Genomic DNA, 125,027 nt, shown 5'->3' with positions numbered 1-125,027 from the left:
ATTTTAGTTACTAGATAAAGATTGTCGCTGTCGTCGCTGTCCGGAACATCTTTTGGGCGAGGATAGGGGAGCTAAATGTCAAAGAAGGAAAATCCATACGATTTGACAGCTTGGTACCCAACAATGTTCCGGACAGCAGAACAAAGGGAACCGAAGCGACAATCTTTATCTAGTAACTAAAATATCTTTTCGTTTAAGTCATGTACCCAACAAAAGAAATTATGTCGATGTGCTGAAATGCTTTTGATGAAAATTTATAGTCCAAATTTTTGTAAATTATCTACACGGTTAGAAAAAAGTACCTAATATTAGGTACTTTTCACTCAAATCGGAAATTTAGAGTGGGAACCCAAAATTAAGCATTTTTTATTAAAATTAAGTAAAATTCACTTAAAATTTTAAAAAAAAATATTGAGCAAATTTTTAAATAGAAACTAACCAAATTTAGGCAAATTTCACTCAACTTTTGTAAACATGAGACTACTCAAAAGATGTTCCGGACAGCAACGACAGCGACAATCTTTATCTTTTTTTTGTTAAATATCTTGGCTGTGCATATGCACAGCATATGTTTCGAAATGGACAAATTGATATGAAATTTGCGAAAAAGAATCCACGTGTCTTGGAGGGACTCGAACCCTCAACCTCCTACTCTCTAGATAGGCGTGATAACCCCTACACAACAAGACCACTTAAAGGTCACGTTTGCGGAAAAGCCATCAGAATCCGAGTACCAACCTCCACCGCGGTTAGCTCTCTTTTGCAAATTGAATATCTTTCGGATGCTTGATTTGCCCAATCTCCACATTTGCTTTACTGTTGTATATCCACAGCCAAGCGAGTGCACATTGTTTATTAAACGAGAGGATCGCACTCCATGCCCCCAGCAACGGACTGGGCGGGACGGTATAGAATGCGAATTCAATCGCACTCTGCTGTGCCAAAGGCTTGCTTGGCTAAAGCATTTGATGAGTTTGATTGCCTTTACGTAAACGGTCGCGTGTACTCAGACGACTAATGACGGTGAAAGACCGACACTTGATTACAATTAATTGCATATTATTCGGCAACTCGGCCGTACGAAAACCATTTTTTGTTAAATATCTTGGCTGTGCATATGCACAGCATATGTTTCGAAATGGACAAATTGATATGAAATTTGCGAAAAAGAATCCACGTGTCTTGGAGGGACTCGAACCCTCAACCTCCTACTCTCTAGATAGGCGTGATAACCCCTACACAACAAGACCACTTAAAGGTCACGTTTGCGGAAAAGCCATCAGAATCCGAGTACCAACCTCCACCGCGGTTAGCTCTCTTTATGCATATGCATATGCACAGCCAAGATATTTAACAAAAAAATGGTTTTCGTACGGCCGAGTTGCCGAATAATATGCAATTAATTGTAATCAAGTGTCGGTCTTTCACCGTCATTAGTCGTCTGAGTACACGCGACCGTTTACGTAAAGGCAATCAAACTCATCAAATGCTTTAGCCAAGCAAGCCTTTGGCACAGCAGAGTGCGATTGAATTCGCATTCTATACCGTCCCGCCCAGTCCGTTGCTGGGGGCATGGAGTGCGATCCTCTCGTTTACTAATCAATGTGCACTCGCTTGGCTGTGGATATACAACAGTAAAGCACATGTGGAGATTGGGCAAATCAAGCATCCGAAAGATATTCAATTTGCAAAAATAGAGCTAACCGCGGTGGAGGTTGGTACTCGGATTCTGATGGCTTTTCCGCAAACGTGACCTTTAAGTGGTCTTGTTGTGTAGGGGTTATCACGCCTATCTAGAGAGTAGGAGGTTGAGGGTTCGAGTCCCTCCAAGACACGTGGATTCTTTTTCGCAAATTTCATATCAATTTGTCCATTTCGAAACATATGCTGTGCATATGCACAGCCAAGATATTTAACAAAAAAATGGTTTTCGTACGGCCGAGTTGCCGAATAATATGCAATTAATTGTAATCTTTATCTTGTAACTCAAATATCTTTTGTCGCCACTCCGTAGCCTCATGTCCATTCAAGATTCTATAGGTAATGTTTCAAAAACATTTCGTGAACTTACATTTCATGATGGGCTTATGTAGTCATTGATCGATCCTCGCGTCATTAAGTGGGCAAATTACTAGTAGAGAGAATGATAGTGGAAAAAAGTATCAAATGGTTTACCTCATGTACGTAGGTGGCGATGTTCCCAATTAAACGTTACTCGATACCGTGACCTGCCCTAATTCCGCGCATTGCCTAATACCGTGGATTTTTTCCAAATTGTAGTATATAGAGTGACTGACTGTCGTACACATCAAATTATTTGGTGAAATGCACAAATACATAGCAGGAAATTTTTGCAAATAATTATGGGTATTTGTGACGTATATTAAGGCGTTAACCCTCATGGTGTCTGTAGAGCACCATCAAATTTTGCACCTTCTAACCTTCATCGCATTGTTTCAACAACAAGAAGCAATATTTGGCACATCTTTATAGTTCCATTAGATTGCAAATATAATCAATTCTGAGAACAAATAGTTGAACTATTGAAAACAATCAATTAACTATTGATTTACAATCAAAAACTTTTTTTTTCGTTTTCCACTAATTTAAGCTATGCCAAATAACTTTTGTTCTAGCATTTTTCTCAAAGATGATTCCTTCCTATTGAAATCCTTGAAAAAAGTCGTGAGCGGGAAAGGGTTAAAAAAATAAATGTGATAATGTATGCCTCGACCAGTCAAAACTTTTCACCCGCTTAGCAAAAAGCTTAAAATAAGAGTTATATTTCCAAGTCTAGTAACTTAATTTTTCAATGTTATTTGCTTCTATTATTTCATTGAGCCCATTTTTACAGCAATGAAATATGAGTTGGTTATTGGAATGGCATTGAAAGTTGTTGTTTATGCACTTCTATTTATTAATACAGAATACTCAGAAAAATCGAACGTAGCTATCACATTGGATACATAAACCACTAAACAATATCCGTATAAGGTATTGAAACATCCATGTTAGAATCTGAGACATTTTATGCGTAGAATTTATCAAGGAAGGCATCATTGGGTCCCCGTAACGCTGGGTAGACACCTTTGCGTGGTGTGTTACGGTGTAAGATCTACCACGGTCACATTGTCAGCTACTGATAAATCCTGACCCAACGAATACCTTCCCCAATATCCAACTGAAGGTGAAACCTGGCCATGCCCATTTAGTAGTAATCCTCATGCTTTTGTAATTTTTATCCTAGATTGGAATCAAGTACCACACCCACCTCGATTTCTAATAGCAATCGGAATAAGGATTTCAAAAGAAAAACATGAGTATCACTAGTGTCCAATCTACGAAGTACACCCAATGAAAACAAATTTGTGTTGGTCTATTTTAGCTCATTAAAACTCATATTCGCCTATATGGGTCTCAGTATGATAGTTACTATCAACTGTATGTACAAAAAATAGTAAACCAATCGGTTTTCGGTATCTATGCTCATTGAAGTACACCGTAACTATGTTATGCTAGGATAACTAAGAAAGCATCATTCAGATGAATTACATATGTATTGCGATAAGTATTATTCCAGTACCAAAATAAACTTCTTGAAGAAGACTTGAAAATAATAAACATCTAATGAACACAAAAAACGTCTTCATTATGTCGTTCGACACATAAGAGTACGACATCATTTCTGCGATATTCACCACAGACTATTAAAATTCATGTACAGTTTCTTATATAGAAGTATAGTATTCTTCATCTGAATACAAACATACCATTGCCTTCAAATCATTGTAGACACTGGATATCACCTATCTAAAATCTAAATAAATGAGTAAATTCTTTGATGAATCTATAAACACTTTTAAACCGTCAATATTGAGAAGTTGAGCACTTCCCAAAGAAATGATTCTTTTTCAGTAGGTATCTTTGTAAAATATTAATTTTAACACATTCAAAGTTAATTGCCTATATACCGGGTAATAAGCCACCCGGTGTGGAAATTAATTACTATGTCTGAAACTTGATTATGCATATGTACAACATGTGATAGATTTAGTTCGGAAAAGGTATTGGAGGGTAACCGCCCCTTCGGTGGGGTTTGATCCCACGACCCCAGTTCGCATGACAGGTGCTTTCCCTACTAAGCTACGAAGGACCTCCGTCGTCCACCGCAGCTTAGCGGGTACTGATGAAACCAAATTCCCAGCACCAGGTACCAGGTATTAATTTTAAATTACGTTTCTCTTTAGTATGACCTAATAATTCAATTGAAATTTGTATATGATTCAATTATTTACATGTTTTATTGTAAATGTGCTCTTAATTTTATCATTTAAGCTTGTTTGATAGGGCACGGTATTAGGCGCAGTATTTCAGTATATCTTGCGCAATATTTGGAATCGTCTTCTGATTGTACACGGTATTAGGCATATTCACAAGCACAAGTTAAATGTCAAACACTATTTTCTTCATTTTTTATGAGTTGAAGTACAAAACATATGTTTCCCTTCAAATGTATTTTATATTGATTAAAGCGACATAGTTTTCAAGGGTGATTGTTGCAAAATAAATTCTATGTAGCGAATTTATTGTAGACACGTTTTTCCCCACGGTAAAAGGTCATGTCACGGTAGTTTGCTTCTATCGATAATAATGAATTTAAACCTCATCGATTTTTTAGTGTGGGTAGACTATTAGGCGGGTGTCCTACGAAAGGCTGAAACACATAAGGCTGAAGTCAAAAGGCTGAAAAGCTGAAATGTATCGAAAGGCTGAAATTGAGGGGATGGAATGAATCCCAATCATACGATATATTGTACAACTATGTGGAGTTGTTGGATAGTGAATAAAGAATAATGAATGATGAATAAACAAAAATGAATGAATGATGAATAAAGAATACAAAATAAGAAAAATAAAATAAAAATCAAGAATAAGGAATAAAGAATAAAGAATAAAAAATAAAGGATAAAGAATATAGAATAAAGAATAAAGAATAAAAAATAAAAATTGCTCAGAGAAGAAGGAAGAAGGAAAAAAGGAGGAAGACGGAAGAAGGGAGAAGGAAAAAAGATGAAAGATTGAAGAAAGAACATAGAAGAAGGAAGAAGGTAAAATTAAGATAAAGATGGAAGAAAGAATAATGATGAAGCAAGATTAAAATAGGAAGAAGACAGAAGAAGGAAGGATTAAAATGGAAGAATGAAAAAGGAAGAAAAAAGAAGGAATAAGAATGAAGTAAAAATAAAAGGAAGAAGAAGGGAAAAAAAGAAAATGAAGGAAGAAGAAAACAAAACGAAAGAATAAAGATGGAGAAACCAGGGACAAGGAAGAAGGAAAAAAAGAAAGAAGATGAAAGGACGAATCTAGGAACAGGAAAAAAAGGCGAAAGAAGAAAGAATAGAGAAAAAAGAATAAGGAAATAGGAAGAAGAAACTAGGACAAGGAAGAAGGTAGAAGAAAGAAGACAGAAAGGAAGAAAAAACAAGGAAATGAAAGAAGCAAGAAAAAAGAAAAAAACAAGGAAAAATAAGAAATGAGAAAGTAAAAGGAAAGAAGGAAGAAGAGCAACAAAGAAAAATGAAGGAAGAAGAAACCTGAAAAAAGAAGTTGAAACAAGGAACAAGGAAGGCAGAAGAAGGAAGAAGGGAATAGAAACAAGAAAGAAGGATTGGGGATGGAAGAACTATGGAGGAAGAGCAAAGAAGAAATAAGGTAGAACGAAGAATGAAGAAAGAAACAGGAAGAAGGAATTAGGAAGAGTTGAAGAAGAAAGGAGGAAAATGAAGAATAGAATAAAAAAGAGGAAAAAAGGGAGAAGGAAATAGGAAGAAAGAAGGAAGAATAAAAAAGGAAAAAGGAGAAGGAAGAAAAGAGAAGAATAAAAAATTCGAAGGTAATTTGAGCAAGAATCAAAAACCAAATACAAGAACCAAGAACAATAAAGTCTTGTTCCTTTCTATGTTTCAGCCTTTTCAGCCTTATGAGTTTTCAGCCTTATGTGATTCAGCCTTTCGTGGAAAACCCCTATTAGGCATATACATATGTATAAGCATTCGTGAATATCAAATATTAGATATTTTAGATTAAGTATAAAACCTTAAATTCTTTGAAATATAGGAAAATATAAGAAAAGTTGATTTTATTTAACGTAATGCGGGGAGCACGAACTATCATAAAATCATCATAATTTTTATCATTGATTGCTTTTTTTTCTACAACTGAACAAATATGACTTCGAAAATTTATCAATGGCGCGTGCTTACTCGCAATTTACATCCTGATACATTTACAGTTACATCAAACAACTGAAAACTGAAATTCGTCGTTCCAAAATTACGAAGCGATAAAGCTAGAAAGAGTAAAAAGATAGGGAAAATGATACGGTGTGTAGTGCCTCCCCAAGTCACCGTAATCCTACTTCTAACGAATATTTGAAGAGTTATTTAGGTTGGAAAAGGACGTTTTTCAGTTTGATTACTCTCTTACATTATAGTGCATCGTCCCTCGTATTAATAATGTGAATATGATGCTACAATCGTTATTGGCGTTCTTTCCCCACTTTCCCCTAATAAAAAAAATGATAGTAATAGTCAGTAATTGACAATCTTACAATTATTGTGAGTGAGATATGGACTTAATACATTGCTTTCAAACAAACTATTATTCATTTATAGTTAGGAGAAAACCAGGCGTACCATATCATAGGATTGGCGGCCCAAACAAATAAAAGTACAAAAAATGGACAAACCGGAGAAATATTTTCGAAAAATCATGGATCAACTACAGCACATGACCAATCGAGCTTTGGAAATGCGTGGTACGGATTTTACTATCTTTATTTTTTTCCAAAATATTTTCTTCATTATTATTATTTTTACGCAGTGGACGCTAATCGATTGACAACGAACATCATCCTGGCAAACAACATTGAATACGTTGAGGAGATCCATCGCTTTCGAGAAATAGATCGCTTCGCTGACAACAGCCCAAGTCCAGCTGAACAAGTAGATACGAAGGAACAATGAAACAATGAATAATTTCTATATCAAGTCAGTCAGGGAATAAAAGGAATAAAGAACGCAATCAACGTTATACTGAATCAGAAAATTTTAATTTTTTCCTCTCATCTTCTTCTTGTTTTCTGCATTTTTTCTTTTCATTACAAATTAATAAATATTATACAGACTGTCCGCTCATCGCAGCGTAAGCACTTGGATTTGGACATTTATCAAACTTCACTGTATCGACTTGAAATTCTTTTGGCACTCGTCGCCAATTTTGCGCATCGAAGTAGTAATACGTGCCACGTTCCGTTGTGCCATTTTTTTCGTACGGTGTCATGCCCGGCACACGAGTGATCCACACCTTCTCCTCCGTATGATATCGCCAATCTCTACTATGCCTGCAAGTAGAAAAATACAATGAGTTTCTGGATCCAAAGCTAAACAGTAAGGAGGGATGTTCTTACAGCTCCGCAGCGGCAGCAATCTGCATCAAATCACCAACATTCGTGTAGAATAAATAAAATAATAGATCATCCTTATATTTCTGCAACGTCACCTTCGACAGCTTTTCCCTTATTGCCACGTTGATCAAATACTCTGGTGGTACGTTGTAGTCGATATCTTGGGGCCTGAAAATATAGAACACACCATGAGCATAGTGTTGAATCTGGTGTCGTCATCTCGTATTCCGAAAATATGTCACAGACTTATTAATAGTTAGTAGAAACAACAAAAACGGTTGTTTTCGAAGCCCAGAATACCTCTCGGAGATCCTTCAACATACATATTATAGATCTATATAATTACTCGACACAACCGGTTGTTATTATAAAGGACTAGTCGACCCGGCAGACGTTGTCGTGCATAGTAGGCGAAAATGCGCGTTCTGAGCTGCCCATGCGAAATATCTTAATTTTAGTTTTTCATAATTTCTCCACCCTTACTCGTGATTTGCGCATAAGAAAATATCATATAAACCCGTCGGAAATGATAACGGGCATATTTGCTGAAGGAATGGAGAAAATCTATCCAGCCGTTTTCGAGTTATGCGGATACGAACACAGACCATTTCATTTTTATATATAAGAAGAAGAAGATTATCCTTAACAGGCAATAAATACACCAAAGACACTGGTAGACTACTCAGTTTTTTTTTTCAGATTTAAAAAAGGGCAGATTCACACGGTCACCTCACTGGCCGGTGTGCACTCATGTAATAGATTCGGACATTCGGTTTAGTTTAGATGATGTGTCAGGGTGTAGATCGATACTTGGGGTACAGTGAACACATCATCTTGTAAGGTCTTCTTATTGACCTTACATCCCCCACTGGGTCATTGACGCCTCGCAGCTTAGTGTTCTCTAAGCACTTCCACAGTTATTAACTTTGTTTACAAAATCACATAAGTCCTTTTGAATAGCAGAGATATGGGTAGTCAGTCAAAGCTAAGCTAAGCTGAGTTGTTTCGTTGAATATTAGAAGTCGATCTATTTAAATTGTATCTAATGCCTTTGTGAGCAGATCAGCTTGGTGTTTCGTTGTGTATATTGATACAATCTTGATGATTCCGACCAGTACTGCAATTTCTCATTTTCAATGAGAGATTTCACGCGATGTTTACATATTTGCCCCTTTCAATATCTCCAGAAACGCGAAGGATGAATGGCATGCTACAAAAATCTAAAAAAAATATGAAAGTGTGCAATATTTGCTTTATTTTTGTGTTTATTACCACTTTCAACTCGGTTAATTAAAGGAATATGATAAATTTTTCGACAGGGGGGTCCCAGGCGGCTACAACTCCGCTTTATAAGCGGATGGTCATGGGTGCGATTCCCAGCCCTCCCATCAACCTCTCTTCAATCGTCAGAAGTGCAGCAATAATACGGCGTAATGTGGGGAATGCGTCTGACCAACACAGCTACCTGACGGCGACTGACAAACTGACCCTCTTTTCGAAGGCATACCTCCAACGGACTCTCGATACATGGCATACGGAACAAAGCATCAACATAGAATCACGATTTGGACGAATTAACGGACGATGATATGGACAATAGGTAATCTAAAAATAGATCTGCGTGGATTTTAAGAGACGATAATACCACAGTAGATCTCGGCACTGTAGCGGTCGTCGAACAAAGAGTGGCTACTTAATAAAGGAATAAAAAAAATGATCGACTAAAGCTTGATCCACTTAGTATTTGGCCGCACTAAATTAGACATTTCTTTGCCAAAAATTTACATAAAAAGGTGCTTCAGGTTTTATTATACAGGGAATTTGGTATACTTTGAAGGAAAAATTTTTGAAAAATTATTCATTGGCTTTTCGAATGAATTCTCGGACTTTTCTCTCAATACCACTCGTTATTTTTTGCACAGTAGAACGGTCAACTTATGTCGTTTTCGGTTATTGCTGGGTCGAACCTAGTTCTGCCCCGGATCCGCTCTAACAGCTGTCAAAACGTTCGGTTATTCGTTCAGGTTGGATCGCGATCCGCACCAGATCCGACCCAAAACGAATGAGGTTCGCTCTGCCGATTTATCGAGATCGAATTTAGGTTCACCAATACATTCGAACACAAACTGTCAAACAGGTGTTTATGTTTACGCTAAAGGAAAATGAAAACATGAAAGACACAGAAGGGTGCGGATGGGTATTTGACTTTTAATCGTTTTTGTTTCATTTGTTGAATTTATCAATTTTGTTGCTGTCTTCCACGTAAAAATAGATTATTTTAATTGTGTGTTGTCTTCAAGTTTCTCTGATGGTGAAATGGATTCAGATACCGACATATTTTTTGCTGATTACTTCCGACGGTAGCTCCGTTATAAACAAAATGAGGGTTAAAAATTTAGTTGAAAATGTGATTGATAAATGCAGTGACGAGAAGGTAGCTGTAGCTGCTATTTATTCACTATTACGTTGTGTATTCGATGATATGCTTTAGGTATATTTGATCTCTCAATGGGAAAATAGGATATATCGGAGTATTATTTATACCAAAATGTTCATACCATTATTTTTTTCGTTATTGCAGTTCTGTGAATAATTTGTTTAAGGTTACGGATTTGAAGAATATAAACATAATGTATTAACCCTGATATTAACCCTTTATAAGGCAGTGATTACTATATTGCCATCAACAAATGATACGTTTTTCTGATTATTTACAATAGTTTTATAAATTATTCACCTTGCAGAGGGTATATTTACTACCTAGTAACACTCCAGATGATACTTGGCCAGAAAATAAATTCGAATGTAACTTTAGGAACAGTTTTATACAAATTGAGCATAATTTCAGAGTGGAAGAAGGATTTTTAGTTGTAATGCGTTAAAAAATCGACAAAGACATATTTTACCCCGTTGATATTTATTATGTTGAATCTCCTGTTATGTAGTGGAAAATTATGTAGAGAAAAATTATTGCCTTTCTTGTATATTTGGTTTTTGCAGTTTTGGCGAAATCGCGGTTTATCCCAAAGGGCCCCCTATTGGGAGGAAAATACAAAAATGCTAGTCAACTCTTGTGCGATTTGATTCTTTGTTTTAAAATAAAAGGCCCCAAATCTCAATAAATTTTCTATTGGATTTTTTACAAAGTGTTTCCATATTTTCTTGTTTTATTCCATTTGAATGGCATAATTGATCATTCAAATGTAACACAATCACTGTTACCCAGAACGCCACATAGAACCAGTATAACAGTTTATCGGGAAACACGAATTGGCATAATTACCGGAAATGTTCCAGAGCGCCAAAATTCCTTCACGGCAATCCACATTGCCATCGCCATTCATCACAAGCTTCTAATCACATAAATTTATTGATGGATTAATTGTCATTTTTAAAATAAACAATTAACAAAAGAAAAATCTGACTTCCCCGTTTAATTTATATAATAAGAAACAAAATAACACTTATAAAAAAATTAAAAAGATAAAATCTGCATAAAATCTAATAAAATATTTATATTTCTGCCAGCTGATAAAAGTGCGAAATGAAAACAAAACAGATGATAGGGCTTGAGTTCTCACTAACACAATCATACTGACTCGATCCCGATTCGTTTTTCGTTCGGTTATTCAGAGTCGAGGTCGGACCTGACCCAGGTTTAAAACCGAAAACGACATTAATCTGCCATTTTTTTACACCACTTCTCCACATAAGATGGTTTTCTGATTGTTTTGCACTATTTCTCAAGTTTCTCTATAATAATTGCCTAATATTTTTCGTTGGGACGAAAATTTGGGCATTTTGGTTGGTAGATAATTTTTTTAGTAACGTCATTATCATTCGGTTCATACCATTCCATTACATCCCGTCTGTAATGGCAGCTTGTTAAGTCAGGCCAAAGCAACACCGGACAGTCGTGTGATTGAATGAATGGCAAAAATCGCTTATGAAGACATTCCTCCTTGTATATTTAGCCATTTATGGTCGCACTAGTGTTGAAAATTTTAGTTTTCTGTCCACAACTGCAGATGCTTTAACATACCATCAATTTGTGAGCAATGAATCGCCTGCTTTGATCGTGCTTACAGCGGTACAGTAGGAGTTAACTTTCTGAAATCAGTATGGCGAAAGGCATCTAAGGTTCGATTTCTCAAAATTAAGCACCCTAATCGAAAACATATTTGGTAGGCGTAGTAGCGGACACCATCCTTCATAACCGGTACCAAATAGTTTTTCATGAAAAGTTCCTAATATTGAGAAAACGCGCGTTAGATGTCTTTCGCCATACAAATTTCTGGCGGTTAACTCATGCTGGTTATTTGCGCATATACGATAGCGCCTGTATGTGGAAGCGGCGGGTAGAAAATCAGCCACTGCCAATAATTCATTTTGCTTGCATAGACATATTTGAATTTTCCTGGAGCATTACCCTTCCATTTGGCAAGATAAAACTTGTATCCCAAAAATTGGAAGTCAATTTTAATATTAATTTCATCGCCTATCAAAATACATCAATTGTATTTCGTCAGAACTTGCTCGACCAGCATTCTTGCGCGATGTTTGGCAACCAGGATCTGTTTCAGGGTCCTGTTGGGACGCTTACTGACATCATACGACTTGAAACCTTCGCGCCGACAGATTATTTGAGCTGTGCTGTACGGTCAGTGAACCTTTTCGCTAAATCACGCAAGGAAATCCCAAAATGGTTCCGAACTGCTTTGCAGACTTTCACTTGTAGTTTCCGGTCGTATGTTCCACTTCTATGATTCTTTTGCTCTACGCGATCCAGCAATAGTGTTTCCCGATAACGTTTGACAGTTTTTACAGTCAATTTCGGTAATTTTAGATACTTTGAAATCCTTTCTCCTGACCATGTTGGATTTTCAACGTGAGTGTGCAAAATTTGTTTCCATATCTCGCGTTCCATTTTCGATAAATTTTGAACGTGAGCTTCAATACTGATGAAACTTTCACCATAAATTAAACAAATCTTCCAAAACGATGTGATGTTTTTTACTTCTCGGTACGACCACCAGAGGCGCCGCAGTAATTGGAAAGAAACGGCCAAATACTAAGTGGATCGAGCTTTAGTTACCATTCTTTGCATATGAACCGGTGCCAGCGAAAGTGGTACATGTTACATTGAGTAAATTCTACAGGAGACGATTTTTTCCAAAAACTTCGAAAATAAAATTCAAATTTGCAATCAACTGCATCAAATTTGCATCTCAACTGCATCAACGTGTTATGACTGATGTGCCTAAATGTAGTAATGAGAAATATGCGAAGTTTCTTGACAAATTTCAAGTTTGTTGGAACAAAATGCACATGTACCACTATTAATGGGAACAAAATGAATCATTTGTTTGAGAAATTGCATAAGTCCATTTTACACTATTTCGAGAAATCAACAAAAAACTCTTCGATACAGATCAATAGTTTTTGGCAAAACTCAACATCCTGGGGCACAAATGTAAGCAGTACTCCACAATTGCTCTTCAAAGTTCGTGGACATATGTAGTTTCTCAAACAAACGAATTTTTTTTTCATATATTCCTGAACAAAAAAAAAATCGTGTTTTTTGCCAGAATACGTATTTTTGAACGAAGATTCAGAATATATAAAAAATTCATTTTGGCCATAAATGTTACATATCAAACTCTATTTGGAATAAGGGCGAATGTCGCAAGAGTGGATTCTCTTCGTCGACTTCCCCTCTTTTAAATAAAAGTGACAAGCAGCTGATTTCTTTGTGGTTTATCACCTCCGAACGATAGAAAACAATGCGAACTTGCATTCTGAGGTGATAAACTGCAAAGAAATCCTCTGCTTATCACTTTTATTCAAATGAGAGGAAGTCGACGAAGAGAATTCTCTCTTGCGACATTCGCCCTTTTACCAGATAGAGCTTGATATGCAGTTTCTCAAACAAACGGTTCAAATGCAACAGAAACCGAAAACCGTTGTACATGTACATTTATAAAATAATTTGAAACGGCAGTAACCCGTCTTGAAATTCAAAAAAGTGTTAAAATCTGTTGCGGTAACATCCATGTTGTCAAATTTTCTTTTCAATATGTTGGTTTTAGTGGGTAGAACTGCACATGTACCACTTTTCCTGGAAATGAAATTGCCATTGTGATATATACCAGAAATTGAAAAGTGCATATCTCCAGATTTAGTTGTCAAAAATCACTTTTTCGCTATTCGCTTACTAGACCTGTGCTCACAGAAACAGTTTTTGTAAAAAACACAAAATCGACAAAAATGGTTAATGTACCACTTTCGCTGGCACCGGTTCATATCTTCTTCTTATTGGCATTACATCCCCACACTGGCACTGGGACAGAGCCGCATCGCAGCTTAGTGTTCATCAAGCACTTCCACAGTTATCAACTGCGAGGTTTCTAAGCCAGGTTACCATTTTTGCATATTAAGCACTTTCATCGAAAAAATATTTGGTATAAAATCAGCCACTACCAATAATTCATTTACAATCAAAAGTTTTTTTTTCATTTTCCGCTATGCCATATAACTTTTGTTCTAGCATTTTTCTCAAAGAAGATTGAACAAAGTCATGGGCGGGAAAGGGTTTATGTGCTCGAAATACTAATCCAAAGGGTTATATGTACCTAAATAAATATACAAATGAATACATACCTTGCCGGAGAGTCGGCAAAAGGGCCGCCGAAACTAGGATACAGGTTTTCGATCGAAGTCAGGTTCAGTCCGAGGGACGTCAGGTCCTGGCCCATCGCCAGCGTTACCAGGTTTGGATCGGATTCGGCGGCGCGGATGAACGTCAAAAGACCAACCATACCAAATTGGTTATTGACCATACTAGCAGGAATATTCGTTACCATTCCTAAAAATAGACCAAAATTGTATACTGTTAGTAGAGAATGATACAACAACAGGACTAAATCTAGCTCGCAAAATGGCAGATTACCATTGGGTGATGTTTGTACGCCTCGTTTCATAGCTCCCTTGTCCATGTTCACGGTGGAACTACTAGCATCATTCTGCAAGTCCATCCCCATACCGGCAGCACCACCGATCGGACCACCCGTCTTACTTAGACTATCGGCACCATGATGATCTGAATGATGATGATGATGGTGGACGCCTTGCAGACCTTGACTCGCTGCCAGCTGACCACTTTCCGCGTTCTGCGTGCCAGGCAGGGCCGGGAAGTCTTCGCTCGACATCGTGAACTCCGTCTGCTCTGACGTTGGCTGCTTTACCATACCAACTGTGTGGAAAGTTTGTCAAAAAGTTAAAGTGATTAAGACTAGGCATCTTCATTCAACAAAATGAAGTTGTTCTGTTCTTGTTTTTTCACATCCGTTACATGTTACGCTTGACTCATAAATTACAAGAATGTAGCTGAATAGGACAATACGCGTACATATCACGAAGAAGCAGAAGGACACAGAATTGACTATAATGGACAAAAGGAGCGTACTCTATAATGGGCAAGTAGAGTATCGGAAAAGAAAAAGACACCGTCGTCAACCAAAGGGTCGCACACATACTGAATACTTGGTACCTAGCATGACAGGCCAGGGCTTTCACAAAACACCCAGCGACCCACACTATATGACTCGCAAATACGCTTAGACGACCCAAGCAACCAAAAGTTAAGATTTTAATTAAAATTGTTCCTAACCGAACCAATTGGTTCACTCTTGGTTCACATTGAGTTCCAAGCCCCTTAACGGAACTTCAAAGTTCACTTCTGCGCTCCCACCATACAAAAAGTTACTTAAAATGCGAGCTGATTAAGCCAAAACATCCCATCTTATCCGTACTTTTGGTTGCTTGGGGCTGACGCCGCTAATCGCACAGCCAGAAAGCGCACATAATGTTGCATGTTTGTCAATAGTTGAAGCTTAGGATTCGATTGAATGGAGCTTACACGAAGATAAGAAATATTAGCCGATTATCTTCAAAATAATTGACGACATATTTATTATTAGGTATACTATCCAATACATACCAATAACGACATATGTATATAGGTAGCATTTATAACTTTCAAAATGAAAACAAAATGTAAATTTACGTTAAACAACGTTCGAACATAAAGAAAATCCAACTTCTCACATAAGATACTGCCGTATATGACCAATTCTTAGGCTGGCAGTTTTGATGTATTACTAACAGTCAACATTATAAATAGAATATATTTAAATTGTTACAGATAGATTGATACCGTAAGAAATTTGGCATTCTTATGATCTATTGATAACAAGAAGCAGTAAAATATATCAGGTCTGTTAGGCCGTTTTAATAAAAAAAAATGACATTGACATAGTCTTTTCTACTACAGTTTAATTGGGGATGCATGTGCCTACGCCCAAGTTACGGGCTATGAAAACCCACAGTCGTCTAATTTTCACGGTGTGAACGATCGATGGATGATTCTCCCATCAGCTGATGCAATTCTTGGTTTTCTTGTTGGGGCGATGAACCATTGCGTCCATTGAGCTAAAATGGTATGGTACGCGCAGACCTTTTCTTTCAAGATCAAATGTGCGTTGGTCCTCCACAAGTATTGTCTAGGTACCTTGTCCGTAGAGAACTATTGGTCTAATGACCGTTCTGTTGATAGTCAATTTGGTACAACGACTAACTCAATTCGAATTCGAATTGCGAAGTCAAAAATACGTACGATTTCCTGCTACGATGCATATCCGAACTTCTCTGCTGGTACCGTTTCTGGCGGTCACCAGTGAGCTCAAGTATTTATTGATTTAAAAGTAACTAACGATGCTGACAAAAAAATGAGCTGTGGCAGATGTCTAAACATGGTTTTTCGACGAAACTGATACGGCTTATAGCTCGCAATCAAGTTTCGGGATAACCTCGTGATAATGCGCAGTGATGCTTTTAGACATTGCTTTCGAGACTGCGATTAGTTGATCTGGCTTGCAAAAGCACGACACTATCCTTACACGGCCTCAAATGCCTCTGGACCTTATGGACAATATTTATAAAATCACTTCAATAAAGATTAAAAAAATATTTTTTTAACACCGTGTAAAAAGAGATGAACGTCAAAGTTTTTCACGATTTATTTTTATCGAAATGAAAACTATGACCGAACTTGTGAGCAGTGCTTGTCCCGGCATCCCCTGACTGAAGATGAAAAAAATAATTCCCGGTAGCGACGAAGCGGTTTTTATTGATGCTCTCCGATTGTTCACCACTTTTTTACGATCATTCGCTTTTTCGTGTGGTCGCTTCTCTCAGATGATCTGACCCACAACCCCACTGATTTGTTATCACATGTATTTTGGGTTGGTGATTGGGATACAAAAACTTTGCGAGTCATTTATCGAGGTGACCATTGACAAAAGTGTTCGACGATTTTCATCACGGCTGCGTGGGCAAGGTATTTTAATAAAATTGTCTATAACCCGAGCAGAGTCCGCTATAAAAATATTATCAGATTGATAACAAATTGAGTTTTTGATATCATAACTAAACATATTTTGATATAGAACTAATGAGTACTCTAGCAGATATCATATTTTGATATTATTTTGATAACTGAAAATAATAAATAGAGTCCGTATTCTATAAACCGCATGAAAAAATATTTGAGGCCGTACACTTATTACGTGACAGCTTAAAGAAGAAGGAGGAGTCTGTTATTTTTACGTTCCTATGAATGAAAAGTTATTTGCAAAAAAGTTATTAAATGAAATCTAACATTGGGAAAGGGCGGTTGAAAAATCCAGAAAATTGTTGATGTTATTATAAGAGTACGATCCCTATCTTCTATATGAATAGAAATTATTTTCCGTTCAACGGTATACCTATAAGGATTTTTCTTACGGATTGAAAAGATAAAATATAAAGTCAATGCATCAAGTCTTTTAATTTTTGTTGCTTAAAATTTATTTATATCAATCCATATGAGTGTTGAACTTACAAACTGATATAAAATTGCTCACTTTGTGTTCTAATTCCATAGTAATACTAACGCAATGTCGAATGTTATTATCAATCATTTTTAAACTTAACAAATGACCTAGTTTATACCTAAATAAACATATTTTCAAAAATTTGATTGATTTCCAATTCTCGTCCAACAAAGTAAACAGTTTTGTCCATGTCAGCTAATATTGTCTCTATTTGTAAAAAATGATCATCTATTCTGATGTATGCGTCGTCATACAGTAAGAGTTTACAAGATTCATTTGTTCGATATTGTACATGGTTAAATTGAAATCTGTCATGATAACTAAATTCTAATTTTGAAATATTCAGCTCACCTGCTTTTGTGGAGGTGGAAATAGTAAATTTTAATCGTTTATCGTATTTTAACTTTACTGCTTTTTTTAGGTACCAAATCCGCGAATGCCAATTTAGAACTATTGATAATTCTGGTATTATTGCCTAAAATGACAAAACTTTTTCGTTCATAATATATTTTTTGAATATTTGTAGAACTGGGTGATTGTTCCCCATTCTATATTTTAGGATCATACCATTTGCACTTTCATAAGGAAATAAAGAAGAATTCCAAAATGCTCCAAAGTTTCGTGCGCATGTCATTTTTTTTTATAATTTGCAGATCGACTACTTGAACAAAGGTATCTCCTGCACGACGATCATTCTGCAGCCATCAAAGTGGCTTCGAACTACAAGAAGCTTATTCATTACGTCATAAGCAACAAATCGAGATAAAATTATTTTCTATTATCAGTTATCGAATAAGACTGAATAATAATGAAATAAAATGATTCAACATCAAAACTAATTTTGTAATTTTTATTTTGATATCATCTCAAATAAATTTAAACAAAACAGGAACTGAATTAGATATTTTTCTGATATCAAGACTTATAGAAAATAACTAAATGATAACTAATCTAGTTTGTAAATCTTGATATCGCATAATATGTGTTCGATCAAACGAGTAACTAAATAAGATATCAGTATTTTGATATCACTATACGATCCATGAATCAAAATAATATCAAATTGAGATTTTTTTTTGTTTTTGCTCGATATAGTCATTATCATAATGAAAACTCATTATGTAAACCGTAGAAAATATGCCCAATATCAAAATAAGTTTTTATTTGTTTTCCGTGATTTCAAAAATTGTTATCATTTTGTTCATTTGGATACAACATTTAGTTTTCAACTTTTGATGTGATTACTATTAACTCGACCACAGGGTCACCAAAATTTGATATTGCAAATGAAAGTATCAAAATATCAAAATAAGTTTTCAGTTTGCTTTCACTCTCTGCTCGGGAAGCTGGCACGTCTACTCGTTCGTGACTAAACCTGAAAAGGATAGCCCCATCCCTGTGGTACTGATCCCCAAACAACAATATAGTTTAAGATAGTGAAAGATCGCTAGTATCACTTTATCAACTAAATGATAACTTAGTGACGCTAAAACCCACCCGTGTAAATAAAGAACTAGGTGTATAAAGGTAATTATTAAATAATTTAGGGGAAATGACGGCTTTGGCAGGTTTTGTTCTATTATTGGCAGGGGGGTTTTCTATAACCAATTATGCTCAAATTTGGCTTAAACATTCTTTGCATATCAAATAATATTGTGGTCAAATTTCATAAAATTTGGTCAACAAAAACCCCCTGACAATAATAGAACAAAACCTGCCAAAGCCGTCATTCCCCCTACATAATTATTAAAATTGCAATTGGAAACAGATAGGGGGATGGGACATTTAATGTATTTTACTTTCTTTTTCGTTTCAGAGAGCGAGTATGTAGAGTATGTTTCAGAGAGCGCTATCAGTATGTAATCTACAAAATACTACGCTACAACGCAACGCAAAGAGTCAAACTTATTGGAATTGAAATCATCAATGGTTTAAGATACCACCAAATAGAGTTTTAGGACAGTCGACAGCTTTTTTTGAAAATAACATTTTTACTTTTTTTAGACAAAATAGTGTCATTGGCGAGAGAGGTTTAACAAAACCACGAAAATGTATGTATGAAATAGTTGTTCCAGAAGTCTCGACGATATATGTATTAAAGAGATATACCACGTATTGTGCCACAATTTCAAACTAAAAGTTGAGTTTAATATGCAGCACTTTTTTAAGAACTAATATTAGATAGAAAAGTTAGGAGTGATAAAAAAATAGGTTTTCTGATACTACGGTGTGGCCATACAGCTACATATAACGCTGTATACACTATACCTTTAGAATAGAACCTGGAGATGCAAGCAACGACATTCTAACAATAAACAAGTCAAGCGTAAACAGGTGGTACAGTTGTACTCTTTTGTTCCAAAAGCATGCGAAATAATTGTATGGGACAAGAAAGTACAACATGCACTATTACGAGGCATCACCAATCGGTTGGTCTGTTTCACACCTGGTGGGAGTTGCATACTTACCATACGGTTTACTTCCGGGAGGCTGCAGTGCGTTCGACTGCGGTAACGATTGATCGTTCTGGCCACCCCGCGCGTTCGTGAGCGATGGAAACTCGGACAGGTCCAGCAGTGGGGGAGTTCCCGTATCCGCCGTACCGTTGTCGAACACGCTATGGAAATTGTTGATGCTATTCCCGCTCTGAGATCCATATCCTCGTGACTGAATGAACGAGACCATGTTAGACTGAAATGATACAGCAAACAGAGGAAAAGTTTTCTGTTAGAAACATCACTTTCAATTCGGCTACCATTTAAAAACAATACCAACACGTGTATGTTGCGTTATATAGATTAAATATAGAAGAAGAAGAATATATAAATTGCGCACTTAACCAAGCTCCGCTCTTTTTTGCGTAGCATATGCGGTGTGTTGCTTTTCGCGATAACTGAAGCAAGATATCTACGAATAATTCGCTTCCACACCGCTATTCCTACCTTCCCTCGTGATGCATTTTATTAAACGCGGAAAGGTTTATGAATGGATCTGAATAGTGTCATTCCTATTCCTAGTAGGAAGAAAGACGAGCACGTATTGAAGCGTACCATCGGCGATTTATTTGCGGCTAATGTTCGCATTCTGAGGCACTATACTATGTAAGTACTGCGTTTTCTTTCTGCACTATGGGATCTATCAAAAGAAGATGAGATAACACTTTGGTGTGTTTACACCCGTTTAGTTTTTTCTCCCTACGCCGCTTGTCGTAACACAACATCACGGTTCCTCGTCGTACGTGTTTCTGTTGATAGAATCCACCAATCTTTCGGTTCACCTCGCTTGCGGCTATCGCGCTACGGTAGGGGTAGTTCGATTTTATGAACAGTAATCATTATCTTATGAGTTCAAGGTAAAATGAAACATTTGGAGAATGATATTCATATCTGTAGAGTGTAGAACTGTTATGGAGACCAATACAATTCTAAATTAGTGAACGACTGTTTAGGACATTACCCCTTCGTAACACGTATGATTGATTTAAATCATTCGTATGAACCGTAAAGCTTGCACTGAGTCCCTCTTTTTCACAACGGCGCACAATGGTCGGATTCGTCAAATTTCACGACATAAATCGATAACTCGAAAACCATCAGTGCTAGAGTTTTGACGTCTTCAGAAGAAATGATCTGTAAGAAAAGATCTATTTTTGGTGTGAGTTGACATTAGGGTGGCCCTTTTGTGAAATATTTCTGTAGATGTATTTTTTTTATCTTCTGAGTTAGGAGATCATATTATTCTACAAAGTTGTAGAGAATTTAATTCTAAGCATTTTTGCCTAATAAACATTTATTTTATCTCATAAAGGTAATGTTTTATGACAAAATTACTTAATTAAGATAGGGTGGTCCCGAAAAAAATAGTTTTTAGCTTACACTTTCATCAATACAAAATACTTTCAAAAACTGTCTTAGCATCGCTTCACGATCTTTGGATAGCGCATCTTTTGGTTACATACGATGGTTGATAGCTTCATTTTCAAGCATATTATATGCATTTTTTTTATGTCATTTCCAGATATTTTTGAAAAGAGATTAAAGTTTTTCAACAGGAAGATGATAGAATCGTTTGAAGTTTGAAGAACATGACAAGAACAAGAACACTATAACATTGAAGTCGGTGTTTATGCGAGATTCGTTCCTCGTAAATTAAAACCGCGTTAATCCAAAACATTCCAAAAGTTGCGTAAAAAACGATTTCATCTAAAATCTTTTTTCTAATCCGCGTTTAAAATCGCAAAAATCCTGAAATTCGCGTAAATTTTAAAATACGCGTGAAATCCAAAATCAGCGTAAAAAAAAGTCGCGTAAAAAGCAACATGCATGAAACCTGCGTAAAAAGCGACCACCTATTCTTGAATTACATGTTCCAGCAGCTCAGAAATGTAGATCAATAACGGCACTATTCCATGCCAATTCCTTACAGTCAGTTTAGAAAGGATGGGAGTATATTTGTGTGTAGTTATTGTTGCTACTAGAGACCGAGAATACTTCGCAATCCCACAACATCACGGGAACGGAAGGCAGGTTTTTGTTAATTTGGTATGGTAGATGTAACAGAAACATAGACCAAGGATTCACCTAGAAGTTATACACTGCCTTGAATCGCATATCTGTCCTATCTCTTTTCTGTGTTTCCTATTCATATGGGACAAATATCCGATTCACGGCAGTAAAGTATATGCCACTTTTTTAATTGAGACTAGAGATTAAACTAACGACCTCCTGCTTAGAAGACAGAAGCGGTAGTCACTAGACTACCAAACTCTTCTCGCCAGAGCGCTATATAAACTGTATATTTTAAAAATGTGTGAGGAACAATCTGTTAAATTTTGTTAAAAAAACCTAGGGTCAAAATTTTGCCATCTCATTGTAGAAATCGATCAAATACTGTGTTATTTTCCGCACCAAACTGTCTTATCTTCCGGCCGATGACGCATACAAACGAAACGATCCCATTATGAGCCAACGAACACCTTCAACTTCTGGTCATCGCACATCGTGGGCATCTGCGCTAAGCAAACGAAGACTAGCGCGTAATAGCCTGGCCAAAACTGGTTTTAACTTCATTCTAGAGGAGCAACAACAAACAAAACTGAGGAATGGGATGATGTTACTACGATCTGCCGAATACCTTTCTCCTCAATGTTTGGACAGAGTGGAGTCACTCGATATTCTCGAATGGTGCGTTTAGGCATACGGAATCCCATTTGCGTTCGTAATGCGCCGACAGATGAGCATTTTGGTGAGCACAAAATTATGTGGCTGACTAATATTGTTTGTTTATTTTCAGTCATTGATACAAATACTCAACATTAATTGCACAATGAAGAGTATGCTTTAAATTCAAAACAGTCTGTGAACCAGCTTATAATACATGCACTATTATAATACATGATCAACCTATAAGTGGTTACACATAATTACACATTTTAGCAGATTTAATCTATCGCAAATTATATCGGATATCCCTCGAGCCCACAACTGAGAATGTCCTGTAATAAATTTTCGTTTAAATTGACATGAAATGATTTTCGCTTTTCTTGTATGAACGAAATACCGTGAGAAAAGGTCTCCTAATTACGTAACGCAAAAATTGGCCGACAAAACCCCATCCCCCCTCTCCACCCTATGTCGCACTTTTTGTATGAATCATTTAAAATTTTTGCGTTACGCGATTTATGGATGTTTCCCAAGTCAGTCAAAATGCCGCTTGGTGCGGTTTGGTAGAACCTCGACCAAGTGTCATGATGCTCTATTTGGATAACACTCATACTCCCGTCTCTAATAATTATTACTAGACGAATTCGACTGAATTACTTTGATTTTAAGTATGTATATGGTTTGTATCTATAGGTGAGTATATATAATCTATGTATACAAAATTGCGCCACTATTAATGGAAGTAGGGAAGAGGGGCCTACGCGAGTAGATCGCCTCTCTACATAATAACAAGATCAGTCTAATCTGTTTATTTTTACAGATTGTACATGACTGTTGAATTAAAGGCTCCTGCATTATTAAATTGTATTCAATGCAAAACGTATAGCTATGTTTTCACTTCATAAATATTATCAAAGACTAATCAGTGTGTGTATGTAAAAAGCTATTCATGCTTCAAAATGCATTTTTGATAAACAAACAAATCCCTTTCTTAATATTGATAATTATTTGCTTATCAACGTGGCACAAGAAAAAGTTTAGTTTTGATAGCTGAACGTTTAGTTTGGGTTTCTGCGAACGTCATTGGCAACATCTACTAACGTCTAGCTACAAACCGCCTCCACTAAGTTTCAGTGATCGAATTCTCAAGGCCTTTCTTCTTCAAGTTGGGGCGAAACGCATCACTCAGAAGCCTTGAATCTTTTTAAAGCACTTTTTTGCAACATACCACCACTGCCAAATATATGAACCACGAAATAGGTTCGTTTATGAAATGAGCTCCACTGTTGATCGTGATATGCAAAACAGTTGCTGCCATTGTGCGTCGTGCTCGACGGCCCGCGAACGGCTCTCTGCTGCTGCTCCGCCATATCCACTTGAACACACTAAATATGCACAAAATCGCTTGCTGCCTGGCTATGGGGCCACCGTCGTCCAAGCGCTCGATGACTGGCCGTGAATCCAACCGGCAACGTCAGTCGGCGTAGATATGCTGAGCAGAGGTGTACTACAATGCATTTCTTCTCCTCCGCGCTTCGATGGTTGTCATCCTCAACATTAGTGTGTTCGCTGTTACTTTTCAAGTACACATAAATAAACCATGCTATGAAAAAGTTTTGCTCTATCGGAGAAAAGGGCTAGTTCTATCGTAGATGGGATGAACAAAGACCACACTTGTTTGCATATCACAATTTCATTTATTATGAATATCATCGCCGAAGGTGTAACAACGCGATTCATTGTAAATGCAGTAGTTGGCTGCGTGATAAATGATACGGATGATACATTGTTGAATAATGTGATCGAAATGTAATGCTCAGGGTCTGTCTCATTTGGAGAATTAAACTGAAATTAAACTTAAAAGTGACATCTCAATAATTATCGAATGGGCCTTTTCACGAGACGTTTTAAAACAGCTGATTTTATCGTCAATTGACAGTTCTTCTATGAAAGTGACAGCTTCGGACTTGCAGGCCTGTTCAGCGGTTGTAAACAAGTGCAGTCTCGGCAGTGTCACATGAAAAGGCCTATAACCCTGCTCGCAGAGCAAGATTACTTTTGACAGATATCGGAACATTTTGCATCGATGTCTTATTGGAATTGCTGGGTAGCACTAGTCATTCTTATGACCGGGTTATTTTCTAATTTTCGAACTGTCAATTTTAAGTTTAATTCTCCAAATGAGACAGACCTTCAGCTCAAGTTTTGGTGTTAGGTGGGACGCTAAACAGACCTGACACGACGGCCCTGCGACGAGACAGGAGGTTTGCGCAGGCCCAATATGCCACCTTAAAAGCAAACATTACGTGTCGTTCGTATAAGTATAATACGAATCGATTCAATCAGCAAGGACCTAGGCAACGAATAAATGATCACGATTGGAAACCTGGAATATGAAACTGCAAGTCGCTAGGTTTCGCAGGTTGTGACATGATAATCTACGATGAATTACATCCCTACAACTACGACGTCGTGTCGTAGCGCTGCTGGAAATCTGCTGCACAGGACAGAAAGCGTTGAAAAGCTGGCATCGAGCGGCTACCTTCCATCAACGAGCTGGGAATTAGCTTCATAGTGCTGGACAAGATGCGCCAACGCGCGATTGAGTGGTTGGTAGCCTAACGCAAGGATGTGCACTAGAGTGGGGCGCAGTTGTATGGAAAAACTCAAACTTCGTCCGATCAAGTGAGATCAAGGTTTTCCTGAATCGTTTTGGGACCCCAATCAACTGTGCAAAATATGGGCTCGATTGGTTTCAACCTCGCATGCCGCATCGCGTTTTAAATTTACATGGAGATTAGTATAGGAAAACGCACTTTTTTACATTTTTGCTCTTAGCTACTTAAATTTATCATCAATCACGTGACTCAATACGTTAGCATATAGACTGGAAGATGCCGAAAGACTTTGTCGAAGAAGGTACGTATCTCGAAGGTCTACAAAAAATGTTATTACGTTTCGAAATTGATTGTTCAAACCATATGCAAGAAATCAACGTTTCTGCCAGCACACAACCTATGGTTATCGAAGAGCAAAACCCATCTTCCTTCTTGTCGGATTTTTTTCTTTGTAAAATAATTCCGGATAGCTCCCATTAGCTCTAAAGCCCTATAAGATTAATTATTTTGAAATAACACTTAGTTAAATTATTGGTCTACGTAGTACGGCAGTGCTGGCAGAATAAACGATTTTTTGCATATGGTTTGAACACTCAATGTTCGAAGCGTTATAACTTTTTTCGTGGACATTCCAGTAAGGTGCCTTCTTCAGCAAAGTTTTTCGGCATTCTTTGGGTTATACTTTAACAAAATGTGCCACTTGGTTTACGATGAACTGAAACCTCTAGTAGTAGAAATGCAAAAATATACGTTCTCCCATACTAATTTCCATACAAACTTTAAATGCGATGCGGAAAGCGAGGAAGCAACTAATCGGTCCCAAATTCTGCACAGTTGTTCAGGACCCAGAATGGCTTCGAAAAACTATTGATTTGAAAAAATGACCATGACGCCCCACTCTAATGTGCACGCTGATGATAAAAAGCCGATTCTGCAGCCGTAGCATCATCAACGTGCACTGCTCACACAAAGGGAAATCGTCATCGGGGACATGAACGCTCAGATAGACAGGTAGGAAATGTACCGGTCATCGAATCGGATAGTCTGCATACCGTATCGAACGACAACGACCAACGATGCATAAACTTTGAAGTCTCCCGCGAAATCGATCGATCGGGTGAAAAACAACAAAGCCCTGGGGTTGACCAGAAAAGTTGTTGCTTTCCGTCCCCGACGTCTGTTTTTAAGGGCATTCAAAAATCTAAACTGCTGTGAAAACCGTATTTCTTGACCGATTTTTTTCGCAGGCTATCCAAAGTACGATTCCAGAATTATTCCAGATTCCGTTGGGGTCAGTTGTCCCCGGAATAAGTGGCCACAAGTGGCTACAAATTTAAGTCAAATCAGGTCGTGCGACACCTCAAACTTCATTATTTTACAAAGCAAGAATGGGAATGATATTTTTAGGGTTCCTGGCCCACTCGGATTCAATCCGGCCGAATCGGTCACAATCCGGGGACCCACGGAATGGCCATTTTCTAAATCGATTCAAAATACGTCGTGCGACAACTCAAACTTCATGATTGTACAAAGCAATTATGGGAATGACATTTTAAGAGTTCCTGGTCTATCTCGGAAAAAATCTGGCCACATCGGTCATAATCCGGGGACCTACGATATGGCCATTTCTAAATTGATTCAAAATAGGTCGTGTGACACTTTAAACTTCATGATTTTTCAAAGCAATTATGGGAATGATATTTTCAGGGTTCCTGGCTCAAACGGATTCAATCCAGTCACATCGGTCGTAATCCGGGGACCCACGGAGTGGCCAATTTCTAAATTGATTCAAAATAGGTCGTGCGACACTTCAAACTTTATGATTTTATAAAGCAATTATGGGAATGATATTTTTAGGGTTACTGGACCACTCGGAGTCAATTCGGCCACATCGTTCACAATCCGGGGACCTACGGTATGGTCATTTTCTAAATTGATTCAAAATAGGTCGCGTGGCACTTCAAACTTTATTATTTTACAAAGCAATTATGGGAATGATATTTTCAGGGTTCCTGGCCCACTCGGATTCAATCCGGTCACATCGGTCGAAATCCGGGGAGCCAAGGAATGGCCATTTTCTAAATTGATTCAAAATAGGTCATGCGACACCTCAAACTTCATGATTGTACAAAGCAATTATGGGAATGATATTTTTAGGGTTAGGGTTAGGGACACTTCAAACTTCATTATTTTACAAAGAAAATATGGGAATGATATTTTCAGGGTACCTGGCCCACTCGGATTCGATCCGAGACAGTTGAAAGACTCGAATTCCTCTTGTTTGAGGCTAAACTGTTGGCAGCGGAATCAACTTTTCAAGCAATTAGTTAAAAAACCTCGGTACCTGGCCCTAGGCTGAAATGACTGCTGGAAAATTGAGTTAGGGGTTTAAATACGTACTAACTCTTCATGAACTGGTGAACAATGGTAGTGAGAGGAACACGCGGAAGTTCTTATTACTAAACAAATTCTCTAGCTTGAAATGGTCTTGCAGACAGAGCTAAATCCCGGGTTTTCAGCGTTTTACTGGTGATATTCTAGAAGCAATACAGAGATGCGGCTAAGGCTCAACATTATTACTGTTCTGATTCCTCAAGAAAGGAATCATTTCCTATTGATAAGGGGCGTGCTTTCAATGGGATTGTTCTCTGTGAAGGGTCTAAGCGGGACCTTGTCATGGTGCTCTTAAAAAAAAAAAAAAAAAAAAAACAACTGTCTCGAAATCGATACTGCATTGCTTCTCAATAGTAATGGAGTAATTCGACATGCATTTAAACACTAATGATACGGGTGACGCTACAATACCCGAACAGGAAAAAAACACCAATTGCAGAAGAGTACGTGGGACAGTACCAGGCTAGATTTTTTGGCGAACGCTCTACCACGGACCGGGTGTTTCCCGTACGTCAGGTATTGCAGAAATGTCGTGAATACCACGTGCTCACACATCATCTATTCATCGACTTCAAAGCCGCATATGATACAATCGATCGGGACCAGCTATGGCAGCTAATCCACGAACACGAATTTCTGTATAAATTGATACGATTGATAATGGGGACGATAGATCTGGTTCGATGGATCGGATGTGCGTAGTTCGATTGTCAGGCAGATGGATTCTCGAGTCCCTTCAAAACGCGCGGAGAATTACGGCAAGGTGATGGTCGTTCGTGCCTGCTATTCTACAGGGGTTAGACAAAAAGGTTGAGATAGGCAAAAAATTGTCGAAGTTCAAATCAGCATAACTTTGCGTAGAATGATCCGATTTTGATCAAACTGGGACCATCGGACGCGGAAACTCTTCTAGTATACTGGCCCTATGCGAAACCTCTGATTGGCCCTTGGCCACCGGTGGTGTTCCGGGTTTTCCGAGGGTATGTTAAAAATGCATTTTTTCTGCTGCTTGTCATTTTATATGACGTTTACTGCCATCATGTTTTATGTTTTCCCAGAAACTAGAACTAATATGCTGACCAATGCTGGCTGCAGATCGAAAATCCGTTAGGTATACGCAGAGATATGGACATTTTCGTGAAAACGGTACGGGATTGGCCATACACCCTGAACAAATGCCACTTTCGCAGAACTTCCGGAACCTGTTACAAATTGGCCAAAGAGTCTCACAGTCCTCAAAATATATCTCTAATAAAGATCCTATATTCATCGTCTTGAGAAAACATGAATTTTGACACCCATATATACATGGTTCCAGATGGTGCCAAAACCGGCCCCTCCTGGAAGGCCCATGGAACCTGTTATAAGGGTGGCAGTGGACACTATCATTCTGGAAATGTTTCTGTAATCATCGTCTCGCAAATCCATGAAGTCAGATACTCATATTTGCATTATTACGATCTGTTATCTTTTCATCATGTTCCCGGTACCGTTTTTACGGAAATGGCCGTATCTCTGTGTAGTTTAGATGGATTCTCGATCTACAGTCACCATTGGCCGGCATATTAGTTCTAGTTTTGGGAGAAAGCATAAAACATGATGAAAGTTAACGTCACATAAAATGACAAGCTGTGGAAAAAATGCATCTTGAACATACCCTCGGAAAACCCGGAACATCTCCGGTGGCCAATGACCAATCTCAGGTTTTGCAAAAAGACAGTATACTAGAAGAGTGTCCGCTTCTGAAGGTCCTGGTTTTATCAAAATCGGATTATTATACGCAAAGTTATGCTGATTTGAATTTCGACTTATTTTTACCAATCTCAACCTTTTTGTCTAACCCCTGTACATCGTTTTGGAGGAAGTAATACGAAGGCAGGGATTGACACGATCTTCACCGTCCGTTCCGCTATTTGGTTTCGACGACGATATTACGGCATGTAACTTAGAGAACAAGGAAGAAGCTTAAGGTACACCGGGGCAAGTTGAAACGGTTTTTTCAAAGTTGAAATTCGAAGTGCTGTAGAAAAATCACCCTTTGATATATTTTGAATCCGTTTGCGGTGTTTGCTAGTTCGGGCCAATGATTATACATAAAAAGTAAGCAACCTTAACAAACTTTTTCATAAATATTTTGTATATTTAAATTATTTTTTTATATGCATCGTTTCAACTTGCCCCGCGTATCGGGGCAAGTTGAAACACTGCGTTATATTGAGCTAATTCTGCCGTATAATTAAAAAATTTATGTACTCAATGAGACTCAAGAATCACGCGGTTGTAAAGGTGACACACAAAGGATTCACATAAGAGTCCCTTGTATGTTTGTGGCGATTTTGATTTTTTTTCAGAAATTAGCTTAAGATTGTCTCCTGTTTAAGAAAAACTGATAAAATAGTAGGCTTTGTTCTAAAAATTTGAAAACAAATCCCACTTTTGTTGTCTCATCTTGATATTTGCTCGCATAAAAATGACATTCCAGATTTTGATACTCTCTTACACAAAAAAAATAAACTTAAGTATGGTTCTTTTAATTGTCCCACAGCAATATATACAGAATAAGAATATTATGTATTTTTTTTTTAAATAGCATTTTTTTTAAATTTATTAGATTTTTTTTTCATTTCTCCATGTAAAACAAGTTTGAAAAATTCAACGGCAAATTACTCAATTCGGAGAAAATGACATGGGTCTCTTATGCGAATAAGGGCAGTGTACAACAAGGTCAAAAGCGTATTTTCGGAGATCAAATTCTGGAGAACGCACTACGCTGAAAATTTATCAAATTGATTTCCCTCTACTGGTGACCACACGGATTACTATTCATGATGGCTAATTATTTGGATCACTTGTATATTGTGCACATGATTAATTCTATTGTGGCTTCTTATAAATGCACATTAATTAAAACTCTTCGATTGGAGAAATAGGCAGCTGGGGAAGTGGAAGGTGGAGTTAACGAAATGTTTACATGCTCTATGTTTAATTTTTCTGAGAGTCAGTGTTAGTAGATTAAGAATCTCAAAACTTCAGTTCAAACATGATCCCTTTTAATTCTAGAGGAGATTGTAGGAGGGTTGCATTCGTGACGGAATGGGCGAAAATTTATTACATTTATAAATTTTTATAAATTTATGTTTTCCGAATACATGTATTTATGGATCATAAGTTTAGAAAAAATATGACTTTTAATTGCGTGGGTGGCGTTTTGAATTGTTGTTTCAACTTGCCCCGCACCACGCATTTATATTTGCCCTGATGAGTTGAACATGCGGAGCAATATCAAACAACCAAAATACAAAAATTCAAACGGAACTTTCGTCGATTTTTCATAATCATTATGCTTATTCAACATTGAATGATTACCTACCGTGAAAATTTGATGAAAAAACTCTTCCAAACATCGTTTTGAGACCTGTTTCATTGGCACGTCAAATAGTTGGTTTGAATTTTGCAAAGGGCGAAAAATAAACAATAGCAGGAATTGGCTTTGAAAGCTGAAATCTTTCGGGAATGGCAGTCAGAAGGTGCGTTTAGGGGAGTAGTTTGTTGAAAAAAATAATCAGAGCATTCGGTCAATTCCTATCTAAATTACAGCTTCCGTTTCAACTTACCCCGCATTTCAACTTGCCCCGGTGTACCATACAGGCAATTGGTAGATAGTTACCTACACTGCCGTGAATCGCATAACTGTCCCATCTTTGCTGGGTTTCCTATTCATATGAGATAAATATGCGATTCACGGCAGTATATGCATTGATTAAAATAAAAAGACAATTTAATATGAAACATAAATTTCTAAAAACATACGAACAATGTTCTGTTAGTCAAACATACATATGCTTTTTCCAAAGTTTAATATGGTCATGAACAAGAATATGGGTGAAAGATTGAAAACTTTAAAACTAAACGGATCAAGTCTACTAATTCTTTCATGATATTTAAGATTGCTGCACTATTTTTTGCAAATACAAGCAAATGGCAAATGCAGATTTCCAAATTTTCCGGTGGTTATTGAAAGTCCGCTGGTCACCCTGGGTTTATGACTAGAAGTAAACTATTTTATCAGTAATTTTCTTTTCGCCACTCTCCATAATTCTTTCTGGAGAAGGCAATAAAAAGAAAAGTTCTAGTGCTTAATACAGTACTGTTAAGCGAATCTTGCTTAGCAAATTACAACTAATTGAAATCCATGGTTTAAAAATAACTTACCATTGTCGTTCCACTGAGTCCCGGCATTGCCCTCCGATCCGCGAAGCCTCGTTGTCCTCCGAAAAGGTTACTCCTCGCGTTCGCCCCACTGGATGCGGACGAGTTCGAGGAGGAAAGCTGCTGGGACTGCTGCTGGGAACCGTTGGTGCTAGCGCTAGAGGTCGCAGGGTTCGTACTACTTCCTCCAACCACGCCACTTCCGCCACTGCTGGAACCACCGGTCGAAGCTGTGCCACTTCCACCGTTTCTCGAACCCACGGTGCCCGGTGACAGTTGCGGGGGTTGACTCTGGCCACCCTGACCCACCGGCTGCTGCCCCTGCTGCTGTTGCTGTTGCGAGTGAGGTGTTTGACTTGCTCCGAAGCTTCCTGCTCCCGTGGCTGCAGTTGGAAACATACCAGACGTTGGTGTGACATGGCCCGATAATGAGCTATTACCGAAACCACCCGCAGTACCTCCTCTCCCACTCAACGATGCACTACTTGGTATACTTCTAGGAGGCTGTTGGAAATTCAAGTTTGCCATAACCTGCGGGGTCCAAACGTTTCGATCGTAGCAGCAGAAGGGTTCATGTTTCGTACCATCGGTAATAGCAGGGCCGTCGTTGTAAATATTGTTGTATTATTTGGCATAGTTGATGTCGTCGTCGTCGTGGCGTGAATCGAAGTAAAACGCGAGTATGAAAAGAAAGGAAAAAACTTGAATTAATGCACTTCTTCTCGAGATTCGTTTGTTTTATCACTGGAAGTACATCATGATGCACAACTACAAAGAGGACTACACCGTTCATTCCTCAACCCCACAGCGTTCCCAAGAGACGTTTCTACTTGCATGTCCTACAGAAGCAAAAACAGAATCGGAGAAAACAACGTGAGAGAGAACGGAAAGAATTCCTTCTATCGGACAATGGGATCTCAACATCACTCTGAAGGCCATTGTGTTACAATTTCTTCCTTTGAACTCTTTTATTTTCTCCATTGGAAGGCTTTATGGGGGTGGTAGACACAGCATTAAGGCGGAATAAATTGTGCAAACTAAATGCATTGGTTGCGACTCATTCGCGCGCAACAGCAACAAGCGCTCATATGTTCCAAAGCACATAGTCTACAAGCACTACAAGAGTAGTTAATTATTTTTATAAGTTTGTTATCATTTCACCAAAAAATAATGGGAACATACTGTAGAAAAAAAATGAGAGGCTGGATTCAATAGATGTACCATATAGTTAGTAAATCAAGCAAATATGGGACATTTGTGTTTGCAGCGACATCATTCCACTTAATTGATTTGTCCAATAAAGCATAACTATTTATTGTTTACGTAGAAGAACTGTTCCGGTCTCCATTTCACTGAACATATATTCATCTTATCGCGAAACAAAGGACTCACTGCAATTTCTGCAGTTGTTTCCCTATGTTTTCTGAAGAATATTTCCTTGTGTTTTATGTATCACCCCACTAACTGTGTATTCGTTTCATAATGAATCATACTGTTTCCTAAAAACTTTGTCCATCTTTTTATATCTGTACGATCATGTAGCATTGCATGACTATTGTGGCGAAACATTTGTTTAAGATTTAAATTAGCAAAACTTTGCTTAGAATTATCTAATTTCTGTGACACCAAAATTATGAGACGCGAAAATTCTTCTAATGGTCCGATCTCATCCTGAATCATAGATCTGTCAACGAGCATTGTGTAGATGTTGCGGATTTTTTAAGGGTATGTCCTATATCCATCCCATCAAAAACAAAGTATTGAAAAGGAATTTGGTTTGTTTCTTATTTTTGTGATTTTTTTTTCACCAGTCAACAGGTTTAATAGAAGCGACGAGATTGGTGCTGTATTTCTTTGTTTTGTGAAGAGATGAATATATGTTCAGTGAGATGGAAAACGGGACAGTTCCCCTATGTGACGAGAATTTTCATCGTACATATATTATGCTTTCCCCAGAAACTAGAACTAATTTGCTGAGCAATGCTAGCTGCAAAACGAGATTCCGTCAGAAATGAAAAGAGATATGGCCATTTTCGCGAAAACGGTCCCGATAACTGAGGTATTCGTCGGGTTTGACCTGATGCTGGCAATGTGACCATGGTAAATCTTACGCCGTAACACACCAATCGTTCAACATATTTAGGACGCATTAAAGTTTGATCATCATAGGGGCCGAACACATATTACGTAAGCACTTATGGAGGGAGGGGGGGTTGGTCAATATCTTACGCTCCATATAAATGAAAAATCATTTGTATAAAAAAAATCTCACATGGGGGGAGGGCGGTCGAAAAACCCAGGAAAATTGCTTACGTAATAAGTGTACGACCCCATAGTTAATTTGAATTGAAAATCATTTTTTTGTTTTTTTATTTAGTTCCCTCCGATTGACACTATTGCAAAGCGATCATGTTTAAAGCTTATGCCAGCTCAATCGCATGTTCACACGCTGTCTGTCGATTTGCCTGCTTATCTGCCGTGCCCGAGTACAATTTTCACCTATTGGATGCAGTCCGTCAATCAGCTAAAAGCTAGACCAGGCGTAGCTAGAAACGAGCATTGAGAAAAGTTTACAATTCACATGCATCATTCGTTACCACCGGCATTGTTGGTGGCATAGCGGATGGTGGTGCTGACTGCTGAGTCGAGTCAGCCAATAGTTGTTTTCATTTTAACATCCACTGTGACCTTTTCTGCAGATTCATTGCAATTGTTGTAGACGGTGGAGAGCGTTTCAGAGCTTATACTGTTTCTGAATCCATGCCCTTCGTAAATGAACGGGATGTTTATTTAGCTCTGGGAAAACAGTTAGGGGAAGGTTACTAATGTGAACAATTATGTTCGTGCACTGGAAAACAGTTAGTTTGTGGAAAACTAGCTTTGAACAAGTTTATTTCAAACTATATGAATTCTAATATTTAACAAATGGTTATTTCTCGGGTACTCTTTCAAAAGGGCGTAAGTAAAGGTAAACACACCCGTTTTCAACAGCATATGGCATCAAATTCATCTAAAAATGTGTATATTTTTAAACTACATGATAATATGTAATTGAAAATGTGAATCAATTTTTGTTCGCTTAATTTTAATTAATTTTAAATTTTGTTATGAAAACGAACAATTTTGTGTAATTGTTAACTCCCAGGACCGATTTCAATCAAATTTGGCACAAATCTTCTCTACACTAAGACGTCAATTAAATGGAAGGCAGGGAAGTCACTGGGCAAACGGAGAGGGCGGAGGGGTATTGTTTGAAAAAAACGATCAATTTTGCGTAAAATCTGAACACCCGGACCGAATTCAACCAAATTTGGTACACAGTTTCTGTCCTAAGGAGAAGATCATAGATGGCGTGGGAGGTCATTGGGAAAAAAGGGAGGGTATGGAGGAGGAGTGCTATTTAAAAAACAAACAATTCAGTGTAACTTTATTTTTCTAGGAATGATTTCAATGGAATTTGAAATACATATTCTCTACACTGAAGAACCGACTGTATTAAGGGTAGGAGGGTCACTGGGAAAACGGGAGGGTGTGGAGGAGGGGTATAATTAGAACATGAACAATTTTGTGTAAATTGAGAACCTCTGGACCGATTTTAGGCATATTCTCTTGTCTAAAGAGATGTTTATAGAGGAAGTAGTAGGGCCATTAGGAAATAAGGAGAGTTTAGAGGGAAGGGCATTGTTTAGAAAGCGAACAATACAATGTAACTTTTAAACTCCTTGACCGATTCGAACCAAATTTGGTAACAATATTCTCTATCCATAGATACCATTATAGGGTGTGAAAGCAAGGATGTTATCGATCATTTAGTAATCTGCCTTCGATCATTTCAGAGGCGTCGCGTGATCAATTCTTCAACATGTGCACTATTTTAATATTTCGAGAAAAACACATAAAAGGGACCTGAAATAATAAACAAATAATTTTCCATCGCGTTTCTCAATATGTTTGCTTATTTTGTTGCATCTAACTGGTTCTTAGCTATTTCTTATTTTCTGAATTAACTCAAAATTAACTAAGCTTCAAAGTATTTAAGTAAAATTAAAAATTACTATCATCAGAATCGTTTCCAATGTGGCAAATAAGCAATATATCTATTTGGAAATTATTGAACTGGCACTTTCAATTCTAATTTGAGTTATTCGTAAAATGAGACGAAGTTTTAAATATAGAAAATAAATATATCAATTATGCAAAGGCTTTAATAATAATCTGTAATTAGCATGTCATATCTGAAAAATAAAGTCTGTACAATAAAGAGAACAATGAAGTTCATAGCCCTTACTCTTCTCAATTAATAATTATTCTATTTACAATTTATATCTTTGATCAATATTCTGGACTGGACAGATGTCGAGAAGTTTTCCGTCCATCAGCATGGAAACTTGCTCATAAAAAAAATCATAAATTCGTGTGGACCATTGACTTTTGACTTACCCCCTCCCTAACTAAATATATTGGATTTCTCGAAAGAAAACCTTGAAAAATAAATTTCTTTAAAAATGTTGGCCCGTTTCATATTCGCTAATTTTGCGACAATATAGATTTTCATCAGAAGATGAAATGTCTGTTTACAATATGTTAATATTATCGGATACGTCAATGTCTATTATATTAGACGGCGTATTTGTAAACAGGTTTTATTGCGCTTATTAGCAGATGACAATTTCTGTTTAAATTGGGCTAATGTCGCCTTAGTATTATCGGACAGTACATTGTCGTCAGGATTAGTGGATGTGTATACGGGCCATCCCATTTAATCAAATATCAAAAGCGCTTTTGCTTCGCGTTGCTTAGGCTGATGACATACTGGGAGCGAAGAGAAGCGAAGCGAAGAGGTTGGAGATAAGCAAAGCGAAGTGAAGCGGCGATCAAAGCGAGCCATGACATACTGAAAGCGTTTTTCAGAGTGTTGATCTCGCAACAAATTCAAGTGAAAAACATGGATTTCGTCAGATGGAGAATATTTTGCTTCTCTAAGCACATTTAGCACAAAGAAGAAGAGTGTTGGGGAGATTTATAGAATGTCGCAATCTAAAACCGATTTTATAATGTGAGAGATAGATTATCACCACACACAAACAGACGTAGGACATAGCTATGGTAAAACTTTGTGAACCGAGTTTTATTCCTGTTTTACGTTTGCTCTCTCAGCGGAGAACAACGTCGGGTATATGGGTCGAAGTCGACGGAACGATTGGTTCGACGAAGAGTGCAGACAGATTCTGGAGGAGAAGGACGCAGCGCGGGCGGTCGCGCTGCAGCAAGGTACCCGGCAGAACGTGGAACGTTATAGACGGAAGCGGAGACAGCAGACCCGCCTTTTCAGGAGAAGAAACGCCGCTTGGAAGAAGCGGAGTGCGAGGAGATGGAACAGCTGTGCCGTTCTCAAGATACACGCAAGTTCTATCAGAAGCTCAACGCATCCCGCAAAGGCTTCGTGCCGCGAGCCGAAATGTGCCGGGATAAGGATGGGAGCATCTTGACGGACGAACGTGTGGTGATCGAAAGGTGGAAGCAGCACTACGAGGAACATCTGAATGGCGCTGAGAGTACAGGCAGTGAAAGTCAAGGCAGCGGAGGAGATGACTACGTCAGTTCAGCGGACGATGGAAGCCAACCAGCCCCACCTTGAGGGAAGTTAAGGATGCCATTCAACAGCTAAAGACCAATAAAGCAGCTGGTAAGGATGGTATCGGAGCTGAGCTCATCAAGATGGGCCCGGAAAAGCTGGCCACTTGCCTGCACAAACTGATAGTCAGAATCTGGGAAACCGAACAGCTACCGGAGGAGTGGAAGGAAGGGGTTACATGCCCCATCTATAAGAAAGGCGACAAACTGGAGTGTGAGAACTTTCGAGCGATCACCATCCTTAATGCCGCCTACAAAGTGATATCCCAGATCATCTTCCGTCGTCTGTCACCATTAGTGAACGAGTTCGTGGGAAGTTATCAAGCCGGCTTCGTTGACGGCCGCTCGACAACGGACCAGATCTTTACTGTACGGCAAATCCTTCAAAAATGCCGTGAATACCAGGTCCCAACGCACCATCTGTTCGTTGATTTCAAGGCGGCATACGACAGTATAGACCGCGTAGAGCTATGGAAAATTATGGACGAGAACAGCTTCCCTGGGAAGCTTACCAGACTGATCAAAGCAACGGTGGATGGTGTGCAAAACTGTGTGAAGATTTCGGGCGAACACTCCAGTTCGTTCGAATCGCGCCGGGGACTAAGACAAGGTGACGGACTTTCGTGCCTGTTGTTCAACATTGCGCTAGAAGGTGTCATGCGGAGAGCCGGGTGTAACAGCCGGGGTACGATTTTCAACAGATCCATTCAATTTATTTGCTTCGCGGATGACATGGACATTGTCGGCCGAACATTTGCAAAGGTGGCAGAACTGTACACCCGCCTGAAACGTGAAGCAACAAAAGTTGGACTGGTGGTGAATGCGTCAAAGACAAAGTACATGCTTGTGGCGGAACCGAGCGCGACAGGGCCCGCCTGGGAAGCAGTGTTACGATAGACGGGGATACCTTCGAGGTGGTCGAGGAATTCGTCTACCTCGGATCCTTGCTAACGGTTGACAACAACGTTAGTCGTGAAATACGAAGGCGCATCATCTGTGGAAGTCGGGCCTACTACGGGCTCCATAAGAAACTGCGGTCGAAAAAGATTCGCCACCGCACCAAATGTGTCATGTACAAGACGTTAATAAGACCGGTAGTCCTCTACGGACATGAAACATGGACAATGCTCGAGGAGGACTTGCAAGCACTCGGAGTATTCGAGAGACGGGTGCTTAGGACCATCTTTGGCGGTGTGCAAGAAGACGGTGTGTGGCGGCGAAGAATGAACCATGAGCTCGCCCAACTCTACGGCGAACCCAGTATCCAGAAGGTAGCTAAAGCCGGAAGGGTACGATGGGCAGGACATGTTGCAAGAATGCTGGACAGCAACCCTGCAAAGATGGTGTTCGCTTCCGATCCGGCAGGTACGAGACGGCGTGGAGCGCAGCGAGCGAGATGGGCAGACCAGGTGCAGAACGACTTGGCGAGCGTGGGGCGTATCCGAGGATGGAGAGATGCGGCCTCGAACCGTGTATTGTGGCGTCAAATTGTTGATTCAGTGTTATCTGTTTAGATGTTAACTAAATAAATGAAAATGAACGTTTGCTCTTATGGAAGATCCATTAATTACGTAACGGGAAATTTTCAACCCCCCTCTCCGCTATGTTACACTTTTGTATGAAACATCTGAAAATTTTGTATGGATCGTCACACTTCGCCGACAACGCCCCTCCCCCTTCAAGCGAAACGTAATTTATGGATGTTCCTCTTACGACATTTGTATACACTGGACTCGTTATTTGTTCTCATAAAAACTACTTCCACGAAAATCGTTTTGTCTCGGCTCCCAGCCTTTTTGAAAACGGCGGGAAACCATTTCACACCAATGACCGGGAAAAAAATTGGGACAACAATTTTCTTATCTATCGGATTGTTCCCGAAGTTTTAATATGCGGACATAAGCAAAAGTTTACGCAGTTTTACGGGCATTTCAAGATACACGGTACGTATCACCCGGGTAAAAACCGACTTCAGTGTAAAATCAAATATCAAAGCGATTGACCACAACATTTTTTTTGGTTCAAACGCGCATTACAGATGCATGGAAAATCTATCATTCAAAACTAACCCTAAATACGAGAACGATATAAAAATAACAAGTGTTACATCCGTTTGTCTGTGGTAGCATCAAAATATGTCCTTTTTGTTTCAAAGTGTTCCTAAATTTATTGACTGCGCCAGAATATTTCCAATTTTAATGAGTACCGCTACTATGAAATACATCAGATTTGCTCCGTACTTGTAGCTAAAACCATACATATTTTATTGTTTTCATTAACAAATAAACAATGTTGCTTGTCTCTCCCGCAATACTCACCCACAGCCATTTTACACAAGAGCGAACGAAGGTAAACTCAAATCAACAAACAAACAGAAGTGATCCTTTGCGATCTCGTGCGGCAAAGCAGTCTACGAGCTGCTTCACCTCTTTGGCTACCGCTTCTCGCCTCTTCTCGTCGCTTCCACTATGCCAGGTATAAGCGATTTCCATACATCGCTCATTGAGTCCGCTTGAACGCGGACGCTTCGCTTCTCTCTCAACTCTTCTAATCGCCCCTCTTCTCTCCCAGTATGGCATCAGCCTTATACAAAGCGGAACATTCGTCATGGAACGCTTTGAGGAAGCAGAAATGCTCGCGCTTTACTCTTCTCTTTCGATTTTGTTCCGATCGCGCTCTCTTCACCGAATCGCGCATGCGCTGTTTGAAGCGGTTCTCGATAGGCACCAAACCGTGCACTGCCTGCGAGGAACGCTTTGACTACCTATACATCGCCGATTGCGGTTAGAGCAGATGATCAACACATATAAAATAATGCGTGTATGATACATGACAAAACGTTCTCGGCTGAAAGTTCCGTGTTGATACAACATGTGGTGTCGGTGGGTCGATTCGGTATCGTAGAGAAAACTATAACGCGTCCCCATCGCAGCATTTGGTTGCCTCACATCACGCATGCCGCCTATAAAAAAACATGCATATTTTCCGTTTATGTATTTAATAGTCAAATTAGCATGAAACATCTTTCAAATGCACATAATTTAAATACATGCTTGGATTAGAAAGACAAGAAATCTGTCTAGAGTTTAAATGTTGGAGATAAAATTGCAACATGTGCAGTGCACAGGTTGCACATGCGGACGCGACGCCTCTGGATCATTTAGTAGTTTGTCAATAACTCATTCCAGAGGCTAAATTTCAAAATGTGTTGTATGGTGGACATCTAGTGCAAGGTTTTTCTACAACTCTGCCTAACAGTTCGTTGTTTGAATTTCACTAATAACGGAGCTATAGCGCTAGTAGCAGTAACTTAGACTAAATGATTGCATATTTTGTTATCACTTAGTATAAGTATAGAAACTAGCACCGTAATTCCTTTAATAGTAGCATTCGAACATCGACCTGTTAAGGAGAGTTGTAGAAAAACCTTCGTACTAAAAGTCCACCATACAACACATTTTGAAATTAGGCCGGTGGAATGAGTTATTGACAAACTACTAAATGATCGAACGCAGATTACTAAATGATCGATAACATTCTTGTGTGAAAGTGTCATTGCGAAAAGGAGAGGGATGTTTTTTTACAAAATAAATAGTTTAATTAAGTGAGTACATGAAGCGATTTTAGGAAAGAAAAATATGGAAGAACGTAGATTAGTGTAGAATTAAGGCTACAGGCAGAAGATAGAAAAATAAAAAGGAAACAAAAGACAAAGAAGAAAGATGAAGGTAAAATTGATTTTTTTTTGTGAATCTGATAAACCATTAATCCCAAAGTACAGTAAATATAACAAAAGAAAAAAAAGAAAAAATGCGCTAAGGTAAGACAAGAATAGAATAGGGGAGAAAGTAAGGAAGATAGCATATGGAAGCAGGAAAAAGAAAAAGGAAACAGAGAAATAATAAAGAATGAAGTTAGAAGAAAGTTGGATAAAGGAAAAACAAGTTAAGTGGGCACTGTTTAAAAAACTGCAATGGCAAAAAGGTTATAAAAAATTGCCACATAATTTGAGGATTTCCTGATAGTTGAACACATGGCAGTTGCGTTACTCTCGCAGTGCGATACTCTCCAAGATTTTTTTTTCCAAAACATAAACAACGCTTTAGGTGGGAAGAAAGCCAATCATAAAACTTAGTCTAGGTAATTATTGGCTTGGTATTTTACATAAATAGAACTCTGCTTACTGACTGCCTGATATTATTATGTCACCATAATTAAAATAATTGGATACGAAAATTATTTTAAGCTTTTAGTGGAATGTATTTATGTAAACTTGTCATAATACGAGTTTGCATTATTTGAAATTTATTTCATTTAATTCCACTACTTTACTTAAGTATTAAGTACCTCAGTTAATGGAATAGTGCAAACTCGTCGTATGACAAGTAATGATTGGATGCTTGTTTTTAACGCTGCCTGCATTAAAGTTTCATGTGTGGTACGTGCGTTTGACTCCACTCTTCTCTATATCGATCAGCTATTGTGAATCCTCCCAAATCTCTCACGTGTTTTAACTTCCAATGTTGGAAAAATACTTTTTCGGTATCATCATATTAGAGCTGAATGCACTTTTTGCCAGCAATAATAGATCAAAATTATGATGAACGTGTTTGATTTGAAATTTTTTTTTTTTTTTTTTTTTCGAGAGTTGACCAGCTGTAGTCTTAATAGACTGGTATCTCGGCTGGGCTCTCCATGTGATACACAATACTAGCAGACGACTCAAGCTATGTTGCTCACTAGGTCACTGCGGCCTGGGTTTGTATTGTGATCATACCGATACATTATTCTTTCTATCTACAGTCTGTCAATTATAAACCGAACAAATAATGGAAGCTCAACATGTATATAGATGTTTTCTGAATAAGTAGTTAACATGTAAATTTAATTATTAGTTACTTGGAGCCGACATTCAATACCTAATAGTAGTCTATGTTGACAACGGGTGGTACTGTTGCCATTTCCAAGTAACAATTTCGAATAAAGATGTAATGATATCATTCTGGTAGGGTAGTTTCAAAATAGATTAATTTAAGTACTATTGTAATAAATGGACACATAGAAGAGCTTCCCTTATTTCAACACGGTTGAGTATCGGATGTTTGTCAATACGTCGTCGAGTTAATTGTATCCTATCAGTCACAGTAATGTCATATGTTAAAGTTTCAGTAGTCTAATAGTGATCATTATACAAAATTTCTGTCCAGTTGTTCCGTAATTGCTTTTTTTGGTCAAGTTCTATTCCCTTTTCTAATATTCAAACCTTTATTATTTATTAAAATAATGAGGTCTAAAATTCAGTTATTCAGATTCAGGGTATACAATATTCAACGCATCATATGGTCTATCCTCATTTCCGTAAGCGGTCAAGTTATTAGTCTTGTAGCAATAATAGTGGAACTAGTTATTTTCTATCTTGTGAGTGCAATGGTCTCAATTAACTATTCTAAACAGAACTCTGTCTCTTATCTTTCTGTCCACCGATGGTGATGTATTTATTTTCGTTTTTTATTATTTATTTGATATCTTTAAATTTCAGTCATTTATTTTACTATCGGTCATTTATTTTATTATAAGGTAAAGGTCAGCGAATTTGTCTTAATACGAGAAACACTAAGTCATGTCCCCTATATATCCGCTATTTTTTCTAACTAACCTAATAGAAGGAAGAGAGAAACAGTTTTTTTGCGTTGATCCATGCAGCTAGAGAGACTAAAATAAAAAGATTATCGAGAAGATATAATAGATACATTCACTATCTCCAATGCCAAATTAGTAAATCTACAAATTCTACTTTTCACTACTAAAATTCTACTTCAGCTATACGGGTACAAAATGAATTATTGTTAGCTACTACTACAAGTATAAATAGATGTATGCTATTTGGATAAGCGTTTGTTTCAGGGTCTTGTTAGTATTAGAGTTATGTTAGTTAGGCCCTTCTGAGCCCTGCCGGCACCTCCAAATTTACCAATAGGCAGTTGTTGTTAGATCGTGCGACACTAACCATTAGTTAACTTGGAGGCATGGTACCTCAAGTGTTTGGTATAACTGTTGACCTTATTTAAGTAAGATGTGATAAAAGTTTCTCTACGGAGCTTATTTTCAAACCATTACCATTAAAATAACGATATTCTTGTGAAAGAGATATAAAAAATGGAAAAATATCCTAATTTTTTTAATTTAGTGTTTAACTTAACCTTTGTTTGAAAAAGCACTCTATTAAACAACAAAAATAAAAATAAAATAAAAATCTTTTTAAGACACTTGAAATATCAACGTCAAGCCCCTTATCCATGGACAGGGTGAACGTGTTTGATTTGAAATTACAGTAATATCCCGATTTAATCACCCCTGGTGAATTTTGTCGTGATAAAACAGGAAATATGACAAAATCGAAAAAAAAGATCGAGACCGTAAAGAGACAAATCAACTGTACCTTACTAATAACACACGAAAGTCCTATGCGAAGTTGAATCGTTCACGTAAGGGAAACGTGTCACAGCCTGATGTGTTTAATGACATAAATGGGAACCTTCTTACGAACGAGCGTGAGGTGATCCAAAGGTGGCGGCAGCACTATTAAGAACACCTGAATGGCGATGTGGCAGACGAAGATGCCGGTATGGTGATGAATCTGGGAGAACGCGCGCAGGACTTAATTTCACAGGCTCCGGATCTCCAGTAATTCGGCCGAGTGAAGAACAACAAAGCCCCTGGGGTTGACAAACTACCAGAAGAGCAATTTAAACACGGTGGTGAGGCACTGGCTGGAGCGCTGCACTGGGTCATTACCATGGTTTGGGAAAGAGAAAGAGAAAGTTTTGCCGCAGGAGTGGATGAAAGGTGTCGTGGTCCCATCTACAAAAAGGGCGATAAGCTAGATTGTAACAACTACCGCGTAATCACATAGCTGAACGCCGCCTACAAGGTATTCTCCCAAACTCTATGCCGTCGACTAGCACCAATTGCTAGAGTTTTTTGGGACAGATCCAGACCAGGTGGGTTTTATGGGCAAACGCTCCGCCACCAGGAGCTCGCTATACGCCAAGTATTGCAAAAATGCAACGGACACGCGGGCAAATAGGCACGTTTGCCCACACATCATCTATTCATCGACTTCAAAGCCGCATATGATACAATCGATCGGGATCAGCTATGGCAGCTAATGCACGAACACGGATTTCCGGATAATTGATGTGCGTAGTTCGAGTTTCAAAGGCATTCTCGAACCCCTATGAAATGCGCAGAGGGTTACAACAAGGTGATGGTCTTTCGTGTTTGCTATTCAACATCGCTTTGGAAGGAATACACGAGTGGTACAATTTTCAATAAATCCGTCCAGCTATTTGGTTTCGCCGACGACATAGATATTATGGTATGTACCTTTGAGAAGATGGAGGAAGCGGATCGGACTAGTCATCAACACGTCGAAGACGAAGTACACGATAAGAAGAGGTTCAAGAGAAGACAATGTGAGCCACCCACAACGATTTTGCAACAGTGGTGACAAAGTTGAAGTGGTAGAAGAATTTGTGTACTTGGGCTCAGTTCTCTACGGACACGAGACCGGGACGATTCTGTGGAGGACCAACTCGCACTTGGAGTTTTCGGAAGGAAAGTGCTGCGTACCATCTATGGTGGGGTGCAGATAGTGGACGTTGCATGAGCTGCTGGGAGAACCAACCATCGTTCACACCGCGACAATCGGACGACTGAGGTGGTATATAGAATAAAATAAAAATATTCATTTTAAAATCAAAATGGAGAAATTTGCCACTCTTATTGATACTGCAATGGACTTGCTGAGATTTCTATCAAAGTTGCTGAAAATTGAAACTTGCCTGCTCAGGGATTAAGGATCTCGGGGTCGTTTTATGCGGACTTGCCTCTCAATTCCGTAGCTGAGGACTGTCATATCAAGCAGGAGTACAATATTAGTTACCTTACCCAATGGTGTTTCACAAAGTGGTGCTCGTAGCTGTGGATAATACGAAAACATTGAAATCCTTAGGGGGTTCCTAGAAAGGCGAGGCCTGATGGTCCTTTGTGGACCCGACAAAGCGGAAAAATAGCAAAAGTGGCGGAAACATTTTAACCTAGGGCTATGCTCTTGAATTAGGAACTACTGGCTCAGTTTTACGACCTCGTCTGTTTTATTGTTGTGACGTCAGTTTTGCAGGGGGTTTATACTTGCGGTTGTGGTCGGTCGACAGGTTTTGGGGGAACCTCCGGTTCCGCATACGGGAAGCTCGCTCTGTAACCTAGTAGAGCGATCTACGTTGAGCCAGTCTAGCAGATGCCGACGGAGATGGCGGAAAGCGGCCTCGGAAGCGTGGTTTGACTCCAGCGGCAGGCGTTGGTGAACATCGGTGAAATTACCGGACGTCTGGTCGAAATGTTGGGCTCCGTTGCGTTGAGCCACATGGATGCCATAACAATGGCGGCTTTGGCTGAAGCAGATTGCGGTGCGCAGCTGGTGCCGACCTTCTGTCGCCATACTCGCCGCCGAGGTTGCTGGAGAATATTCCAAAAACACAGAAAAAGGCCCATGCCTTGGACCTAACCACAAATTATAGCCCTATGACGTTACTAACTCGCTTTTTTAACATTTTCACGTTTTAACAATAATTTTTATCGTTTTCTTGTTGCTTTTTAACGTGTTCGTTTTGTTGTTAGCTTTTTATCGTGTTTTAACTCTGAATCGGAACATAGAAATAATTTTAGCTTCATATTAACACTGTACATACTTCTTTTAACAATTTTACAGCGACTAACACATTACTAATGAACTTTATACTAACTATTGTACAAATTGAACCTAACAAAGAGACAAAAACACCAAATTAAAACAATTGCACCACATGAGGAATTAACTTTCTAACCTCTCACTTAAAAAAACTACAAACGCGCGCACTTCTAGACGTTTCTAGAAACGTTCAGCCAAAAAGAAGGCTGCAGGGATTGTCGGGCTTTTTATAGGAAAACCCGACTCAAATTAATAATGTTGTTCGCATTATGCTTTTACAACCTGTAGAGCATAGCACTTGCGCTCCATCTGTGGGCTCGACGCGATTACAACAGGGCTGTATATGTTTTGCCTCTGCTCAAACTGCTCGACACTGACCTGTCACTGCAGCGTGACGGATGGCCGTGAGAGTGAAACAGGCATTAGGTCACTGCGTGAGTGCCAACTGTCTCATTTAATGATACTGTGTTCATATTTGATTCGGGAGTATCTAGTCGTGGGGTGGATTGATTTGGAATTGTGGTGGAGCCACAAGTTAGGAATGTAACCAACGGTTACAATACCCCGTCGTCCCTCCTGAAAATGAAAGAATTTCCATTTTTTGAAGATGAAATAATTATTAACTTCAAGATTTAATTTCAAAATCTTTTTTCAGTTCTTTTGGTTCTTTGTGGAGTTTACGCTTATTTACCTTCTTCCTTGATGTGAAGAACAAAAGCACTCCCAAAGATTCCAATGTTAATGAATATTTTTTTGGTTTTCCGTGAATAGTACCTTCTCAAAGATATCGCTTGAATACCTTCTTCACTTTTGCGAAGAAGCAAAGCTCTCACAAAGGGGAATCACTACTCACACTGATATGTAATTGATCTGTCAAATCGTCTAACTTCTCAATGTTTACGTTCGACGCGAAAACAACGGTCCGCGAAACCGTGTTTACAACGTTTACCGCGACGACGAAACGAACCAAGATTGTGTTCGATACCGAAATGTTTCCGCGATTTACAGGTGCGCGATCGAATTTTAATCATTTGCCGGTCTGCTTCCATCGAACTGTTTGGAGGATCGGCCCGACGAAGAACTTTCAGCGCGAATGTTCAATTAGGATGTTTCCAAGTGAGGGTAATAAATTGTAAACATTGGAGTTGACTAATTAATAACTTGTTATTCTAGTTTCAGCAACATTCGTGCTTTGTTTTCGCCCGCGTCCGGACGGATGAATGGTGAGTAAATACTCAATCAAACGACTGATCTGAAGAATTTTCATTGATCAGTTTCGGTTTCAGATTCTACTTTGATCGTTCACCGAATATGCTGCCTGCGATGGGATGTAAAAACCGCCAACTCGTTCTTCGAGTTGGTCCCGATCGAGGGTGGGGAGGATACAGCAGAGCACATCAACAACCTACCGTTGAGGCTGGGAAGTGTCCGCTCAAAACAGCCCAAATTAATTAATTATCCTCGGGAATTACACCCGAGAAAGTGAAGTGTATTAGTCTCGCTGATTTATTCAGGAGAAAAGTGAATAAAGAATTCTGTTTGTGTGTTTACATTTTTTTGGAAAAGAGTTTCCAAACAGTAAATGGGTGGTAGTGCCTCGAATGTTTACAATCATTATGCGTGATAATGAATTGTGTTTTACATCATTACTTCGGTTACTGAGGCGAGGGATTGGAAATTATCGTTTCTAGCGAATTCGCGTTGTTTCACGGACTTGTATTCGAGTTTGTATGTTTCGCGGAGGAATTTTGGCTAGTGCGCGGTGCTTTTTCTGGTGGAATTATACGGAATTCCGTACCAGCGACCACGATGGCCGCATATCTGGATTTTATTTCTCGGAAGTCGATCGATTCGACATCTCTTCGGATTTCACTTCGATAGTGTTTCTCAACGAGTCTGATACGGGTCAGCAAAACTTATTGATTAATTGCATGAAATCAATTAAAATTTGATATTCTACGCGACGATTGCAATCAATCGAATTGAATTAAAAAGAAAAAACTAAACGACGGTTCACACGCATTTGAATACCTATAATTTGTTCTCGCGTTTCCTAATAATTTGTTATTCTAGGGGTGGCTTCAGCCAGGTAAGGATAAAGAATCCAGATTTGGCTCACAGAATTCTAACTAGTTTTTTTCGTTAGGAGAACGAAGCTAGTTATTTAAAAAAATAGGGCTCTATTTTTCTCGCCCTCCCCAGGGGAAAATGAAAGATTCAAGTCATTTTTAGGTGGGCGCCAATTGAAACTTGCCTGCTCAGGGATTAAGGATCTCGGGGTCGTTTTATGCGGACTTGTCTCTCAATTCCGTAGCTGAGGACTGTCATATCAAGCAGGAGTACAATACTAGTTACCTTACCCAATGGTGTTTCACAAAGTGGTGCTCGTAGCTGTTGGTAATACGAAAAACATTGAAATCCTTAGGGGGGGGGGGGGGTTCCTAGAAAGGCGAGGCCTGATGGTCCCTTTGTGGACCCGACAAAGCGGAAAAATAGCAAAAGTGGCGGAAACATTTTAACCTAGGGCTATGCTCTTGAATTAGGAACTACTGGCTCAGTTTTACGACCTCGTCTGTTTTATTGTTGTGACGTCAGTTTTGCAGGGGGTTTATACTTGCGGTTGTGGTCGGTCGACAGGTTTTGGGGGAACCTCCGGTTCCGCATACGGGTAGCTCGCTCTGTAACCTAGTAGAGCGATCTACGTTGAGCCAGTCTAGCAGATGCCGACGGAGATGGCGGAAAGCGGCCTCGGAAGCGTGGTTTGACTCCAGCGGCAGGCGTTGGCGAACATCGGTGAAATTACCGGACGTCTGGTCGAAATGTTGGGCTCCGTTGCGTTGAGCCACATGGATGCCATAACAATGGCGGCTTTGGCTGAAGCATATTGCGGTGCGCTGCTGATGCCGACCTCCTGTCGCCATTCTCGCCGCCGAGGTTGCTGGGGATTATTCCAAAAATACAGAAAAAGGCCCATACTTTGGACCTAACCACAAATTAGACCCCTATGACGTCACTAACTCGCTTTTTAACATTTTCACATTTTTACAATAGTTTTACCTTTTTCTTGTTGCTTTTTAACGTGTTCGTTTTTGTTGTTTGCTTTGTGTCGTATTTTAACTATAAATCTAAACATAGAGATGATTTTAGCTTCTTACTAACACATATTAACACTGTACATACTTTTATAACAATTTTACAGCGACTAACACCTTACTAACGAACTTTGTATTAACTATCTTACTAATTGAACCTAACAAAGAAACAAAAACACCAAATTAAAACAATTGCACCACATGAGGAATTAACTTTCTAACCTCTCACATTAAAGAAAACTACACACGCGCGCACTTCTAGACCTTTCTAGAAAAGTTCAGCCAAAGAGAAGGCTGCAGGGATTGTCGGGCTTTTTATAGGAAAACCCGACTCAAATTAATAATGTTGTTCGCATTATGCTTTTACAACCTGTAGAGCATAGCACTTGCGCTCCATCTGTGGGCTCGACGCGATTACAACAGGGCTGTATATGTTTTGCCTCTGCTCAAACTGCTCGACACTGACCTGTCACTGCAGCGTGACGGATGGCCGTGAGAGTGAAACAGGCATTAGGTCACTGCGTGAGTGCCAACTGTCTCATTTAATGATACTGTGTTCATATTTGATTCGGGAGTATCTAGTCGTGGGGTGGATTGATTTGGAATTGTGGTGGAGCCACAAGTTAGGAATGTAACCAACGGTTACAAAATCACATCTTTTGACGTAAACTACGTCTAAGGGGAAGACTCGGATACAGGGTGACAAATGGAAATTTCCAAATTCGAGACCGTCACGAAATCATGTAAGATTTTGAACTTTAATAGCGCCTTTATCTTCCGATGGATTTATGAGATTTATATATCAATCGATTCGGAAATTCTCTACCAATTTATCAATTATATTGAAACTTTGTGTTATGAATGTTGAAATAGGGTATTGGATCATTTTGGCAGCACCCTCTTTTCTTGTCCGCAAGAGTCTCGTTTCGGCCGTCGCCGTTCAGTGCGGTTGGCTTTTGGACTCTCCTTTTTGTGCGGTGTTTCGCACAAAAAGTAGAATAATGGAGCCGGACCAGTGACCGCGGTCGAAACAAATGTAACAAAAATGCGTAATGTAGTGCATGGTGTATAAAAAGTGATCCAGATAGGGGTATGTTTGTGCAGGCATGAGACGATCAATTGTTATCAATGCCAATGCCCTTGCTAGTAATGCAATCAATTTATATTAAAAAACGACTTTGGAAAATGCATTTTTTTGCAAACTGAAAACTAATAGAGTAGAGTGGGGCAAGAGTACGCACTTAGTTTTCAATCGATCATGTGGCCCTTATGAAGCAAGCTTCTGCATATCAAATCAGTGTCGATGATTCATATAGTCTTCCTTTATGTTACTCAGTGGAAAAAATATTGAAATTATTGAGATCCGTCTTAGTAGAACCCTTATTGCAAGACAAGTGAAAAACTCACTCTTACCCCACCGGTGGGGTAAAAGTGCGCATTGGGTGGGGTAAGAGTACGCATTTATCCAATCATGTGCTTTAAGTATATATTAACACAAATAAGAGTTAATAACATTTAATTGATGTTCAATGAGTATATATTAGGGAATGTTTAAAGATTACGTAACTCTTAAAGGGGGAGGTCCTAAAATGTGCACTTTCACACGAAACATATTTTTTTTGTATATACAAAAAACTTTAAAGAGTAAAAATATATGTCAGGTTTCGCGTGGCGTATACAAAGCAATTTTCCTTAAAGAAAGTCCACCAATCACGAAACGTAAAATTTGGCTATTTCATCATCCCTCCCCCCTATCTTACACATCTATTCACATCCCCCCTATCTTGTATGAATCCTCTAAAAATTATATGAATCGTCATACATCTCGCAACCCCTCCCAGCTAAACGTTGCGTAATTTATGAATGTTTCTTTTGATTAAATGAAATTACCATTTAGATGAAATTGTGTTTTCGTACTATGTTTAGGTGTACAACAAGTCCTAATACAATTTCATTATTTCGCTTCAGTGCTTTGTTCGCTAAGTCCTTTCTAACACCTAATTACTTCAACTTATCCTAAAAACTTGTGATAATTTCGAATTCTGTCCCTTTTTTCTTAGTTGTGGATCTTTATGCTTTGGAAGAAGTCTTATTTCGGCCGGAAATACGGGTTTGACGTCAGAACTTGAAGATTCATATGCGTACTCTTGCCCCACCGGTTTCTGCGTACTTTTACCCCACAGTCCCAAAAAATATTCAAGTAATGGTTTTGACTTCTTGGAAAACCAACCGGATTAGTGTTCTGTACCATAAAGTACTCTATACAATAGGTTATCGAAATGGTATAATGTTCACCTGATTGAACGTTTATATGGTAATGAAATACTAGTTGCGGAAACCCAATTATTTTTAGCAAAATGACCAAAAAGTTATCTAACTCCATATCTCCCTTGTTGTTTATTCGAATCGTTCACAATTACACATGATAATAGTTGGCCAGAATACCTGTCAAACTGATGCAGTGCTGCTAGTTTATCTTTTTTTATTACTTCAAAAAATCAAAAACGTACTCTTACCCCACGCGCACTCTTGCCCCACTCTACTCTAAGGCCGTTACACATATTTATTAAAAATTATGGTCTCCGCAAAGTCATGGGGGAGGAGGTAATCTTCTTCTTCTTCTACTACTGAATCGAGCGGCATGAAAATTTGAATGCAGAGGTTTTTGGGGCCGGGGAAGGTTCTTAAGATGGTTAGAGACCCCTCTCCTCTTTGAAACCTGGCTCCTATACAAATGAAACACCAATTTCATCATAACTCGAGATCAAGCAAATGGAAACAAATCTGACGTGTGGAGGTTTTGGAAGAGAAGATACGTTTCTGTGGTGGTTTGCAACGCCTCCCCCTTCTGGAAAGGGGGCCTCCCATACTAATGAACCAAAAATTTCTGCATAACTCGAGAATTAATCAGAGAATAAATCAATTTTAGGCGAAGCAAAGTTCGACGGGTCTGCTAGTAAAAAAAAATATTAAAATGGAAAAAAAAATAAAAAAAACTCCTCGGATTTGTTAAAGAATGTTTTGAAAGTTCTCAAAATTTACCGGAAATTTTTTTTGTTGCCCCTCAAGTTGTTATTTTTGAGCAAAACAATTTGGATGGGGGGGGAACGTTGTGTGTGGGACATATTTAAAAAAAATATTTATATCGGCCTAATAATATTTTGTCCAATTAAATGCGCGCCTGAATCAGAAAGATTTAACTTTGATTCAGGAAGTGTGAATGCACTTAAGATATTTTTATAATACGTGGGTGCAATAATGCTGTACTTATTGTACACGACAAAAGCTTCGGAACGCATACGTTCTTGAACCGGGCAATATGAGATACAATAGAGCTATCACCTTCTTGCTCCCTGATTCAAAAGTCTTGCAATGATATTAATAAAATGTTTGCACGAATATTTTATCCATGATGCAACTCAGTGTTGATAGAATCATACTCAAATCTGAATCATCGAGGTTTCATGCACGAGCTAACTCGCCTGCGATTCTGTAGGGGAAGCATCGCGCTTGAGTTTCTCGGCCAGAATCGCATCGCTTCGCTCACTCACTGAAAAATGATTTCGTTCTAAAAAGCGTCAAAACGCAATCGAGACGTATGATTTGTTTATATATAATTACTAGCTGTATGTACCCGGCCTTGTCCGGGATTGCCAGTTTGCTCCGCAGCTGTTGGAATTGCCAATTTGATTTAGCTAAAACCAGTAGGTAATAAATAACCCCCGTACTTCCTCAATTGATAAGAAGATCAAACGATTGGTTTGAGAACATCTAATGATTAAAGAAGGTAGATATCACTTTTAAAAACATTAATTCCTCATTCCTAGGAAATGATATTATCGAGAAAAAATTGTTTGACGAAACTGTCATATTCGGAGAAGTGTCATTTTCGAGAAATTGTCATTTACAGGGAAATGTCATATTCGAGGAATTGTCATATTCGGAGAAATGTCACATTCGGGAGATATTATTTTAAGGAAATAGTCATTTTTGGGGAAACGTACGTTATATTCGGGGAAATGTCACGTTCGAAGAAATATCATATTTGCGTATTTTTTTAAGGATTGGCATATTCGAGGAATTTTCATATTCGGGCGAAATGTCATTTTCGAAGAAATATTTTCAAGGATGTGATGCTTGCGGAAAATTTTATTTTTGGAGATGTTATTTCCGGGAAAATGTTTATTTTTTTGTGATTTTTTTAACCAAAAGGATTGGTTTCCGGGTAATTTTACAAATTACTAAACTAAATAATGGAATTTAAAGTATGCCCAACGTTAGATATGCCTATCGTACATTATCTCCTACGTTTTTACGCCTGACCTACTGATGCTTAACCTCACGCACCTTACTCCTCCTTTACACCTCCTGTTTCCGTTCAACTGCATTTATAATCGCATGCTAAGCATAAAGGATATATGTCCTAATTTTAAGGATATCGATAAAGGGGCTCAGAAGTTTTACCGCTTTCTTCAATGACACTCCAACTCCTCTACAATCGTCCCTTAGGATTGAGAGTATGTGTCTCAAATTTGGTTCAAACGGACCCATACATTTAAAAGGTACGTAAAACGTTCGTTTCATTTTCATGCCCTTCCTTCCTTCCTCCCTTGTTAGAGATTATGCGTTCCACATTTGGTGCAAATCGGTTGAGGGCTCAAAAGCTACAAAAGATAGTAAACTAAACAATACACCCCGTCCTTCCCATTTCCTAATGACTCTCTCAAACCCTTTGTTATCTTCCCTTGGGGATAGAGAATGTGTGTTCCAAATCTGGTTGAAATCTGACCTGGGGGTTAACAGTTATCCTAATTGTTCGTACTTTAATGAGTTCCTCACCCCAACCCCGTCCCCCTTTTTACAATGACCTTCCTACCCCCATTGTTATCTTCTCTGTAGGATAGAGAATATGTGTACCAAATTTGGATGCAATCGGTTCAGGAGGTTCAGAAGTTACACTGAATTTTTTGAGCAATATCCCTCCCTCCAGAACACTCCTCTATTTTACAAATCAGCCTCCCATATGATTGGCTCCTTATATTGAATATGTGTACAAATATTGGTTGAAATCGGTGCTGGGGGCTGGGAGTAACACTGAATTGCTCATTTTCCAAAGACGACACCTCCCCCCATACCCTCCCTCCTTTCCGAATGACCACCCCCCCCTTTGTTATCTTCTCCTTAGGATAGAGGATGTGTGTACCACATTTGGTTGAAATCGGTCCAGGGGTTCAGAAGTTACACCAAATTGCCCGTTTTCTAAAGAATACCCCTCTCACCAGACCCCTCCCCCCTTCCCAAATTGCCCTACCATATGATCGTCTCTTCATAGTGAATATGTGTACAAAATTTGGTTGAAATCGGTCTTGGGAGTTGAAAGTTACACTGAATTGTTCGTTTTCTAAACAAAACCCCTCCCACCTCCCCTCCCTCTTTTACAAATTACCATCCCACCCCTTTATTAACTTCCCCTGAGGATAGAGAATGTGTGTACCAAATTTGGTTGAAATCGGCCGAGTGGTTCAGAAGTAGTTAGCGAACATACATACATAGATTGGTTTTTATATATATAGATTAGCCATTGTTTTAGACGAAAAATAGTTAATTCAATGCATTCAACAATGAAGAACACGTAAATATTATGCAATGATGCAAATTGCGATTCAAATCATGAGCAAATCTCTCGGCCATAATTGTGATGGGATTTGACTCACACATGGTTTGAATCGCCGATGAGATTTGAGATTTTCATTTTGAGATTTTACCAACACTGGTGACACTGCCAGGCAGTAGGAGTTAGAATGTAATAACAAACACACACACACACTTTTTTCCCGTCCGCAACGTTTACTACTCGCGCGCACCACAACCAAATTAATTGGGTTTTGGTACATGATTGACATTTTCCTTTTTAAAAATTATTTGTTTCAGCCTTATTAACTTTAAATAAAAATCTATTTCTGTCACTGCAAATGAAATTAAAAGTCACTATTTGGTCACTTTTTTTGCAAATGAAAGTCACTATTTGGTCCCTTTTTTCGCCAGTGTTGGTCACTAAAGACATTATTTTGAGCAGCATTGACCACTACCAGCCCTGTTGGGCTACGAAATGGTGAGTTGACATCCGGGAAGGGGCGCCTAACATAGCTCTGGTCCTCACAAGTTCCAATACTCACGCTTCCACGGATCTTCCGATGACAATTGACCGCCAGCTAAGGGTTGCGTACTTAGCTGGTAGTGTAGCCTGGACACTGTTGTCCTTCTGACATCAGCTAAAGTGAGAGGGTGCGTCCTGTGGGGTCTGCCTAGGATGTGGTGGGGTTCGACAGTGGGCTCTTTTGAACTTCTATAAAAAGCTGCATGTGTCCCCAAGCAGGCCCTATCAAAGCGACCGTGTGCCGCTCTAAGCGCACTAGCCTAGTCCTGGTGTTGGGTGGGACTTTAAACAAATTTGACCCGACTGATCGAGCGTCTGTTCACCAAGGAGATGCGGCTCCAACAGCGTCTGTTCTGGCATCCAGCGGCTGAGTATGAAATGCTATTCTCCGGAAGCTATACCAAAGAGGGCAGCCCCATCCCGGTGGATAGGGAACCTTGGGCCAACAACCTACTGTTCCCGAAACATCAATTTGTTCGAGAATCCGATAATGAAAGAATACGGACTGATTTTACGGCGACAACTCTTAACGCGAAACAACGGACACGAATAGGAACATGGAACATTTTAACCCTAGCCCAGCAGGGTAAATTGGCACAACTTGCCAATAAGGCACGCCGCATGAAGCTTGAGATCCTGGGACTGAGTGAAGTCCGTTGGCCAAACTTTGGAGAAAACAGAACGCCGTCGGGACAAGTTCTGCTGTACTCTGATTTACGAGGTGAACACGCTCCCCGGCATCGCTTCCTACTAAGCGCTCAGGCACACTCTGCGCTTATGAAGTGCAACCTATAAGTGAAAGGATAATCGTTGCCAGATTTAGAACACGGGTCCGAAACCTTACTATAATCCAATGTTTTGCCGATGCTGCCGATCTGCAAGACAAAGAGAACTTCTACAGTCAACTCGATGCCGTCGTAGATAGAATTCCGAAGGGTGATATCAAGATCTGTATGGGCGACTTCAATGCGAAGATCGGATCCGACAACTCGAACCATGAGCGCATTATGGGACACCATGGTATCGGAGAAATGAGCGAAAACGGAGAGCTGTTCGCAGAATTTTGTAGTAATAACGACATGGTGATCGGGGGATCGCACTTCCCTGATCGAGCGGTTCACAAGGTCACGTGGGTCTCCCGTGACGGCTTTACAGAAAATCAAATCGACGACATTTGCATCAGCCGAAAACGGAGAAACGGAGCCTTCTTGATGTACGGAATAACGTAGTGCCAATATCGCGTCTGATCATCACCTCCTCATTGGCGAAATACGCCTGCGCATTGCGCGGATTCGTCGGCAGGAGGAAAGAGTTGGACGACGATTCAACACACGCCGACTGGAAGATACCACGATGAAACGGTCCTTCGTTGAAGAACTGGAGACGCGTGCTGCAGATATTCCGGAAGGTGGCAGCGTGGAAGACCAATGGACCGCCATCAAGAATGCCTTCATCGCCACCAGCAAGAACAATCTGGGCGAACTGCGCATCCAGAGAAAACAATGGATCACCGATGATACCTGGAGGAAGATAGAGGAGCGAAGAGAAGCCAAAGCCGCGATAGAGCGATCAAAAACCAGTGGAGCCAAAGTCTTAGCCCGTCAACGATACTTGGCTCTTGAGAAGGAAGTAAAACGCTCATGTCGACGGGACAAGCGAGCGTGGGCAGACTCTCTGGCCGACGAAGGAGAGAGAGCCGCCGCAACCGGGGACATTCGCCTCCTCTTCGATATCTCACAACGCTTAAGCGGGGCGAAGATAAATGCAACGATCCCTGTGAAAGACGCGAATGATCAGTTATTGACCGACCCATCTGACCAGCTGAAACGCTGGTTCGAGCACTTCCAACAACTTTTTCAAGTGCCAGCCAGGCCATCACCACCTCGGCATGATCTGCCTAGGATCCGACGTATAACACGCGTCAATACCGAAGCTCCATCACTGCTAGAGATTCAAACAGCCATCCAAAGCATGAAATCGAATAAAGCCCCAGGGGTCGATCGCATATAAGCCGAGATGCTCAAAGCTGACCCCATGATATCCGCTCAACTACTACATCGTTTATTTCGTAATATCAGGGACACCGCAACTTTCCCGGTCGACTGGATGCAAGGTATCTTAGTGAAGGTACCCAAAAAGGGTGACCTGACTGTATGCGATAACTGGTGAGGCATTATGTTGCTGTGTACCGTTCTCAAAGTTCTATGCAAAATTATCCTAGCCCGTATTCAGGAGAAGATCGATGCGACTCTCCGGCGGCAGCAGGCCGGATTCCGTGCCAGGAGATCCTATGTGGACCATATTGTCACGCTCCGCATCATTCTGGAGCAGGTCAACGAATTCCAAGAGTCCCTTTACTTGGTATTCATTGACTACGAAAAAGCTTTCGACCGTCTCAATCACGAGAATATGTGAGGCGCCCTGAGACGCAAGGGGGTTCCTGAGAAAATCATCGGCCTCATCGAAGCACTATCCGGGTCATAGATGGTGTGAGGAAAGGATGTAGTCTATCACCGTTACTGTTCCTCATCGCAATCGACGAGGTTCTGGTAGATGCGATTGACCGTGGACCAAACCGATGCCTATAACCATTGTGCATCTAAACGACGTCGAATTGGCTGATGACGTCGCACTCCTACCGCAACGGCGCTCTGATATGCAGAGTAAGCTCAACGACCTTGCCGTGCGCTCCTCTTCGGCAGGTTTAGTCATCAACGTCATCAAAACCAAATCGTTGGATGTAAACACGATGACTCCTTCCAGTTTCACAGTAGCCGGGCAACCAGTGGAGAATGTTGAAAGCTTCCAATATCTTGGTAACCAAATGGCGTCAGACGGCGGTACCAAGATCGACATAGGCGCACGGATCAAGAAAGCAAGGGCTGCCTTTGCGAGTTTACGAAATATCTGGTAAAACAAGCAGATAAGTGAACGCACCAGAATACGAATTTTCAACTCTAACGTGAAATATGTGCTGTTATACGCTAGCGAAACATGGTGTGTATCAGTGGAGAACACTCAACGGCTGCAGGTGTTCATTAACAGATGCCTGCGGTATATAATTCGGGCCTGGTGACCTCACAACTAGATCTCAAACAACGAGCTCCATCGTCGTTGTCACCAGAGGCCGATAGCAACAGAAATTCGAGAAGTGAGGCTGGGTCGGCCACACTCTACGTAGGGGCGGAAAAGAAATCTGTAGACAAGCATTAGACTGGAACCCAGCGGGACATCGCAGCAGAGGCAGACCCAATGGCTCATGGCGACGAAGCTTCAATAAAGAAATAAAAAAAAGTCGACCGAAATCTAACCTGGCAACAGGTTAAAACGATAGCCGGGCAACGCTCAGGATGGAGATCTTTCAAGTCGGCCCTTTGCACTACCGGAGGTGTACAGGATCCATAAGTAAGTAAGTATAACACACTTTTAGTGGCCCAAATCTTCAAAAGCAAAGCGACAAGAAAGTTAAGTATTCAGCTGGTAGTGTAGCCTATAGTGAGGTGGTATGACCGATGCTGCCTAGGATGAAGTATGGTTTAACAGTGGGGTCTGGAGTGTTAAATGTGGCATACAGTAAACTGAAATGCCGTCATGAATGAAGTTTCGAAGGGTGATATTAGAATCTACAAGGGCAACTTGAATCCGAAATCGGTTCCGACAACACAGACTCTGAGCGTATCATGCGAGGTCATGGCCAGGGAGATACCTATGCGCTCAAAGTTGTTTGCAGAATTCTATGACAATAACGGTGATTAAGGGATCGCTGTTTGTCCATCGACTAGTGCACCACGTCATGTGTGTATCTCGTGATGGACATACTGAATCGAAGATATCATTCGTTGAAAAACTTGTATCTTGGGCAGCAGAAATTGGTAGCGTAGAAGAGCATTAGACGACCATAACGAATGCACACTAAATGTTTCTTTTTCGTGCTTGACAATATCGGGCACCGCTGTAACTCAATAAATTTCAAAACTGAATTTCGGCATAAAATATCATCTGTTACTGAATCTCAGCAAAATATTTTCCAACCCTCAGCAATCGAAACGTCACTTTTACTGAGATCTCGGCGTTGGCAAAAGCTCTGTAAAGTCCAAATCGGAAAAATAAACAAAAACTCAGAATAATCCACCCTGCGGTGATGGTGCCTTTCTCGTGTATTATAAAACAAGAAAACTCATAAGAATAACAAGAAAAGCACATAAGAAAGGTCTAAATTGAACTTTAGGGAGTTAGATTCAGTTTTTTTCCTTGCCGAGTATTTTTTATCACTGCGACCATTTTTTTATCTATTGTAATATATTCCCCTTTTTTCTAGCTATGTCATAATGGCGTATTGCTATTGCCCGCATGGAAGGATGTCTAAAAGCGAACAGGAATCTACCTCATCAGGACGCCAACCCTATGAATGTGTCATTGGTTGCATCTCATCAAATGCACATTTGACCAGAATCACTATTTTATTTTTGAACCGTTAGCCAATGTTTGCCCTTCGTCTATCCCCTCGCCCATAGAATTGATTTTGTCGGGTAAAATATTTCGTCAGTTCTTGCCGTTGAAGCGGTTTTCATTCAAAAAAGTGAAACAAAAAGGAAATTGTGAAAAATCATTCGGAAGTAAAATTAGGCTTGTTATTGCTTGATTCGAATTCGTGGAATGTCTCTCTGGCTTTTATTACAACAATCAAACCGATGTAAGTGTTTTCTGTGTTTGCAAAATATTCCATAAAGATTTGTCACCATTTTGTCTCTTTTACAGTAATTTGGTATGCCACACAGTGAATGGCACAGGAGCTCCGGGAGATTTCCGCAATTTCTGCAGAATCCCTCCAATCATTTTGGGAGAAATCCTCCAGGAGTTCCCGAATAATTCCTCTTTCTCGTATACAAAGTATACGTAAAGGCTATAGGACCACTCCAAAACCGAACTTTCTATAGAAGGCTCGGAGACCCATAGTGTTATATACCAATCGATTCAATTCGACGAATTTAGATGATGTCTGTATGTGTGTATGTGTGTGTGTGTACAAAAATGTGAGACACACTTTTTGGTACTTAGCATTATCCGATTTGATGCAATAGGTTGCAATCTACGCAGAATGCGACCTAGTTGTTTCCTATTGAAAATTGGACCGATCGGTCATTGCGTTCCAGAGTTTTTGACAAAACATTGTTTTTTTGCCAAGGGTCCCTCCTTGGACAAAAATTTCAAAATCGATTTTTTTTTCCAAAAACTGCTGCAATGCATTAAAATGACTAATAAAGTGCTATTATGACCTTTCCAAGGTGTTTTTTTTATTTTAAAAATGTGTGAAAAAGCCACCACCAACGCTAGGTGGATCAATCTGGGTTTTTCTATGGAAATCGTATGTTGGGCATACTTTTGATCCCATATTTCGGGCGATCCTACCAATTTTCAATAGAAAACAATAGGAAACGAATCCCCGTCGAATGCAACTAGTTGCAACCAAATTGGTTCAAGATTTTTTTTAGCATTTTTGATACACCTTGGTGTACGAGAAAGGCAAAAATATTTCTATTATTTAATAACACAAATTCATCCACCTAGCGGTGTTAATGCCTATCTCGTGCATCGTTAAATGTATTAAAAACCCAAATTAATCCACCTAGCGGCGATGATGCCTTTCTCGTGCATCGTAAAAAGTACTGAAAAAATCTCATAAGAAAGGTCAAAAAAGCACTTTAGGGGAATAGATCGCATATTTTTTAAACTTTGCATGTTTTTGCATTAATTACTATGCATTGCCATCATCCTTGAAAAAAAAAATTTTTCGGTTTTGAAATTTTGTTCTCCAAGGGGGGACCCCTTGGGAAAAAACAATGATTTTTCAATAATTCCGAAATGCAATGTCCGATCGGGCCAATTTTCAATATCAAACAATGGGACCGGGGAATGCCGTCGAATGCAACTTGAGTAAATCGGGTAATGCTAAATTCCAAAAAGCGTGTCTACAAAATTTCTACACATACACACACACATACATATGGGGCAGCAGGGACTTTGTCCAAGGGCTTGACGACCCCTCCCCATGGCCACTGCGAGTTAGACCGGGACCATCGTCCCTAATCCCAAGGCGTCAAGCGACCCGTGCCGAGGGGATGCATGGCCAGGGGGGTGAAATAATAAGCTAGGCCTTTAACGGAGCCTGTGGGGTACCTGGGCACCCTCCACAGTAATTGTCCCTTACCGCGTCATGCTGGGCTCTGGCGTGGTGGACCTCTTTTCCCGAGCAACTCGTGGGACCAAAATGGAAAACCAAGTCAATTCTTTAATTAGTGGTAGTAGTGTAGGCGACAACCCCATCGCAAGAGGTGGGTTGTTCAGGTCTCCGCCTAGGAGGCCAGAGGCAATAGTCGGCAGCTCAGTGCGCAGCGCCAGCGTGGGTCACTTAACCTTTCTCTCGGCTAAAAAAATGCCGGTAGAGGTTATTGACGGCCCATGGCTTGTGGAGGCGATGAACCGCAAACGCGATGGGCTTTCGGCCTTCGAGGTGGCGACGGAACAGCTGGACGCCATTATCGACTTTGCGTCATCGAAGCATAATATCAGTAAGGACCTCAAGAGGAGCTTGCAGAAACTTCGAAAGTCGATGCTGGAGAGGGCGGTCGGGACGGCCAAGTGTAAATCCGTGAAATCCGTGGAGTCGAGTTCTACCCAGACTGAGGCCCAAGGATTCGCGGACTCGGCCAAGGTCGAATCGACCGAAGGCGTGCCAGCGAAGACGGTGGTACCAAAGTCTACCCAGACTGAGGCTCAAGTATTTGCGGGTACATCGGGGGTGACTGCTCCAACGGAGCAGACACAAAAACGGTGAGACAGTCTCCAGGGGATGTGCTCCCTGGGGGCCGCTCCAAAACGCGGAGGGTTACTACCCCGAACAAGGGTAGTGGGGCTGGGAAGCTGAACCCCGGCCAGGTACCTCCAAAACCGGGTGAGGAAGGACCTGGAAAGGTCCGTCCATCCAGGAAAGACGGTTGTAAGGGGTTACGGCAGGCTGAGAGCTCACAGCCGCACCAGACTAGGGAAATAGAGGGGGATGACGCCTCCTGGACCCTGGTCAAGAACAAGAGGAAACCGAAGACGTCAAGGGCCGAAAAGAAGGCCCAGGCGAATGGGGGTAGCAAGAAGTCTAGGGTAAGCGCCAATCGCTCCTGGGGCGATGCCCTAGTCATCACGGCGGACGAGGCTAAGTACTCGGACGTCTTGAAGGCGATGAGGAGTGACGTCAAGCTCGGTGAACTCGGCGCCGACGTTCGTCGAATAAGACGTACCCGGATGGGCGAGATGATCCTCGAGCTGAAGCGGGGCGTCTCGCAAAATGCCGCCGCCTACAAGAAGTTGGCGGAGGAAGTCCTAGGCGAGACGGTCAAGGTGAGGGCACTCACGACGAAGGTGAATCTAAGGGTTAAAGACCTGGACGAGATCACCGAAGTCGAAGAGCTCGTCACGGCACTGCAGCGACAGTGTGAAGTGGAGACGCCCACCGCAGCCGTTCGGCTACGGAAAGCTCCGGCAGGGACGCAGATAGCATTGGTTCGGCTATCTGCAGCGGACGCCTTCAAGGTAGTCAAGTTAGGGAGCGTCAAGGTGGGATGGTCGGTATGTCCTGTGGGCATATACAAGCAACCCGAAGTTTGCTTCAAGTGCCTGGAACCGGGGCACAAGCAATGGGACTGCAAAGGCCCTGACAGAAGCAATCTCTGCCGACGCTGCGGATTGGAGGAACATAAGGCACAATGCTGCACGAACCCTCCCAATTGTTTGATTTGTTCCAGCAAAGCTGTGAACAGCAAGCACCCCATTGGGGGTTCGATGTGCCCGGCGTTTAAGCGTGCTGCAACATCACAGTGCAGGTAACGCAGCTGGCTTGCTCGGCCTCGCCCGAGTGTTTGGTGTGCGCAGGTTTAAAGGAAACGGCGGAACACGTGTTGTTCGTGTGCTCACGTTTTCACGCAATGCGTGACCACATGCTTGCCACATGTGGTCTGGACACTACCCCGGACATCCTAGTTCGGAGGATGTGTAAAGATGAAGTTGGCTGGAACGACGTTTTATCGGCTATCGCCCAAATCGTCTCGGAGCTACACAGAAGGTGGCACGTGGACTCAAGGATGGCTAGTTCAAGCGCAAATAAGAGGTGGTCCAAGGGATCGAAGTCGGCTTCATGGGTCATACCGGTGGTCATGCTCTGTGGTCGAACTCGATCCTTTTATCGAACAAGTGGCCGCGCGAAGAACAACATGGTATCGTCGCTTTCGCGGCGTCGGTCAACCAGGCGGGTTCCGAGCCCGAGGACGAAAAGGGGTCCTCGTCAAGGCTGGGGCAGGCGTAGGCACCGCGTCGGCAAGTCCCTCTGTGTGCTGGCGAATAGGCCCTATCGCAGAAAGGTCAATTTGGGGTGCACGCGGCATCATCATTCTTGATACCAGTCGTGCAGAGGGAAGTAGGCGCGAAGTCGACCCTTCCCACCTTCCGAGGACATAGGGCGTGGTAAGGCCACCTGAAAAGCCGGCAACGCGCTGGCACGATACCATGGTGTTCTTTTAAAAAAGTGAGTTACGATGTTCGGTGCTGCAAGGACACGCAGCTAACCTCGAGGGTGCGTTGTGCACTGGCCCCCCTTTGAAGCATTACTTTCTGGTTGTACCGAAGGGACTATGGGCTTGGCGGCAATGGAAACGGTTTAGCGGGTCGGGGATGTAGTCCTGCCTCCCTCGTTTGCTGTTGGAGGTGATCCCTAACCCCGCACTTCCTGGACAACCCAGGATGTCTGTTTAGCAGATTCCCCCTCCATTGTTTAGGAAAAAAACACATACATACGCACCTACAGACATCACCTCGATTCGTCGAACTGAGTCGATCGGTATAAAACACTATGGGTCTCCGGGCCTTCTATCAAAACTTGTTTTTTGGAGTAGTCTTATAGCCTTTCGGTACAACTTTGTTGTACGAGAAAGGCAAAAATCACATTAGAAAGTTTAAAAAAGCACTTTAGGGGAATAGATCGCATTTTTGGTATCATTTTGCATGTTTTTGCATTAATTACTATGCATTGCCACCACTTTTTAAACACAATTTTTTTTCGATTTTGAATTTTTTTCCGGAAAAAAACAATGATTTTTTAATAATTCCGAAATGCAATGTCCGATCGGGCCAATTTATAATAGCAAACAATGGAGCCGCATTCCCCGTCGAATGCAACTTTTTGCGAGTAAATCGGGTAATACTAAGTTCCAAAAAGTGTGTCTACAAAATTTGTACACACAAACAGACATCACCTCGGTTCGTCGAGCTGAGTCGATCGGTATATATCAAAAGTTTAATTTTTGGAGTAATCCTATACCCTTCGGTACAACTTTGTTGTACGAGAAAGGCAAAAATTTAAAATAATAACTTTCGATCCCTCAAAGTGATGAACTCTAAAAATGTCTGGAAAAATCACTCTAATAAGGCATTAGAAAAATTTATCAAACAGTCCGATCTGGCTAATTTTTAATAGGAGCTTTAATTGTTATAGGGGAACTGTTCCGATCTCCATCTCACTGTACATATATCCATCTCATCGCTAAACAAAGAAATACGGCACCAAATTCGTTGCTTCTTTTTGTCAACATGCGTGCTCACTGCTGAAAAAATCACAAAAATAATAAACAAACCAAATTCCTTTCCATTGCTTTGTTTTCGATGGAAATAGGAGCTATGAGATAAAATGGCAAACCGTTCCCCTACGTATTCGACAGTGAGTATCCGACAACACATGCCAAATTAATAGACATTTTTATCCTCTGATGATCAGGGCCGATTTAGCGAATACGGGTCAACATTTTTAAAAAAAAATATATCTGAAGATTTTTTTTCGTAAAATTCACCATTCTTGATCAACTTCACCCCAAACCAGATTACTCAAAAAATGTGTGATAATTTAATTTATTTTAATAAATGCGAACGCATTTCAGAAAACTAAAGTTGTTGATTATTGCAACGTATAGCAGTACATGTTTTGAAAATATTTGTTTCGATTTAAAATGTAAACACACATTGTTATTGCATGTTTTGTCTTAAAAATGATCATCTTCCCCCCAGTTGACGGTACCTGAGCTAATATTTTGGTTTTGAGACCAAACGAATAGCTATTAATATTCGGCATATCAAACGAGGCCATAAAAATAGGGTAGGTAAGATTTAACGATATATTTAATTGGTTCAAACTACAGCGGCAAATAGGACAACCTTCACAAAGGTGTTGCAGGGGTAAATAGTATTTTTTTTGGTTTGCATCGTTATAGGAAGAGTAATTTATCACATGGCATGTGCGCAGGTAAAATGACAACTCATATCAAATCTACTCAAATTCATGATAAAAGTTGTGCAATTGTGTAGCGAAAGTTCAAGGAAAAAAAACATCAAATAATCATGATAAAACTTTGAATATCTAAATTTAATTTCAAAATAACTGATATTCCAAAACGTTTTGACGTAAACTACGTCTAAGGGGAAGACTCGGATACAGGGTGACAAATGAAAATTTCCAAATCCGAGACCGTCACGAAATCATGTAAGATTTTGAACGTTAATAGCGCATTCATCTTTCGATGGAATTTTGAGATTTATATATCAATCGACTCGGAAACTCTCCACGAATTTTCCAGTTATATTGAAACATTTGATTATCAACGTTAAAGTAGGGTATTGGACCATTTTGGCAGCACCTCTTTTTCCCGTTCGCAACGTGAGTCTCATTCGGCCGTCGTTCAGTGTAGTTGGTTTTGGGCTCTTCTTTTTGTGCGGTGCTTCGCACCAGTTTGCCACAAAAAGTAGGGCCACAGCAGTGACTGCAGTCGGCGATATACATACAAGCGCATGTTTGTGCAAGGATAGGATGATCGATTGTTAGTAACGGCAATGCAATGTCATAATGCGATAATCGCAATGCAAATGAACAAACATTTTCGATTCAAAGATAACTTAGGAAAATGGTGAGCCATTTTATGATAAACTGCAAATTGTTAATTATATTTTTATTATTAAATATGCGCCAAAATCAAAAGAATTCAATTTTAATTCAGGAAGTTTGAATGCACTTCAGATACTCTGTGGGTACAATCATGCGGGGCTTATTGTAAACGGATATAGCTTCGGAACGCATACTTTATTGAAACGGGCTATAGGTTACAATAGAACTATTACTTTCTAGCCCCCGGATCTAAGATTCTTGCAATTATATTAATAATATGGTTACACGAGTATGTTATCCATAATGCCACTGCCAGATAGTGGGATTTAGATTGTAATCAAATAGCACAAATACCCTATTCCCGTCCGCAGCGTTTACTACTCTGGCGCATCTCAACCGAATGGCTTGGTTTTGGTACCGTTGTGACAAATCCCGAATATGACTCATATTCCGAACACTGGCGTTTTAGCGCCCTAAAATTAATCGTTAATTGGTTTTCCGTAATGAGAATCAAGATTACAAACGAATATACGATCCTCTGCAGAAAAATACACGAATAAAACCAAAATGACCATTGAAAAGTGAATGTTCGGGATCTGAGTCATGTTCGGAATTTGAGTCAAAACGGTACATGGCTAGTGGTTGTTGATTTCTAGTTGGCGCAACCGGGTTTTATCGACTCGCGCTTCTTTGTCGGACTCAACAATACGACTATCCCTTCTCTGCCATACTATTCCTCGTCACTCCAAATAACAGAAGGCGGAGATTCTGCCAAAGGTCCAAGGCTCGTATTCTTCCACCAGTGATGACTCGATGCTCTGACTACCATTGGACAGAGGCACCTGTTTGTCCGTAGCCAGAGCAGAGATTCTTTGCAAGGTCCAGGGCCGATGCGTATCGTCTCGCATCTGTCGTAAAATCGCTAAATCGTGGTACACGGACTCACCAGTATTCACCCCCAGCATCAGCAACAAACATATAGCACATCGATCACAGTAACTTATATATGCCCGAATTCTCTCACTATATGGTTACTGCAACAAGATTGGCTCAACGTGTGCTGCTTGAGATATCATAACCATGTAACGCTAGTGAGTTATTTTTATTTCAGAATAGTATTATTTAATAATCATACTTTACTATTTCCACCTATATATTACCGCAAATAAACTAGAATAGTGGTCGAAAATTTGGAATGAAACTGAATCCCTACTAATTTTACTCTAAGTCGAATGCAACAGTTGGAATTGCGAAAAGCATTATTACCACTTGGGGTTTTAAAGTTAAAATTTTAAGTTATCGTACCGTCGTCGGGGAGACAACGGGTAAATGGGGGTGAGAATGCGTCACTTTTTCAACTACATATAATGCTTGGAGAATAGATTTAATGTATCTTAGAACAATAAAACTGAATTATATAACTGAATTATATGAGGGCTCGAACGTCACCCCTGACTACGGTATCCAACACTTTTTTATATTTTAAGTTATTGTAATTTTGTTCTAAACCAGTGACATAAGTAATCAAATGAATTATCTTAAAATATGACTACATTCCTCAATGCACCGAACTGTTCTACGTAGTTTACGTTGGGCGGTCGTGTCTCGTACATAACCCTTCAGATTTTTTCTTCTTTTTATTATTTTGATAATTAAGAGATTTTCAAAAGATATAAAAGATTAATCAAATGGCTCTTGTAATCCCAATTGGTTATATTTACGGTGCTGGAGCTAAAAATAAATAAAATTTAAATGCTTAAAAGTGGTTTCAGAAGCGATGTTCATTTTACCCGCACTCTTTTTGTACATACGAAATTTCGATATAAAACAATGTTTATTAGCAATAACAAACAATGTTTATTAGCAAAAAAAAATGGTTCAGTGCAATAAGAATATGTTGAATTGTTAACTAAGTGGTAAAACTAGCAAATTATCCTCGTATTATGATTGAATCCAACGCAAGTCCTTATCGTGTTCATTTTACCACCTGTTCCCCTACACTTTGTCCGGGGAATCAAGAATCTTTCCCACTCATAACGAACAGCAACAATGTTGTCCATAATTTGAAGTCCAGCAGCAACAAACATGACGTTTTACACCTGAAAATTCTTCTACATGTCCATGTTTTCAGTTCCATATATGTTCTATTTTATAATGCTCATAACCATCTAGTAATATGTCCGAAAGTCATTACTAGTGTTACAAATGTGATTCCAGCCCAGAACTTCTTTTAATGTAAGAGAATCATCATCCACTTTTTGTTATCTGTCATATTTTCATTAGAATAGCTATAGCAATAGAAACAAAAATATTCCGAGAACGTGCCTTTTCGCACACTCAGTCTCCATATCTACATTCTGCCAGGAGTGCAATGTTGTAAAGAATACTGATGTATGTGACAGAGAGACACTGCTCTCTATACTGCGCACCCGCACAACGATCCAGCCTATTCCGTGTATACTGTAGCCAACATCCGGATGTTTTTGTTTGTACAAAGGATACAAGAAAACAAAATTTAAAATCTACACTGATAGTGAAAGCGACTCAATCAAGACTGAATTATGTTTGCACTCTTGGTCACTTTTTTATTAATTATTGTATTCGTTGCACGTTCATACCTTATCATTAATCAAACGAATTGATGTATAACACGTTATTAAAAATCAGAAGTGTTATGTACAAGACACAACCGCCCAACGTAAACTACGTAAGGCAGTTTTGTTCATTGAGGATTGTAGTGCCATCATGCATGAATATTTTTAGAAAATTCATTTGATTACTTACTATGTCACTGGTTTCGAACAAAACTAGCGTATCTTAAGATATGAAAATTGTTGGATACGACAATTGTTTTAAAAATTTACTATGTAAACCCAAATTTAGTCCTCAGTGGTAATGATGCCTTTCTTGGATCCGAATTGCCTACATTTTGGTTTTGAAGCATTTGATGAAATATTTCAATAGATGAAGCCCATTTTAATGGGTAGTGGCACTTTTTAAAGAAAATGGGTGAATTTTTCACGGTGGGAATAATATCAACAATAAAATAGTACCCATTAATGGGTAAAGTCATCTAACCGTGTAGGGAAGCATTCTCTTTTCCGTTTGCAACATTTATTATTCAGAAACATTCCAATCATAGGCATATCTTGTTTTTCGTGCATTACTAGAAATCATAAAATGTCAATCATGTACCAAAACCCAATTAATTTGGTTGTGGTGCGCGCGAGTAGTAAACGTTGCGGACGGGAAAAGATAGTGTGTGTGTGTGTTATTACATTCTAACTCCTACTGTCTGGCAGTGTTGGTAAAATCTCAAAATCTCAAATCTCATCGGCGATTCAAACCATGCGTGAGTTAAATCCCATCAGAATTATGACCGAGAGATTTGCTCATGATTTGAATCGCAATTTGCATCATTGCATGATATTTACGTGTTCTTCATTGTTGGATGCATTGAATTAACTATTTTCGTCTAAAACAATGGCTAATAATTATATATAAACAAAACATACGTTTCGATTGCGTTTTGACGCTTTTTAGAACGAAATCATTTTTCGGTGAGTGAGCGAAGCGATGCGATTCTGGCCGAGAAACTCAAGCGCGATGCTTCCCCTACAGAATCGTAGGCGAGTTAGCTCGTGCATGAAACCTCGATGATTCAGATTTGAGTATGATTCTACCAATACTGAGTGTCATTATGGATAAAATATTCGTGCAAACATTTTATTAATATCATTGCAAGACTTTTGAATCAGGGAGCAAGAAGGTGATAGCTCTATTGTATCTCATATAGCCTGTTTCAAGAACGTATGCGTTCCGAAGCTTTTGTCGTGTACAATAAGTACCGCATTATTGCACCCACGTATTATAAAAATATCTTAAGTGCATTCACACTTCCTGAATCATTGGTAAATTTTGAGAACTTTCAAAACATTCTTTAACAAATCCGAGGAGTTTTTTTTTAATTTTATTTCCATTTATTTTCCATTTTAATATTTATTTTTTACTAGCAGACCCGTCGAACTTTGCTTCGCCTAAAATTGATATATTCTCTGATTAATTCTCGAGTTATGCAGAAATGTTTGGTTCATTTGTATGGGAGCCTCCCTTTCCAGAAGGGGGAGGCGTTGCAAACCACCACAGAAACATGTCTTCTCTTCCAAAACCTCCACACGCCAGATTTGTTTCCATTTGCTTGATCTCGAGTTATGATGAAATTGGTGTTTCATTTGTATATGAGCCAGGTTCCAAAGAGAAGAGGGGTTTCTAACCATCTTAAGGACCTTACCCGGCCCCAAAAACTTCTGCATTCAAATTTTCATGCCGCTCGATTCAGTAGAAGAAGAAGAAGATTACCTCCTCCCCCTTGACTTTGCGGAGACCATAATTTTTAATAAATATGTGTAACGGCCTTATTAGTTTTCAGTTTGCAAAAAAATGCAATTTCCAAAGTCGTTTTTTAATATAAATTGATTGCATTACTAGCAAGGACATTGGCATTGATAACAATTGATCGTCTCATGCCTGCACAAACATGCCCCTATCTGGATCACTTTTTATACACCATGCACTACATTACGCAATTTTGTTACATTTGTTTCGACCGCGGTCACTGGTCCGGCTCCATTGTTCTACTTATTGTGCGAAACACCGCACAAAAAGGAGAGTCCAAAAGCCAACCGCACTGAACGGCGACGGCCGAAACGAGACTCTTGCGGACAAGAAAAGAGGGTGCTGCCAAAATGATCCGATACCCTATTTTAACATTCATAACCCAAAGTTTCAATATAATTGACAAATTGGTAGAGAATTTCCGAATCGATTGATATATAAATCTCAAAAATCCATCGGAAGATAAAGGCGCTATTAAAGTTCAAAATCTTACATGATTTCGTGACGGTCTCGAATTTAGAAATTTTCATTTGTCACCCTGTATCCGAGTCTTCCCCTTAGACGTAGTTTACGTCAAAAAAATCAAAACATGAACTCCGCTATATGCATTTAAGTTTGCGTAAAACAATTATCTGACATCATGACAAGTATGTACTTTCCTGTTGGTCCGTGAATTAATTTTTCGTAAATCTTCTCTACACGTAAAAAAATAACCTTATATGTTATGGTAAAAAACCATTCGAAAATACTTATACTCTTCATTATGCCACCTTATGAATGATCCCATATCAAAAAGCTAATAACATTCATAAGTTAATGAAAAGTATAAGTTTCGGATTGTATGTGACTAATGCGATGTATAAGTTTTTTCTTATACATATCATTAAGCGCCTGCTTCGGCAAAAAAGTATTTGAAAACTTAATAATATATAACATTAAATTTTTTTACGTGTATATATAAAAATGAGTTTTCATTTCCTTTGAGGCAACATAACTCACGAACGGGATGAGCGATTAGCAAGATTTACTCACCAATCGAATCGTTTTGGGCTCTTCTGTGTTTATGTATATGAAAAAAATAGAACATTTTGATGGGAAAGTTGAACAAATGTAAAAATGCTACGATTCAATGAACGACTAAACGACATTTAGGACGAAGAAAAAACAACCCGGGCAGGTTCGACTAGTGAAATATATATTAGACTATTTTGAAACAAATTCGTTCTCCGAAAATGCTCAAAATGTAAAGAATAGGACGGACATTATTGTAATAGATGAAGTTGTAGAAAAATCTAGACTTTATATTGTATTTTTACACCATGTAATGTATAAGATACCCCGGGGCAAATAAAAATATGGGGTAAGTGGGTACAATGGTAACAATGTTCTAGAAAGACGAAGCAGAGCTATCAACGAATTCATCCGACACAAAAATATTTGGAATCAAAACCATATGAAGCGTAATACTAATGCTATTGTGCTTGACCATGACATTAAACTACCGGGAAAAGCTATTACTTCTATTCTAACTCAATGGATTTCCAACAAAATAGTTGTTTTTAAATTTATCATTGACGCGGAAAGTGAATATTTCGAGCAATTACATAATTGTTTGAAATTGAAAATGATTTACAAATTTTAATTAAAGTCAAAATCTGAAATTTTCACTGGCCCTTGAGTTTTAACATGCATGGGGAAAACTAGACTTATTTGGCCCCGTAGCGCTGGGAAGACACCTGTGCGTAAGATCTACCATGGGCACATTGTCAGCTACAGGCAAATCCTGACCCAACGAATACCTTCCCCAATATCCAACTCCGTGGTACTTATGAGGGTGTAGCTGAGTCGGGGGCCGCTCATTAAGTAAGTACTACATCAACACTTCCTTTCTCTCCCAAGTTACGGTGAAGATGTGATTTTTGTCCTAGATTGAAATCAAGGATCACTCCTATCTTGATTTTTGATAGTAATCTGGATGGGTATTTCAAAAGAAAAACATGAGTATCACTAGTGTTCAATCTACGAAGTACACCGTAACTATGCCATGAATGGGACAAGCTAGACATATTTAAACAATATTTTCGATGAAGCCTTTTTGCCTTCCTCGTACAACAAAGTTGTACTGAAAGGCTATCATTTCCGGAGACCCATAGTGTTATATACCAATCGATTCACCTCAACGAGCTGAACAAATGTCTGTCTGTCCGTGTGTGCGTATGTGTGTGTATGTGTGTGTACAAAATGCCATAAAAAACTTTAGCCAATTTTTCACATAGTAAGTCCTAACCGTTTTTCTTGCAACAAGTTGCATCCGACAGAGACTAAAACGCTGTTGATCACTATTGAATTTCATAGTCACATAGAATAATAATGTGTTATAAAAAATGGCTTGCATCTATGAATATTTTTAAAGTTTATCCGTGGCTTGCTCCCAGCAAGAGTTTCATCGTACTATGAAGATGCTTGATTCGCACGCATTTAGGCGTAAGTATGCTCTTCATTTCATGCAGTTTCATAGTACTATAAAATTGTCCGGAAGTCAAAATTCGAACATGGGAAATGAATTATTTGCAGTGGCTGGTTTTCTATTCGCCGCTGCAGCATCCAGGCGCTTTCGTATATGCGCAAATAGCCAGCATGAGTTAACCGCAAGAAATTTGTATGGCGAAAGACATCTAACGCGGGATTTCTCAACATTAGGATCTTTTCATGAAAAACTATGTGGTACCAAATATTTTTTCGATGAAGGTGCCTAATTTTGAGAAATCGAACCTTAGATGCCTTTCGCCATACTGATTTCAGAAAGTTAACTCATAGTATGCCGCTGTAAGTACCCTCAAAGCAGACGATTTATTCGATAAACTTTTGGCAGCGACATCTGTCGTCTACTAGTGTAAATTTTCTATCATAACCAGGGAATCAATATTCGAGCAACGCCTAGCAATATACTCTTTGTCATCAACAGAGTTTGTTACTGACAAACGCACCTAGCGACAAACCTTTATCAGAACCCCAACACAATATGACAAGAATCATTTGCCTTGCATGCTCTGATATTTCCGAGAATACGATGCTAATTTTGTAATCATTGTTCGATTCTCGAATATTTTCATAAAAGCAGAAACTATTATAGCATAAAACCAAAATTTGCTCTAGAAATTATGCAAAATAACGGGATGAAAAGTTAGTTTGTCTTCTTTTTTGTTGCTGACAAAATTTTTCGGATCTTTGTCATTATTTTCTCCGACAAAAACAAAGCTTTGTCGTTGGTTCTCTTTTGTCGCTTGTTTCGTATGCGCATTCCAGAAAAATTGATTCCCTGATCATAACATTAGACGGTGTTACTATTTGTACATCATCGAGGTGTAAACGTCAGGGATTGAATCCTGAAGAGAATGAACAAGTCTCTCAATTATCATCTCTGTATACATATACGATATGTAGCATACCGCGAGACTTTTTTCACCAGCTGTCATGATAGAGAACTGATTCGAGAGGCTATACCCCATGATAAATTTTTTTTAGAGTGCTCCAAATGTGGGGAGCACTGACTCTGGTGATGCATTTCAACTTGTTCTACACAGCTGTGCAGTAACCAACACGAAATGAGCGAAAACAAAGAGAGAATCACCATTTTTCTATGGGGGCTGCCTATCCGATTCTGTTTTTTCGCACTTGTATACAAGTTTGATAAATTTGTGCGGGCTTAGTAGTCATATGGCTACTACTTCTGCCTCATACGCAGGAGGTCGTAGGTTCAATCCCAGGTCCGTTCCATTCTACTACTTTGTATCTTTCTCTTTATTTCTCATGTTCTAGCAATCGCTAGAACTGGAAATGGACTTCCATACCGTTTCCATTACTATTCCTATACCTTCAACTTGAGTATTCTAACAGTAATATGCTAGAATTGGGAATGAATTATAGAGCTCGTTTCCTACATCCAATTAGAAATTCCATCAGTTGCCTTCTCCTATCTATCACATTGGTAGCTCGTTAACCAAGACGGACCTCTGCCTCTTGAACCTAACCCAGAAATTCCAACAAATTCCGCATGAACTCGTGGCAAGTGCAGAGGTATATTCGGCTTGCAGTGGGCGAGTGACTGCATCATCATTTCCTCCCCCTTCCCTACATTGACTGGCATTCTGATGTGGCAGGCGCCAGTATGACCTAACAAATGAGATCACCAGTACTTGTACATTGAAGATGTGTGCTAGTCCCAAGCAAAACATCTGTTGGTTCCCTGTGCAAGAACACCTGGTCTGGTCACAATGGAGTAGCAACTACGAGCAGTCAATCAAGCTCAAGCTCAAGCTTGTATACAAGTTTGATAAATTTGCTATCATGGCTTGTTATGATTCGGAACAGTTTTGACGTAGGATTTACGTCTTTCTTTACTATACTGGGTGTCATTTAGATTTTTGGAAATCGAGAGCGTTACGCTGGAAGGGAAGATTTCTAACGTTGCTAGCGCCTTTATCTTTCGATGGATTTTGAAGATTTATATATCAATCGACTCGTACACTCTCCAGCAATTTGCCAATTTCATTGAAACTTAATATTTTTAACGATAAGCTATTGAAAATTTCAATTCTAATCAAGGCCAATAAAAATTTCATATATCATTAATTCCGTCCATTCCTAACACGGACATCAGAATGCACTGCCATGTGTCTTCGGTTCCACCGCAAGATATTATTTGTGTATAAAAGAACCTCTGCCTCCCGTGTGCGAGTCATTTCAGTTTGTGACAACAGCGCGTAATGACGTGCTTTTTGCTTGCGTATTTTTTCTCGTTCGTTTGCTGTGCTCACGTAAACAGCATGCAGTCGCCAGTGGGAGAGCTGCCAGTGGGTTTGCGAGTATGTATGAAAGAAGAGGACGCATTTTTCGTCATTCTATGCTTGATGCAGTGGTGTCGGTTGCGATCGATGCAATAGCCCATCGCATCACACGGAGCTCACGGCTAAAGGCCGTGTGTAGCAGCTCTGGTGGATGAACAAGAATGAAATTAGCCCAGAGAGATTCGGTCTGTTCATCCAGGGAAAATCATTAGTTTCATAATCCACATCATCTCGGGATGGGAATGAATCATGACATGTGACTGACCTTAAGTTAAGTTGCGGTTGGTAATAAACCACACGTACATTCAAACAGGGTTATACTATAACAGTTCTGATTCCCCACCAAAAAATTCAACTACACTGATGAAAATTGATTAAAAATATTTTTTTTATTCATTCGCAGAAGCCATTGGCATTCAAATGATGCATAATCAGCAATGGTGCTGATATCCATTTGAGATTAGAAAATGTCGCCGTAAATTGTAAATTTAAAAAAAAAAAGTCCTCGAAACAAATTCCCTGAAGAGAATTTTAATAAACATTTTTTTTTATTCTTTGGTATTCTTTTTCGGAATAATGATATCATTAAGCTTGACTTAGAATTTGACTTTGAAGCCACAACATTAAATAATTATTCGTTGATGTATTAGCAGAACCTCCTCTATTTTAGTAGGGTTACTTTTATATATCCATATTTTGAATTTTTTTATTAAATTATAAGTCCATCATTTTTGAACTTTAAATACTATCATCAATGAGAAATCTATAAATGCCCTACATTTGCTTGTGCAAATAAGGGTTTAATAGTTAGAAACAAAGCAATTCTAATTATGTATTTAATAGGGTATTGGTTTTATTTCCAGAAGTTTTGAATAAACAAATTGCTAATAATTCTACACAGCATGGAAGTTGTCATTTCCAATATCAATACCTATAATCAAACCCCATAGATTCAAAAGTTAAATGTAAATACGTTACGTTTATACAAGTCCTACGTCTTCTCGCGGTTATGTTTAAAACATTACCCATCGCTCGTTTTTGCCTCTTTTTTATCCTTGTTCGTTATCTATTGAGAGCGATTTCTTCAAACCCTTCCTTTTAGCGCGAGAAAGGCACCATCACCGCTAGGTGGATTAATCTGGGTTTTTGACGTAGGACTACGTCTGTGTTTTCTATATTGGGGTACACTTTACGATTGCGAAAATCGGGGACCGTCACGAAAATATGATAGACTTTAAACTTTAATATCTAAGCCGTTTCTCGATGGATTTTAAATTTTTTTGGACCATTCGATCAAGGATGAGTCAACGCTTCTTTGTATTTATATGAAAATACTATTTTTTAACTATTTATTATCGATAATTGATAAAAAAATTTAGAAATAGGTAAACTAACCAATCACGTACATGCATCACTAGCACAGACATCAAAAATCAATCACTTGCGGGTTTGGATCTAATCCTTAGTTTGAACAAGATTTTACGCAGAGCGGACGCATCAAAGCGATTGCAGCGGAGCGGATATAGCATCACGGAGGCGCTAGTGGTAGGTAGTGCTCGATGTGTTGCTGCAGATCATTCAACCTCAACGAACCAGCATTTCATATTAAGAGAGGGTTGACCATAAAAATAGCACTGTGGCGATCCCGCACCGCCAGTGCCTATGCTGAAAATTTATTACAAATTGTGGTGTCAGTTAGTAAGGAGCATTGGGAAAAGAAAATTGGTTCTTCTCAGGGCCAACATTTCATAAAAAGAAAGAGTTAATTGCGAAAATGGACTGTTTCGGTGGCATCGGTTTTGGCGTGGTAGCTTGGTTGCTGTTAGTGATTCCATCCATTAAAATTCACTACATCATCTCCTCCGACGCGCTATCAAATTCACTATTTACAATTGAGTTTTGCACTTTGAAGAAAGTTTATTCGGATAGTCGGATCAACCTTCTTTTGTATAAAATCAATGAAGACGCCACCTCAGTGGAAACTACAGTCCCTTCCCGATTTTGGCAACACGACCGGATTTTAATGTTGCCAAAATGGGGATGTTGCCAAAAACGGGAAAAAAATTTCATATAAAATTTCAATTTTTGTTTGTTTGCATGCTTGAAGCTAAATACTTAGAATATGTACTACAAAGTATGTGGAGTGTGTTTAAGTGATGGACGTGTATCATAATTGACATTTTTGCGATATTATTCGGAGATTGTAGTCCAAACAATATTGAAACAAACTCAAGAAAGGTAATCAAATGATAATGTAACTAATTGGCCAGTTTCATAATACACATTTAATAATAAATAATATTTGAAATTAACAATAGCGTCGGCCACGTCCTTACAAAAATTTGAGGTGATAAAAAAACGTATCCATTGCTGTGCTGAAAGCTGACTTCAATCCGACATCTCATATAAATTTTAGTCCAAATGCTTGTTTTTATCATAATTCACTATATAAATCAAATAGCGATCCGACGGATACAAGATGACTAAATGTGCTACAAATTTCGAATTCTTATATAATGGATTTTGTTGTTTTAGAAAATGGTAACAACGGAAATCTCCATTCTGTGCATTCGTCAAGCGCATCCAATGTAGTGTGAGTATGGGTTAACAACACTCGACTCACTAAAACCAAATTCCTTTACACTAGTCGGTCTCCTAGCGCTCAACCTAGGAATATTTCAGGCGGCAATCATTGATCCATGAGCACAATCTGCACCTCGCATTACGAGTGACAGTGTGGCCAAGTGGAAGCTGGAAGACCCTTTGCGGCATTCTACCTCTGACACTCGACAGCAGTCAACCTACGGACAAACTGGTGCTCGCTGCAGGTCAAAGCACTCCAGTTCTCCATGCACTACTTTCATTATTTTAACTTTTTATTTTAACGAGCTTGTATCAATGGCGACAAAATCAAGGTGGTTGAAGAATTTGTGTACTTAGGCTCACTTGACCTCCAATAACGATACCAGCAGACAAAACGCAACGTGGGAGGAAAGCGTACGTACTTTGGACTCCAAAAACACTCCGATCGAATAGAGTTCGCCGCCGTACTAAACAGACTCCCTCAATAAACCAGTGGCGGTAGTCCTCCTTGGACACTAGATCTAGACAATGCTTGTGGAGGACCAATGCGCAGTTGAAGTAAAAATGGTTCTATACAATGATCCGACAGGCACAAGAAGGCGAGGTGTGCAGCGATCAAGGTAGATCGATCAGGTGGAAGACGATTTACGGACCCTCCGTAGACTGCATGACTGGTAATGTGAGAATGGTAACAAAATCAATGAGAATGCCAATAAATACGACATTCTACGGTGGGCTGGTTAGATTAGGGTAGTGTGAATAGGGACATGGAAAACGTGAATAAAAATAGTAGAAAAGTTCCAATAGAAATTATTTGCAATGAGCGGTAATATGGTAGTGGTTCATTATTTCAGTGAAAGTGCTCACTATTCATATAGAGCCCATAAAACGCATATGAACCTTAATGACATTCACTATTGGTTTTGTTTATCATACTACATATTAATAAAAAGGTTTTAACTCTAAAAAGTAATAAAAAAATATTTTCGATGTTGTTGCCAAAATCGGGAAGAAAATGTTGCCGAAAACGGGTGTTGCCAAAATCGGGGGTAGACAAAAACGGGTGTTGCCAAAATCGGGATGGGACTGTATCTACAGCAACCACCCATCGGTGAACGTCGCTCGGACAAACAGATGCCAAGAGATAATGTTTGGTAATATGAAAAAACTTCGTCTTGAGTCAAATTTCTGCTGTTATTCTTCACACAAATACGCATTTTAGATAAAAAACAGCTCGTAATCAAATTCAGAATCTTGCGAGAAAATTTCATAGGATTCTTAGGATTTTCCATCCTCCGAATGGTCCATTGTCTGCGGAATCTCGATCAAGATGGCTAGCGCGCGCCGGAAAGCAGCTTTCTTATATGTAATGAAGTAATTTCATTAGCCCCGCCCATTCATTAATCGTTATGAGTGCACATTATATTCACACCCATGTCAGATTACAAAGGGGCGGGGCTAACGGGCTTAATTTATTAAATACAAGAAAGCTGCTGTTTGACGCGCGCGAGCTTCCGGTGGTGGCGGAACTGGGCTCCTCGGTCAATCGGCACCAGCAGTTACGGCGGAACTACCACCGAGTGAACTGGCAGCGTTTCCAGCAGTGCGTCGATAACACCGTCGACTTCGAGGTGCGTCCGGAGACGCCGGAAAGTATCGACCGCCAGCTGTGCGCTATCGAGGAAGCGATCACGGCGGCCCGAGAACAACACGTACCGACGGCTCGGCAGGTAAGCAACTCCTTAAACATCGATACACTCACCAAAGATTTGATTCGATTGCGGAATGTCACTCGCAGGCAGTTTCAGCGTACTGGACTGCCTGAGCTTAAGGCACGCTGCAATCGAATCACAAAAATTATCAAGGCCAGAATGGTGGACCTCAAAAATAACGACTTCTCGAATAAGATCCGCACTCTCCCAGATTATGCTAAGCCGTTCTGGAAAATGACCAAAATTCTAAAATCCAAGCCTCGGCCCATTCCACCTTTGATCCCACTAGACAATAATGGCTCTAAGGATCGCTTGATAACTCCTGCAGAGAAGGTCGCTGAAATAGGTCGTCACTTCGTCAGCTCACACAATCTTGGGCAGAACATCGTCAGTCCACACGAAGCAGCCGTCAACGATCATGCTAACAACATCCATTTGATTCCCAACGACTTCTCGGAGGAGTTGGAGATCTCAGCTGGCGAATTGGCGGCCTATATCAAATCATCGAAGAATATGAAGGCCCCAGGCTTCGACAGCATCCTGAATCTCGAGCTCAAACACATGAGTGCGCCGTTCTTTGAGCACCTCTCGCTGATCTTCAATCAGTGTCTCCGGCTCAGCTACTTCCCATCGGCCTGGAAGTCAGCGAAAGTCATTCCCATCCGGAAGCCTGGGAAGGATCCTTCCTCACCCAAAAGCTATCGTCCCATCAGCCTTCTCTCAGGATTATCCAAGCTATTCGAAAAAGCTATTCATCACCGGTTACTTGAGTCTGCCGAAAATCTCAACATCTTGCTCGAGGAACAGTTTGGTTTCCGACGCGGTCGGTCAACTGTACACCAACTGACCCGAGTTACCAACGTCCTCAGACGGAACAAGTTTGTCTCGAAAACATCCGCCATGGCCTTACTCGATGTCGAGAAGGCATTTGACAATGTATGGCATGATGGCCTGGTGTACAAACTACAACGCTACAATCTTCCCAGCTACCTGGTGAAAATCATCAACAATTACCTGTCGGCAAGGACATTCCGGGTCTCAATCAGCGGAGCGAGTTCCAATGCGCACAACATCGTCGCAGGCGTCCCCCAGATCAGTATCCTCGGACCCCTGCTGTTTAACCTGTTCACCTCCGACATGCCAGAACCTCCAGAAGGTGGCATTCTATCTTTGTTCGCAGATGACACCTCCATCGTCTACAACGGTAGAGTGATCAGAGCGCTAGTGGCAAAACTCCAACGAGGCCTGGATGCCCTGACAAAGTACCTCACCAGCTGGAAGATCTGTATCAACGCGGCGAAGACCCAGGTCATCATTTTCCCCCACTCCAAATCCCCTACACTTGTTCCGCCTGGGGACTGTAAAATCATTCTCAATGGCACGACTGTGGAATGGGCCAATGAGGCCGACTACCTTGGCTGGACCCTCGACAGCAAGCTTATTTTCAGGCAACAGGTTGACAAAACGGTGACAAAGTGTAACGTCTTGTTGAAACTACTGTACCCTTTGATCAACCGCCGGTCGTCATTGTCCCTGAAAAATAAGCTTGCTGTCTACAAGCAAATCATCCTCCCTGTGATGAAATATGGCATGTCGGTCTGGGAGAGGAGCGCTAAAACCCACCACCTAAAACATCAACGGGTCCAAAACAAGCTCCTGAGGATGATCCTGAACACCCCTCCCAGGACAAGAACATCGGAGGTCCACCGTCTGGTCGGGATAAAAACCTTACATGAACGCTTTAGTGAGAGTAAAGAAAAGTTTAGGCCCCGTTGCTTGCATTCGAATCAGGCTCCAATTAGGGCGCTAGTTTCAATCTAGGATAACAAATTTTTATTGTAAATATTAGTGTACATAGTAGTTAGGTTATCAAATTATAAAAACACACTAGCGCCTCCTAAAGGCCGTCATGATATATCATATCTTAAAACTTTAACAATATAAACAAAAAAAAAATCAAATTGAAGTTGGAGGGCCAAGCCGGCCGAGCACTGTACATGTAAAAAAATAATTGTAGAACAGAAAATGAAACAATAAAGAAGAATTTTACTACTACTACTACGCGCGCGAGCCATTTTGATCGGGATTCAACAGAGAGCGGTTCGACATTCGATGCAGCGGAGCGGACACAGCAGCACGAAGGAGTGGGTGGCAATGCTGAAAATTTATTTCTACTTTTGGAGGCTTAGCGAAACATCATCAAGTGGCGATCGGACAGTTGCAACGCAAGTTGTTGACTAGCGATTGGATGCAGTTAGTTATTGGACAGAAGGCGCATTGGGAAAACAAAACTGGTTCTTCTCAGGACCAACATTTTATGGAAAGAGTTAATCGCGAAAATGGACTGTTTCGGTGGCATCGGGTTTGGCATGGTAGCTTGGTTGCTGTTAGAGATTCCATCCGTTCAAATTTACTGCATCATCTCCCTTCGACGCGCTATCAAATTCGCTATTTACGATTGAGTTTCCCGAACAGCACAAGTTGGACAAAAATGGTTGCAGCAACTTGATTGTGACTAAATCCGGTCACATATATGTTGCAATAACCTATGTGGAACATGTGTGCTGCTAGGGTTTGTACTTTGAAGAAAGTTTATTTCGGATAGTCGGATTAACCTTTTTTGTATAAAATCAATGAAGACGCCACCTCTGTGGAAACTATCTACAGCAACCACCCATCGGTGAACGTCGCTCGGACAGACAGATGCCAAGAGATAATGTTTGGTGATATAAAGAAACTTCGTCTTGAGTCATATTTCTGTTGTTACTCTTCGCAACTATACGCATCTTAAATAACCAACAGCTCATAACCAAATTAGATTCTTAGAATTTGTCATTCTCTGAACGGTCCGTTGTCTGCTGCGGAATTCCGATCAAAATGGCTAGCGCGCGCCGGAAGGCAGCTTTCTTATATCTAATGAAGTAATTTCATTAGCCCCGCCCCTTCAATAATCGTTATGAGTGCACATTATATTTACAACCATAGAGATCACAAAGGGGCGGGGCTAACGGGCCTAATTGATTGAATACAAGAAAGCTGCTTTCCGGCGCGCGCGAGCTATATTGCTCGGGATTCCGCGGAAAGAGCGGAATAAGCGGTTCGACAAAATTTGATGCAGCGGAGCGGACACAGCAGCATGAAAGCGTGGATAGCAGTGGCAATGCTGAAAATTAATTCCAAATGGTGGAGGCTTAGCGAAAAATCATCAAGTGGCGGTCGGACAAATTCAACGCAAGGTGCTGACAAGCGTTTGGATACAGTGAGTTATTGGAAAACTTAGCATTGAGAAAATAAAATTGGTTCTTCTCAGGACCAGCATTTTATAGAAAGAAAGAGTTAATTGCGAAAATGGATTGTTTCGGCGGCATTGGGTTTAGCGTGGTAGCTTAGCTGCTGTTAGTGATTCCATCCGTTCAAATTAATTGCATCATCTCCTCCGCCGCGCTATCAAATTTGCTATTTACGATTGAGTTTTGCACTTTGAAGAAAGTTCATATCGAATTGTCGGATCAACCTTCTTTTTGGAGGACACCATCCTCGAAAATGGCCGAAATAAAGGAGAAATAAACAGAATCAGAAGTGGCGTGAAACCAAACGCAAATATATTTATTTGCAACGTTTGGTTGTCGCCCGCGATGTAAGCGTACGTGTCAAAGTAAGGATTGTGATGTCCCCGACTGAAAGCCAGTCGAGTGGCTTCAGCGGCCGATGAGTCATGTTAACTCAAAGTCCATCCAACAACATCCAAACGAATAATTAAGTATAGCTTTCAACTCCCAGGACCGATATCAACCAAATTTTGTACACATATTCACTCTGATGAGACGATTTTATTTTGTAAGTAATTTGGGGAAGCGTGAGGGAGGAGTATTGCTCAGAAAACGGACAACTCAGTGTAACTTCTGTACCCCTGGACCGATTTCAACCAAATTTTGACTAAAGGCAGAAGTCAGATGGAAGTTGAAAAAGAAAAAAGTTGCATTGTTGAATTGTGTTTTGAAATACAATCAATAATGGGAAACTTTCTCCCGAAAAATCTAATGGATTACTCTGAAGTAAAAGTCTAAATTATGTGAGGCTACTTTGGATTTTACCAGTAGTTCTTTTGTGTTGAGTTGGAAAAGTTTCTTCTAGGTTTTCTACTTAATCTTGAAAACTTTTCGGTATTTCCACTTTGACTTTACATTCTTTGGAGATTCCACGGAAAAATAATCTTTGAAACTTGTATAGCATCTTTTTTGGAAAATGCACAAGAAAATCTTTAAAACAAATTCTCGCGAAATTATTTCGAATTTCAGCCTTGATTTTTTTGTTTGGCCTTTCCAGAAATTCAGGGAAATTCTGAAGAAATTTACTTTGAAAATCGAAACAATTTTCCGAGAAATTTAAATTTTAAGTCTTTATCTGGGAAATTCTGAAGAAATTTACGTTGAAATTCGAAATAATTTCCCGAGAAAATTTTAAAGAATTTCTTGTGCAATTTCCAAAGAAGCTTCTAAAGGAAATTTTCTTTGAATCTCCACGGGACTGTCTCCGGAACTTGCAAGGAGAATTTTACGAAATATCCATAAGAGAAACCCTTCGGAATTTCCGCAAAAAATATTCGAAAAAGTCCATGGGAATTCCTTCTGAATATTTTCGGAATTTCTGCGAGATATTCTGTGACTCTACGGAATGTCCGTGGATTTTTTTTTTGGTGTTTTCACAGCAATTTCTTTGGAATTGTCATTGAAATTTCTTGGGAACTTCCAGAAAATTGTTCAAAATTTCCCCCAATAGCACATGCTAACAAAAATCCTATTATATGATTCGATTATCTTTCAAATATTAAGCTGTTTGCAAGTGAATAAGTTCAGAAAAATTAACTATATGATTTTGATGCTTGTGTGAAAAGTGATCAAAATTATAGCGTTTAGTGAACTCAACTCAAAATCAACGAAAATTCATATGGGACTAATAAGCGATTCAGGGCAGTATAGTGAAACTTGGTATATATCAATGGTTTGCGGGTGTTCAACAACAGATGTCTGCGACACACCGATACACAGAGCCGATAGCAAGTGAAATTCTGGAACTTATATGAGGCTTGATCGACCAAACCATAAGTAGCGACGGGGACGGAATCTACGAATATTATTAGTAGGCCATGGGCCATCCATGAAGTTTATATTATTGATCAACATCTAAAGCTTTTCAAAATCTGATCAATAGAAAATTACAAAAAATAATCAAAATACCTCGTCTAAAGGCGGGCTTGGGCATTAGAGGGTTAAGCTTTTGCTGTAATAAAGCGTAAGTTGCAGGACAATATTTTCATTGCCAAATTGCCTTTCTCTTTTGAAGGGAAGTGACAAGTAGTGCGATTGTTTATCGCACTATATCACCTTAATTTAGATATTCTCATTGTTACCTTTTGCTTTTTACGCTGTTCTGTTAATGTTATGATTGTCACTTTATCCGGAGCCGGAAAATTTTAAAGACACGCTTTTATTGCAGCAAGAATATGATATGATAGAAATAAATCGATTGGAAACTTCCACTCACCTAACTTAATGGGAAATGATTCATAAAAACTGTATCCTTAGGATCCTCTATAATAGATGAAAAACAACCAACTCAAACCGGACTACACGGTTCGTTGGTGATCTGCTCGCAGCGTTGACTGGCGACGTTGATTTGCGCTTGCGGCAGCAATGGAGATCGGCTGTGTTTATTGTTGAAGTGGATCGATCCAAAACGCGTCCGTTCCTGCAACAACTTATCCGCTTTTTCTCTCTCACACACTATCTTCTCTATGCCTGGTTGAACAAATTCGATATCACGACCAAACAATCATAATCCGGACACTTGTCTTCCCACTGATTCACCTTCCCTTAAACGGGCCCACACTCTTGCTTCTCTTTGTTTTCGCAAACACTTTTCTTCCACTCCTCACTCAAACCCAACTATAAATTGATCATAAGATCACACAACTTCTTCTTTCTGGCTCTGCCTTTTTCTGCTGATCAAATTTTCAGGTTTAACATCGGAGGCGCTCGCGCTCGTGTTGGTGATGGCCGCTCACTTGTGCACTACTTTCTTCGGGTTACTTCCAGAGCTTCTCTTATTTCTATCTCTTCTGCACTGCACTTCTCAAGGGAACACACCACCAAAAAATACGGAGACCTGAATGAACGGAAAGCACGTAAGAAATGAAAACGTAAGAGATGCAATTTTGTGGCGACATCAACTGGCTGCAAGAGACTGAACCAGCTGCAGGCTGCAGCTCTCGACTTTTGGTTGCTGTCTGTAATTCACTGACTAACTACTGATGTGGCGGGTTGCATTATGTGGAAAGAACATCCAAGTTCCAGTAGCAGCAGCAGCAGATTATGCTTGGAAATGGTTGAAACAATAGCTGAAGAGGTAAATTTCTAATCTAGAGAGCAAGAGATGTGTCAGCATGAGCTTATTAAAAAAAACAAGCATAATTTTTCAAAACAACGTACGTAACAATTATAAAGATTCAAGAAATCCTTTGGAGAAAGTTGGCATACCTTTTTTTAAAACGGCAAACGGTTCCTGTGATGAAGCTTTACTTGCCATTACTTTGTCAACTGTGGAAGTGCTTAATGAACACTAAGCTGCGAGGCGGCAATGTCCCAGTGGGGGATGTAATGCCAATGAATAAGAAGAAAGCTTCATCACGCCTGTTTCCTATTAGAGTGAAAATAATCGAGAATGAAGCCGTTATATGAATGTTTGTTTACCATCCTTACAATGTGTGGTATTTTTTTCATGTCTGTTTTGGTGAGACATGACAAAAAAAACAGGCGCCACATTCCTTGTTTTGATAAAACTTCTACTAAGTGAATCATACAAATGTCGATAAAGTTGTACATCTTTTTCTTCTTTTTCAATGGCTCTACAATCCAACTGGAATTTGGCCTGCTTTTCAACTAAATATTCTGTTGGCATTTCCTCAGTTATTAATTGAAAGCTTTTCTATGCCCGCCATTGCATGAGTTTGTATCTTGTGTAGCAAGCACAATGGATATACTATACCCAGGGTGGCGAGAAAGTTTCCAACCCGAAAACATCCTATACCGGTCCGAGAATCGAACTCGCCATCTCCGAATTGAAGATACCGAGCAGCATTTCTACGATATGAAGCGATTGTGGTCAGGGGGCTACGCCCAAATGGCATAACAAGTTGAATGGCCAGGAGCCATTCGGCATAAAGGCCATTTGACATAACGACCGTTTAGCATAATAAGGAAAAAATAGTCAATGATTTTAGGGTCATTTGGCATAATGACCATTTGGTATAAAATTAAAAGTATTTTAAAAACTCTAGGCAGAAGCTCGATTTATATCCTACGATTTACATTTACATCATTAGCTCATTTGTCTTATTCCGATCGTATGCGTAGAAAAGAAATCATATACGCTTCGACTTTTGCGTTCTTTTGAAAAATGGATCATCTAGTCTTCTACCTTTTTCCGTACTTTTGAAGAAGGGGTTATTTACGCTTTTGCCTTTTTTTTCGGGCGAATGCGTACTTAAAAAAAGGGATCATCTACTCTTTTGCCTTAATCCGGGCAAATACATACTTTTAGAAAATGAGCCATCTACTCTTTTGCCTTTTTCCGGGCAAATGCATACTTTTAAAGACGGAGTCATCTACTCTTTTGCTTTTTTCCGGGAAAATGCATACTTTTAAAAAAGGAGATATCTACTCTTTTGCTTATGTGCACAATATGTGACGGATCTCCGCCAAGGTTTCCACCGGTACGCAGTTTCATAAATATGAAAAAAAAAATGCAACATTCCTCCAAGGATTCCGACGGGAATTCTCCAAGGATTTCGATGCGAATTATTTAGTAATTCCAACTGGAGTTATTCAGGGAATCCGACGAGAATGTCCCAGAAATTCCAATAAGAATCTTCAAGAGATTCCGAATGGAATCCTCCAGGAATTCTAACGAGAATCCTCCAGGAATTCCTGCGAAAATATTTCAGGTATTTGAATGTTACAGGATTTCGGACGGGAATATTCTGACGGAAATGTTTCAAGGATTCCAATGAGAATCTTCTTCTAGAGACTCCGAATGGAATAATCCAGGAATTCCGACGGCAATGTTCCAGAGATTCCGTCAGAAATCCTCCAGGAATTCCAACGTAAATGTTCAAGGATTTCGTAGGCAATGTTCCAGGAATATAGAAGCAAATCGTCGAAGGAATCCGAAGCAATCCGTCGAAAGATCCCGGAGCAAACCATCAAAGGACTCCAAATCAATCCTCCAGGGATTCCGAAAAGAATCCTCCAGCGATTCCGCAGGGAATTTCCCAGGGAGGTTGAAGCAACTCGTTGAAGTATTCCGAAGCAAATCATCGACTTACTCGACTAGTCGAGTCAAGTACGAGACACTGAAGACGGCCTTACTGTTGAGGTCGAAATACGTATCTGTCAAGGTACAATTAAGTGGTGGAATTAAATGGGATTGTACAAACTCGTCTTATGACTAGGGAGTTGTCTAATGTTTTTCATAGCTTCCGTGCACACACACATACTGACAGCCAGACATTTGCTGAGCTCGTCAAGCTAAGTCGACTGGTATATAGCACTGTGGGACTCCGAAGCTTCTATGAAAAATTCTTTTTTGGAGTAAAATGATTGCTTTTCGGTACAACCTGGTTGTGGTCGGTACAACCTGGTTTCGGTACAACCTGGTTGAGAAAGGCAAAAAAAGTTTAATGTCGGACAACCGTTATGTAATACATACTGCCCCCATTCGCTGACATAAAAGTTCCAAGTCAGTTTTCTACAACTTCAGTAATTTGCCGTTGATTTTTTTCAAATTCGTTCTAAGTAGAGAAATTGAAAAAAAAAATGTAATTTTTCTGAAAATTTGACATATTATTTTTTATTTGTATAAATTGCTCTAGGACTATTGAACTAGACGAGCTCGGTGGTCTAGTGGCTACCGCTACTGCCTTGTAAGCAGGAGGTCATGGGTTGAATTCCAGGCTCGTCCCTTTCCTACTTTGTATTTCTATCTTAGTTCTTTCCGTGTTTCACGTTCTACCAAAACGATTCCTATTGTTATAACCTTCCATACAATCCCAAAACCTCCCGTGGCATCTATGAGAGGTCGTAGAGTTCTCTGCATTTTTCTAGGTGTCCAACTAACCTTCCTTCCCCCTTTCCACAAGTGGGTTTTGATATTTAAATTTCTAGAACAAAGCCTACTGTATTTTATGAGTTTTTTTAAATAGGAGGTAATTTTAAGCTAATTTCTGGAAAGAAAATCAAAATTGACATGGAACCCTTATGTGTATCTAGGCAGCATACCTCATTTTCATTCCATAATCTTTAGAATAATAACTTATTTATATGAAAAAAGTTATCGAAACAATCTAGGACAGAATATTGTTTATTGAAATCATCTTCCTTGTGCATGCTACAAAAATACATGGTACATTGTACAATTGCAGAAAAAGTGACCAAATAGTGACTTCTGTATGAAGTTTTGAACCGGGTATAGATCTACAAGTTGCATTAGCATTGTAACGGTATAATTCGTAGATTACTATATTTTGTTGTTTAATATGAGCTCGAAGATTTCTGTATAAAAAGAATGATACAAAATGATCTAATTGATCCCTAGCTGGTGAACTATTTGGACTTACAAAGCTTATAAATCTTTGGTAGGACCATTTGTTTGAAAAATATAAAGTAATTTAAATAATGAAGAAATTTAAAAAATACGATGTTATCTGTTAAACTAAGGTTTAATAACAAATTACAAAGAAGTTTTTGAGATAATGAACTCGACGTAGCATTCAGAGCAAAATTTTGAAAATCCAATAAAACTATGGTCTCTTATTAGAATTCCAGAAGTTTCTAAATGGGAGACTTTAGTATTAAAGTTATTATCAATTCAGTAGAAAACCTAAATAGGCTATTAGCGAAGTTAGATTTTTCTCACAATCTGTACGCTAAACCTAACTTCGGAAGTGGGTCGCTGTTTTCATTTGTTGATGCGCTATACAGCGCACCACTTCCGAAATTAGATTTAACGTATGGATTGTGAGAAAAATTCAACTTCGCTGGCGGCTAATTCGGTTTTCTACTGAATTGGTAATAAATAAACATGGGTGGCCAAATAATCACGAGTTAAAAAACATCATTCAAATCTAATCAATTTTTTGTTTTATTTAAGACTTTAAGACCAATTTATTCACCTCTACACTCGTTTTTTGTAGTACTGGGAGGTAGTTCCTGGGGGAAACGATGGCGGAGCCCAAGGGAGTGTAGTCGGTATTACCGGTACGGTCGAGTCCGACACTCCAGCACACTTCCGTGTGGTAGTTTGGCAACTACAATGCACGTGTGCTGGGTTAGTGTGTAAATGCATTCTCCCTTGTAAAAAAAACACACATACACACGGACAGACAGACATTTGTTCAGCTCGACGATACCAATCGATATAACATCAAGGGTCTCCGGGACTTCTATAAAAAGTTCGATTTTGGAGTTAAATGATAGCCTTTCGGTACAACTTTGTTGTACGAGAAAGGCAAAAATGTAATATTTTGAAATAAATTCAATCAAAAATTTTTGAATTTGGTTGCTTGTGCCAGAATTACTTCTGACATAACTTCTCTACATTTTTTTCGCCACTTATCTCGAAGGGCCGCAATGCAGATTTAGGAATCATCAATAGATTTAACAACCATTCAATAATCATAATGTACATTCAATGACGCCCTTATTGCTCATTTTTCTCCCTGACATTGAAAAACATCAAACATCATTGTCATGTGATGAAATTGAAGATGTTCCCTAACTTTTACACCGGAGAGTATTGACGTTCATCAACATACGTGGTTATGGTTCCAATACTTCTCAGTTCTGTACTCTTTACTTGAGATTAGCCTTTCGCATTTTAACAAATTCCATTCGTGAAGAAAAAGATCATAGTTGACATGAATCGGAAACAACCTCACGATTTTCACAACATACTTGGAACTTCTTTGGTGCATATTTTCAAGATTTAATATATTGCTACCAATATATATTGCTACCATTTGAGTTGGTTGATAATAATACAAATAGAAATTACAAATGATTTTTATTCTGAACTTTTTTACCACAAGCAAAGCAAAAATAGTGACTAGTGATCATTTTCCAAAAAAATAGTGAATTTAGTGACTTTTGGATGCAAATCTCGGGTACTTTTTCAAAACGGCGTATGTCGCAAATTGTAAACAAACCCGTTTTTAACAGCATGTGGCATCAAATTCATCTAAAAATGTGTATATCTTCAAAGCTACATGAAAATGTGTTTTTAAAAATGTAAATCAATTTTTTGCAAAACGGTGTAACATCATTGTTGAAAATATTGCACATACACCGCTTAGCAGAAAATGTACTTTAAAAAGTTTTTTCGAACAACTAAATAGTTTAAAACGTGCGTCTGCTTGTACTTTTTCATCACTGATTTCAAAATTAAGCATGTTGCTTGAATATTCTGATTTTCGTTAAGAAAAACATTTTACGTTGTTTTTCTGCAGCAAATGTTGTTACGTCGTGTTGTAAGTGTTGCAATTTTTTGTCGCATGTGCGTGAAACGTTTCAACTTGACGCAACATTTCGACGTATCAACAATGCAGCGTACGGAGCAGCGTAACATTTCGACGAAAGTAGCATGACCTCGGTCATGCTGACGTATCAAAACGACGTATGTGATTTATCTGTTGCAGAACGTTGTAACATATATTTTTATCAAAATAACTGAAATGTTCATACGCAGTGCAGATTTCAGGGTCAGTGACGATGAACCTTTTCATAATGTATCGTTGAGGTGTATTCAATTGCAATAAAAATGATTAGTTTCTAAATAGGAATAAAAATGAAATCTGAAAACTTCCAAGCTCATTTTCTCAGCTTGATCAAAATGTTACATACGCCGATTTGAAAAAGTTCCCGAGAAATAGTTACTTTTTAGTGACTAGACTCAAAATAGTGACCAAGTCCCTAAAAAGTGACTCGCTACCAGGCCTAGAATCTTGAAATAAGTGCCATATCTGTTAATGACTTCATTAAAGATAGTCTTGGAATTATCCAAGTAATATGGCGTGTATTATACGAGTGCAGAACCCAGGGGCCTCATTGCGCATCTCCTTTCGACAGCTCAGAATCCACACAATGTTTGTACATTCCACAAAATAGTTTTCCGGGAAATGTAGCATTCCGAAATATTTCATATTATTTTTATTTAATAGGTAATCTAAACAGACTATTAGTGTACAAGAGGCAAAAAACACCAATTCGCGAAGGAAGATAAGAACCCGACACGTGCATGACACTCGATCGCACGAATCACATCAAACCCCTCGGTGTAGTCCTGGACTCCGAGCTAATATTTAAGCAGCACATCTCGTACGCTGTTGATAAAGCTTCTAGGACATTGGGATTCATATTTGGGATTGCCAAGAATTTTTCCAACATCTATTGCATGAAAGCCATCTACTGTTCTCTTGTGTGTTCTACTCTGGAGTACTGCTCTGCAGTTTAGGGCCCAGCATACAACAATGGCGCAGAGCGAATCGAATCGATCCAACCACGGTTCTTGAACAGATAGGTTTGAATGTTCCTCAGGGTCGCATAGAGCCTGTTGATGTTGTGAAAAATAAACAAATAATAATTTTAAGATATGTAGTTAGAAGGAATGGAGCATTATAATCTCAAAAGTTTATGTACACATACAAGGCCATATTAGAACATAAATGACTATTTTGTATACGGCGAATTTGAGCAAAACTGATTACTATCTATACAGGACAGTTCTGCTTTTATTGACATTAAGGAATTCGCACAAATTTGTAGACGGTGTAAGCCTGGACTATTGTATGAGAGTACAATCACTTTCATTCTTTACCATTAAGGTGGCTCAAAAAACACTTTTTCAAATTTTTTGATGGGCCGCCCTCTTATTCTGTTCAATTTGATGCCCTGATGCTCTGGACAAAATTTCAGCCAAATCGGTCAACGTTTGGGCAGTGTTAAACTCGTTGGAAGTTTATATGAAAAAATGTATGCAGAAACATCCAAAAATAGTGATTTGCAGTTGGACGGCACAATTTACGATCAAGAACCATGATACTCATTCAATTCGTGTAAAATAAAATACAGAATGGTATGCTGAAAACCGCGAGAAGATTAGAGTTTATTACGCAAAGATATTAGCATTTTACTGGAGTGTTGTAGGGGTGAATTTATTTCTTTTCAAAGGTAAAAGAAACGAAATTTGCTCAAACCCCACTGCAGAGAAATGCTAATAACTTAACCGGGCAAACTCGAATCTTCTCGCGGTTTTCTGCATAACATTCTGTATTAAATTCTCCAAGATCTGAATGAGTATCATAGTTCTTCATCGTAAGTTGTGTAGTCCAGCTGCAATTTACTGGTTTTGGATGTTTCTGCATACATTTTTCCATATAAACTTCCAACGAGTTTAGCACTGGCCAAACGTTGACCGATTTGGCTGAAATTTTGTCCAGAACATCAGGCCATCAAATAGAACCGAATAAGAGGGCGGCCCATCACAAAAATTGAACAAAGTTTTTCCCATACTAATTTGAGCCACCCTATTTACCATATATATTGATTAGGGCCTAATCACTATCTCTTAAATGGAAGCAATACACTCTCCAATAGTCGAGATCTGTCCTGGCCACGCCCTTGTGAATGCTGAGGAAGGGGATGGATGATTAGTTGGACACCTACTTAAGAAAGATGAAGAGAACTCTACGACCTCGTGAGTTTTTTTTTTTTTTGAAAATTACAGTAGGAATCGTTTTGGTAGAACGTGAAACAATTAAGATAAAAATACAAAGTAGGAAAGGGATGAGCCTGGAATTGATCCCACAACCTGCTGACCAACCACGACCTACCACTGAAGCGGTAACCACTAGACCACCGAGCTCGTTATGGTTGATAAATCCATATATTAACTTGTTGTCGTTGAAAATAAACAAACAATTACATCCTTCATTTTTTAATTTTCCAAACTTTACCCTAAAAGCACACGGCTATCCCTTTTTTGTAATATTTGTACAGAGTTGTGGATGATCAAAATAATTTTGCTTTAAAAAGCCAGATAAGCCTATTAGCTTAAACACGACCAATAATATTATTAATCAATTCACCTTTCCCATAGTACCTGATAAGCATTCACATAAAAAATTCCCTTCAAAACATTTTCCATAACAAAAGCCACCAATTCAGATAGGTAAGCCACCAATCCACTTTCGCCAGGATATTATCAGAAACGATTCTACCGTTGTGATCACTATCGTCCTGACCGAGATTCTTCGTTTTTTTTTGCACACACGCACTTGCCACACTCTTCTCTTCAGCAGTTCCACGTCTCTGTACTGGAACCGTTTTCCCTTCTTTTTTTACTGCTGCTGCTGCTACTGCTCCGTCGTCCGTTTGTCGATCGATTAGCTGCTCTTGTTTGCTGGGTTTTCCTTTAGCATAGGAAAAGTGAATGAAAAAAAAATATTTCACTTTTCCTAGCAGTTCGTCACTTCCATGCAAATCTGGAGACATATGCATATTTCCTGAGCATTTTCCGTAATTTATTGACTAACTTTGAGGTCGTCCTTTAAGGCACTAGTCCCCTAATTGCAAATATTTTTAAAGCCACTATAATAATTGCGAGGACCGTCGTGGTGGAAAAGGGAATCCCTCTCGACACAAGAAACACGGACACGGCGCAGGGGCCGAAGCGAAGAAGCACACACACGACGAGGTAGGAAAAAGACGACCTAAACTGATGCACCCCAGTCGAGCCAATGCTCACCGGAAGTCATCCGTTTTTACCGTAGTTATCACGCTGAAACACTGCCACACCGAATGGACCAAGCCTTACACCGGAAAAACGTGAAAAATGAACCGAAAATTACCGAACAATCCGCACTTGCAAATTGGATGTTCAATCTCAAACAATGGCTGACATATTGGAAGTGCCTGAGCTGCCGTGAGAGACTATTTTTTTGTTGCGTGACCCGCGAGAGGCGCCTCGAGCTAGGCGAAACCGAGCGATCAAAATGGCAGCGAGCGAAAAGTCACAGATGATGAAATGATAAACTACTCGAAGAACGAAATTAACTAATTTTTTCATAGCATATTTCATAAATGTCGCTTAATGCCGTTTATTTGGCTTACCAACCATAAAAATAAGTGATGAAAAGGCATCGTTTACAAAATTTTCGATCATTTATAGCATAAATTAAGATTTTCAAATATGCACATTTTGTCTGTACCTACTAGTATTATCTATTGTCAGATTTTCTGGATATGATACACTGCGCGGCGTTTGTAATGTTCCCAAATGGGTACTTGCACAAAACTTCACGCGGCGAATTACTGTCGAAAGGTACGGCCGCGCCAAACGATACACCGCAATGCTATTCACTCATAAGAATCAAGTAAACGGGGTGCAGAAAGCGCGGCGGTACCTTTCATGAAGGGTTCGCCGCGTGCAATTTTGAGAAAATCAGGCAATATGAACTTGCAGCGAAATAGCACTCTCGTTACTCGCTCGGTACTCTCGCTTCCGAAAGGACTGTCAAAAAAGCGTCAACCGCGATTCGAAACGCGAGCTACTCAAACGATAAATAAATACAAAACGATGAGAACTCATTCCTACACATACACGGAGAAACTCAACTTGCCCATTATTTGGTACAGTAGACGTTCGATAACTGCAAGTCATTTAACTGCAATGCTTTTTAACTGCAATTCGATAGTTGCAACAGTTTTGCAGTTATCGGACCGCTAAACTTCAAACTGATGTCAAACTCAATGACAGCTGCATTGCGCTGCACATTTAGATGCACTTTTATTGCATCTGACGTCGATTGACAACCGTTTGACGTCTAGAATGCGTTGCAGTTATCGAACGGCATTCGTTAACTGAAAAGTAAACATTTTGCAGTTATCGAACGGCTACTGTATTGCTGTTCCAGAGATAACTTTCCCTTTTACGGTGCAACTTAAAAACTACCGCAACTGTCACTTCATACTTTTACTCAGATTTTTTGCATGGCATTCTGCGATGACAGCACCTAATATCTGAATTTTGTTTCAGTGTTTCGAAGATTTTCAAGCTGGCGGTAGAACTTTGACAGCTGCGGAAGAACTTCGCGGAATCCGCAAAATGGAAAATTTTGAAAAGATCCGCAATACTTTTGACGTAAACAACTACTAAGGGTCTGTCTCATTTGGAGAATTAAACTTAAAAGTGACAGTTCGAAAATTAAAAAATCACCCCGTCATAAGAATGGCTGGTGCTACCCAGCAATTCCAATAGGACATCGATGGAAAATGATTCGATATCTGTCAAAAGTAATCTTGCTCTGCGAGCAGGGTTATTTGATAATTATTGAAATGTCACTTTTAAGTTTAATTTCAGTTTAATTATCCAATTGAGACAGACCCTAATATTAAAATACAGTATTGCCTGATTTTCTCAAAATTGCACGCGGTGAACCCTTCATGAAAGGTACCGCCGCGCTTTCTGCAGCCCGTTTACTTGATTCTTATGGGTGAATAGCATTGCGGTGTATCGTTTGCCGCGGCCGTACCTTTCGACAGCCATTCACCGCGTGAAGTTTTGTGCAAGTAGTACCCATTTGGGAACATTACAAACGCCGCGCAGTGTATCATATCCAGAAAATTTGACAATAATCGTTCGCTAATGGTCCAATGCACCGAATGAACACAATGACGTTTGAGCGATGCGCTGTTTACTAAAAATGAACACTTGAATGAACTCGATGAATGAAAAAGTATTCATTCTTAGTAAACAGCGCACCGCTTAAACGTCAATGATGAACTCGGTGCATTGGACCATTGGGGCACGACCAAAAGATATTTTAGTTACTAGATAAATAATGTCGCTGTCGTCGCTGTCCGGAACATCTTTTGCTGGCGAGGATAGGGAAGCTAAATGTCAAAGAAGGAAAATCCATACGATTTGACAGGTATGTACCACACATGTTTCGGACAGCAGAACAAAGAGAACCGGAGCGACAATCTTTATCTAGTAACTAAAATATCCTTTGCACGACCTCACCCCAACTAGCGAATGCCGTTCGCTAATTGGGGCGTTTTGACAAGCGTCAATGTTGTTTACTTTTTGCATTGATCAAAGGAAAATTTTACGCGCCAGGAAATATCGATCCCGCCAAACACGGAAACAAAACGTCAACGCGTTTTTGACATCACATTCTGACGTTTAGCTGCTTTTTAATTGGGTTTCACCCCAATTAGCGAACCCCCAACTAAAAAGCGCCTTAACTAGAAAAAACCCAACCAGCGAACGTTCACTGTATAATTGGGTTGTTTAGGGGTATCGATGTTTTTACATATTCTGAATCTGCACACAAAAAATAAAAATTGTTTTATTGAATATATGGCACTCTATAATCAAAAAGTGCTACATTTTGTTGAATATAAAAGCTATTTTTGCTAAAACGAAAGTTATTTGTTTAATTTAAAAGTGTTTTGCATTTCGTGTTACCGTAAATCTAAAAGTTCTTTCTTTCAAATCGAGAACTGTAGAAGTGTCAAATTAGAGAATCTCAACGGGACTTGCTGAACATAACAGAGGGGGGAAAACGGTTTGCAAGAACACTGGCCTTTCTGGAGGCCAAATTTAATCAAGATTAATAATTATTAATTTGTAAAAAGCCGATTGCTTCCAATACATGTATTCAACAGCAAACACTTCATTTCTAAATTCATTCAAATTTTGATATCTGATAGTTTATTAAATACATTAAAACAAAATTTGGAAAACTTTAAAATATATCTCACATTCACATTATTTTTGGACAAATTGAAATGCAAACTATCCATTGTGAGATTTCTTTTTAGTGCAGTGCACAGCAACAAAAATTGTAAAGTGCATCGACGTAATTTGAACGATGTACCGATTTTCCGATGTAATAGCAAAATTTAGATGCAAATTGACATCCTTTTGAATGTAATATCACGTCGCCTGGAAATTACAGTTTAACGGATTCATTCTTTCTCATTCCGTTACATTTGTGTGATATTATAATGTTAATACATTTAATATTACACAGTAAAACATGCAACCCAGCGTGTCAGATATTGTTATGTGCTATTACACAAATCGAGTGTAATATCACATTAAAAATTATGTGCTTTTCTCGCAACACTGCGTAATTAATGACTGCGCCTGGCAGGCTGGTGGCGTTTGCAGCTGCCATCTTGGCGATTCGTTTTGTGCCTTTTGTGCTGTTTTGGTGAAAATTAGTTTTTAAAATCAAAATTACAATGAAATTTGTCCTTCATCGCATCTAAATCGAATCCCACGCCATAGAGCAGAAAGAGAACTAGTAAGTATTAAGTATTTATTGCTAAAAAACGCCTAATTGAGAGATTTTTATACATTTTATCTAACGATATTTTTACCCCTTTTGTTTTTCCTTTATCTAGTGATTTTCGGTCCCATTCCAACATCGTTGAAGATTCCTCAATGCGGATGCGGATTTCATGGAGCGAAATTTACGCGACGTAGTAATAGTTGATCGGCGATAAGGCACTCCGCGGCCACTCTTCAGATTCAGGATTCGTTATCAAAATCATGACGAAACGAATCTAATTGTACCCTGCAGAGCCGAAGTAGCTACTGTTCTGCCGAGGAATAAAGATATTGTGAACGGATCTCACAGAAGCTTCCTTGCAAATACGAGGGAAGCGATCTCGCAGCACATTCGTCGAATGTTCCTGTCAAGAGTAGGAACTGCAAATTAAGAAATCTGAATTGGAGTGAGGTAAGTGAAAGTTTAACTATCAGTGTTATCCGAGAGATGGAATGTATAATCAATTATTTTCAAAGGAATGCCGAAGGGAATCCTTCAGGACTGCCAATGAGAATTTTTGCCAATATCCGATGCAAATCTTGTGACGATTTCAACGCGAATTTTTAGGATTCCAAAGAGATAATTAGTCCTTTAGGGATTGCAACGGGAAGATTTTAGATTTTTTTTTTTTTTCGACGGAAATCCTTCAGGGATTCCGACGGGAATTCTTAAAGGATTGCGATGGGAATCCTATATGGATACCGACGGGAATCCTGCAGAGATGACGATGAGAATCCTTAAGAGATACCGAAGAGATTCGTCGAGCAGTTCTATGGGACTCTTGGAAATTTCGACGGATTTACTTAAGGGATTTTGACGGGAATACTTTAGAAACTCCGATGCGACGGTAACCCAAGTAACCAAATGTTCCTTTAAGAGTACGTTTTTCGCTTAATCAGCTTGACTGAGCTTAATCAGCTTGACTGAGATTCATACGGAATCCTTTAGCGATTCCAACGGGAATTCTTTAGATATTCCGACGGGAATTCTTTAGAGATTCCGACGGGAATTCTTTAGAGATTCCGACGGGAATTCTTTAAAGATTCCGACGGGAATTCTTTAGAGATTCCGACGGAAATCCTTTGAAGATTCCAACGTGATTTTTTTATGATTTCCGACGGGTATCTTTCAGGGATTCCGATGTGAATTATTTAGGGATTCCTACGGGAATTCTTTAGAGATTCCGACGGGAATCCTTTAGAGATTCCGACGGAAATCCTTCGACGATTCCAACGAGAATTCTTTAGGGTTTCCGACGGGTATCTTTCAGGGATTCCGACGGGAATCCTTCAGGGATTCTTACGGGAATTGTTTAGAGATTCTGACGTCTATTTCATAGGAATTCCGACGGCATTCCTTCAAGGATTCCGGCGGAAATCCTTGAGGCAATTCGAAGGGAATCTTCTGGGATTCCGACGGGTATCTTTCAGGGATCCCGACGGGAATCCTTCAGGGATTCCGACGTGAATCCTTTAGGGATACCGACGGGAATCCTTTAGGGACTCCGACGGAAATCCTTTAGGGATTCCGACGGGCATCCTTTAGGGTTTCCGACGGGAATGCTTCAGGTATCCCGACGGGAATCCTTTAGGCATTCCAAGGGGAATCTGAGGGGAATCCTTTAGGTATTCCGAGGGGAATCCTTTAGGTATTCCGAGGGGAATCCTTTAGGTATTCCGAGGGGAATCCTTTAGGTATTCCGAGGGGAATCCTTTAGGTATTCCGAGGGGAATCCTTTAGGTATTCGGAGGAATCTTTAGGATTCCGAAGGGAATCCTTTAGGATTCGAAGGAATCCTTTAGGGATTCGAAGGGAATCCTTTAGGATTCGAAGGAATCCTTTAAGGATTCGAAGGGAATCCTTTAGGATTCGAAGGAATCCTTTAGGGATTCGAAGGAATCCTTTAGGGATTCGAAGGAATCCTTTGGGGATTCCGAAGGGAATCCTTTAGGGATTCCGAAGGAATCCTTTAGGATTCGAAGGGAATCCTTTAGGTTCGAAGGGAATCCTTTAGGGATTCGAAGGAATCGCTTAGGGATTCGAAGGGAATCCTTTAGGGATTCGAAGGGAATCCTTTAGGGATTCGAAGGGAATCCTTTAGGGATTCGAAGGAATCCTTTAGGGATTCGAAGGGAATCCTTTAAGGATTCGAAGGGAATCCTTTAGGGATTCGAAGGGAATCCTTTAGGATTCCGAAGGGAACTTTAGGGATTCCGAAGGAATCCTTTAGGGATTCGAAGGGAATCCTTTAGGGATTCGAAGGAATCCTTTAGGGATTCGAAGGGAATCCTTTAGGGATTCGAAGGAATCCTTTAGGGATTCGAAGGAATCCTTTAGGGATTCGAAGGAATCCTTTAGATTCGAAGGGAATCCTTTAGGGATTCCGAAGGAATCCTTTGGGATTCCGAAGGGAATCCTTTAGGGATTCGAAGGAATCCTTTAGGATTCGAAGGGAATCCTTTAGGGATTCCGAAGGAACTTTAGGGATTCGAAGGAATCCTTTAGGGATTCGAAGGGGAATCCTTTAGGGATTCCGAGGGGAATCCTTTAGGGATTCCGAGGGGAATCCTTTAGGGATTCCGAGGGGAATCCTTTAGGGATTCCGACGGGAATCCTTTAGGGATTCCGACGGGAATCCTTTAGGGATTGCGACGGGAATCCTTTAGGGATTGCGACGGGAATCCTTTAGGGATTGCGACGGGAATCCTTTAGGGATTGCGACGGGAATCCTTTAGGGATTGCGACGGGAATCCTTTAGGGATTCCGACGGGAATCCTTTAGGGATTCCGACGGGAATCCTTTAGGGATTCCGACGGGAATGCTTCAGGGATCCCGACGGGAATCCTTTAGGCATTCCGAGGGGAATCTGAGGGGAATCCTTTAGGGATTCCGAGGGGAATCCTTTAGGGATTCCGAGGGGAATCCTTTAGGGATTCCGAGGGGAATCCTTTAGGGATTCCGAGGGGAATCCTTTAGGGATTCCGAGGGGAATCCTTTAGGGATTCCGAGGGGAATCCTTTAGGGATTCCGAGGGGAATCCTTTAGGGATTCCGAGGGGAATCCTTTAGGGATTCCGAGGGGAATCCTTTAGGGATTCCGAGGGGAATCCTTTAGGGATTCCGAGGGGAATCCTTTAGGGATTCCGAGGGGAATCCTTTAGGGATTCCGAGGGGAATCCTTTAGGGATTCCGAGGGGAATCATTTAGGGATTGCGACGGGAATCCTTTAGGGATTCCGACGGGAATTCTTTAGGGGTTCCGACGGGAATCCTTTAGGGATTCCAACGGGAATCCTTTAGGGATTCCGACGGGAATCCTTTAGGGATTCCCACGGGAATCCTTTAGGGATTGCGACGAGAATCCTTTAGGGATTGGATTATGAACTACATCATTTGCACAACAATACATATGGTTAAAGTTCAGAGAACAATTAATGAATGATTATATATAATCCGTCTATCATTTTTGTTTTGACATTTTCCATCCGTGCACCGTATTTTTTTTTGTTTAAAAGAAGTTTATTTCAAAACCCGTGTAGTGTGTGGTGTGAGATTTCTACCGAATGCTCTGTCCAAGTCGCAGCAGAGTCTCAGCCAAGCCGGCTGCAGCAGTTCCAGCTCTAGTTCCTGTCTCGATAGCACTTCCTCGCAGCTGCTGAAGACCACCAAACTGCTGGCCAATTTGGACTGGTGCACGGATGTGGTAGGCAAACAGCAGAAGAATGGTGGCGGGAGCAGTGGAAGCAGCAGCAGCACCATCGGGGATGGCAATGGGAATTCCGGCAGTGCCGTTCGGAGTATCGGTAGCGTGGAGAATGTGTCAATCAAGTAATTCGTGCCAGTCACATTTAGTTACACACCCCCGCAGGGTAGTTTTAAATCCATTTGGAATAGCAGCAGTGCCGGCACCGCGACCAACAACTCCAGCAAACACCATCACCTGATTGCATCTTCTAGTCAAGCCTCTGGTAAGCTCCTGGGAAGCAGTGCTAATGGCGGCAGTTTGAACATGAACGGTGGCGGCGGTTTCGGTGTCCACACCGTGGTGCTCTCGGATCTGGACTCGAGCGACGATAATCATCTGAGCTTCTTAGAACCGATAATCACAATAATCCTCTGAGCAAAAATGGATCCGAAATATTCGACTACGATTGTGATTACGATAACGAAGAGGAGTTCAACTATCTGGCCCGCGCTGCAACTGCCGTAGCAGCATCGACCAGTGCCACCAGCTCTTGCACTCCCGGTGGGACAAATGCGGCTGTTTCTGCTGGAGTTCGCAGCGGTAGCAGCAAAAATCGTGTTTCGTTCGATGCCAACATAAGTGATTTCCAGCAAGTTCCTCTTATTGGAGACTTCAATATGGATGGAAGCGGCCTGCTGAAAACCCGAAGGTCCAACAGTCTTACCACGACGGCGAGCAGTGCATGCGGACTTTCGGTTGGCGAGCTGCATCAGCAAAAGCATAACAACGAATATTTATCAGCGGAAAATCTAACTAACCTGCAGCTTCTGCAGAATAAACCGAGGAATTTCTCCTAAACCATGGACAGTTCTCGTTCGTCGGTACAGTGTGCTACTGCGAATGAAATGATTAATGGTAAGTTTGATTAAATGGCATATATTATTCTCTTGCTGATTATTCATTGATTGTTTTCAAGGCTGGCTACCAGGGCCTGACACAAGCTCCCTAAATTTCTGAGGACCATTCCACCTAAATTTCCGGTGTCACCGTACAACCATAGTTCCCACCGGGGTTGGTTACCCGAGGCTCCCTAAGGTTGCTCGTACCCCGGCCAGCACCACGGGAGGTATAGGGATAGGCGTTGCTGAGAAAGAGGCTGAGAACCGCGAGATGGAGTCTATTTTATTCCTTCAGGTACGCAAAGCACCAACGGTACAATGGTTTTAATTTATAATTAAATTTTCAATTATAATATAAAATAATCTGTATAAAGATGTCATATATTATTAATTTGAAAGAAATTGAAAATAATTATCTAAAGCAATAATTAAACGCAAGGGGTACCGTTGCACAAATTCTCCTGATATACTTCAATTATAACTTCAAAATAAGACTTATTGTTCGAATCTCCTAAAGTGGATGATATCTCAACATTATGTTGTATAATATGTGGAAAATTTTGTTCGGGAAAATGACCGATTTTTTATAGTAACATAACTTAACCGCCCTTTCCACATATTGTAAATTGGTGAAATACCATTTATCATACTGTTGAAACAATCTGGGGTAGTGTAGACGTATTGTTGCGATAGATTATTCGTATACTGTTGTACAGGTATTGTTTGGAATGGTTTTGAATTATATAAGAGACAGTCATGTAACAGTCCAGAATTATGCGGGCTCACACCTCGAGAATTAGTCAGCGGTTTTCCCCCCATATATCCCTAAAGAATTTCCGTAAGAATCCCAAAAGGATACCAGTTGAAATAACTAAAGAATTCCCGTTGAAATAACTAAAGCATTCCCGTTGAAATCCTTGAACGATTCCCATCGGCATCCCTAAAGGATTCCCTTCGGAATCCCTAACGGATTCCCTTTGGAATCCCTGAAGGATTCCCTTCGGAATCTCTGGAAGATTCCCTTCGGAATCCCTGAAGGATTCCTTTCGGAATCCCTGAAGGATTCCCTTCAGAATCCCTGAAGGATTCCCTTCAGAATCCCTGAAGGATTCCCTTCGAAATCCCTGAAGGATTCCCTTCGGAATCCCTGGAGGAATCCCTGGAGGAATCCCCTTCGGAATCCCTGAAGGATTCCCTTCGGAATCCCTAAAGGATTCCCTTCGGAATCCCTGAAGGATTCCCTTCGGAATCCCTGAAGGATTCCCTTCGGAATCCCTGAAGGATTCCCTTCGGAATCCCTGAAGGATTCCCTTCGGAATCCCTGAAGGATTCCCTTCGGAATCCTGAAGGATTCCCTTCGGAATCCTGAAGGATTCCTTCGGAATCCTGAAGGATTCCTTCGGAATCCTGAAGGATTCCCTTCGGAATCCCTGAAGGATTCCCTTCGGAATCCCTGAAGGATTCCTTCGGAATCCTGAAGGATTCCTTGGAATCCTGAAGGATTCCTTCGGAATCCTGAAGGATTCCTTCGGAATCCCTGAAGGATTCCTTCGGAATCCTGAAGGATTCCCTTCGGAATCCCTGAAGGATTCCTTCGGAATCCCTGAAGGATTCCTTCGGAATCCTGAAGGTTCCTTCGGAATCCTGAAGGATTCCTTCGGAATCCCTGAAGGATTCCTTCGGAATCCCTGAAGGATTCCCTTCGGAATCCCTGAAGGATTCCTTCGGAATCCTGAAGGATTCCTTCGGAATCCTGAAGGATTCCCATCGGAATCCCTGAAGGATTCCTTCGGAATCCTGAAGGATTCCTTCGGAATCCCTGAAGGATTCCTTCGAATCCTGAAGGATTCCCTTCGGAATCCTGAAGGATTCCTTCGGAATCCTGAAGGATTCCTTGGAATCCTGAAGGATTCCCTTCGGAATCCCTGAAGGATTCCCTTCGGAATCCTGAAGGATTCCCTTCGGAATCCCTGAAGGATTCCTTCGAATCCCTGAAGGATTCCTTCGGAATCCCTGAAGGATTCCTTCGAATCCCTGAAGGATTCCCTTCGAATCCCTGAAGGATTCCTTCGGAATCCCTGAAGGATTCCTTCGGAATCCCTGAAGGATTCCTTCGGAATCCTGAAGGATTCCTTCGGAATCCCTGAAGGATTCCCTTCGGAATCCTGAAGGATTCCTTCGGAATTCCTGAAGGATTCCTTCGGAATCCCTGAAGGATTCCTTCGGAATCCTGAAGGATTCCTTCGGAATCCCTGAAGGATTCCTTCGGAATCCTGAAGGATTCCCTTCGGAATCCCTGAAGGATTCCTTCGGAATCCTGAAGGATTCCTTCGGAATCCCTGAAGGATTCCCTTCGAATCCTGAAGGATTCCCTTCGGAATCCCTGAAGGATTCCTTCGGAATCCTGAAGGATTCCCTTCGGAATCCCTGAAGGATTCCCTATGGAATCCTGAAGGATTCCTTCGGAATCCCTGAAGGATTCCCTTCGGAATCCCTGAAGGATTCCTTCGGAATCCTGAAGGATTCCTTCGGAATCCTGAAGGATTCCCTTCGAATCCCTGAAGGATTTCCTTCGGAATCCTGAAGGATTCCTTCGAATCCTGAAGGATTCCTCGGAATCCCTGAAGGATTCCTCGGAATCCTGAAGGATTCCTCGGAATCCTGAAGGATTCCCTCGAATCCTGAAGGATTCCCTCGGAATCCCTGAAGGATTCCTCGGAATCCCTGAAGGATTCCTCGGAATCCTGAAGGATTCCTCTCAGAATCCCTGAAGGATTCCCCTCGGAATCCCTGAAGGATTCCCCTCGGAATCCCTGAAGGATTCCTCGGAATCCCTGAAGGATTCCCTCGAATCCCTGAAGGATTCCTCGAATCCCTGAAGGATTCCCTCGGAATCCCTGAAGGATTCCTCGGAATCCCTAAAGGATTCCCCTCGGAATCCCTAAAGAATTCCCCACGGAATCCGTAAAAGATTCCCCTCGGAATCCCTAAAGGATTCCCCTCGGAATCCCTAAAGGATTCCTCTTGGAATCCCTAAAGGATTCCCCTTGGAATCCCTAAAGGATTCCTCTTGGAATCCCTAAAGGATTCCTCTTGGAATCCCTAAAGGATTCCCCTCGGAATCCCTAAAGGATTCCCCTCGGAATCCCTAAAGGATTCCCCTCGGAATCCCTAAAGGATTCCCCTCGGAATCCCTAAAGGATTCCTCAGGAATCCCTAAAGGATTCCCCTCGGAATCCCTAAAGGATTCCCCTCGGAATCCCTAAAGGATTCCCCTCGGAATCCCTAAAGGATTCCCCTCGGAATCCCTAAAGGATTCCCCTCGGAATCCCTAAAGGATTCCCCTCGGAATCCCTAAAGGATTCCCCTCGGAATCCCTTTACTGCCGGGATTCTTAAAGCTGTCCAGTTGGAATCTCTGAAAGATTCCCATTGAGGCCCCTACAGGATTCCGATCGGAGTCCCTGAAAGATTTCCTTCGGAATCTAAAAGGGATTCCAGTTGGAGCCATAAAAAAGTTGGAGCCAGTTGGAGCCATCCATATGGAATCCCTCAAGGTTCCCCGTCGAAATACCTAAAATATAACCGTTGGAATCCCCAAAAGATTACCGTCAGAATCTTTAAAGGATTTCCTTTTGAATCCCTAAAGGACATCTGTTTGAATTTCTTAAGGTTCCCCGTCGGAATCCCTAGAAGATTACCGTCGGAATCACTGAAGTCTTACCGTGAGAATCCCTAAAGGATTCTCATTTGGTATGCTTAAATGATTTCCATCGGAATGCTCGTCGGATTCCCCAAAGAACTATCGTCAGAAACCCTAAAGGGTTCCCGCGGAAGCATGCTTGTCAGAATCCCCCAAGGATTTTCGTCAAAATCCGTAATGAACTCTCGTCGAACATTATAAAGGATCCCCGTCGGAATTCCATATGATTTCCGTCGGAACCTTTTAAGGACTCTCGTCGAAATCCCTAAAATACTCTCGTCGGAGTCCCTAAAGTATTTCCATTGGAATTCTTAGAGAACGGAATTCTTAAATAACAAAAGGATTTCGTTGGGAATGCAGGGAAGATTCCGTTGAAAACCTCAGGAGGATTTCCTTTGGAATCCCTATAGGATTTCCTCGCTGCGGAATCTCAGAATCTCAGAAGGATGCCATTTGAAAAACAATAATCTTTTAAATCTTTGATAGTGAAGAGTATTCCCTATTTTTTTAGGTAACGGACGGCTGAACGGTAACCTGCGAATTGCAAATTCGTTTGTTTTTGGTGGTCGAATCCAGAACGCCGTTTTCATTAAGCGTACGAACATATTCTTCGTAGACTATATAGTGTAGCTACGGTGTACCTATCTCTCACTATATTCCACGACTGTCCATCACACCAAGTTCATCCATAGTACGCCAAGATGGAAGGTGTAAAATACACCGAGATTGAAACGAAAGAGGATGCATCTCCGTGAGATCCTGGATGTCTGCAAGAAATTAAGATGCAGGAAATCATTGAATCGGGCGGAACGGAGTGTCAATGATTCGCACTACACCGGCCTCGACATCGGCTTTCTGGTTACGCCAAGGAAGTGGTTAGAAGTAGGCTTTTCAACTTTCGCCGTGCTGTCCTGGATCGGAACTGCGTGCCCTCGGAGATGTGACAGTATGCCACTAGTTCTTCTCATGAGCTTCTTTTCTACTTCGAATTGTTCTCAGGTATAGTAAATATCTCATAGAAGAAATAGTTTACCTTCAATTAAACCACTTTTATTCAGGGTGCTAACAACAACTTCTGGCTGAGACCGGCCACTACGCTGGGCAATCATCCACTTGTTCAACACGGGCGACCTTCAACAAGGACACCTACTTTGCGTGCGACGACGATGGTTAGAATCTGCCAAGAAGCCTCATCTGAAGCATGAGCACCGGGCACCGCTTTTTTGGTAGAATGCATAATTATTGTTTTGTTCATGTTCCGTATTAGACTTGTTCCAATGAATAGGAATTAAAAAGGAAAATAAAACAATATTATATTTTGAATTGAAAAATACTTGAGTTCATACAAGAAATGAAGAAAATTCAATTTAGCACACACCATGTACATCGCACTGTTTTACATCAAATTATTTTACATCCCTTTGATTACGTCATTTATTTTGTACGTCTGAATCAAAATTACATCGTACCTCTTCATTACACCGAAGGTACTCGAGTACATCGGGCAGTGTAATATTAAACAACCGATGGATTCAGTTGGTTGCAGTGGATTCGATGTAATATTCAACAACTTTTTTTGCTGTGTGTGACGAACGGAAATCAAAACAACATTCTGTTGTTGTCGGCCAGTATCCTTTATAAAAATATTAATTTTCTTAGTTTTAACTATAGACACTATAGACCTGTGCAGGAGTTCATCAAATTCACTCACCTGATGGATTTTGACATTTGAGCGGGTCGTCTTCTCGAACAAAAGTTCATTTTGCGTTCATTATGCGACCCGCTCAAACGTCATAATTTCTTGGGGGAGTTCATTTTGCGTTAGTCTATAGGCAGGAACTAATAACCGGGACGTGAGTGTCCCGAAGAACCGATTAAAAAATCATGCAACCCAGATGAGCTCACGAGACCAGCACCGCCAGAGGCGCTAGTGTAGTTTACTCACATTTTGGTAAATCTATTTGAAAGTGTTTTGCTGTGAGTTTTGACAGATTCCTAATCTCAACCGTGTTTGTTTTTATTTATATTTACGATTTTCCGTATTCGCTTCGGTTATGTGTATTTATAAATATCATAAGTTTACCCCAGCATTATCCTGGAGTACCGGACTTGTTTCGCTAAGGTGTTATCGCCGCCGACGACTGATGCAGTAGATGAGAACGTCGGCGCTTAGATCCTCCAAGAGAAATAGGAATATAGGAATTGCCCCGTCAAACAGAAAAAGCAGAAAATTAGTGAAACAGCGAATGAAAACACCCGGTCTGTCACCGGAACAATTGCCTGTGCGGATGTTAGGGCTACACCAGATCCCGATGAATACCAAAACCACCGTGGAAAAACTAGTATCAGGTTTGTGTTAACATATCAGGTTTCTGAATATTTTCTTTTTGTAAGTCAACACTGACCACCCCCTTCCACCGCGTTTGCTATTGAACACTTTTAATCAAATTTCTTTTTCTTTTCTACCCAACAGGTTATCTATGGCGACACGGACAGTATCATTATCAACACCAAACAGCATCGATTCAGACGAGATGTTCAAGATAGGTGCTGACATCCAGCAGATCGCCAATAAAACATATAAATAGTTGGAGCTAGACATCGACGGATTGTACAAGTACGTCCTGCTGTTGAAGACAAGAAAGTACGACCGTTTGGATTGCGAAGATCGAGGAAACATTCAAATGCACCCAGGAGTTGAAAGGTTCGGATATCGTTCGGCAAAATTGTTCGAGGATGGCGGTAATTACTGGAACTTCAATATTGAATGAAATCTTGTCGGACAACCCGAATAGGGAACATTCACACACAAATAGACAAGTTAAAAATGATTTCATGACCCCACTACAGAAGCTTCCCTCCTGGAAGGCACAACGCAAATAACAAGACCGCTCAATGAATATCAGGATGCAACCCAGCTACCTCGCGTAACTGTTGCAATGTGAGTGAATAAAATAATGAATTTAATACGAGGTGACGTGATTAGGTACACATCGATGAAATGAAAGATCCAGTCAACAAAGAGAAATTGAAACCAGATGTGGATTATCATCTATCGCAGCAGGTCTTTCCAGTAGTGACGTTGCAGTTTGTCCTGAGTTGTGTAAAGGGACCAACTACAAAGTACGTCCCCCGTTAAGGGGGGTGATTCAGAGCAGCGTGACGATCCATACAAACATTTTAGAGGTTTGTTACAAAAAGCGTGACAAAGGGGAGGGAGGGTTTAAAATCAACAATTTTTGCGTGACGTACTTTATTGATCTAGATTATAATCGAATCTAATCATGAGATTGACTAATTGAATGATTTTATTGATTGAAATTGATTTATTATGATTGATTGATTGATTGACTGAACTTGATTGATCTATTGAGATTGATTAATAATGATTGATTGACTGCTTGATTTATTGATTTATTAAGCGTGAGATAAATGTTGATTAATTTCCTGAGATTGGTTGGTTTTATTCATTGATGAGATTGAATAATAAATAGATCGATAGAGACTGGATATAATTGATTGAGCGATATTATTTGATTGAGATTGATTGATTGATCGAAATTGATTGGTTAAGATTATTTGATTGATGGAGATCGAGATTATTGATTGATTAATTGAGATTGATTGACTTGACTTATTGATTGATCAAGATTAATTGGTTGGTTGAGATTGTTTGATTAATTCCATTGAATCAGATTGTTGGATTTAGATTTATTGATTTTATTTATTGATTGAGATAGACTATGATTGATTGATTGATTTTATTGATTAAAATTGATTTATTAACGCCACTCCTCACGGAATCCAAGTTTCAAAGTGCTCGCGTCTACGGGGGTTGCTTCCGTATCGAGTAGTGTGCCCCCGAAAACGCGAGCACTTTGAAACTTGGATTCCGTAAGGAGTGACCTTAAGATTGATTGATTGATTGATTAGTTGATTGACTGAGCTTGATTGAATGATTGAGATTGATTGATTTATGGATTAAGATTGATTGATTGATCGATTAAGATTGATTATACATGCACTTAAACACTAAGGATACGGGTAACGCTAAAATAGATCTAATAATTGGTCGCAGTGGCACACCCGAACAGGAAAAAAAAGGTTGATTATTATTGATTGATTGAGTGATATTGTTTAATTGAGATTAATTAATTAATTGATTGGATTGATTTTATTGATTGAAATTGATTTATTAGGATTGATTGATTGATTTACTGAGCTTCATTGCATGATTGATGGATTAAGATTGACTGATTGATTGATTAGTTGACTTAGATTGATAGATTGATCGAGATTGTTTGATTGCTAGATTGAGATTGATTGATTAAGTTTAATTGATTGGTTCCGATTCTTTGATTAAGATTGATTGATTGAGACTGATTAACCGAGATTCAGATAGTTTGATGGAGATTGTGACTTTCTTGAGAAAAAAGAGAAAAAACCAAACGCTTGACACATACACAGAAAAAAAAGTTGTTGAATATTACATCGAAATCGCTGCTACCAGCTAAATCCAGCTAAATAATTTCTGTCGATGTAATAAATAAAACTGCGTAATCGAAGCGATGTAAACCAATGTGATGTTAAATCGTCCGATGCATGTAGGTTCTCGATAATGGTGTTTTCGGTTTATTATTCATTTTTAACATATATATTGATGTTACACATACAATATTTATTAGGTTTTATTTTTGTTTTCTATATTCTACAGAATTTGAATAATTTTATGGATTTTATACCAATAGATCAGGTTGTTTCCATACAGCTTAAGCGGTATTGTGTTATTCAGAACAACTGACATTATTCGTACTGGAAGCCTAATAGCCTATTCAGATTACGCCATTTAATATAATAAATAAGATGATGAAGAGTAACTTGATGCCAGTTCCCATCCCCATACATTTAATTTTCTTTCTAATATTTAACTCGGTATTTATTATGAGTTTTAAAAGGCGTAATAAGAATAGGCTATAAGCAGTGGTTGTTATTGGGAGTAGCCCGTATGATTCGTTGTCCTCATTGATATATCCGCAATAGCCGGGGCTGTGAAATGGCGTTGCAAAAGCTAAGCAGCTTTTTACTCGAAATACGCAGGCCAGTTCCTAACAAGTTACACCGTAGGAACAACTCAACGGCATAAGTGACACGGAAGTCGGTGGTCTAAGCAGACGCTGAAATATATATAAAAAAGTTTAGTTGAGCTGGTGATAAGCGATATTTATTAAATAACAGGGGAAGTGTTTTGGCCACCTTAGAGCCTAATTTGGCCAACCCTGAAAAATGCATATTTTCCAAAAACTACCGATCAATGTCCACAGCAAATAAGCGTAAGGAAATTGCTTCATTTTTAGAGTTATGTGAGAAACTGGCCTAATTAGGAACATGGCCAAAACCGATACAGTTACCCTAATTGTTTGGCAATACAGATGAAAATTTTTATAGGATTGACTAAAGTAATCCGCCTGGGATCCCGAAGGAAATCGTTTTGAAATTTTAAAGGTAGTCCTGAGAGTCCGAGAAAGATTCTGGAACTATGGAATCCTTTGGGAATCCTTCTTAGAATCTTCTGCTAGGATTCCCTGATTAAATAATTTTCTGGAGATTCCGAAGGGAATCCGTTTGTAATTCCGAAGGCACTCCTCCTGATATTTCAAAGGAAATACATGAAGAATTTCAAAGGGAAAAATGCTTCAGGGATCTCAAAAGAAATCCTCGGATGTCAAATAGAACCCTTCTGAAATTCTCAAGGAATTTCTTATGAAAATCGAAAGAGAATCCTTCTGGGATTCTGAAGAAAATCGTTCTGGGATCCGTTTGCGATCCCATATGAATTCAGTACGGGATCCGAGAGGGATTCTTTTTGGGATCCCAGAGTTGTTCCTTTTTAGGGTTCCATATAGAATCCTTATAAGATTCCTAAGGAAATTCTTTTAAGATTTTAAGGGAAGGTCTTCTTAGATTCCGAAATAAATCCGAAGGAAATATTTTATTTTTTCGAGAAGAATCCTCTTTCCAATCCCTTTCAAAGAAAACCTTCAGAGATCCTTAACAGAATCCTTCCGGAATTCCTAAAATAATCCGTCAGGAACTCCAAAAAAAATCCTTCCGGGACTACAAAAAAATCCTTCAGATTCCAAAAGGAATCTATCTGGGATTGTTGCGGCACTTGGCAACACGGCGTGATGGTTGGTGAATTGGGTGGATCAATTTGGTAGGTGAATTCATGGAAGGTAAAAATAAAAACAAACAAGATTGGAGGCTGTTGATTTATTACGGCGATTTGTATATTGATGCTACTACGGTGAACTGCTGGGAAACCTGAAAAGGAAATAAATTGTTAATTAGAATTTGGATAAAGTGATTGAGTTGAATTAAATCGGTTGTTGCTAGTAAATTAGCGGAAGGTATTTTTAGAAAAGCTACTGGAAGGAGTGTATTATAAAGAAAATTTCAAAAAACATTTAATGTGTATTTAGCTTACAGAATTAGAAGCGGAGTAGGAATAATTGTATTGTATTGGAAGGAGGAAAAAACTACTCATGTAAGTTGAAATGAAACAAAATGGTTGACAATTATTAAAAACAGAACATTTTCAGTTTTGAGCTGCAACAACAAAGCTGCTACAAAAACCAGTTTTTTCGAGATCCGAACATTCTCAAAAATGAGTAAAGGATCGAATTCGCGCCTTTCCGACCCGAATGAGACGGCCTACAATTGCGGGAAATGCCACCGGCCGGACGAAGATGAGAGCCAGATGGTATTCTGCGACAACTGCCAGGTGTGGTTCCATTTCGGCTGCCAAGGAGTGACGTCAGCAGTACAGGAAGACAACGATTGGGTTTGTAACGACTGCGCTGGTGACTCAAACGGAGCGACTGCCCTCGGGGCCGAGGAGAATGAGTTGCTGGAAGCAGAAAGGGAGATAGCTCGCGAGCGAGAGCGTCTTGCTGCTTTGATAGAGCGGAAGAAAAGGGTGGCAAGTATGAAACTAGAGTTAGAGAAAGAAAAGAGGGAAGCGATGTGGCAGTTAGAGAAGCAGGAATTAGAAGCAAAGGCTGTAGCTGAGGAAGAATTCAATAAGAAAAAGAAAGCAGAACAGTCAAAGATTCAGCGCAGAATAGATAAGGCTTTAGCGGAGCGTGTTCAGTTAGAGAAGGAACAAAGTACGATACGATTCTGTAGGAAGACATCAACTCCGACAGTAGGCTTAGGTAATGCCCTAGAAAATGCAAGGTCATCGAAAGTCAACGCGGATGCAACTCGCGCGGGAAATGTTCATACTAGCGAATCGGCGTCGAATAGTGAAAGTGATAGTGGTGATGATGCCAGTGCTAACGGTGACGAAGTGGAAGTGGTTCCAACCAAAGCCCAGCTGTCTGCGCGTCAGTTTTTGGCTCGACGGTTGCCGACGTTCACCGGGAAAGCGGAAGAGTGGTCGATCTTCATCACGAGCTACGAGGCGTCGACGAAAGCGTGTGGTTTCTCCAACCTAGAAAACCTAGTACGGCTGCAGGAGTGCTTGAAGGGAGCTGCACTGGAAGCGGTAGGATCGCGACTTCTATTGCCGCAGTTTGTTCCGAAGGTGATTCAGGAGCTGAGAGAACAGTTTGGCCAACCTGAACAAATTTTGGAGACGTTGTTGGTGAAGGTGAGATCCGCGGACGCCCTGAAGACGGAGAAGCCGGCGTCGTACATTACGTTCGGTCGATTGGTCCAGCAACTCTGCGACCACATGGAAGCAACACGCCTGGAAGAACATCTGATCAACCCGTTACTGATAAGTGAGTTGGCGAAGAAGCTTCCACCGAGTACAAAGATGGATTGGATTCGATACAAGCGCGGGCAGTTAGGCGACGGGAAGAGAGTTACATTACGTACCATGGCAGATTTTCTTGCGGAGATAGTCTCTGTAGCTACGGAGGCGATAAATCTGGTGGACGGGCAACCCAGTAGTAGTCGTGTGTGCAATCCGGAGCGGAATCGAGAGCGAAGCAAGGTGAAGCAACAAGGAGCGTTTGTGAACGTTCATAATGAAGACGAACGGACCGTTCGAGATACCGAGCCCCAGAAGCGAATTCCATGTGTGAAATGTGGCGAGACAAATCACAGGTTGCGTAATTGCGAGGATTTTTTGAAGCTTGATCCAGCACAGCGGTTGAAGGCGGTAGAGAGATGGCAGCTTTGCAAAAGCTGTCTAAATGCACACGGAGATTCCAAGTGTAAAATGAATATTCGCTGTAAGGTGGCGAATTGCAACGCAACGCATAACACCTTGTTGCATCAACTATACGCACATTCGTCATGTAACATGCACAGTAGCATAGTACAGACGTCGGTGATCTTTCGTGTTGTCCCAGTGATGGTGTATAATGGTTCCAAGGCGGTGAAGATATTGGCGTTCTTGGATGAAGGCTCATCGTATACGTTGATCGAAGATTCGGTCGCGGAAGAGCTTGGTTGCGATGGAATCGTGCAACCATTGCGCGTGTCATGGACTTCCGGAATGACAAGACTAGAGCGGGAGTCGAAGATAATTGATTTGGCGTTATCGAGCTTGGATTCAACCCAGAAAACCGTAGTGAGGAGTGCGCACACTGTTAGAGAGCTGGGATTACCGAAGCAGACGATGCGGTTTGCTGAATTTGCAATGCAGTACCAGCACCTTCGTGGCCTGAAGGTGGCAGATTACCCTATGGAGACGCCACGTATTCTAATTGGGTTAAAGCATCTGCACCTGTTTGCACCTTTAGAGTCACGGGTTGGTAATCCAGGGAACCAATTGCGGTTAGGTCGGCGCTAGGATGGACGGTGTATGGCCCACAAGAGAAGTCGCAGCAGAATTCCACATTCGTTGGGCACCACACATGCGCTAGTGTGTCAAATGAAGAACTTTATCGGATTTTGAAGTCGCATTACGTGGTGGAAGATTCGGCAGTCATGGTGGACGTAATACCTGAGTCAGACGACGATCGGAGAGCCAGGGAGATACTTGAAGGAACAACAGTGCGCATCGGTCAACGCTTTCAGTCCGGCTTACTGTGGAGGGAGGCAGATATCAAATTTCCAGATAGTTACGGAATGGCAGAGAAGAGGATGAAGAGTCTGGAGAAGCGGTTAGCAAGAAACCCGATGCTGCAGCAGAATGTACAGAGGCAAATGGAGGAGTACATAGAGAAGGGATATTGCCACAAAGCGACAAAGCAGGAGCTACAAACCACAGAGAGACATAAGGCGTGGTATCTACCGTTAAACATCGTACTGAATCCAAAAAAGCCAGGAAAAGTGCGTTTAGTCTGGGATGCAGCGGCCGCTGTGCAAGGCGTTTCTTTGAATTCCGCATTGCTGAAGGGTCCGGATCTGCTGGTTTCCCTGCCGTCAGTGATAAGCCAGTTCCGTGAGCGAAGGATAGGGTTCGGTGGCGACATTCGCGAGATGTTCCACCAAGTGAGAATTCGTCCTGAGGATCGTAAAGCGCAGCGCTTTCTATTTGGAGGAGAAGTGTACGTGATGTACTGTGCCATTTTTGGAGCTCACCAAGTAAAGTTGTACATTATGCAAAAGAACGCGAAGGAGTTCACCAAGGAGTATCCAAGAGCAGTAGAAGCAGTAGTGAAGAAGCATTACGTCGACGACTATTTCGACAGCGCAGATACCGTAGAGGAAGCAGTCAAGCAAGCTGAAGACGTTAGAGATATCCACTCCCGTGGAGGATTCCAAATTAGAAACTGGGTTTCAAATGCAGAAGAAGTACTGGTGAAGTTGGGAGAACGTCAAACAAGTCAGGAGATTCACTTTCACCGAGATAAAGAGACGGAGTTTCAGCGAGTACTGGGACTTGTGTGGAATACCAGACAAGATGTGTTCACGTTCTCAACGCAAATCAGAGAAGACCTGCAGCCATTCTTGATCGGTGGCCATCGGCCGACAAAACGGATTGTGTTAAGTTGTGTGATGAGCTTTTTTGATCCCCTTGGATTACTAGCCTTATTCACAATCCATGGGCGTATTATAGTTCAGGATCTTTGGAGAAGCGGGTGCAATTGGGATGACACGATCGACGAAGAGGCGATGGCAAGGTGGATTCGATGGACGGCGTGTCTGAACGATGTGGCAGCAGTTCGTATTCCTCGATATTACTTCGGAAATGGTGCTTTGCTAGATTACGACTCACTTCAACTTCACATTTTTGTGGATGCGAGTGAGAACGCGTACGGGGCTGTTGGTTATTTCCGAATATCGGCAGCTGGGGTTCCTCGTTGTTCGCTAGTTCAAGCCCGTTCCAAGGTTGCTCCAATTAAGCCGCATTCTATCCCACGTTTGGAACTGATGGCTGCGGTGTTGGGAGCCCGGCTTAAGGATACAATACTGACAAGTCACAATCTACAGGTAAAAAGACTATTCTTCTGGACTGACTTACGAACTGTACGTTCGTGGATAACATCTGATGCGCGAAAGTATCGTCAGTTCGTCGCATTCCGTATTGGCGATATCGTCTCGCGAACAAAGGTCCCTGATTGGAGGTGGATTCCGACGAAACTTAACGTTGCCGATAAGCTGACGAAGTGGTCTAAAGAATCGCTCCTACAGACGAGTACCGTATGGCAAAGAGGACCAGCATTCTTGTATCGCCCCGAGAGCGAGTGGCCCAGTGACGCAGTAGTAGAACCGAACGTCCCAGAAGAGTTTCGAGCCGCTTGCTTGTTCCATAGAACGGAAACGGAATTCCAATTCATAAATGTGTCCAGGATCTCAAAGTGGAATGTGATAGTACGAACTGTAGCGTTAGTCATACGGTTTGTGGCAAACCTACGCAGAAAAGTGCAGAATCAGGCAATACTAACGATTCGAGCTCTGCGGAACTTCAATTACCAACATAAGGTGAATGCGGTACGAATGGGCCTGCAGAGAGAAGAGTTCCAGCGCGCGGAGGAGATATTGTGGCAACAAGCGCAATGGGAAGCATTCGCAGACGAAATATGTATTTTGCGCCGTTTGCGGGATAACAACGGTGAGTGCAACGCGAAGATCGAGAAGCGAAGTCCTCTTTATAAGCTTTCACCAATCCTGGACGATAAGGATGTAATTCGTGTAGATGGTCGAACAGCTCAAGCCGAGTTTCTTCCATTTGAAATGCGGTTTCCCATAATTCTGCCTAGGGGACACTTGATAACATCACGACTGATCGAGCATTATCATCGGCAGTTGGGGCATGGACATCGAGAAGCCGTGGTAAATGAGCTGATGCAGAGATTCTGTATTCCAAAGATTAGAGTTGAGGTGGTGAAGGTAATGCGAAACTGCGTATGGTGTAAGGTGTACAAATGCCATCCGGCCGTGCCAAAGATGGCACCACTACCAGTGCAAAGGGTGACACCGTTCCTGCGACCCTTCACATACACGGGTGTTGACTATTTCGGTCCGATTACAGTCACAGTCGGTCGGCGCAGCGAAAAGCGGTGGGTGGCTTTGTTCACTTGTTTCACGACCAGGGCAGTTCATTTAGAGGTTGTTAAAAGTCTTTCTACGACATCCTGTCTAATGGCAATTCGAAGGTTTGTGTGTCGACGAGGGAGTCCGCTAGAGTTTTTCTCGGACAATGGCACTAACTTCGTTGGAGCGAGTAAGGAGTTGGAGAAGATTGAGGAAGAGTGCAGTGAAAATTTCACGAACGCGAGAACGAGGTGGAATTTCAACCTCCGCAGCCCCACACATGGGGGAGTGTGGGAAAGATTGGTCCGGTCGGTGAAGGAAGCTGTGTACGAGTTACAAGACGGTCGTTCACTGTCGGATGAGGTTCTGGAGACTGTGTTGGCTGAAGCAGAAGGAATTATCAATTCAAGACCTTTGACATTCGTTTCGAAGGAAAACACGGACCCAGAAGCATTAACTCCGAACCATTTTTTGCTTGGGTATCCATCGTGCGAAAGAGACGGAAGGCTACCCCAAGGGAATGAAGCTGCAGCGTTGCGAAATCAATACGAGAGATCTCAAGTGCTTGCTGATAAGCTGTGGAAACGCTGGGTGAAGGAGTATTTGCCAACGATAAACTTAAGAGCAAAGTGGAGAGAAGAGCAAGGTTTAGTACACGTAGGTGATCTGGTGTATATGGCAGATGAGGCGAACAGAAGAAGCTGGATCCGGGGAATAGTGGAAGAAATTTTCAAAGGAGCTGATGGTAGAGTCCGTCAAGTGGTAGTTCGAGCCGGCGGAAAGTTGTATAGGCGAGCCGTGGCAAAAATTGCAGTGCCTGAGATAGGAGACGGAACATCTGTCTACGTTTAAAGGACCCTTCGCCAGAGTTACGGGAGGGGCTGTTGCGGCACTTGGCAACACGGCGTGATGGTTGGTGAATTGGGTGGATCAATTTGGTAGGTGAATTCATGGAAGGTAAAAATAAAAACAAACAAGATTGGAGGCTGTTGATTTATTACGGCGATTTGTATATTGATGCTACTACGGTGAACTGCTGGGAAACCTGAAAAGGAAATAAATTGTTAATTAGAATTTGGATAAAGTGATTGAGTTGAATTAAATCGGTTGTTGCTAGTAAATTAGCGGAAGGTATTTTTAGAAAAGCTACTGGAAGGAGTGTATTATAAAGAAATGTGTATTTAGCTTACAGAATTAGAAGCGGAGTAGGAATAATTGTATTGTATTGGAAGGAGGAAAAAACTACTCATGTAAGTTGAAATGAAACACAAAATGGTTGACAATTATTAAAAACAGAACATTTTCAGTTTTGAGCTGCAACAACAAAGCTGCTACAAAAACCAGTTTTTTCGAGATCCGAACAGGGATCAAAGATAATCCTTCCGGAATTCCAAAGACAATCTTTCAGAGATCTCAAATAGAATTCTTCCGGGATCCCTAAAATAATCCTTCTGCGACTCAACAAAAATTCTTCTGCGACTCAAAAAAATAATCCTTCCGGAATCCCAAAGAGAATCTTTCCGGGATTCCAAAGAGAATCCTTCCGGGATTCCAAAGAGAATCCTTCCGGGATTCCAAAGGGAATCCTTCCGGGATTCCAAAGGGAATCCTTCCGATTCCAAAGGGAATCCTTCCGGGATTCCAAAGGGAATCCTTCCGATTCCAAAGGAATCCTTCCGGGATTCCAAAGGAATCCTTCCGGGATTCCAAAGGGAATCCTTCCGGGATTCCAAAGGAATCCTTCCGATTCCAAAGGAATCCTTCCGATTCCAAAGGAATCCTTCCGATTCCAAAGGAATCCTTCCGATTCCAAAGGAATCCTTCCGGATTCCAAAGGAATCCTTCCGGGATTCAAAGGGAATCCTTCCGGGATTCCAAAGGAATCCTTCCGGGATTCCAAAGGAATCCTTCCGGATTCAAAGGGAATCCTTCCGGGATTCCAAAGGGAATCCTTCCGATTCCAAAGGGAATCCTTCCGGGATTCCAAAGGAATCCTTCCGGATTCCAAAGGAATCCTTCCGGATTCCAAAGGAATCCTTCCGATTCCAAAGGAATCCTTCCGGATTCCAAAGGGAATCCTTCCGGGATTCAAAGGAATCCTTCCGGGATTCCAAAGGAATCCTTCCGGGATTCCAAAGGAATCCTTCCGATTCCAAAGGAATCCTTCCGGATTCCAAAGGAATCCTTCCGGGATTCCAAAGGGAATCCTTCCGGATTCCAAAGGAATCCTTCCGGGATTCCAAAGGAATCCTTCCGATTCAAGGGAATCCTTCCGGGATTCAAAGGGAATCCTTCCGATTCCAAAGGAATCCTTCCGGGATTCCAAAGGAATCCTTCAGGATTCAAAGGAATCCTTCCGGATTCCAAAGGAATCCTTCCGGGATTCAAAAGGAATCCTTCCTGATTCAAAGGGAATCCTTCCGGATTCAAAGGAATCCTTCCGGGATTCAAAGGGAATCCTTCCGATTCCAAAGGAATCCTTCCGATTCCAAAGGGAATCCTTCCGATTCCAAAGGAATCCTTCCGGATTCAAAGGAATCCTTCCGATTCAAAGGGAATCCTTCCGGATTCCAAAGGAATCCTTCTGGGATTCCAAAGGAATCCTTCCGGATTCAAAAAGAATCCTTCTGGGATTCCAAAGGGAATCCTTCCGGGATTCCAAAGGAAATCCTTCCGGGATTCCAAAGGGAAAGCATTCGAAAAGGGATCTTTCAGGGACTCCAAAAGGGAGCCTTCAGGGACTCCAAAAGGGATACTTCCGGAATTCCAAAGGAGATTCTTCCTGAAAGTATTTTCTTCAGAATATTGACAGGATTCTCTTCATTATTTCGAAAGGATTCTTTTCAGAATCGAAAGGATTCTCTTCAGACGTCAGAGAAGATTCTTTTCAGAATCCCGCAAGGATTCTCTTCAGAATACTGAAAAGATTCTCTTCAGAATCCCGAAAAAAAAATCTCTTCAGAATCCCGAAAGGATTCTCTTCAGAATCTCAAAAGTATTTTTTTTCAAAATCTCGTAAGGATTCCCTTCAGTATCCCAAAACGATTCTCGTCGGTATCGAAAGGTTTCCTTTAAGACCTCAAAAGGATTCCCTTCAGTATCCCAAAACGATTCTCGCCGGAATACCCGAAACGATTCCCGTCGGAATCCCCAAAACGATTCCCGTCGGAATCCCCGAAACGATTCCCGTCGGAAACTCGAATGGATTCCCGTCGGAATCCCGAAAGGATTTCCGTCGGAATCCCGAATGGATTCCCGTCGGAATCCCGAATGGATCTCAAAAGGATTCTTTTCAGAATCCCAAAAGGATTCTCTTCAGAATCCCAAAAGGATTCTCTTCAGAATCCCAAAAGGATTCTCTTCAGAATCCCAAAAGGATTCTCTCCAGAATCTCGACGGCATTCTCTTCAGAATCCCGAAAGGATTCTCTCCAGAATCCCGAAAGGATTCTCTCCAGAATCCTGAAAGGATTCTCTCCAGCATCCCGAAAGGATTCTCTCCAGAATCCCGAAAGGATTCTCTCCAGAATCCCGAAAGGATTCTCTCCAGAATCCCGAAAGGATTCTCTCCAGAATCCCCAAAGGATTCTCTCCAGAATCCCCAAAGGATTCTCTTCAGAATCCCCAAAGGATTCTTTTCAGAATCCCCAAAGGATTCTCTTCAGAATCCCCAAAGGATTCTCTTCAGAATCCCCAAAGGATTCTCTCCAGAATCCCCAAAGGATTCTCTTCAGAATCCCAAAGGATTCTCTTCAGAATCCCCAGAGGATTCTCTTCAGAATCCCCAGAGGATTCTCTTCAGAATCCCCAGAGGATTCTCTTCAGAATCCCCAGAGGATTCTCTTCAGAATCCCCAGAGGATTCTCTTCAGAATCCCCAAAGGATGCTCCTCAGAATTTCCAAAGGATTCTCCTCAGAATCCCCAAAGGATTCTCCTTAGAATCACCAAAGGATTCTCCTCAGAATCCCCAAAAAATTCTCTCCAGAATCTCGAGAGGAATATCTCCAGAATCCTGCAAAGATTGTCTCCAGAATCCAGAAAGGATTGTCTCCATAATCCCGAAAGAATACTCTTTAGAAACTCCAATGGATTTTGATCAGAATCCCGAAAGAATTCACTTCAGAATCTCTAAAAAAATCTCTTCAGAATCCCGAAAAAAAATCTCTTCAGAATCCCGAAAGGATTCTTTTCAGAATCTCAAAAGTATTCTTTTCAAAATCTCAAAAGGATTCCCTTCGGTATTCCGAAAGGATTCCCTTCGGTATTCCGAAAGGATTCCCTTCGGTATCCCGAAAGGATTCCCGTCGGAATCTCGAAAGGATTCCCTTTGGAATCTCAAAAAGGATTCCCGTTGGAATCCCGAATGGATTCCCGTTGGAATCCCGAGTGGATTCCCGTCGAAATCCCGAATCGATTCCAGTCTGAATCCCGAAAGAATTCTCTCCAGAATCTCGAAAGTATTCTCTCCAGAATCCCGAAAGTATTCTCTCCAGAATCTCGAAACGATTCTCTCCAGAGACCCGAAAGAATTCTCTCCAGCAACTCGAAAGTATTCTCTCCAGAATCCCGAAGTATTCTCTCCAGAATCCCCAAAGGATTCTGTTTAGAATCCCCAAAGGATTCTGTTTAGAATCCCCAAAGAATTCTGTTCAGAATCCCCAAAGGATTCTATACAGAATCTCCACAGAATTCTGTTAAAAATCCCCAAGGATTCTGTTCAGAATCCCCAGAGGATTTTCTTTAGAATCCCCAAAGGATTCTCTTCAGAATCTCGAAAGAATTCATGTCGGAATCCCAAAAGGATTCCCGTCGGTATCCCGAAAGGATTCGCGTCGGTATCCCGAAAGGATTCTTATCGGTATCCCGAAACGATTCCCGTCGGAATACCGAATGGATTCCCCTCGGAATCTAGAATGGATTCCCGTCGGAATCCCAAAAGAATTCCCGAATCGATTTACGTCGGAGTCTCGAAACGATTTCTGTCCGAATCCCGAAAGGATTTTCTTTAGAATTTCGAAAGGATTATTAAAGGATGAGACAATATTAAATACTCATCCTACTTGGTTGACATTGTGTACAAAAATACATTTGAGAGAGTTAGTTCTGAAAATGTATTGCGAGAGATCGGCTGGTACCTGGTGCTGGGAATTTGGTTTCATCAGTACCCGCTAAGCTGCGGTGGACGACGGAGGTTCCTTCGTAGCTTAGTAGGGAAAGCACCTGTCATGCGAACTGGGGTCGTGGGATCAAACCCCACCGAAGGGGCGGTTACCCTCCAATACCTTTTCCGAACTAAATCTATCACATGTTGTACATATGCATAATCAAGTTTCAGACATAGTAATTAATTTCCACTCCGGGTGGCTTAATACCCGGCATATAGGCAATTAACTTTGAATGTACTGATCTCGAGTGGCGATCTCTCTTCGCTTGTGTGGTCGTGTTGGGATCTGACGACCAAACTGGCACAACCTCACACAACCCTACTTCATTGAGCGCCGTTGCTGATGAAGCAAGTGTGTAGGAGCCGGACAATATTAAATACTCATCCTACTTGGTTGACATTGTGTACAAAAATACATTTGAGAGAGTTAGTTCTGAAAATGTATTGCGAGAGATCGGCTGGTACCTGGTGCTGGGAATTTGGTTTCATCAGTACCCGCTAAGCTGCGGTGGACGACGGAGGTCCTTCGTAGCTTAGTAGGGAAAGCACCTGTCATGCGAACTGGGGTCGTGGATCAAACCCCACCGAAGGGGCGGTTACCCTCCAATACCTTTTCCGAACTAAATCTATCACATGTTGTACATGCGAATACATCCATGCAGATCCGTGTTGGATCACATGGTAAAGTAAGCGATCAACCTAAACAAAAAGCATCATACACAGCTCCAAGCGTTCAAGTCCGGAGTTAAATTAAATTAGCAAAAAATTTGAATCCCCAATAGGAATAAAAGAGAAAGAATGCATCAGAATGTGTAAACAAGTATTTTCCATTTCATTTTTTTTTGTTCCGTTCCAACTCGTCTAAAAATTTTGACATTTTGGCATAGGCGTGGAAAAATAGGTAGGGGCAAGCACTATACCAGCCAAATAATTCGCCAAAAGCGGCTTTTGAGCAGCACTAAAGAATATTTTAGGTCTTATTAGCTCTGCTGAAAGGGTTTTATTGCGACTATAGAGCCGAAATAAAGTCGATTTTAACGGCTTAATGGCTTAACGGCTTAATTAATGCTTATGGTTACTTGGGATATCCTTAGGCGCCTGCTTTGGCCAAAAAATATAAGAAATCTTAATAATAAATAACTTTAAAATTTTTTACGTGTAGAATCGAGTGTAGAATCTAATAAACTTTTGAATATAATTCATTCGAAATGATTAATACAAATCTAGTGAAATAGCGTGCACACCAATACATTCAAAGTATCTTTGTAATTGTTTTATTATGTTGTTATTTATCGGACACACGTGTTTTTGTTTACTCAAACAAACAGTAAACAGTGTTAATTAATTTTTGTTTGTGACACGGGGAAAATATTCACGCAAATAATTTGCGCGCAGGGGTCTAATAAGGCGAAATCTGCGCAATAGTGTACGTATTTAAAAGTTTTCCAAGGGGCACGACACTTCCGCCTTTTTGGAAAAAATCGCCAAAAACCCTATCAAACTTAACACTTTGTAAAATATCCTATCAAATTCGTCTAAGCGTGCACTTTCTTCATCTATCCTTTTAATATTGTCAGATTTTCTAAAAGATATTTTAGTTACTAGATAAAGATTGTCGCTGTCGTCGCTGTCCGGAACATCTTTTGCTGGCGAGGATAGGGGAGCTAAATGTCAAAGAAGGAAAATCCATACGATTTGACAGGTACATACCCAGGTTTCGGACAGCAGAACAAAGGGAACAGTAGCGACAATCTTTATCTAGTAACTAAAA

General features: G+C 40.4%; 2 protein-coding genes and 4 long non-coding RNA genes across 12 annotated transcripts; 4 read left to right on the top strand and 2 right to left on the bottom strand.

The window, feature by feature from the left end:
• Window positions 1-7,089: 7,089 nt before the first annotated feature.
• LOC134219513 (regulator of gene activity) lies at window positions 7,090-95,013 on the bottom strand. 5 transcript variants are annotated; one of them, XM_062698256.1, is made up of 8 exons: window positions 94,884-95,013; window positions 85,469-86,089; window positions 31,784-32,311; window positions 19,866-20,088; window positions 14,415-14,717; window positions 14,126-14,330; window positions 7,469-7,633; window positions 7,090-7,402 (listed from the first exon to the last, which is right to left on the bottom strand). In XM_062698256.1, the coding sequence occupies exons 3-8, from the start codon at window positions 32,306-32,308 to the stop codon at window positions 7,177-7,179; spliced, it is 1,647 nt and encodes a 548-aa protein (XP_062554240.1). In that variant the 5' UTR covers window positions 32,309-32,311; window positions 85,469-86,089; window positions 94,884-95,013; the 3' UTR covers window positions 7,090-7,176. The 5 variants fall into 5 exon arrangements, with proteins under 5 accessions (XP_062554240.1, XP_062554239.1, XP_062554241.1 ...); XM_062698255.1 differs by having other exon boundaries at window positions 94,801-94,959; XM_062698257.1 differs by having other exon boundaries at window positions 94,781-94,957.
• Window positions 48,718-49,689, bottom strand: LOC134220651 (uncharacterized). Of its 3 annotated transcripts, none has more exons than XR_009981992.1 (4): window positions 49,485-49,689; window positions 49,344-49,413; window positions 49,221-49,288; window positions 48,718-49,146 (listed from the first exon to the last, which is right to left on the bottom strand). It is a non-coding gene; the product is annotated as an uncharacterized LOC134220651 (long non-coding RNA). The 3 variants fall into 3 exon arrangements; XR_009981991.1 differs by having other exon boundaries at window positions 49,478-49,686; XR_009981990.1 differs by having other exon boundaries at window positions 49,344-49,671.
• Window positions 95,014-98,518: 3,505 nt separating the features above from the next.
• LOC134220660 (uncharacterized) lies at window positions 98,519-107,990 on the top strand. The gene is made up of 3 exons (XR_009981995.1): window positions 98,519-98,786; window positions 107,171-107,658; window positions 107,718-107,990. It is a non-coding gene; the product is annotated as an uncharacterized LOC134220660 (long non-coding RNA).
• LOC134221069 (uncharacterized) lies at window positions 101,927-103,330 on the top strand. Its single transcript, XR_009982191.1, has 2 exons — window positions 101,927-102,973; window positions 103,035-103,330. It is a non-coding gene; the product is annotated as an uncharacterized LOC134221069 (long non-coding RNA).
• A 571-nt stretch (window positions 107,991-108,561) lies between the features above and the next one.
• LOC134219618 (uncharacterized) lies at window positions 108,562-109,631 on the top strand. The gene is made up of 2 exons (XR_009981619.1): window positions 108,562-109,008; window positions 109,133-109,631. It is a non-coding gene; the product is annotated as an uncharacterized LOC134219618 (long non-coding RNA).
• A 5,968-nt stretch (window positions 109,632-115,599) lies between these two features.
• Window positions 115,600-118,165, top strand: LOC134222035 (uncharacterized). Its single transcript, XM_062701186.1, has 2 exons — window positions 115,600-117,948; window positions 118,091-118,165. The coding sequence occupies exons 1-2, from the start codon at window positions 115,600-115,602 to the stop codon at window positions 118,163-118,165; spliced, it is 2,424 nt and encodes an 807-aa protein (XP_062557170.1).
• Window positions 118,166-125,027: the final 6,862 nt, after the last annotated feature.

The sequence above is a fragment of the Armigeres subalbatus genome, chromosome 3 (genome assembly GCF_024139115.2).
Source record: "Armigeres subalbatus isolate Guangzhou_Male chromosome 3, GZ_Asu_2, whole genome shotgun sequence".
Lineage (NCBI taxonomy): Eukaryota > Metazoa > Arthropoda > Insecta > Diptera > Culicidae > Armigeres > Armigeres subalbatus.
The sequence above is the reverse complement of the archived record's forward strand: the minus strand, read 5'-3'. Positions and strand labels throughout refer to the sequence as shown.

Bases quoted from the DNA above. Each gene is read 5' to 3' on its own strand.
- LOC134219513 (XM_062698256.1), bottom strand. From the start codon at position 32,308: ATGGCAAACTTGAATTTCCAACAGCCTCCTAGAAGTATACCAAGTAGT. The intron at 14,331-14,414 runs GTAATCTGCCAT...GTCTATTTTTAG, and splicing joins CGTACAAACATCACCCAATG to GAATGGTAACGAATATTCCT. The intron at 7,403-7,468 runs GTAAGAACATCC...TTCTACTTGCAG, and splicing joins ATTGCTGCCGCTGCGGAGCT to GCATAGTAGAGATTGGCGAT.
- LOC134222035 (XM_062701186.1), top strand. From the start codon at position 115,600: ATGGTGGACGTAATACCTGAGTCAGACGACGATCGGAGAGCCAGGGAG. The intron at 117,949-118,090 runs GTAATGCGAAAC...GTCCGATTACAG, and splicing joins TTAGAGTTGAGGTGGTGAAG to TCACAGTCGGTCGGCGCAGC.